General features: G+C 36.4%; 1 pseudogene; it reads right to left on the reverse strand.

The window, feature by feature from the left end:
- Nucleotides 1-56594: 56594 nt before the first annotated feature.
- On the reverse strand, nucleotides 56595-58665 carry LOC100339389 (baculoviral IAP repeat-containing protein 2-like; annotated as a pseudogene).
- Nucleotides 58666-144179: the final 85514 nt, after the last annotated feature.

Genomic DNA, 144179 nt, shown 5'->3' on the forward strand with positions numbered 1-144179 from the left:
TTACCAATTGCATCCTGTTATGATGCTAGATGATAAAATAATTTTAATTAATAATTAGAGTTTCCTGTCTTTATTTTTCTTTCATTTTACTATAGCCCCAAATGATGCCAAGTTATTGGTTTACAATACAATGACAGAGTACGTTTCATTTTATTTGTATTATTGAGGAATTACCGTAGAAACGTATGACTTAATAGCTATTATGATTCTTCCTTTGTTTGCCATAGTAAAATTGATGTATAGTCATGTGACAATTCTAACAGAGGGGGAAACAAAATTAGAGGCAAGTTATATTTGTTTTGTTTGCTTTAAAGATTTATTTATTTATTTGAAGGGCAGAAGTACTAAGAGAGAGAGGGAAAGACAGAGAGAAACATCTTCATCTTCTGGTTCACTTCCTACATGACTACAACAGGAGCCAAAAATTCCATTGAGATCTCCCACCTTAGTGCAGGGACCCAGGCATCTGGGCCTTGTTCTGCTGATTTCCCAGGCATATTAATAGGGAGCTGGATTGCAAGTAGAGCATCCAGGACTCGAACCAGCACCTGTATGGGATGCTGGTGCTGCAAGCCATGACTTTAATCCCCTGTGCTACAGCAGTGGCCCAAGTCTCTTTTTCTTACTCCTATTTTCCAAATCTTCATTGTTACATATGATAGTCTATACTAGGGCAAAATTTACTTGAACTCAAGTGCAAAAATATACAATTTTATGAAGAATAAGGAAATCTAATTAGAGTAATTTTCTGTATTTTACTTTTTCTTCATTAACATGTCAAATATATTTCATATCAATAATTAAAGATCTAACATGGTTTTTAAAATATTAACACATCAGAAATTGAAGTTATTTATTTCTAAGGAAACATCCCTCATTATGTGGGTCCATTTCTTTAATGAATCTTAGTATATTACTTAGACATATTTTCAAACCTACTATATATTCCTTTGGGGTGAAACAAGCTTTAATATCAAAATTTGAAAATTACTTTATTTAAATATTTTTCAGAAAATGGAAAACAAGTTACTTATTTTTGTGCATCACATTGTATAATTCATTTTTTTAACTTTAAATCTATTTCACATAAAACTATTTGGTATATGAGGGTACTCCAAATTTTTCTTAAAATAAAATTAAAAGTTTTATTTTGTTGTAAAATTTTAAATCAGTGCAGTTTTTCCCATTTTGAGTACTTCTCCCATATATGGTTTCAAAATTAATTAAAGAAAGATGAAACTCATCTTTTACTTCCATTATCCACAACATTTTTAAGTACCTTGTGTAGTCTGGAGTCTTTCCTCATAGCATTTTCTTATATTCTGATAATAATAGGTAAGGCATTCGGAAATAAACTTCAGAAAATTTTGCTGTTCATAAGCTGATGTTCCAACTGACAATTTTTTCTGGTTTTAAAAAAATAGAATTATAATTTTCAGGTGCACTATTGTCTGGGTATATTTGGAGTATATAACTCATTTAACTTCACTTTCTGCGTTTCACATCGTAGCTGATCTCTGAGATAAGAAATGCATGAACATTTCAGAATTCCATTTTTCAAATATGATCCTATCTCTCACACTTCCACTAGAGTAATTTTACAATATACATCTATTGGTGTGTTGAGTGATTATTTTTTAGTGGGGGAGGTGGGTATAGGTTAGAAAATATTTTCCAATCTGGAAAGAAACTCTGACACTTACTAATAAAAAATAATTTTATTTTTATTTATTTTTATTTATTCAGGGAGAATCAGGACTAACTAAATCAAGCACCTCTTGACCTGACATGTATCCATTTCCAGATCCAAACCATTTAGGAAATGGGGCTCTCAATGACCCTAATCAGAAAAGACCACCAACTGCCCTGTTAGGGACTTTCCCAACCTGCACAGAAGGCCACAAGAACCCAACGCAATACATAGACAACCTTCCTAACTTGGCAGTAGTGAACAACACTGTAATTTCAAATGTGTTGTGTACAAAGCAAAGCAAAATGTAAAACAAAAAAAACTCTAGCTGAGTACAGACTGACCTGGCCTGTGCTCAGGGGGATGACAGAACTCTAGGCTGTGCAAATAGAAATTATGTGTGCTGAAGAGGAATTGCCACATATTCCCAAACCCATAGAAAACGTTTTGTCAGCCCTATCAGAAGGCCACTGGGTAGAACTTCTTCCTGCTCTGATATCTCGCTTGTATTCAAGCATAGGTTCCCAACAAACTTTGTCAATTTCTAGTTGCAATTAAACCAATGAACCTGGGGGTGACAATAAAAAGGACTGATTTCTACAGTTTTCACTATATCCAAAATTAAAATATATACTATTTAATGTAAATGGCAGTGAAATTATAATAATAATGCTCATGAATGTACAATTCGGTTAATACCTTCATTTCATCATTTCTCTTAACTCAAAAACTCTATTACTAATATATTCCTTCAATTTTAACATTATCTATTCTAAAAGCCACAGATATCAGATATAACATATGCCTCATAAAAATAAAAAGGCTTCTATTTAAACATGATTAAGCAGTAACATTTTAAGATAGGATAGTTAGAAACACAGTGGTTATCACCTATCAGGTCTTATTACTGAAACCTTTGTTGGCAAAACCATTGAATAGACTATTTGATTTGATGCTGATAAAATAGTCCACATGATGAAATAGAGAGAAAATAGTTTTAATTTTTTTATAGTTGAAAAGAAAGACCACAAGTTCCATATGTTTAAAATTTTAATGTGTTATTCATTTATTTTAAAGAGAGGTAGAGAATGATATCATCTATCAGCTGGTTCCTTCCTCTAATACTGGCAACATTTAGGGTTGGGCCAGGGCTTGGATCTCAGTCCAGGTCTCCCATGTGCACGATAGGGACCCAACTACTTGAGCCATCATCTGCTGCATCTTGGGGTGTGCATTAGCTGGAAGCTGGAATGAACAACAAAGCTGGGACAGGAACCCAGGTACTTTGATATGAGATGCAGTTATACCAAATGGTGTCTCAAGAGCTATGACAGACTCCTGCTCCCATAGCTTAAATGGGAGCCACTCTCACTGAATTTATTCACATTCTGCAGAGGCAAAAATTTGTAGGCATAGTACATAGTTTCCAGGGTGTCACTAGTAACTAAGACTACAGATAGTTAAGAAAGCAAAACAATTTTTAGAACAAGAAACTTCAGAGTAGCATGGTTATGCAGCTTTTTATATCTACCTTTTAAGGCCTGGGAGGGAGGTCATTTGCATAATACTCCTCTGCTTAAGCATCATTTTTCTTCATTTGCATTTTATTTCATTTCTGCCCGTCTGTCTTGGTACTTATCACCATAATGACCTAGTAATGATTTTGACACCTACGAGCAGAGGAGAGGAGAGAAGGTGTGTGGGTGCTGATACAGACATCAGTTCCACCACTGGTATCATTTTTACTTGACACCACAAAGGCAGTTTGAGGTTTTTAAATACTAGTTTCTGTCAGAATAACTTAAAAATATATAGGGATTATGGTTGAAAACATAGGGAATAGGTTGAAATAGTACCAAAGCCTCAATTTTTAGAGCTCAATCATTTTGCTCCTGTGTTACATTTACTATATATTAAGAAAATTTAAATAGTTTTCCAAGCCATTATTTTCTTATGATAATAAGCTCAGAAAAGTACCACATTGTTAGAAAAGGTCATATTTCATGTCATTAAATGTTTTGATGCTTCCAATGTTAGTGGTTCATGTCACTTGTGAACTTCTAATTTTTTTTTTAGTTTTCATTACCATGAAGAGAACAGATTTCATGTATTTCATAGGTACAGTTCTAGGAAAATAACCATAATTCCTCCCTCCACTTCCTCCCTCAATATCCCTCCTTCTTCCTTTCTTTATTTTTTCCTTAATTTTTACAAAGACATGATTTCAATCCACTCAGTAATCATATGCTTAACTCACCACTAACCACGCTCTTCAATAAATAAAAATAAGGAAGACCACAGTCCCATAGGAGCATAAACAAGAACTAAAAACAATAATCTTATCACAGAAAGTCCATTTAATTCCTATATATTTTTGTACTCTATATAAACTGCCACACATCAGAGAAAACATGTATGATATTAGCCTTGAGACTGGTTTACTTCAGTAAGTATAATACATTATAGTTGCAGCCATTTTGCTACAAAAGATAGGTTTTCATTTTTTTAATGGCTGACTAGTATTCCATAGTGTCTGTATAGTATGATTATATTTCTTGGAACAAAATTTTATCTTTGTAACTTTTATCCGTTGTTTTACTTTCTGCTGAAATACACAATGAAATGATTTGATGAACTAGACTATTGGAAATATATAAAACAATGATGAATGAAGTCATTTTATGAAGAAATTCTCAAATGTTTGGAGAAAATGATTGTAGCCTAACCACTATTCTAAATTAAATATCCTCATATTACTTATTTATGATTCATTTGACATAAATTCACTTCCCCTCACCACCTCGATCTTTATCCTCTCAACAAAACTCCAAAGTATCCCTGTGTCCCTCCAACTTCCAGGCTTGAGTACAACAGGAAGTGTTATCATTTTTTTTCTTTAACTAGACTAAATAATATGCAGTAGTGATTACATTTGGTATTACATAATCCCTTACCTATGAAACACAAACTCCCCTTAATAAATTCAAGTTTTTACAGTTTCTTTATAGCAATGCATGTCTAGGATGTCATCATTTCTGGCAGAACTTTAAAATGTGTGATTTGAATTGAACCCAGCTCTAAAAAATAATATATTAAGGTTTATGGGGAGATATAAAATGCTATAGGGTTTCTTTCTTTTTTTTTTTTTTTTTTTTAAGGAGCAGAGTGAAGGAGGAATGGAGATAATATGATTCCAAAGAGATAAAATTACAGATTCCTTTATTTGTTATATATAATATATATATATGACTTTCAATATTTTTAGGGTTTATTTATTTATTTGATAGGCAGAGTTACAGAGAGGGGAGGAGTAGTATAGATGTGGGACAGGGAGATAGAGAGAGACAGGCAGAGAGTTCTTTAATGTGCTGGTTCACTCCACAAAATGTTGCAACAGCTGAGACTAGCCCCAGCCAAAGTCAGGAGCCAGGAACTCCATCTAGGTCTCCCATGATAGTGCAGAGGCCCAAGTATTTGGGCCATATTCTGATGCTTTCCCAGGCACATTATCAGGGAGCTGGATTGGAAGTGGATCAGCTGTGATTAGAATGGGAACTCATATGGGATGTTAGCCTTGGCCCCTGCAGTTTAATCAGTTGCATCAAAATGCCAGCTGCATAATAATAATAATTTTTAAAAAGTGAATAAACACCAGAAATATTTGGAGCATAAAGAACATTAGTTTCATAGAATAAGTTTTAGATTCAAATTCTGATATAAAGTTTTTCAAACAACAGCAAATAAATGAAGTTTCAGAAGTCTCACATCCCTCAAACTTGAAGACTCAGCTTTGTGCTGACCCTCTTTCCTGACTCGTCCTTGAAATCAATTTATCTTGCTCAGATGTAGTGCCCAAAAAGCTACAGTGTAAGTCAACAGTGATGAGATAATATGGTCATTGTAATACTTTAAAATATGTAATTCTTACAGCTAACTCTTCAAAATTCAAATATTCCATCCAAGACTGATAATTTAACAGTTTTCTATGTTGAGGAACACATTTCCAATGAAAATGAAGCAGAAATGCTATTAGGCGATGGGAAGATTTGCTTCTCAGATTCCATCAAATGGGAAAAAATTGAAAGTCTATATGTCTTCATTTATTTTTTATGAATTTAAATGGTATGCTTGTATGTTAAATGGTCTGGAAAAGAAATGAGAGCACTGATTGCCAAGTAAACAATGTTTGTGTGCATCAAAATTGCTTGCCTTATGCTAATTTAATTAATCTCCACCTAAAGCACACACAATACTTTGGTACTTAATGTACTGGAAACATAGACATAGCATTTTGACATTATCCTGTACTACTGAGAAGTAACATTGTACTCTGACATTGCATTAATAAGTCACTAAGACAGCATCCAACAGGGATGCAAGATCATACTTACTAGCTTTCATTTTAAAATGAGAATTTATTCCCACAGTAGAGTGAGTCTTTATGATGTGGATTTTCTATCACCATTTCTGCTTTGTAGATAATTTGCATTTGAAGGAATCAGGATAATAGCTAAGAGAATCAGAAATAAATCATTAGAAACAAAATGCTGAGTTGATGCAGAGTAGCAATGCTATTGAGTTCAATTACTCTCTGCAATTAGATAATTTCTTCAGTTATATTTTTATGAACTTGATTAATTCTTATAACTCCCCTTAGCTCAGAAGAGAGAAATAATTGCCTTGCATTCACTATCTTGACTGAAGAGTGAAGAGGCAAAGCACAATTTAGCCACTAATTTGTGAAAGCCAGCATCAAAGCCTAAAACTGTTTTACTGTAGTCTCCTGGGAGGACTCTTGAAAATTTATACTGATATGGTTGATAATATAGTCCTCTGACTCTTCTATTTTCTCTTGCAATTACAAGGTTTCTTATTCCATTGTGAACATTTCTCTGAACTAAGATTAGTTTAACTGAGCTTCCTTTCAAAACCTGCCTACCCATCAAATGTGTCAGGCCTAATGCATTCAGTACCCACAGAAAATCAATGAACAGCACATTTTTTCTGCTTCCTGCATGATCAATAGGATTCACATAATGGGTGGAAAATTTTTAATCGTGATAACTCAGAATCTCCTTAGTGTAAATCTCTGCTGCATTTATAACCTCTTCCTCTCCCACTTCTTGAATTTGCAGGCTTTGAGTAATATGTTTATAGAGACATTATGAAAAGTAACACAATTAAAACTGCACTCCAATAATAATGAGCTTAGATCCATTTTCTAGGGCTATTTTCTAGACATTGTGAAGTCTTCTATACTTTGCATTTGAATTCTACTAATTAAAAACATTCTGTTAAGATGAGAGACCTTACTTAAGTGCAACCTCATATCTTCATAACTTCATATACGGGGGTAAGAGAGAAAGCAGAGTGGTTTTCTTTTTTTCTAATTAATGTTACCAACTTTGAGAATTTTAAAATTCTAATTTCTATTATTATTTTTATGACTATACATCTCAGAGATGAATCAAAGCATACATAGTTACAATGTTCCAAAGTGACGTGTAGGGAGACAAAACTTTGCAAACAAATATATTTATACTAGCTTTTCAGTAAAGGATTTACTATTAAATCTACTCATTAACTGAAAATCAATTCACCCCTCAAACAATAATCAGCTTCATTCTACATAACACATGCTGTGTTAACTGTGTTAAGTGCTAGACATTCAAAGAAAAAAGGCACAAAGAAAAAAAGACTCATTATTTTTGAGAATTTAGTAGTGTACTTGCATGTCAGCAGAGAATCTCAATCTAGAGAAACAAGCATAAGTGTGCATGTATCAAGCATTTATCAAAAAACTAATAAAACATGGTTTAAAAATCATACGTGAAACCATAATTCCAGAAGATTAAAGAATCATAGTAATCGGTAGTTCATTGACATAAAATAGGTACCCACTTGCTTTGTGAGTCAAAGAAGAGTCCTTTATTTCCCTAATCTTCATAACCAAGAACTTGGACTGTATGTGTGATACATTGGATTTGTGTATATTTGCCTCTTGTTGCTCCATTTTAACTTTCCCCTTTATCTTTTCTTTCTCTTTTCCTCTGATTTTATTAAATCACCGTGTAATTGGTACCTTATAACATCTTCCAGTTTCATAAATTTCTCTTCTACTTTGTAACCTAAACTAGTAGCTAAACTAGTGTGTCTGTCCTCAAAACTGAATTCACCAAAAATTATGGATTCATAGCTATTCTTTGAATTTTTTATTGTTTCAGAAATAACTGTTATTAATGCTGTTGTACTTTGATTCTAAACTACCTAGACTATAAAGTTCTTTTTCTGGGCTATTTATGACAATTCTGCCAATACATAATGAAATTATACATCTGATAGCAATCAATAACCCACTTATTGCAGAAGATCCTTTGAAGTGGAAATTTATTCTAAATGTATATATGATAATAAAGCCAATATCTCTTAGTATACATGGGTATTTCAAAAAGGTTGAGGAAAAATAAAATTGAAAGGTAAGTTAATTTCATCACTAAATCTTTTTAAATCCATTCATGGTTATTTTTATAAAATATTTATTTACTTACTTGAACAGCAGAGTTACAGAGAGGCAGAGGCAGAGAGAGAGGTCTTCCATCCGCTGGGTCACTCTCCAAATGCCGTGACTGCTGGGGCTCGGCTGATCTGAAGCCAGGAGCCAGGAGTTTTTCTTGGTCTCCTACATGGCTGAAGGGGCCCAAGTATTTGAACCATCTTCTACTGCTTTCCCATATCATAGCAGAGAGCTGGATCAGAAGTGGAGCAGCCTGGACTCGAACTGACATTCATATGGGATGCTGGCACTACAGGTGGTGGCTATACCGCTAAGCCACAGCACCTCCACAAACTTTTGAAAATTTTCCAAATACATGGATTTCCAAACATTTTTGTACCAAAATAAACATTATTTAGTAAGAGTACCTTTTTAAAAACTATTTATTTTATTTATTTGAAAGGCAGAGTTACAGAGCAAATGACAGAGAATTAGAGAGGGAGATCTCCCATCTGCTGTTTCACTCCTGAAATGGCCAGTGCTAGGCCAGCCCGAAACCAAAAGCGAGGAGCTTTATCTACACCTTCTACCTGTGTACAGGGGCCTCAGGACTTGTACCATTTTCTGCTGTTTTCCCAGGAGCATTAACAAGCACTGGATCAGAATTGTAGCAACCAGGACTCGAACTGGCACCCATATGGGGTGCTGGCATTGCAGGCAGTGACTTAACATGCTACTTCCCAATGCCAGACCCTAAACTTATCTATTAATTCTAATTTTTTTAAAAAATTATTTATTTGAAAGGCAGAGTTACAGAGAAATAAAGGCAGAGAACCAGCCACTGGTTCACTCCACAGATGGCTGCAATGGCCAGAAGTGTGCCGATATGAAGCCAGGAGCCAGGAGCTTCTTCCAGTCTCCCATGTGGGTGCAGGATCCTGAGCACTTGGGCCATCTTCTACTGTTATCCCAGCCCATAGCAGAGAGCTGTGTCAGAATTGGAGCAGCTGGGACTCCAACTAACACATATGGGATTCCGGCACTGCAGATTGTGGCTCTACCCTCTATGCCACAGTGCCGACCCCTAATTCTAATTTCTATAAACTTGTTTTGTTCTGTCACATATTCAATATTTATCTTTAGTGCACCGAATGTAATCTTATTGTGAGCTTATGTAACTACATATATACGTATGTAAAAGTTACATATACACTTATGTAGCCGTAAATTATATATTGTATTTGTTAATGTCTAAAATTTTACAATACCTTTCCACAGATAGTATGGAAATACCTTAATTCATCTAATAGCAGGCACTCAGAAGTAGGCTGTCCTTAAATTGATTCCATGTTTTATACCCTAAACATTCATTTTTATACCCTCATTTCAAAACAAATAATTGTTTTCCTTTACAGAATATTATATATCAGGTTGTAAACATACTATGTAAGTATTTTTCTCTCTTGCCAGAATACATGATCTAAGAGAGAATGTATATTCTCAAATAGCAATTATATATTCCATTAGTGATTTCCTATCTTCTAAAGATTCTAAGAAATTGCAAATTTTACTTGATCAGCCCTCACCCTGACTGTTGATGAGCAACTTGATATGTTATCCCTCTTAGTATTTTTTTGTTTGTTCTACTTAATACTTTTGGTTGAATACTGTAATCAATACACAATTCTTCTTAAGTGCTGAAACTTAACTGAAAAGTGATCGCTGTTAAATATAAGAGTGGGAATAAGAGAGGGAAGAGATGTGCAATTCGGGACATGCTCAAGCTGACTTACCTCAAACGGTAGAGTTAGAAACATACCAGGGGATTCGAATTCAATCCCATCAAGGTGGCATGTACCAATGCCATCTCACTAGTCCCAGTGATCAATTTCTGTTCACAATTGATCGTAATGATAGGACTAAGAACCAAAGGGATCACAGAAACAAGAATAGTGTCTGCAAATACTAGCTGATAGAATAAAAAAGGGAGAGAAGGATCCAACATGGGAAGTGAGATACACAGCAGACCCATAGAATGGCAAATGTCCTAAACAGCACTCTGGCCTCATAATCAGCCCTTAAGGCATGCAGATCCGGCTGAAATGCACATGAGAGTATTTCAGGCATGGAAAGCCAAGACACTCTGGGGAAAAAAAAAAAAAAAAAAAACCAACCTAAATGAAAGATCTCAGTGAGTGAGATCCCAGTGGAAAGAACAGGTCATCAAAGAAGGAGGTACCTTTCTCTGAAGGGAGGAGAGAACTTCCACTTTGACCATGGCCTTGTCTAAAAATGATCAGAGTCAGTGAACTCAGAGGGCTTCCATAGCCTTGGCAACTCATGACAAGAGCCTAGGGTGATTACTGATGCCATAAACAAGAGTGTCAATTTGTTAAGTCAACAACAGGAGTCACTGTGCACTTACTCCTCATGTAGGATCTTTGTCCTTAGTGTGCTGTATGTACATTGAGATCTAATGCTATAACTAGTACTCAAACAGTATTTTTCACTTTGTGTTTCTGTGTGGGAGCAAACTGTTGAAATCTTTACTTAATGTATGCTAAACTGGTCTTCTGTATATAAAGAGAATCGAAAATGAATCTTGATGTGAATGGAAGGGGAGAGGGAGTGGGAAAGGGGAGGGTTTCAGGTGGGAGGGAATTTATGGGGGGGAAGCCATTGTAATCCATAAGCTGTACTTTGGAAATTTATATTCATTAAATAAAAGTTAAAAAAAGTATAAAAAAAAGAAATTGCAAATTTTATTACACATAAACATGTATCAATTTCATTAGCTAAACACTGTATTGGTGTTTTCTTCTATTCTGTGTTGATTTTGTTTAAACTTTGACTCAAATGCCTAAACCATGTGGCTACCTTAACATCAAGTCAACCACTAGCAAGTTGAGTAGGGGCCAGCATTGTGGCACAGAGGGTTAAGCCAAATGCAACATAAGCAGGCCAGTTTGAGTCCTGACTGCTGGACTGCTGATCCTGCTCCCTGCTAACATGCACATGGACTGGCAATGGAAGATGTCTCCATTACTTGGGTTTCTGCTGCCTATGTGGGAGACCAGCATAGAGTACTTGGCTCCTGGTTTTGGCTTGGCCCAGCCCCTGCTGTTTCAGCCATTTGGGAGTTAACCAGAAGTTGAAAGATTCCTCTGTGTGTGTGTGTGTGTGTGTGTGTCCCTCTTTCTCTATAACTCTGCTTTACAAATAAATAAATAAATATTTTTTTTAAAAAAGTTAACTATATACTTTTATATCAGCCCAAACTTAAAAATATTTCTTCCCTCCTGTTACTCTAACAAAGAGTGAATCAGGTATACTGATACGAAGGAAGATGAATAAGGTAGCAGGGTTTCTTTTATCCCTAATATGAGAGAAAATTGGAACAAAAATTACCAGCTTTAATCAGAGTAAACCAGAGTTAAAATATGCCCCAAGAAACTCCCTCTTGAATCATGTCACCTCAAATTGGCTCTGTCACTGGTACTAAGCAATCTTTACAGGGCACCAAACATCAGAGCTATCGACTCAACATCCAAATGGGGTTCAGGTTTTTTTTATTAGCAACCCCCAGTGAAACTTAGCTTGGTGTAGGAGCCTAGATTATTTTAATGCAAAACACTATTTTGAGAGATTAAATTCTGTATCTTCAAGAGTTCACATAAAGTCTGTTATTATTATTAGCATGGATTAAAATGGTCCTGTACGTAGTACTTATCTTATCATCCAGACATTTTGATATCTTATAGTTGCCATGAATTACAGAGCCTCAGACTTCTCTTTGGCGTTTTCTTATAATGCATCAAATTCACAAGCTATTCAATTCCCTTCTCCTTTTATGGCTTTTGTAACCTATGGGGATAGAACGAATTGCCAACAAGTCAGAATATGAAATATTGAAAGGTCAAAGCTGTAAAAACTATACTCAATTTTTAAGAATATTTTGGTGCTAAATCATATTAATATTTTTATTAAAAAATTAGTTCCTGACTAGCAATTCAAATGACTATAGATGTTTTACTCTTTTAAATGTGCATGTCGTCCATCAGTTATAAAAGCGCTGTGTGGACACTTTCTTACACTTATTTGTTCCCATTTTTAATACACTCCTTTTACTAAATAGGAAATAATTATTTACATTTATTTTTATCTACACTTTTAATTTAATACACAGTAGCAAAATTTCTTGGCCTGCTTAGTCTTGGCCAAATTCCTCAATTTGGCCAAATTGCCTCAATTTCTGTAATTGAGGCAGAGAGAGAGAGAGAGAGAGAGAGAGAGAGAGTCTTCTATCCACTGGTTCACTCCCCAGATGCCCACAATGGCCGGACCTGCGCCAATCCAAAGCCAGGAGCCAGGAGCCAGGAGCTTCTTCCGGGTCTCCCACATAGGTGCAGGGGCCCAAGAACTTGGGCCATCTTCTACTGCTTTCCCAGGCCATAGCAGAAGAAGTGGAGCAGCCAGGACCAAACTGGCACCCCTATGGATGCCAGCAATTCAGGCGGCGGCTTTGCCCACTAAGCCATAGCACCGGCCCCTTCCTTACATTTTATATGAAAACATTTATAATGTTATATCTATCTTATACTTATTTTTAAATATATATTTTTTATTTATTTGAAAGGCAGATTTACAATGAGGGAGAGAAGGAGTGAGGAAGCAAGGGAGTGAGGGAGAGGCAGAGAGGGAGAGAGGGAGAGAGGAAGAGAGGGAGAGAGGGAGAAAGGGAAAGAAAGAGGTAGAGAGAATTTTCCATTCACTGATTCTTTTCTTAGATGGTAGCAATGGCCAGGCTGGACCTAGAACCTCTTGAGGATCCCCACATGGGTGCAGAGGTCCAAGGACTTGGGCCACCTTCTCTGCTTTCCCAGACTCATTAGCAGAATGCTGGATTGGAAATCGAGCAACTGGGTCTCAAACAAGCACCCACATGAAATACGCATGTTCCAAGCAGTGGCTTAATCTTCTATACCACAATGCTAACCCTCTATCCTATACCTATTATAGAAAAAATTCTTTCTGTGAATTTCTAAAATGCAGAAGGAAACAAATTCTTTTCAAGCAAATCAACAAATGTTGATTCTTTTTTTTTTTTTTTTTTTTTGACAGGCAGAGTGGACAGTGAGAGAAGAGAGACAGAGAGAAAGGTCTTCCTTTGCCGTTGGTTCACCCTCCAATGGCCGCTGCGGCCGGCGCGCTGCGGCCGGCGCACCGCGCTGATCCGATGGCAGGAGCCAGGAGCCAGGTGCTTCTCCTGGTCTCCCATGGGGTGCAGGGCCCAAGCACCTGGGCCATCCTCCACTGCACTCCCTGGGCCACAGCAGAGAGCTGGCCTGGAAGAGGGGCAACCGGGACAGAATCCGGCGCCCCAACCGGGACTAGAACCCGGTGTGCCGGCGCCGCAAGGCGGAGGACAAATGTTGATTCTTTCTCATTAGTGCCTTGTATCCTGAAACAAAGGAAAAAGACACATGACTTTATTAAGCCTGGATATTCTGGCAAATAATTTTCCTAATTTGTAGCCCAAATTATTGAGATGATCCCTTCTAATCATGCTCTATAAATACTATCTTACTTGGTTGCTGATATTTTCAAAAATTTTGAAATTCATGCATATAAGGAGCCTATAAGAAAAAACTGTTTTGCACCAAAATTGATTTCAAAATTATTTGCATAAAAATAAATTTATTTTTTAAATTCTACTTTCTACAAACTTTTTCAAGTACCCTCGTATTGTCTAAGGTTTAAATGTTGAGGTAAAAAAACAGTGACCTCATAAATAAAAGAATCATCATCCTCTTTACATATGGGTTTTAAAATACATATCTTTCCTGTTGGCTAAGGAATGTGGGATTGCTAAAATTTATCTTCCGACATGCATTTCAACACACATTAATAGTTTCATAGTGATAGAGGATGCATATGTTTCAGAGTGATCAATTTGCTGGCTGTTAATCCAATGAGGAACATTATTTCCTTCCTTGCAAAATTGTTTCCTGTGGACATCTAGAGTCTCTTAATGGCTAATTGTCTCCAACAGCTACATTTTCCCAATCATGTTAAAAACCTCTCCATACAGATTCAAAACTTTATCAAAGCATAATTAAAAAAATACAATGCTGCCATTATGTTAAGCAATCTCTGAGTTCTTTTTACCATGCTTACCTTAAATGATGTTTTAAAATAGGAATTTCAAGTCAGTAGTATATATATTTTCTTCCAGGAAATTGTCAGTTAGTGTTCTTTGACCTTGGTACTCTGGAAGAGGAAACATAAAACAATAATTTGCAAGCTGAATGTGCATAGGTTTGAATTTTTTTCAAATGCTAAGCAATAAAATAATTGAAATGTTAAATGTTCAACTTCTCTTTCAAAAGTCTCAAATACATCTGCTAGTGTATTATTAAAATGGAACCAAAGACTCATAAAGCATATTATATACAAGTTATTCTCTAATAGAACTTGATGAATTTAGTGTCACAAAAAGCCAAAGGAGATGTTATGATTATTTTCTTACTTTTGTTCTTTTTTGTTTGACAGAATGAGTGACCTCTCATCTGCTGGTTCATTCCCCAAATGAAGTGGGCTGAGAGCTGGTCATTCAATTTAGGTCTCCCATGTGGAAAACTAAATAACCTAAATAGTCCAATTGTTAGAGCCATCAGTACTGTCTTCCAGGTTTTGCAATAGCAGGAAACTGGGGTTTGGAAATGGAGCAAGGTTTCTGACCCAGGTGCTCTGGTGTAGTACACAGAAGTATTAAACTCTCTGCTAAATACCTTTATTACTATGAATGGTTTTATGCTGACACAAGTACCTCTTAATATTTCTTCCATTGATATTCATGTTAAGAACATGTATCGCAGTTTTATTTTTTAATAAAGACATGTGTATTAGTACAAGTAAAATAGAGATAGTGATAAGAGGGAAATACCAATTACATACAATCTGCATTTCCATTTCACCCATTATTAAACCTCTGTCTGCTTTGTTTGCTGAGATTTGACTGGATCTAAATGCCTTAATATTTTTTCATTCCCAATATTCTGCTTCTCTGATAACTCAATAGAATTTGCTTCTCTTTTGTCATATTTCTCAAAATGAGATAACCACTCATGCTACCCCTGGACACCATAGTCTCTGATTCAATATAGTTCTCATGCAGTGGCAAAAAAGGAGCTGGCCTCTCACCATAACCTTTCTCTTGTCATCCAAGTTCTTTGGGTTAATAATACTTACTTCAGAAGTCTTTTATTAAACAGTAAATGCTTTCTTCTGTGAACAACATATTATATCATTATCAGCCATGCATTTGGTGTGAATAAATTCTTCAGCAAATCCTAACACAATAAGACTGACTGTATTTTTTCTAATTTGGTCCTGGGTGATCTCTCTGTGAAGAGTAGCCATGAATTCTAGCCTTGCCCTGATGAGGCTCTAGCCGATTTGGTCATAGTTGTTTACAGTGAACCTTTTAGGCAATAATTATTATTTCTGACAGAGTGAATGCCTACATTGAACAGGTCACTCTCAAAAAAAGTATGTACTGCAAGACATCTTTGAGGCTCTTTCCTGATCTCTATTCAGTGCATTCATACCGAGAAATCCATCTCTAAGAGACCTCTGATCAGAAAGGAAGCTCAATTCATGTTTCAATTAACTGGCACACAGAGGAGATGACTCAGTAAACCACATAACTGAATTTTTAAGTTGTTTTTAATTTACAGATCGCAAAGAGAAGAAAGAAGCATGCCTCAAAATACTAACAGGGAATGGGGAACCAACTAGGATACCCAACTCAACAGGCAAGTAGGGGGGAGAGAGTGAGAGAGAGAGAAAAGGAGAGAGAAAGATTGACTTGAGGGTCAAAGGCTTTGGCAATGGTGTTTCCCAATAGATTTCCCCTGAAATCGGTGGTGTTAGAGTATGCAGCCGTGATTTCTGTGGGATCATGCCAGGAATGAGAGGTGACTCCTACAGCATACTTGTGCAGTTCAAACTGAGTGTGGGATTTCTGGAATGAGTCTAGCAGTTTATATCTTGCTGTCTTATTGCGGAGCAGGGGGTGGGGGGGCAGTGGTCACCAGGGGACAACTGCAAAAGGCAGCTATGTGGATTCACCACACTGAAAAGCTGGGAGGAGAGGAGAACTGGAAACTGGTCAATGATTACCAAATCCTGATTCTGGCATGAGAAAGTTAAACCCATACTAAAACTTTATGCTGAGGCAACAAAAACTACAGCAATGCACTGTATATTTTTTGTATCATGCAAGCTTTAAGGAAAAAAAAGAAGTAGAGTAGGAAATATGGGAATAAAATTAGAATTAGACTTGAACCTAAGAAGAGAATAGTTGAGAATACAGGGGTACTCAGGATACCTATTAGGGAGACACGTGACAAGAGAAACGGAGAGTGTTAATGATACATTCATTTACCTTTACACAGTCCACAAGCTATTAAACATTCTGATGTGGGTTCCAGATGATTATTTCTAGCTGTAGTCATTTCAGAAAGATTTTCAACTCTGCTCACCCAGAATAATAATAATAATAATAATAATAATACCACTGCAGAATCTGTAACAGAGAATGGTACAGTTTTAAAGAGATTTCATATTTATTATGTTGTAGAGAAATCAGGCATCATAGTTTTTCTTTTTAGATTTATTTGTTTGCTTTGAAAGTCAGAGTTATAGGGCTGGGTGGAGGACATATCTTCCATCTGCTGATTCACACCCCAGATGTCCACAAGAACCAGCACTGGGCCAGGACAAAATCAGAAGCCAGGAACCACATCCAGGTCTCCCAAGTGGGTGGAAAGGGCCCAAATACTTGGGCCATCCTCCACTGCTCTTCCCAGGTCACTATCTGGGAGCTGGATTGAAAGCAGAGCAGCTGAGACACAAACCAGCATCACAGATGATGACTCCACCCTCCATGCAAACCCCAGTTTTATCAAATATTTCAAATGAACAGTCATATGCTCAGTGAGTGATCAGACTGACATCAAGTGGAGGCTATTAGAATTTATAGTGGAAGGCAGCCTTTAAGATGAGTATCAGCTATGAGGTTCACTCCCAATAAAACAGTCATGATAAAGATGGAGAAGCAGAGCACAGTTGTCAGTGGGTGGGGAACTTGATAGAAGTTGTCCCATGTATTAGAAACAAACATTATACATAATGAGAAAAGATTTGCCATCCCTGATAAGACATAGTATATTGTGGATGCTATACTTGAATATGAAATAAATTCAGGTATATGTAAGATACATAAGAAGTGGCATACATAAAAATTAGTATTTCAGTTTAGCAAAAAAACAGCATTTTTTATTCAGTGAAAAGTAAAATTTCACTAAACTTTAACTGGAGAGGAATAAGCTTTGGATTGATAGAGTAATACCAAAAGGAAATATCTGTCAATGAATTAAATTAATTAAAAGTGCTTCTTAGAGCTTGTAACAGTACAATATTGAGTTATGATTGAATGATTTAAACACAAATGTAGGTTAATATTTTGCATTCATAATCATTTTACACAATGGCTTGAGTGAACAATGTACTGCCATGAAATCTCCACAAGGGCCAACAAGCCTCAAATTAGGAGGACTGCAGCAATCAGAATACTCATAGATTTCCCACATGAATAACGGGCTGAGTTTGTATCAGTTAGCAAACATCTCATTCAAGAGCTTCTGGGAATTACAACAAAAAGAAGGGAGATTTGTAGGTTATCACATATAGCAGAAACTCCTGACATCAATCCATCCTCTTATCTAACAGTATTCTAGAAATCATTAAGGCGTTTATGGTTCACACTACTGAACAGCTTTAAGAAGTCACCGTAAAGCATAGTTGTTTGAACAGATACATTTTGGTCCTGAACACTTTAGCTCCCCATAGTTCCTTTTGGTCTTTCATCGCAGAATAAATGTTTTCCAAGCACCTATATTCACAAAATATAATCTATGTAGAATTAAAGATTCACTAGAGAAAAATTTCTTCTTATTTCCATCCTGTACTTCCTAACAACCTGACCTGTGAATTTTAGACTTGCCTAGAAGGCCCCCAAAAGACAATTCCTTTCAATGTCTTTCTTTCTCCCTGTCTCCCATCTACTTGCATGTACATGCACACACTCTACTGGTTCTGTTTCTCCTGGAGAACCATGGCTAGTGACATAGTTATGTAGGCTTTTCTATCTCTGTGTGACATGATGTAGCTATATATAAACAGACATGTAAATATGTATATGCTACATGTGTGTATAAACATTTATTTCTACATCCTTCAGAATATTTGAAAACAAAAATTTGAAAGTATTAAATAACAAATGAGAAAATATTGAAATGTGTTGGTTAATTCAATAGCTCAAATTGAAAATATAAATATTCACTATCAAAATATTTTAACTGCATCACACATTGTGGAATTAAAAAAACTACCACTTCATATTAAAGTGTGTTAAGTTATTTAAATTATGTTATAACATGTTTTTATAGAAACAAAATGACATTTTAATAAAATTCTGCTAAGAAGTTTAGCTAATTTTAACATAGAAATGAATAATGTTTTAAGAATTTTAAAATGTACTAAATTGTATCTTACTTAGAATCACTTAATGCAGGGGCAGGCATTATAGCACAGCAGGTTACCCCACTGCTTACCAAGTCTTCACCACGTATCAGAGTTCCAGATCAAGCCCCAACTTCTCTGCTTCTGAACCAGCTTCCTGTTAATGTATCCAGGAACAGATAATGGTTCAAGTGCTTGGGTGTATGACACCCATGTAGGAAACCGACTATGAGGAATAGTTTCTACTCCTTTCATCCAGCTTTTGGAAGTAGATTGGATTTTCATCCTGTGCCAATAGAATTTCAAATTCCCACTGACTTGTAGAAGTGGGTGTTTTGCAGGGGTGGAAGACATACTTAAAGTGAGCCTATAAGTTCCATATCATAATAATTATTGGCAGTTAGACTGTGCCTATTATTTGTATGGCTCCTTCTGTTTTAATAAAGTTCCATGTATTGTCTCACTTACTTCTCACCAGAATTCTCGACTTAGTTAATAATTGTAGCCACAGACAGAAATCTAAGGAATGGAGAGTTAAACATACACATAGCCGTGCAGCTATAAAACAGAACTGCTATTTGAACTGAAGTAGCCTATTATCTAAACTGCTGTATTGTATAGACTCTGAAATATCTACATGGCCGAGAAAAACAAAGAAACTGAGCATAGTCGCCAGTGAGCGAGGCAATCAATACGAATTCTGTCATCCTCACAAAGAACAGACTCTGATTCTCTGCTTCATTGCTAAGGCATATAGCTGCTTCCATGATGATTATTGTGGTGACAAATAAACCAAACAAGATACAGACAGCCCAAGAGGACGTAGGTAGTGTTCTGAGCTTTCAGCTGGAGCTTATCTTTGCCTGCGTGCAGGTGTACTATAGATGTCACAGCTGCCTGTTCTGCTGCCTAAAAGCATCACATATCCTTTTATTTGGAATAGTTATAAATCTTTCCATTATGTCTGCCACACGCATACAACAAAGAAACAAAACAACATTCACATGAGTGAGAAAGGATAGGTCAAATATTAAGATCATATTAAAACCATTAGCTGGTGGGAAGGAATGTGATGAGGATACTGTGGGAGGAAACAACTGTATCACAATGGTTAAAAAAGTAAAATCCATAATCTACCAAAGTGACAGGACACGGATTAAGTCTACATGAAGAATTGTACATCTAAGGGAAAGAATGAATGCTGAGTTGTTGGGCCTGTAGGTAGATCAGATAAGCAGGAAGTTTGCTAAGCAAATACTGAGTAACTAGAAGAAGGAAAAAATGTATATTTTGATAGCATCTGACACATGAAGGAACACGAAGAAATAACCAAAAAACCATAATACAGGTTGAATATTGAGAAAGTGAAGAATGCCTTCCATCTGGGATATGTACTTAATTTTGCCATTCTCTGCTGGAAGAATGCAATAACAAAGAAATTATGCCTGACTCAAAATTTTACCTAATGAATTGTTACTAAAGTCCATGGAAACCAAGAATTGCTCTAAGCCCACTCTTTCTATGAAGAAAGAATTGCGAATCACAGAGTAGAGTACAATAGAAATTCTTAGTGTTTTCAAGAACCTAATTCAACTTAATCTTTATATTCCTCTATTTAAATAAAATTTCAAATTCCCACTGACTGACAGATCTTGAAAAAATGCAACAGAGAAAAGCAAATGGAGCATGTGTCATGCATTTTTGAAATCTAAAGAATGAAAACAATCCATGTGTTTGCACCCATATTGATATGAGGTGAAAATAATCAAAAATTTTCAAAAGAGTTGATTGGATTTATCACATTATTTATTAAAATAATGTATTTTAGAATTTGAATTTATCTTTCCCAAAGACATGTGTAATTTCAAAGCCCTATAACCTTTAAATGTGACTTTATTTAGAAATAGTTTCGAGTGATGTAATTAGTGAAAATGAGGTAATACTAGAGTAGGATCAGCCTTATTCCAATATGACTGGTATAATTATAAGAAAATAAAGGCACAGAGAGAATGCCCAAGGGATGGTGAATGCAGAGAATCAAGTTATGCATGTACAAGTCAAGGAATGCTAAAGATTGCAAATACTGTCAACAGCTACCAAATTATAAAAGAAGAAAGAAAAGAGTCTCCAATGAAAGCTTCAGAGGGAGCATGGTCCTACTAAACCTTAATTTCAGTCTTCTATAACTATAGTAAATGATTAAATAACCTTTCCATTTTGGGCTTGGTGAGTTCATTGATTAACATTTGATAATTCAGCTCCCTCCCTTCTAGCTTTATCTGATGTTCTAGTGGGTCTCTCTCTCTCTCTCTCTCTCTCTCTCTCTCTCCTTCTCTCTCCCTGTCCCCACCCTCCATAAACAAACAGAGTCCATATGGGTAGCTTGATATTTTCCACATCATATTTAGCTCAGAATGGTTGAGATTCTTATGTTTTTCAGGTCCTCAATAGAGGGTCTCATTAAGAGGTAGGAAGAAGGGGCAAGTGTTGTGGCTGCTTTTGATGCCAGAATCCCATATGGGCACTGGTTCAAATCCAGGTTGCCTCACTCTGATCTAGCTCTCTGCTAATGGCTTGGGAAAGCAGCAGAAGATGGCACATGTGCTTGGGCACCTGTACTCATGTGGGAGACCTGGAAGAAGCTCTTGGCTCTTGGCTTTCTCCTGTTCAAGTGCTGGTTATTGTGGGCATCTAGAGGGTGAACCAGTGGGTGAAAGATCTCTGTCTCTTCCCTCACTCTCTCTCTGTAACTGTGCATATCAAATAAATAACATAAATCTTTAAAAAAAAGAGCTTGATAGTCTCTTGAGAAGTAGTTTAAGAAAACAAGTACAACATCATTTCTACAACATTATAGTTGTCACAACATTACAGACTTCAACAAGACTTAAGGACAGGACACAGATTCATCTCTTGGTAAAGGACTCTTATAAGGTTTGAGGACATCTTGAATCTGACATCCCCTGAAAGGGAGAATTAGAGAATTTTCTTGCTTTTGCACTTACTTTAAATTATTAGAACTGTCAACTATTGCTATGAAAAATAAAAGACAATAAGATGAAAGTATGACAGATTTTCCATAATATTTTACAGAAAAACCTTGGAATTCTATGTTATGAGTTTGCAGATAAGGATAAAATTGACCAGCAAAAATATCTTATAAAGGGGCCAGCATTTTGGAATAGTAGATAAAATCACTGCCTGCATACCATATAGGTCCTGGTTTTCACTGAATGGGAAAAGCAGCAAAAGATGGTCAAAGTGTTTGATTCTCTGTCACCCACGTGGGAGACAAGGAAGAAACTCCTGGCTACTGGATTCCACCTGGCTGTGTCCTAGCCATGCCCTAGCCATTGTGTCCATCTGGAGGAGTGAACCAGCAGAAGGAAGATTTCTCTATCACTGTTTCTCCCTGTCTGTAACTCTGACCTTCAAATAAATAAATAGTTAAATTTTTTAAGGATTTTATTTATTTGAGAGGTAGAGTTACAGACAGTGAGAGGAAGATTCAGACAGAAAGGTCTTCCTTCTGTTGGTTCACTCCCCAAATGGCTGCAAGGGCTGGAGCTGCGCCAGTCCAAAGCCAGGATCTAGGAGCTTCTTCCTGGTCTCCCACACAGGTGCAGGAGCCCAAGGACTTGGGCCATCTTCTACTGCTTTCCCAGGCCACAGCAGAGAGCTAGATTGGAAGAGGAGCAGCTGGGACTAGAATCGGCACCCACATGGGATGCTGGCACTGCAGGCAGAGGATTAACTTACTGTGCCACAGCGCTGGCCCCATAGATAAATCTTTAAAAAATGTATTATATAAGCAACCTTATATATCCTGGTTCTATTAAACTTTACATATTTAGAATTGAATTAGTATGTTTTTATAAATTCTTCAAATAAGTGTGTTGCATTCTGATGACAAGTTTGCTACTGACAAGATTTTTTGTATATTTTTATTGACATAAAGAGAACAGATTTGATGCCTTCCATAGGTACAGTTTCAAAAAACAACCCCTCGCCCCCATTTTTTCTTTCCCTCAACTCTTTTCCTTTCACCAGTTTTTGCAAAATATAATTTTAATACACTCTATATTCAGTCTTAATTTCCTCTAACCATAATATTAAATAAGTAAAAAGTATGACTAGATTTAAAGGGATGTTTCATTATATTAAGAGGTTTGATTCTATACCTTTAATGCTGTATCTCAGCACTAATAATAGCTCCTGGCCCACAGGGCAAGTAGATGTTCAACAGATGTATTTGAATAAGCAAATTCAGTGTTATTCAGGAGACTATTACAGTTCTTAAATTTCTTTTAAAAATTTATTTGTTCTGCCACTATTAAAAATAATAAAATATTGTATGCCTTGTAACTCACTTAAGAAAAAATACAAAATAGATATATATTCAAGTGCAAATCATATATAAAAACATAAGGAACAAAAAGGCTTTTAAAAAAGCACAGAGCAGAGGAAAATGATTTGAAATATATTTACTTTATATGTATAATTATGTACTGGCAACACAAAGAGGTATGTTGTCTTGAAAACATAATTAGAATCAAATATCATCTCATTCTATTTATATATAATACTGCATGCAATCTAAGTAAAAGAAAATATTCACATATCCACATATCATTGAAGGAGAAAAATTACTACAGGAGGAAATTCTAATGTCTTCAGGACAATGGAATAGGTTCAATCATAAAAGTATTGCCTTTGAGACTAACTGGCCATTTGTATACTTATACTGTTATATTATTCACAATCATATTTGCTTATGATTAGTCTTCACATGTTTATAGCTAAAAGCCTTGGTAATGAGTTGATTTATAGCAATTATTATTTCATTAGTGGGAGTCCACTTATTTGTATTTTGTAACCTCTATATTTTGGCTTCTAAACTCTACTTCCCTGCATTTCCTCCTTTTGACCTGAATGCTCCTGGGTCCCAGACACAAATGTGAGAAACCCAGATTGAATTTCGGCATCTGGCTACTACCTGGTCCAATCTCTGCTGTTGCAGGCATCTGGAGAGTGGATCCATGAGTAGAAGATTTCTTTCTTTCTGTATCCTGCCTTCCAAAAATGAAGAAAATAAATGAATAACAATCTAAAGAAAGAAAAATTGAAGAATATGTTGCTAACAATTTAAGAAAGGTGAACATTATGCTAAAAACTTCTTAAACAAAAATAAAGGCAGCACGAATGAAAACGGTCTTAGAATACGTGTACAAATAGAAAGGCATAAGCAAGCCAATAAATTTAAATTAGTCAACATCTATAAAATCAACAAAGTAGATGTATATATGGGAAATATCTTGAACTGTTAGACATAATAGTTAAAATCAAGGTAGAAACCAGAGAAAACCATAGAAAATTGGAGGACAGACCAATAGAAAAATCCAATATAAAAGGCAAGAGAAATGAAAAATACAGAAAAGTCTAGAAAACACATTGACTTTTGAATTCTAAACTAGGAGAAGGAATAGAACCAACTAAAGAGGATTTATCAGCAGACTTGCACTAGAAGAAATATGAAATGATTTTTTCAGCCAGAAGAAAGACAATATGAGTTGGAAACAGAAAATAGAAAAAGAAGTGGTACGAACACTGAAAAAGTTACAATGAATGCTGTGTGTGGAAAAGAATAAAAGTAAACCTTGGGGCCGGTGCCATGGTGCACCAGGTTAATCCTCCACCTGTGGCGCCAGCATCCCATGTGGGCGCCGGTTCTAGTCCCAGTTGCTCCTCTTCCAGTCCAACTCTCTGTTGTGGCCTGGGAAAGCAGTAGAGGATGGCCCAAGTGCTTGGGCTTCTGCACCTGCATGGGAGACCAGGAGGAAGCTCCTGGCTCCTGGCTCTGGATCAGCGCAGCTCCAGCCGTTGCCACCACTTGGGGAGTGAACCAACAGAAGGAAGACCTTTCTGTCTGAATCTTCCTCTCACTGTCTGTAACTCTACTTGTCAAACAAATAAATAAAAGAAAGAAAAATAACATGAAAGACTAAATAATAGCTTCAAAGAAAAATTAAATATATTACAAGTAAGGAAATAATACAAAAATAATAATAAACATTAATGAAACAAAGTAAACATACAAGAGAGTAAAACATCTCAAATTAATTCTTGGAAAAATAATATTTATTTATTTATTTATTTATAATTTAGCAGTCAGAGTTATAAAGAGAGTGGGAGAAACAGAGAGAGAGAGTGATCTTTTATCTGCTGGTTCACTCCACAAGATTGATAAACTAGCATTACTGATCAATCACCAAAGAAAATACACACAGACACAAAGAGCAGACATGATTTATGGCTATCAGACTTGAAGAATTTAATTATTATATAACGCACATATTGAGGAAAACAGTAGCATGCACTATAAACAACTTTCCTGTCAATGAATTTGAAAACATTAATACACTGACAGAAACTCTGAACAATATTAAAAGAATTTGTATATTTTATTCTATAATCATAAATATTCTCACGAAGAAAAATTCAAACTCATCAGAATGACTTCAGTGAATTCTACAAACATTGAATCAATAAAATTTATATCACGCATAAAATATAGCAAATAAGAACATTACTTAATCAGACACGACAAGAATAGAAGAGTAGTTCAACAGATAAGAATTATAGGTCAATCCCTCATGGAGATAGATACAGTAAAAAAATATTAGGCAAATTTAAAGTTAAAAATTGACAAAACAGGAACCAACGCTATGGTGTAGCAGGCTAAACCACTGCCTACAGTGCCAGCATCCCATATAGGCACCAGTTGGAGTCCCAGCTGCTCCTCTTCTGATCCAGCTCGTTGCTATGGCCTTGGAAAGCAGTAGAAGATGGCCCAAGTCCCTGGGCCCCTACACCCATGTGGGAGGCCTGAAAGAAGGTCCTGGCTCCTGGTTTCAGATCAGCTAAGCCCCAGCCATTGCAGCCATTTGGGGATGAATCAGCAGATAAAAGACCTCTCTCTCTCTCTCTCTCTCTCTCTCTCTGTCTCTCTCTCTCTTTCTCTACCTGTGCCTCTCTGTAACTCTGCCTTTCGAATAAATAAATGAATCTTTTAAAAAATTGGCAAAAGCATATGGAAGCCTTAACAGATGTAAAACAAAGTAAAATAAAGCAACAACTTTTAGGAAAAGTGAAATAAAATGAAATAATCTCAATTTGATATGACAAAATAATATATATATATAAATCTTCCTTCTAATATTAAATTGTATATTATTGATGATCACTTTATCATCTGGAGAATAAGATAAGGATACCAGCTATCACAATTTCTCTATATAATTTTCCTAACATCTTGATCTATGAAATGAAGCAATAAAAATCAATAAAATAGCATGAATTTTGAATGCGAAAAATAAAGGTGTCAATATTCTCAAGTATGGTAAATTTGGAAAATAAATAAGATAAAATTTTAGAATTAGTGACTTTAACAAAATAACTAGATATGATAAAATTATATAAACTGAGTGCATTTTTCCGTAACATGAAATAATTCCAAAATTAAAATTTTAAAATTTATTCATTTATATTACCAAAACATAAAATAATGCCTTAAATGTTATGAAAAATGTACAAGTACCTTTATAAAAATGATTCATAGGAATTAAAGTGTATATAAATCCAATACAATCCCATCAAGACTGCACGTACCAATGCCATCTCACTAGTCCAAGTGATGAATTTCAGTTCACAATTGATCACACTGATAGGTCTAAGAGTCAAAGGGATCACACAAACAAGACTAGTGTCTATGAATACTAACTGATAGAATAAAAAAGGGAGAGAACAATCCAACATGGGAAGTGGGATACACAGCAGACTCATAGAATGACAGATGTCCTAAATAGCACTCTGGCCTCAGAATCAGCCCATAAGGCATTCGGATCTGGCTGAAGAGCCCATGAGAGTATTTTAGGCATGGGAAGCCAAGACACCCTGAAAAAAAAAAAAAAAAAAAAACTAAATGAAAGATTTCTGCAAGTGAGATCCCAGTAGAAAGAATGGGCCATCAAAGAAGGAGGTACCTTTCTCTGAAGGGAGGAGAGAACTTCCCCTTAACTATGACCTTGTCTAAACAAGATCAGAGTCAGCGAATTCAAGAGGCTTCCATAGTCTTGGAAACTCATGACTAGAACCTACGGAGATTTCTGACGTCATAAACAAGAGTGTCAAATTGTTAAGTCAACAACAGGAGTCACTGTGCACTTACTTCTCATGTAGGATATTTGTCCTTAATGTGCTGTACAATGTGAATTAATGCTATAACTAGTACTCAAACAGTATTTTACACTTTATGTTCTGTGTGAGTGCAAACTGATGAAATCTTTACTTAATATATCCTAAATCGATCTTCTGTATATAAAGATAAATGAAAATGAATCTTGATGTGAATGGAATGGGAGAGGGAGTGAGAGAGGGGAGGGGTGCGGGTGGGAGGGAAGTTATGAGTGGGAGAAATCCATTGTAATCCATAAACTGTACTTTGGAAATTATATTTACTAAATAAAAGTTAAAAAAATAAAGTGTATATAAATTAACATAGAAATATATAATGTTGTTGAATTGGACCACTGAAGAAGGTCAGAATTGCCCATTTGCCTTATTTTGATGGTAGACTCATTAAAGTCTACATTAAAACTCAGCAAATTACTTTGATAGGTATTAAAACTGTCTATGTGTATATCAGAATGCAAAGCTGCAAGATATCCAACACCATCTTGAAAAAGAATCAAGATGAACAAAATCATCCATCAGATTGCAAGGCTTCATATGAGGTAAATAAGTGACAGAAAAATAGACCAACGAAAACAGAAGAGAAAGAGGTAAGAGTTATCTATCTCATTTTTTTAAAGTAGAAGGTATGACTATGGATTAGCTAATTATCTTAATTAAATACTCAGTGATTAAAACAAAAATATCTTAAGCATAAAATTGGGAACTAAAGATTCAAGCTTTGATCCTCATCCCCAAAATAGGTAAAGATGGCAAACTAATCACATATTTTACTAAAAATGTCAGACCAGATTCACAGAGGAAATAAACTAATCGCAATGACATTTGTACCTTCTCTGACTTCTGATGATGTTAAGGTCTGGCTGTGCTCTAAAAAATCTTCCTCTTTTGAGATTTTCTGTGCATTCTGTGAGAAAGTTAATGATTTTTCCAGTCCTATGATCTCTACTTGAGATAGAATCCTTTGTGTAATGAAGACGCTAATCTCAAGGAGCTGTACATTTTAAAGGTGGATTAACTTTGGGTTTTCAGTTTGCAGCTCCTTAGACCTCATTTTCAGGAGCAAAGATCAAGTTAATTATAGGATTACATATACTATGTTTGAAACACATTTAATGTATGAAGTTGTTTTGTACTCAAAGTTATCTTTTTATTCTGAGATATTTTTATAGAATTTCCTTTATATAAAAGAGAAAGTCAAGGAATTATAGTTCAAATCAAGATTTTTACTTCATTTCTTTTCAAGTGTAACATTCAGTTCCAGGGGGACAATCTGATCCCATGTGCACTTCAAAGCCAGTGGCAGCCTAGTGCTACCTCCAAAAGAATTAAAGCTAGTCCACAGGTATTGAAACATATCGTAAGTCTTAAAATGATGAAGACATTATTTCACGACCGAATGTATGGCGAAATCCTGAAAATCCTCAAAGTCTCAGGGCAGTTGTTCATGCTATCTTTTAACTTCCCCCACATTTTACAAAGGGAGCCAAAGAAAACTGTAAATAGTTCTCTCTCTCTCTCTCTCTCTCTAGGCACTTGTGATAAAGCACCCAGAACCCCGATTACCTATCAATAAAGAACATGGTTTCTTAGACAGTAGCAGTTCTGTGTGTAGACATACTCAGCTCAGCTCCTTCCGAGACTGACTCAGTTGCCTCTGTCTCAAGAGTGCACCCCTCCACAGGATGCACTGCAACTCTTTGACGAAGGGTCATTACAGCTACAATATGCCCCACAGGACCACCCAATAGAATCGCTGGGCGTACATCACAACCCAAATTCCTCCTGTACTCCATGCTTTCCCGTCCTTAGTTCATTCTATAGTATGTATAAACATTCATTTAGCTGTAATAACAGCTCATTAAAATATTTCAAAACACAAGAATTATCAAATTAAAGTCATTGTCTATTCTTATTGAATTGTTAAATGATAAACTGTATCCTAAAAGAATGAAAGAAAATGATTTGTAGTAGACACTCTTTCAGCCCTTTTGTTTGTGAAATTCTAGAATGCATGATATCTTGTGACCATGGTGTCATTTTAGAGTTTCAGATATTTAAGGGGGAGAGGCATGTAGAATTTGAAGTATAATCACCTCTCCCTTTAAGAAAGCAGTAATACGTTAGCATTCTTTCACTTGTATAATATTCATGTGACCAAATTTGAAAATAACTTCAGTGAGTGTTAATCTGGACCCTATATTTTGTTAGTATATTTTATTAAGAATCTACATGAGTATAATTAAAAGATTAACATTTTGTATTTTTTTTGTTCTAATACCATTGGTTGGACTCTGTAATTAACACACAATTATTCTTAGGTGTTTAAATTTTAACTGAAAAGTGATCCCTGTTAGGAATTTGGAAAACATTATGCTGAGTGAAATAAGCCAATCCCAAAGGGACAAATAAGGGACAAATACCACTTGTTCTCCCTGATAGGTGACAATTAACTGAGCACCAAAAAGGAAACCTGTTAAAGTGAAATGAACACTATGAGAAACGGTGACTTGATCAGCCCTCACCCTGACTGTTGATGAGCAACTTAATATGTTATCCCTCTTAGTATTTTTTTGTTTGTTCTACTTAATACTTTTGGTTGAATACTGTAATCAATACACAATTCTTCTTAAGTGCTGAAACTTAACTGAAAAGTGATTGCTGTTAAATATAAGAGTAGGAATAAGAGAGGGAAGAGATGTGCAATTCGGGACATGCTCAAGCTGACTTACCTCAAACGGTAGAGTTAGAAACATACCAGGGGATTCGAATTCAATCCCATCAAGGTGGCATGTACCAATGCCATCTCACTAGTCCCAGTGATCAATTTCTGTTCACAATTGATCATAATGATAGGAATAAGAAACAAAAGGATCACATAAACAAGAATAGTGTCTGGAAATACTAACCGATAGAATAAAAAAGGGAGAGAAGGATCCAACATGGGAAGTGAGATACACAGCAGACCCATAGAATGGCAAATGTCCTGGACAGCGCTATGGCCTCAGAATCAGCCCTTGAGGCATGCAAATCTGGCTGAAAAGCCCATGAGAGTATTTCAGGCATGGAAAGCCAAGACACTATTGGGGGGGGGGGGGTACTAAATGAAAGATCTCCACAAGTGAGATCCCAGTGGAAAGAACGGGTCATCAAAGAAGGAGGTACCTTTCTCTGAAGGGAGGAGAGAACTTCCACTTTGACCATGGCCTTGTCTAAAAATGATCAGAGTCGGTGAACTCAAAAGGCTTCCATGGCCTTGGCAACTCATGACAAGAGCCTAGGGTGATTGCTGATGCCATAAACAAAAGTATCACTTTGTTAAGTCAACAACAGAAGTCACTGTGCACTTACTCCTCATGTAGGATCTCTGTCCTTAGTGTGCTGTACATTGAGATTTAATGCTATAACTAGTACTCAAACAGTATTTTTCACTTTACATTTCTGGGTGGGAGCAAACTGTTGAAATCTTTACTTAATGTATGCTAAACTGATCTTCTGTATATAAAGAGAATCGAAAATGAATCTTGATGTGAATGGAAGGGGAAAGGGAGTGGGAAGGGGCAGGGTTGCAGGTGGGAGGGTCGTTATGGGGGGGAAGCCATTGTAATCCCTAAGCTGTACTTTGGAAATTTATATTCATTAAATAAAAGTTAAAAATAAAAAAAAAGATTAACATTTAGCATGTGCTTAAAAATCTATTGGATGGGTTTTTGGCAGGGCTGTAAAAATATAATTCAGACATAGGCATTCCTTGTACAGATGCCTGGTTTGAGTTCCTGGAGTGTGGCACCTGATCCACCTTTTACTAGTGTGTGTAATGAGAGGCAATAGATGATGGTCCAAATACTTTGCTCTCTGCCACCCACGTGGGAAACACAAATTGAGTTCATGGCTCCTTCCTGGTCCTGGCTGCTGCAGGTATTTGAAGAGAGAAAGAACAAATGGCAAGTCTCTGTCTTTCTGCCCTCCAAAAAATGAAAGAATGTAAATAAAATAATTAAAATTTATAATCAATATAAAATTATTGCTCAATGGATTACATAAAAATTCTATTAATTTTGCAATTTTTGCATATGATATATGTGATCCAGTTGACACCAACCCTCCAAATATATTTATCTATAACTTTTATACATTTTAAAAGATTTATTTATTATTTATTTGAAAGGTAAAGAGTAAGAAAGAGAGAGAGAGTTGTTCTTCCATTGCTTGTTCACTCCCCAAATGTCTGCAAAAGCCAGAGCTAGCCCAAGATGAAACCAGGAGCCAAAATATTCCATCCTGGTCTCCCACGTGGATATCTGGGACATGTGTACTTGGTCTGCTTTCCACTGTCTTCCCAGGTACACCAGCAGGAAGCTGTGTCAAAATCAGAACAGACAGAACATGAATTGTCACTCTGATATGGGTTACTGTCATTACACATGGCAGCTTAAACTGCTGGGCCACAACTCTGTATTTCATTGGTTATTGGAAACTTAGTGCCAACATAGGAATTCATTAAAATAATTTAAATACTAAATGCTTCTAATTAAACATTAAGAATAAAAATATTAAATTGATATCCATAAGGATTGGCTTAAACAAGAATTACAATGTCACATTTACAAAGGGTAGAGATATTCAGAACTCCATGTTAGATGGATTTTTCATAGAAGGATATTGCACTGCAATTTCAAGTATGATAATCTCAATTTATAGAATAAAAGGTTTTAAATTAAAATATTCCCTTTTTCTTTAACTATCAAGATCATTTACCACAGGTTTTCAGAATATTCCTTCGCGGAGCTCTCTCCTGCTGCTATATAGATTATATTAAACTTTTCCTTCAGTAGGACTGGTACAACATGACCCTAATAGACTTACTATAAAATCACCACCTAAGTCTTCATTGAATAATGAGCTATGGAACATGGTATATCAACCCAGAAATAGTTAAAGTACATGACATAATTTAACATATACATAAGAAATGTAACAGGCCACAAAAACAATTAGGACTAGCACAAACATGATGAGTAAAAAGGTATAGCTCATTTATTATCTTGAGCCCCTGAGTCACTGGGACTCTGTGACCCCCAAGGTTTCTTAGGCTTCTGTCACAGTATGATTTAACATAAATGTTGCATTAAAAACAGCTTAGGAAATAGGAACTTCTATTCCTGGAATCAGGGAATCTGAGTAACACACTACAGCATTTACTACACATATAAAAATTATGTAAAGTATTTCTAAGAGTGCCTTGCACAAGGAAATATAGAAAATCTTTGTCAAATAAAGGGAGTTGTGTCCTCAGAAATGATCCACTTCTTTAGCAAGAGATTTCAATAGGTTTGGTGAAAGCTTGCCATTTTGAAATGATTCATCTGTGAGACACCGTTAAATAGCGAAAGAACTTTGAATTTGAATGGACAACAGGTGCTATAGATAAGACAGAGGATCTTTTCAGTACTCCTTAGCCTTGTGCTGTCAGGCAAATCTCTTGTATTCTCTGAGTTCTCATGATGTGATATTTCTCAATTTTTCATATTTTAGAGGAAGATGCTAAACAACTATCTCTATCAGAGTTTTTAAGGATCCATATTTTGGGGCCAACCTGTGGTAAGGCCAGGCTGGCAACCACCTGCAACGCCAGCATTCCACACAGGCACCTGTTAGAGTCTCCATAGCTACACTTCTGATCCAGTTCCCTGCTAATGTGCCTGGGAAAGCAGTGGAGGATGGCCAGAGTATTTGGGTTCCTGCAACTAGATGTGAGACCTGGAAGAAGATCCTGGCTCTTGGCTTCAGTCTGGCCAAGCCTCAGCCATTGTAGTCATTTGGGGAGTGACCCAGGGGATGGAAGATTTCTCTCTCTCTCTCTCTGTCTCTCCCTCTTCCGCTGAAATTCTGCAGACCCTCTTCCTCTGTAATTCTGCAGATTTTATATATATATATATAATATTATATATCTCATATATTTCATATGGATAAATATATATATCTTATCATAGCTGTATTTTTTAATACTGAGAAATATAGATTTAAGCACTGTAACATTTGAATCCACTGATTTTTTTCCATCTTTATATCAAGTTAACATGGCAAGCTAAAATATAATTAGAAAATTACTCATTACATAGCCATTCAGAACAAATGTGATTTGGATATAGAAATGGATCCTACATTAAGTTTTGAGAGTATATTGAGCTGCATGTACCATCTTCTAGAGCCTCTACATTCAGGCACAGTTATAATGGCACAGGGCAGGGTTGACATAGACAACTTATTTCTCTGAATGCAATACTAATCACCTATATTCTGTTGATTTGTTCTCTTATGAATCTGTAATGATCAGTAATTAGATTACTATGACAACTTATTTCCCTAACAATGGGAACAGTTTTCTCTACTCATAAATCCTTTAAGTATATGTCACAAAATATGGTTAAACTCTTTAGCCAATTATATATATATATATATATATATATACACATATATATTTCATTATCAAAATGTCACACTTGTTTTAAAATCATTTTGACATGTTTTCATCTCAGACTTGTAGAACACTGTGCCACACTAAGATGCTCCATCACTCTAAATATGTGTAATGCTGGATTTCTTTGAATATGGGCATGGTGACTACCTTTTTCTAAGCCATACATTTGATTATTCTCCAATGGTTTGAAACTATTGGAATGACAACCATTCCAAAGTGTACTATTAATACTCTCCCAGCAACTGATATGAGTGGATTTGATGGCTTTCTCTAACTTTTCTAGGTCAGTTTCTCTAGAAATAGAGGCTGAGTCTGAAATTCTCATGCAGATATTTATGTAGTGAATATATTCAGAAAGAAAGCATTGGAAACAGAGAACAGAAGATGAAAAAGTTAAGAAAAGATATGGATTCAGATGGTGTCTAGACCTTCACAATCTTGCAAGAAGCTCTCAATAATGAATAGCAACTAAAGAATTAATACATCTCACAGAGATGGTAGGGGATCTTTATAACTCATATATACATTGGACATTGGCTGGAGGTAGAGTGGAAACTGGAACTTCCTGGTCAGTGTTTTTGACATTTCTTCTTGGACCTATTTGTTATTTAGACATGTTTTTGTTTAGTCCTCAAGTATTTGGAAAATTCACAGATACTGTTCTGTTGTTTGCTTCTAGTTTAATTCCACAGTATCCTCAGAGCAGTTATTGTAGGATTTTATTGTCTAAATTAGTTAAAGTGTATTTTATGTCCCAGAATGTGGTCTACCTTGGTGAATGCTCTTCTGAGCTTGAGAAGAATGTGAGTTTTGCTATTGTCAATGCAGTGGTGCATAATGGACAACGTCCATTAAATCACCATGGATCAAGGGATCAGCAGTGCTATTTGGTTTAATTATGCCCTGATTTTCTGTCTGGTGGATCTATACATTTTTCATAGAGGGTATTGACATCTTCCACTATAACAGTGGATTTGTCCATTTCTCTTTGCAGTTCTATTGGGTTTCTGTTGTTGTTATTGTTCCCTCGTATGTCTGGGTCTCCATTGTTAGGGGCATATGTAGTAAGGATTTTAATGGATTTTCTTTTTTTGAGAATGGGCCTCTTTATCACTATGCAGTGCCCCTCTTTATTCCTGATAACTTTTTTTGTAGTTAAATTTGTTGTGACTAAAATTAATGTAAACCGGCCAGCACCATGGCTCACTTGGCTATTCCTCTGCCTGTGGCACCGGCACCCCGGGGTTCTAGTCCCGGTCAGGGCGTCAGATTCTGTCCTGGTTGCTCCTCTTCCTGTCCAAGCTCTCTGCTGTGGTCCACGAAGGCAGTGGAGGATGGCCCAAGTGTTTGGGCCCTGCACCCGCATGGGAGACCAGGAGAAACACCTGGCTCCTGGCTTCGGATCGGCGCGGTGCGCCAGCCACTTGGGGGTGAATCAATGGAAAAGGAAGACCTTTCTCTCTGTCTCTCTCTCTCTCACTGTCTAACTCTGCCTGTCAAAAAATAAATAAATAAATAAATAAATAAATAAAATTAATATAATTATTCCTGCTTTCTTTTGATTAGTACTGGTATGATATAACTTCCTCTATACATTTACTTTAAATCCATGTACAGCTTACAGACAACAAAAGTTCACAGAAAAACATAAGTAAAAGATTTTTTGCTTTGGTGCAAAATTTTGGATATTCATGCATAAATATGTTTTCCCATGAACATTTTGAAGACTCTCAAATAATTATTTCCTGATATTTTAATCTCTTATGACAATCTCTGTAGTTTAATTGTTACATTTAAACCACTTAAAATCAAAGTAATAACTAATAAATCTAGATCAGTGTCAATATATTTTTACTACGCTCTATATGTTGTATTATACCCTTTGTTTCTATTTTTGTGTTCTGCTATTTCTGTCCGTTTTAATTTTAGTTTGGCATTTTTATATGATTTTATTTTCTCTCCTTTTACTACATCAGTTGTACTACACTTTAGTGTTTTTAGGGTATTGTATCTGTTGTACTTCATTAGTTTATTTTTTAGTAATTACACTAGAGTTTGCAACTTAGGCATACATTTACTTCCACTTTCAGTAACTTCATAGGTATTGTGAATACCTTACAGAAACAAAATAATCCTAAGTCCCGTTTCCCATATTGTACAGTAACTGTCATACATCTCATGTATATGTAAGTGTATTATATGTATTATATATAGGATACTTCAAAAATCTTGTACAAAATGTAATTAATAATGTTTATTTTAATGTAAATACTATTCAATTATATATAATTTTTGATAGTACATATTTTGCAAGAACTTTTCAAAAATCTTCACCTACACACATTCAATTTCCACAACTAAGCAAACTAGTTTACTAGATTTCCATTTTTTTCTTATGTAAACTTTGTTTTTTAAAGGCATCAACGCTTATCTATTTTTTCCTTGGTTTTGCTTTTTTTGAATTATACCTATATATTTCCACAACAGCTCTATAAAATTATTCCTGATTACTTTTAATCCTTTTGTCTCCTATTCAAATTAGTGTGTTCAGTCTTTAAATTTTCAGGCCAGCTGAGAGACGGGATTGTTGAAAAGTGCAATGGGGCACCCCCAAGAAGTTTTTCAGGTTTTCTCTTTAAATGAGTCCTGTAATCATCTGCCTCTTATAATTATTGATTTTGATAATTGTTCTTTAATATTTTCTTTGTTTAACTCTAGTTCTTATTAATCAGATGTTTTGATTTTCTACATTTATCCTTCCTAATAACTCATTTATCATAATCTTTTATTCTACTCTTTAAAATAAACTCTGTTTTTAATTTAAAATCAATTGCAGCTAATTTTAAGTGTAATTCCTTTCTCTCTGGCATTTTCTATTGCTTTGAAAAATATTTACTGAATCTTCTTTATTTTTTATTATTCAGTAAAATAATTGTAATATGTGAAGTCTTCTCTAGTCCTTTTTTTGCTTCTGATCCCTATTTTTGTTTTGTTTACTCTCCTGTTGGAGATATTCCACAAATACTTCTTTCTCCCTGTCTCCCCTATTCATACTAAATAGGAGACTCAATAAAGCTGGTTGGGGTTTTTCTGCTTTAGTAGCTGGTGGGTTTTACCCTAGATAATTGATTTTGTAACAAAGAGTTCCAAAGGCTGGAGCTGTGGATTTCTTTTTCCGGAGGTAGCTGAAGGGAAGGGCCTCTACGTTCTCTGCCAAGTGTGTGTGAATCTAGTTGCTAATGCAGTGAAGCTGGGTAGAAAATTAACATTAACGGACTTCAGGTTCAGGGAAAGAAGGCACATACAATGAGTAAATGTGGGCAAGATACAGAATAGAGTCACAGTAATTAAGCACTTTGCTTTCCATTGACTATACATCAGCCTTCTCACTGTATGACCAGCAGAGGGACTACTCACATCTCCCAAAATGGTCCAGGACTTGCGCTTATCTATTTAGATAATCTCTCATTTTCAGTTCTTTACTTGACTTTTATTTTGTACTTTTAACACTTCTGTTTAACACTTCTTCTATCCAAAAGATGATTGCCACTTTGATTTACAGACTTCTTGGTTTATGTTGTAAGGTGAATGAGGCAGAGGTCACAGAGATATGGCCGTGAGCCAAGGATGGTAGAGGACCCCTAGAATCTGGAAAAGTCAATGGATAGATTGACTTCTATGTCTTCAAGGAGGAACACTGTTCTGCTAACACTTTGACCTCAGCCCTTATGCTATGAGACCTTTTAAAAGAGACTGTGATACAAAACTGCCACCCTAGATTTCTTAATCCCTGTGATGTATACCAGAGTACAAGTTCATGGAAATGCACATCATCTCTTGTTCCCATTTTCCCACAAAGTGTTGAAGCCTCCTCTGTATCCTAAGTTCCCCAACACGTCTTTCTTCTCTCTCTCCACACCTGATTTGTTTCTTGTCATTTTTTCAGTTGTTCTTATATTCCAAATCAAATTCTAAAAAATCAAATTCTATCAAATGCATCGATGTTAAATTCATTTCTTTCCTTTACAGTCATTCAATACCCTCCTGGAAGTCATCCAGTCCTAACCTTAGAGTGCTTTCTGCTGGTAACTATCTGCTAGGTAGTTACAACTAAACACAATGAATTTATGTCTGTCAGTAATGCAGTAGTTGAATTAAATAGCTACTGAAGAAATTCTAAAAGGGACAGATTGATTTAGTTGATTGTTCTTGATTGTGCTAATTCTTCTTTTACAACTTCTTCAATATCACCATCTTGTCAATATTATTGCTTGGAGAAAATCTGATTATCTGATCGTATGAATAATAGAAGAGATATTTTGAAAAATTATCTGTTAAAGCCCCCTTCCTCCCTTCCTTTTTTCCTTCCTTCCTACCTTCCTTCCTTCCTTCCTTCATAATTTTCCAAATTAAAAATTTGTTACTCTTTTTATTTTAATCTTTTCTTCTTTGCCCTACTGACCCGTTGTTATCTATTGGTCCAGAGTTTCAGACATCTGCAATAGTAGATACTATTGCTCCCAACTACCATCTTTATCACCTTAAAATCTAAGTTCAATTAAATGTGATGTGCATGGAAGGATAAAAAAATATGAAAAACAAGATGTAAGGATCTTTGAATTAGTGAGCACAACCCAGTCTGGGCCAGGCCAGAACCAAGAGCCAGGAGCTCCATCTGGGTAATCTAATCCGCATTTGACCAGGAGCTCAAACACTTGGTACATCTTCATTCCTTTTCCCACATCATTAGTTGGAAGCTAGTTTGGAAGTGGAGCAGCTGGGACAAGAACTTGCACCAATAAGGAAGCTAGCAAGGCAGGCAGTGATTCTCCCCACTATGCACAACACCAGCTTATCAGTTTTAAACTTATTTATTTTTACTTAGAAGTAAGTGTGACAGAAAGAGATTGATCTTTCCCCTGGTTCACTACCCAAATGCCCACAACTGTCAGGACTTGGCCTGGCCAAAGTTAGGAGCCCAGAATTCTACCCAGTACTCACACATGGGTAGCTAGGACCCAAGTACTTGGGCCATCACTTACTGCCTCCCAGGATATTCATTAGCAGGAAGCTGAACTGGAAGTACAGAGGGGACTCAAACTTTGGCAGTCTGATATGGGATGTGGGAGCATCTTAACTGCTGAGCCAAATGTATACTCTCTTCCTACTTTTTTTAATGTCTATTTTTTACATTAAGTAGCAAAATCTATGAAACATATTTGAGAAACAATAGTAAATACGGCATAAATTGGAGATTATTAATCAATACAATGAAACTAGGCTAAATGTGAGTTTGTTGACTGTCCACTCATAATTTGCTGTGGAAAACTCAGGCAATTCTCCACACTGGTTGTTCTCTCTAACAGGCTATATTCATGAAAATCCAACTTTCTCTTTACAATTATTCAACATAATTAGCAATATTTAAAAATTTAGCCAAGTGCTAAACATTTTCTATGTAAACCTTGGCTTTTTGTCAAGTAAACAACTTAGAGGTATTGTGATCCTTAACTCTTCAGAAAAGAAGCCTTTCAAAGACAATGATTGTCAATTACCCTTAAGTGCTCTTTAGTTTTTCCATCTCTCTTAAGCATCTATCATTTTTACAGACTATGTTTCATAATGGACACTGACTAAAATAAATGTCTGTATATTTTCTCCCATGTATAGTGATAAATAACACATAAGAAACAGGTTTTTAGCAATGGAACAGCTATGGAATTCTACTTATTTTGTGTAGACATGACTTCTAAGAATTTATTGTTTTATTCTCTAAACCAAATATTTACTTGAAATAAAAAAAAAAGTTGTTACACGTCCAACTAGTATTATGTTAATAATCATTCAACCATTAGCTCCTCCATGGTCAGCTTTCCAAATAGATTTTAATATCTTCTTCTATGTTAGTTTAATTGAGATTGTGTCAGAAAGAACAAAATTTCTTATTTGAAGTAAAATTTTACTTCTCTGAAGTGTCTCTGTAACATATGGCTCATCTATATAAAAATTGCTTTAAGGATGAGGGAATTTTGACTTTCTAACACATATTTTAGAGTACAGCCATTGAACTTAGCATTCACAACTTCTAACGTCAGTATCTATTGATAGCATTTATTACACTAAGAATTCAAGTGTTAAAAAAACAGAAGAAATGCTCATATTCATTGTCCAGTCAGTACAACTCTCTAGATAAGTCTTTCAAACCCTATTCAGAGTGATCTTTTTATAATAGGACACAGAACTCATCATGATAATTAGCAATATTACCCTGGTATTTTAAAATTGTTAGAAGAATGACCATCCTATATTCAAACAATCTAGTCATAATTTTTGAAGATATTTGTAACTTAGGAGATTTCTGAAAGATATGTTGGCTCATTAAGCTTCAATGAGATGTTTAGCAGGCAAATGAAAATACTCAATTTAAAAGCTCTTCAGCAAAATAAGTTCCTTAGTTCATTTGGCTAATTATTTATAAGCACATAGAGATAGAAACATCCTTCCAAACAAAAATCAATTTTAAATCACTTCAACTTAACTTCGTTATGCAGAAAAACAATAATATTGAGTTTCTGTGATTATGAATGTCATTTTCTTTAAATGCATTCACTTAAGTAGAAATATTATTCTCTATTTTCACATTAATATTCATTCAAAAATCCATGTTTCTGCTAAGCATGCTAAACTGGTATAAAGCACTTTTAGAAATTAGGATATTTTGTGGACAACAAAAACATTGAAATTATGGTCAATACATCTTGTACTTTCTATATTCATGAGTCTGAATATATATGTTTTTACATATTAATATATTTTATATCATTTATTATCTTATGAAATTTATGATGTAGGTCCTATTAATACTCTTAATTCATGTGTTTCTCTACTTGGCTAACATTACAGGGGTATTTAGGATGTGACATGGTAAGTCTGGATCTAGAATCCACCTGTTTATCATTAAGCTGCATAGTTTATTTATTTACAAGGTTAATAGAATTATTCAAGTTCATAGTCTCTTTCATAATAGGCAGGATAGAGCTTGCTAATATTTGATATACTCTTACTGGTTTCATTTGTCTGACTTTAAAGAATATTTTAGGGGCTGGCACTGTGAAGATTAAGCCTGTACCTGCAGTATTAGCATACCACACAGGTGCTGGTTCAAGTCCCATCTGTTCTACTTCCAATCCAGCTCCCTGGTAATGATCTTGGAAAAACAGCAGATGATGGTACAAGTACTTGGGCCCCCTCACTCATGAGTGAGAATTGTTAGAAACTCCTGTCTCCCAGCTTCGGCCTGGCCCAGCCCTGGCCATTGCAGTCATTTAGTGGTGAATCAGTGAGTGGACGACTCTCTCTCTCTCTCTCTCTCGCTCTCTTTCACTCTTACTCTCCTTCTTTCTCTGTATCTCTGTTTTTCAAATAAATAAATATATTTTCAAAAGGTGTTAAATTCAATCAATGATAATATACCACTAGGATAATATGTGGCCTAAGAAAGAAATATTTGGTACATTTGTTTCAGAAATTGAAGACACAATCAAAGATGAGGCTAAAATGGTAATTTGGAGTCAAATTTACCAGCTTCCTTATTTGTATATAGCCACTTTGTATTTTATCTTGTGTCCAGGAAGTTGGAAGTAAGAAAGAGAATCTTAGTAATCAAACTTAGACTAATGGAAATTACACTAGAGTAGAAAGAGTCTAGAAGCAGAAACCAAGACAGACTTTTTATAGCTGCCCATTAAGAGAGAAGACAGTGCTATCATTAAAAGACCAGAAGAAATTGTAGAGTTAAGAAATAAATTTAAGTTAAAAATCAATGTTATAAGGGGCTGGTGCTGTGGCATAGTGGGTAAAGTTAATGCCTGCAGTGCTGGCATCCCATGTGGGCTGAGTCCTGGCTGCTCCACTTAAGATCCAGCTCTCTACTGGAAAGCAATAGAAGATGGCCCATGTCCTTCCACGTCTGCACTTGCATGGGAGACCTGGAAGAAGCTCCTGGCTCCTGGCTTGGGATCCACCTAACTCTGGCCATTTTGACCATTTGGGGAGAGAACCAGTGGATGGAAGACCCCTCTCTCTTCTGCCTCTACCTCTCTGAAACTCTACCTTTCAAATAAATAAATCTTTTTAAAAATTTAATGTTATAAATGTCAGCTGAATGGCAGGAAAGTATGAAAATGAAGACAAGGAGCCATGAAGAAACATTTTATCTTCAAAATATTCATGGATGTTTGTGCCATAAACAAAATTAAACAAAATAATGTGGGGAGAAAACAAGGTGATGCACCAAAATTATTTTCAATTTTTATGGCTTTGACTTGCCAAATAAAAATATAATAAATATGTGTATAGTTAGAGATAAGAATGTTATTTAAAAATTAATAAATTATAAAATGTAATTTTATGAACTTTTAAAAGGTTTGGTATGGTATTTTCCAACATGAATAAACATGCTTCTTTTAAAATCTTTTATATATTAAGGAATTTTATTTTAAAAATCTTTTTAGTTCAAATTAGGAAGAAATATTACATGCTAACACATGATAAAATTTTGACAGATTTGCAAATTTTGAATTTGTGACTTTGAAATTTAATTCAAGATTTGTGTTCCATTAAATTCACTTAATTTCTATTATAAATCATTATATTTAGGTAGGGTAAAAAATTAATGAGTTTTCATGAGGCCAAAAGCTGAGATCTGAAGTCCTGGAATGTCTCATTTTTTTAAAAGATTTATTTATTTATTTGTTTGAAAGAGCTACAAAAGGGGGTGGGGAGAGAGAGAGAGAGAAAGAGAGAGAGATCTTCAACTGACTGGTCCACTCCCCAGATGTCTGCAACAGCCATGGCTGGGGCAGACCAAAGCCCAGAGCCAGGAACTTCTTTTCCAGGTCTCCTATGTGAATAGCAGGGACCTAAGCACTTGTTCCATTTTCTGTTGCTTGTCTCAGACCATTAGCTGGGAGCTGTATTGTAAGTGGAAGAGCTGGGACACAAACCAGTGTCTATAAGGGATGCCAGCATTGCAGGCAGTGGTTTTATCAGCCATGGAACAACACCAGCTGCAGATACTCATATATGTTCTACAAGACTTTACTTTATGGTGCTACCAGTTTTAATGTCATTTACTGTTTCATGAGTCAGCTGGCCACAGATATATGGGAATCCACAATTCAAGCTTTAGTTAACTGAATAATGAGGAATATTTTATAAATATATGCAAATAGAACAGAGGAACGCTAAGGCTCCAATCATAAAGTAAGGACAAAGAAGAAATGTTACTTATTCTGATTTGGTCAATGTTCATTAAATACAGGTAATGAAACGTCAAAATGTACTCCCTACATACTCACAATTTTTTATAATGAACTCATTTTCTTTTATTATGCTTCTTGCTATCATTTATATTATGTTGTAATACATAGAAGGTGAAAATTCAAAAGAAATGCTCTATTCAGAACTGCATTTTGTAAATCAAAATAAAAATATAAACATACACAGGCTTTTTTTTTACATAAAGGCAACTCACAATTTCAACCATTCAACTACTTTTTTTAAAATGCAAATCAAAACCACAATGAGGTTTCACCTCACCCCGGTTAGAATGGCTCACATACAGAAATCTACCAACAACAGATGCTGACGAGGATGTGGGGAAAAAGGGACACTAACCCACTGTTGCTGGGAATGCAAACTGCTTAAGCCACAATTGAAGTCAGTCTGGAGATTCCTCAGAAACCTGAATATAACCCTACCATTCGACCCAGCCATCCCACTCCTTGGAATTTACCCAAAGGAATTTAAATTGGCAAACAAAAAAGGCATGCGGATCCGGCTGAAATGCCCATGAGAGTATTTCAGGCATGGAAAGCCAAGACACTCTGGGGGAAAAAAAAAACCTAAATGAAAGATCTCCACGAGTGAGATCCTAGTGGAAAGAATGGGTCATCAAAGAATGAGGTACCTTTCTCTGAAGGGAGGAGAGAACTTCCACTTTGACCATGGCCTTGTCTAAAAATGATCAGAGTCAGTGAACTCAGGGGGCTTCCATAGTCTTGGCAACTCATGACAAGAGCCTAGGGTGATTACTGAAGCCATAAACAAGAGTGTCCATTTGTTAAGTCAACAACAGGAGTCACTGTGCACTTACTCCTCATGTAGGATCTTTGTCCTTAGTGTGCTGTATGTACATTGAGATCTAATGCTATAACTAGTACTCAAACAGTATTTTTCACTTTATGTTTCTGTGTGGGAGCAAACTGTTGAAATCTTTACTTAATGTATGCTAAACTGATCTTCTGTATATAAAGAGAATCAAAAATGAATCTTGATATGAATGGAAGGGGAGAGGGAGTGGGAAAGGGGAGGGTTGCGGGTTGGAGGGACGTTATGCGGGGGAAGCCATTGTAATCAATATTCTGTACTTTGGAAATTTATATTCATTAAATAAAAGTTTAAAAAAAATAAAAAGAAAATAAAATAAACCTTTTATTTAAGGAACACAAACTTCATGAATTTCATAAGCGCAACTTTAGGAATATAGTGATTCTTCCCACCATACCCACACTCCTACTCTCTACCTCCTCCCACTCCCATTCTCCACTGAGATCCATTTTCGATTAACTTTATACACTTCTTTATACACTGTGTATAATGAAGTGGTCATCAAAGAAGGAGGTATTTTTCTCTGAAGGAAGGAGAGAACTTACACTTTGATTATGGCCTTGTCTAAATACTGACAGAATTTTTTAATTCAAAATGCTTCCATAGCGTAGGTAACTCATGTCAATAACCTTAGGTGATCACCTTGTCATATGTAAGAGTGTTAACTTCTAAATTAACAACAGGAGTCACTGTGCACTAACTTCCCTAGCAGGACCTTTGTCCTCAAAGACTTATAATTATGTCTAAGAGCTTACAAAAGATGTATCATTATTGAGTGCTTCCTTAAAGTGGAGGATATTTTTTGCCACAGTGCCTTGGCTTTCCATGCTTGAAATGCTTTTGTGGGCTTTTCAGCCAGACCAGAATGCCTTAAGGGCTGATTCTGAGGTCAGAGTGCTACTTAAAGTGACGGAAATTCTATGAGTCTGCTGTGTGAGCTGCATCCCATATTGGAGCATTCACTCCATTTTAATTCTATCTATTATTATTACCAGATACTTAATCCAATCCATATGATCACTTTAACATTTAAGATGGTATTTTTACCACTTGGCTGACTCACAATTTTTAACAAAAATGTTTTTTAAAGCAAATTAAAAAATGAAAATGCAGTTTTTTCGAATTTTTGAAAGCTGTAATATATACAAATCATCAAAAAATTATAAATAACATTATCAGAATTGAGGACAAGAATTATATCATAGCCTCAATAAATAAAGTAAAATTATCTGACAAAATGAAACATTAGTTTATTATATACATTCTTCACAAAATAGGTGTCTAGGGGTTCTACTTCAGCATAAGGAAGTCCATATATAACAATCACACAGCTAACATTATACTCACTTATGAAAATTTTAATAGTTCCCATAAAATTAGAATAAGATGAGTGCCAATACTCATGACTTACATTCAACATAATACTGGAAGTCCTATCGAGGGTAAAGATGTACAACAAATAGAAGAAAGGCATTCAAAGCAGAATAGAAGCTGCATGGCTACTATTTGCAGATGATATGAGGTTTCATATGAAAAACCATAAGAATCAAAACTGTTAAAACTAATAAACTTGCATTATGTAATATCCTTGTTATAAGTCAGTTGCCTTTCTAGTCACTAACTGAACTCCTGAAAAGGAAATTAAGGAAACAATCTTATTTGCTATAACTCAAAAAAGAATAGCATTCCTGGCAGTAAATGACTAAAAGTTAAATAAGAACACAATGAAAATCATGGGACATTAATGAAAGAAGTTGAAGAAGACAAATATATTGTAAAATACCCCATGTTCATGGACTAAAAATCTTAATATTATTCTAATAGCCATAATCTCAATGAGAAATACAGATCCAATGCAATGGTGGGAAGTAGCACTTAGTTCCTAAATCTGCATAAATGAAATACATCAAATGTGTTCACCTTATATAAATATAAATAATTGAAAAAAATTCAGAAACCATTTTCTAAAAAGTCAAGAGAAAATTCTCATGGAGCCAAAAAAGGACCCATAATATTCAAAGTAATCTTGAGAACAAACAAAGCTGTAAGCATCATTTGTCTTGATTTCAAACTATATTAGACATTAAAAATCAACAAAATGTAATAGCTCTGTAATAAAAACAGACACATAGGCCAATGAAGCAAGGTAGAAAATACTGAAACTAATTCATCATTATACATGGTTACTAACCTTTGACATGGATTTTAAAAATACACAGTGGGAAAAAAATGGTAGCAACACATGTGAGCACCAGTTCCAGTCCCGGGTGCTCTGTTCTGATCCAGCTCCCAGTTAATGTGCCAGGGAAAGCAGCAAAAGGCAGATCAAACTGGGCCCCTGCACACAGGTTGGAGAGCCAAATCAAGCTCCTGGATCGTGGCATTCACCTGGTCCAGCCCTGGCTGTTGGGGTCATTTGGGGAATGAACCAAGATGGAACATCTTCCACTCTCTCTGTCTCTCCTCCTTTTCTGTAACTCTGCCTTTAAAATAAATAAATAAATAAATAAATATTTTTTTTAAGAAATGATGATGGAAATACTGGAAATCCATATGGAAAAAAATAAAATGGAAGGGCTGGCACTGTGGCATAGCGGGTAAGGTCACTGCCTGCAGTGCTGGCATCCCAAATGGGCACTGATTGGAGTCCCGGCTGCTTCACTTAGGATCCAGCTCTCTGCTATGGCCTGGGAGAGCAGTAGAGAATGGCCCAAGTCCTTGGGTGTCTGCACCCATGTGGGAGACCCGGGGGAGGCTCTTGGCTCTTGACTCCTGGCTCCGGGGTTGGATGGGCACAGCTCGGCCATTGCAGCCAGTTGGGGAGTGAGACAGCGGATGAAAGACACCCCTTCCCCGCCTCTCCTTCTCTTTCTGTGTAATTCTTTCAAATAAATAAATCTTTAAAAAATAATTAAATGGAATGATTACCTTACAAAAATTACTTTGAAATGAATTAGGAACTTAAACATATTTCTTGGAGTCATGCAGATTCTGGGAGAAAATAGGGAAAACTTGACATTAGTGCTGGTAATGATTGCTGAAAATAACATCAAAAGCACAGACAATAAAATAAATATTAAACAAGTGAGACGAATCAAATTAAAAAACTTCTGTGTAGCAAAAGTAACAATCAAGAAAATGAAAAGCCACCTGATAGAATGGGAGAAAATATTTGAAGCCGTGTATGCATTGAGAGGCTACTATCCAAAATACTTCAAAATGTTATACAAGTCAAAATAAAGCAAAAAAGTGAACAAGTAAGCTAATTAAAAAGTGGGACAGACTTGCTCAATATCACTAGTCATGGAAACACAAAACCACAGTGAAATATCACCTCAGTCCTCTTATGGTGGCTACTGCCAAAAAGACAGGAAAACAAGTATTGGCAGGTTGAGCAGAAATGATTCCATATAGCAGGTACTTCAAAACACTCATTGAAAAATGCAACTAAAAGGTAAGTCTATGTTATCACAAAATTTCTGAAATCCATGCATAGTTTTTTTTTCATAATACACAATTTCATAAGCTATTTGAAAGACTGTTGCTGATGGATAAATAGACAAATTTCTACACCCATTTAAAGAAACATATGAAAGCTTCTTAAATTATGAAAGTAGAAGTATTGAAGCTGTTGCGGTGGCGTAGGAGGCTAAGCTTCCTCCTGCAGCATTTGCATCCCATATGAGAGCCACTTTGAGTCCCAACTGCTCCTCTTCCTATCCAGCTCTCTGCTACGTCCTGGGAAAGCAGTAGAACATGGTCCAAGTGCTTGGGCCCCCATTCCTGTATGGGAGACCTGGAAGAAGCTACTGTTGTACCCAAAATGTCCAATTCCCACCAATTAAGACCACCAAGAGCTGAGGCTGACGCAAACTCATGAGTTTTATATCAAACTCGAGTTTGGCTTACTATAGATTCATCTCTATATCATTTGTCCCTCTGAACTCATTATTCTAACAAAAGTGTAATAAATAACACCTCCTTATTTTGAAATGTTCTTTCTTTTTGACTGGATGGACTTTATGAGATTATCTGTGTAGAAAAAATTAGTTTTATCTAACTCATCCATTACCTCCAGAGTAGATGGATAATTACTGGGATCCTGCAGTCTCCTTTCATTAGAGGAAGGGATAAATAACCTTCTTTTTCCGGTTGCAATCCATGTGCCATTTTATACTGTAATTCTAGCAATTGAGGATAATTCAAAATTTTCATGGAAAATCAAATTAAGAGATATGCTTGTTTTGGCATAAAGAATGTTTGAAACCCAGGTATAGTTTTTTTCATCATAAACATTTCATGGATTGTTTAAAAGATTTATTTATTTATTTGAAAGGCACAGTTACAGAGAAGCAGAGGCAGGGGGGGCTTCCATCTACTGGTTCACTCCCCAAATGGCTACAATGGCCAGAGCTGGGCCATTCCAAAGTCAGGAGTCAGTTTTTTCTGAGTCTCCCACAGGTGCGGGTGCCCAAGGACTTGGGCCATCTTCAACTGCTTTCCCAGGCCATAAGCAGAGAGCTAGATTGGAAGTGTAGTATCTGGGACTTGAACCAACACCCATATGGGATGCTGGCACTGCAGGTGACAGCTTTACCCACTATTCCACAGTGCCAGGCCCCACTTCTTGAATTTTTGAAGAATCTTAAAGTATTAATACACTTAACTGGCTGTAAGTCTATCTTTCCTATTACAGAAGCATCACTTGATATCAAGAATCACGATCTACCCATGCGTGTTGCCAGAGTTATGGATAATAAGCTATCTGTATTGATCACTTGTTAAATATCTCTGTAATAAATTCTTGAACATGAGCACTGAAATGTACATGTCTGCTAGGAAGTTCACTAAGCATAATGTATTATTTCTGAGATTAATTTTTCCTGTTCATGAATACATTCTGTGTGAGTAAATCAAAGACTATATATTTATCACTGTTTTCTAATTATATGTATATGTGTATGCATATGTATATGTATACACACATATAGATACACATTATATATATATTCTGTTCATATATATTTTTTCTTCACTCCTTTTTTTTTTTATTTTTGACAGGCAGAGTGGACAGTGAGAGAGAGAGAGAGAGACAGAGAGAAAGGTCTTCCTTTTGCTGTTGGTTCACCCTCCAATGGCCGTCGCAGCCGGCGCACTGCGGCTGGCGCATTGCGCTGATCCGAAGCCAGGAGCCAGGTGCTTTTCCTGGTCTCCCATGCGGGAGACCCTGCACTCCAGGGCCACAGCGGAGAGCTGGCCTGGAAGAAGGGCAACCGGGACAGAATCCGGCACCCCGACTGGGACTAGAACCCGGTGTGCCGGTGCCACAAGGCAGAGGATTAGCCTATTGAGCCACGGCACCGGCCCACTCCTTTCTTTTGTAAAGATTTATTTTATTTATTTGAAAGTCAGAGTTAAACAGAGAGAGAAGAGGCAGAGAGATAGAGAGGTTTTCCATCCACTGGTTCACTCCCCAATTGGCCCCAACAGCTGGAGCTGCACTGATCTGAAGCCAAGAGCCAGGAGCTTCTTCCAGGTCTCCCACGTGGGTGCAGGGGCCCAAGGACTTGGGCCATCTTCTACTGCCTTCCCAGGCCATAGCAGAGAGCTGGATCGGAAGTGGAGCAGCTGGGACTAGAACCGGAACTGATGTGGCATGCCGGCACTGCAGGCAGCAGCTTTACCAGCTATGCCACAGCGCCAGCCCCTACTCCTTGTATTTTCCTCACTAATCATGCCTATGGATTATATCTACCTATTATCTCTCCATGTGTATGTGTGTATGCATTCATGAGTGAAATGATAGTTTTATAGAAAAGTTATTATTCTTATTTTATATGCAGAAATACGTTTCTGTAGCATGAAAAATCGTTCCTCAATGAATAACTGTTATTTCCGATATACCAAACTAATGAATATAAAATAATGACATTTTTCAGGCTGAATCACAACCTAAACTTTTATTTTCATTTATCATTCTTACTTTTTTCATGTTTGTACATATTTTGCTTAGTCTAGGTTTTTGATTTTTTCATCTGTACTAAATAACAGTATGATTGTAATTCATTATGGAAAACTCCTCCAATGTCCCTTTAGGTAATGGAAAGTAATGATGTATTTAGCAATTGCTTGGGATGGTTTGAAATAGAATGATACAAGGTTTGCAATCAGATGAATGACAATGAAGTATTGTTCCATTTATTGGACATGTAAGGTGTTTAGTGGTTATGATCATAAAACAGGAAAAGAGAATTGAATCTTTGACATGAAAAGTATTTCACTTCTTTTTTCTATATGTACAATGGCAGGTGTTTATTATTTGGTAAGAGTCACTTTCTAATATTATTTTTAGCAGGCAAAGGACTATCCTGACCTCCAAAATGCCATGCTTAAGGGTAAAATGCCAGCCACAATATACTTTAATAAAATGCATTCACCTTGCAAAGGCATGCATCTGTCAAATGTCTGATCATGCGCACCCTAATGAGGGTTTTCAGTAATGTTTGAAAGTACAGTTGAAGTTGCAGAAGAGCAATGAGATGAAAATGTTAGTTTCCTTGCTATTACCCATATCTTAAATAAAACAAGTAGACATAAAACAAGCTTCGGGTTGATTTGTTGATTGATGTGTTTTATTATTTTATAATTTTTATTGTTATGCTTGCTATAGCTCCATTTCTCAGTGGCACATAAATAAAGATGTTTAGCAATTTTTATTAAACAAACACAGAGTACACTTTTCACCTGTGATAAAATGCTTAAAACAATTCTAATAGTTAATGTTTTTTGATTGTTTACACTGTGGCTTAAAATGTGCTGAGCACTAATGGATGATAGAAAATTTAAAGGACATCCTATTCCAACTTACTTTTATTTTTTGTCACTGAGAAGAAGCAAGAAATCTGCACAGGATTTGGGAGATGGTTTTATTATATAATGGCAGATGTCCTAAATAGCACTCTGGCCTCAGAATCAGCCCTAAAGGCATTCGGAGCTGGCTGAAGAGCTCATGAGAGTATTTCAGGCATGGAAAGCCAAGACACTCTGGCAAAAGATCTCTGCGAGTGAGATCCCAGTGGAAAGAACAGGTCATCAAAGAAGGAGGTACCTTTCTCTGAAGGGAGGAGAGAACCTCCACTTTGACTATGACCTTGTCTTGTCTAAACAAGATAAGAGTCGGAGAACTCAGAGGGCTTCCATAGCCTTGGAAACTCATGACTGGAGCATAGGGAGATTACTGATGCCATAGACAGGAGTGTCAATTGGTAAAGTCAACAACAGGAGTCACTGTGCACTTACTCCTCATGTAGGATCTCTATCCTTAATGTGCTGTGCATTGAGATTTAATGCTATAACGAGTACTCAAACAATATATTTCACTTTGTGTTTCTATGGGGGTGCAAACTGTTGAAATCTTTAATTAATGCATACTAAACTGATCTTCTGTAAAAAAAAAAAAAAGAAAAGAAAAAAAGAAATTATCAATTCCCAACTTGACTCTCACTGGGATTAAACATGACAATAGGTCTGCTCTGATTTCATCATCATTTAAAAAAAATCATCTATTATTTTTCACTTTATGTTTCTGTGTGGGAGCAAACTGTTGAAATCCATACTTAATGTATACTAAGCTGATCTTCTGTATATTAAGATAATCGAAAATGAATCTTGATGTGAATGGAAGGGGAGAGGGAGTGGGAAAGGGGAGGGTTGTGGGTGGGAGGGACGGTATGGGGGGGAAGCCATTGTAATCCATAAGTCGTACTTTGGAAAATTATATACATTAAATAAAAGTTTAAAAAAAAAAAAAAAAAAAAAAAAAAAAAAGAAAATGAAAAAATTAGTATTTATTTTTAAAGTTTTAAGTATTGACTTGGAGTATACATAAAGCTTCAGTTCTTTGTTTGCTATGAAATCTCATTAGCCCCCATGCTCAATAAATTGGTTTCTCCTAGAATTTTTCCCAAGCCTTTTTTTTTGACTTATAAGCCATTGTACTTCATTTATTGATCTCACACTATGTAGCTAATTTATGGCAAAACAGGAAGAAGTTTTGAGTGAAAAATATAATTTGGGGTTTGGAGGGACAAAAGGGTCAGAACCCTGATGTAATTTTCAGCAGCTGAATTCAGTATCAAAAATTTTGCCTTCTAGGAGTGGACTGTTGGCCTAGTTGTTAATGTGCCAGTTAGGATGCCAGTACTTTAAATCAGAACACCTGCCTTCCATTCCTTGGTCTGGCACATTATTCCAGATTCCTGTTAATGCACACACTGAAAGGCAGTGATGATGGTTCAAGTAGTTGAGTTCTTGTCTCCCACCTGAGAGTAGTTAGGAAGTGAGCCAGTGGATGAGGTTTTTCTATCTCAATATTAATTACAAAATTATTCAATTTAATTAAAGTTGTCTTTCTTTAAAGAAGAAAATTAAAAAAGAAACTTTTTCTTTTTTTAACTTTCATTTACTGAATATAAATTTCCAAAGTACAGCTTATGGATTACAATGGCTTTGCCCCCCCCATAACTTCCCTCCCACCTTCAACCCTCCCCTTTCCCACTTCCTCTCCCCTTCCATTCACATCAAGATTCATTTTCGATTCTCTTTATATACAGATGATCGATTTAGTATATATTAAGTAAAGATTTCAACAGTTTGCATCCACACAGAAACACAAAGTAAAAAATGCTGTTTGAGTACTAGTTATAGCATTAAATCACAATGTACAGCACACTAAGGACAAAGATCCTACATGAGGAGTAAGTGCACAGTGACTCCTGTTGTTGACTTAACAAATTGACATTCTTGTTTATGGCATCAGTAATCACCCTAGGCTCTTGTCATGAGTTGCCAAGGCTATGGAAGCCCCCTGAGTTCACCGACTCTGATCATATTTAGACAAGGTCATAGTCAAAGTGGAAGTTCTCTCCTCCCTTCAGAGAAAGGTACCTTCTTCTTTGATGACCTGTTCTTTCCGCTGGGATCTCACTTGCAGAGATCTTTCATTTAGGTCATTTTTGTTTTTTTGACAGAGTGTCTTGGCTTTCCATGCCTGAAATACTCTCATGGGCCTTCAGCAGGATCTGCATGCCTTAAGGGCTGATTATGAGGCCAGAGTGCTGTTAGGACATTTGCCATTCTATGGGTCTGCTGTGTATCTCACTTCCCATGTTGGATCGTTCTCTCCCTTTTTGATTCTATCAGCTAGTATTTGCAGACACTATTCTTGTTTATGTGATCCCTTTGGCTCTTAGTCCTATCATTATGATCAATTGTGAACAGAAATTGATCACTGGGACTAGTGAGATGGCATTGGTACATGCCACCTTGATGGGATTGAATTGGAATCCCCTGGTATGTTTCTAACTCTATCGTTTGGGGCAAGTCAGCTTGAGAATGTCCCAAATTGTGCATCCCTTCCCTCTCTTATTCCCACTCTTATATTTAACAGGGATCACTTTTCAGTTAAGTTTCAACACTTAAGAATAACTGTGTATTAAATACAGAATTCATCCAATACTATTAAGTAGAACAACAAAAAATATGCTAGGAGGGATAATGTATTAAGTTGTTCATCAACAGTCAGGGCATGGGCTGATCAAGTCACCGTTTCTCATAGTGTCCATTTCACTTCAACAGGTTTCCTTTTTGATGCTCAGTTAATTGTCACCGATCAGGGAGAACATATGATATTTGTCCCTTTGGGACTGGCTTAATTCACTCAGCATAATGTTTTCCAGATTATTCCATTTTGTTGCAAATGACCAGATTTCATTGCTTTTACTGCTGTATAGTATTCTGTAGAGTACATGTCCCATAATTTCTTTATCCAGTCTACTGTTGACGAGCATTTAGGTTGATTCCAGGTCAGCTATTGTGAATTGAGCTGCAATAAACATGAAGGTGCAGACTGCTTTTTTGTTTGCCAATTGTTTGCAGTTGTAATCAAAACAGCAAGGTACTGGTATAGAAATAATTGGATAGACCAATGGAACAGAATAGAAACACCAGAAATCAATCCAAACATCTACAGCCAACTTATATTTGATCAAGGATCTAAAACCAATTCCTGGTGAAAGGACAGTCTATTCAACAAATGGTGAAGGGAAAACTGGATTTCCATGAGCAGAAGCATGAAGCAAGACCCCTACCTTACACCTTACATAAAAATCCACTCAGCATGGATTAAAGACCAAAATCTACAACCTGACACCATCAAATTATTAGAGAACATTGGAGAAACCCTGCAAGATAGAGGCACTGACAAAGACTGCCTGGAAAAGACCTAGAGGCACAGGCAGTCAAAGCCAAAATTAACTATTGGGATTGCATCAAATTGAGAAGTTTCTGTACTGCAAAAGAAATAGTTAGGCGAGTGAAGAGGCAACAGACAGAATGGGAAAAAATATTTGCAAACTATGCTATAGATTAAGGATTAATAACCAGCATCTACAAAGAGATCAAGAAACTCTACAACAACAAAACAAACAACCCACCTAAGAGATGGGCCAAGGACCTCAATAGACATTTTTCAAAAGAGGAAATCCCAATGGCCAAAAGGCACATGAAAAAATGTTCAAGGTCACTAGCAATCAGGGAAATGCAAATTAAAACCACAATGAAGTTTCACCTCACCCCGGTTAGAATGGCTCACATTCAGAATTCTACCAACAACAGATGCTGGCGAGGATGTGGGGAAAAAGGGACACTAACCCACTGTTGGTGGGAATGCAAACTGGTCAAGCCACTATGGAAGTCAGTCTGGGGATTCCTCAGAAACCTGAAGATAACCCTACCATTCAACCCAGCCATCCCACTCCTTGGAATTTACTCAAAGGAAAAAAGAAAATTTTTCAAATCTATTTCAAAATTTAAAAAAATGTGAATAGAGGTAACATGGCTGGGCAGAGGCCAGGTTTCAATAAGTTACTAAGATAAATGATGCTCACCATGTTTAGTAAACAAGTTAAGACACAGTTTTGCTTCATGTTATTTTTTAATAATCTTAAAACTTTATTGAGCAAAATCATAAAATCTCTTGTTATAGTAAAGAAAATAGTAAATACAATTTTATTCTTTTATTCATTTGGGCAATATAGAATTAACTGATAAGACAGTGGAATGTCAAGTGCATTTTTTTCAATGTAGAGTATTAAGGATGAGGCATTTAGATAATCTTCAGCACCTGGGAAAGATTAATCATTAGCTCATAAAAAAGATAATCTCTTACCCTGACAAATGAATTCAGAGACAAATAAAAATAATATGGTATTAATAAAATTTAAGAGTAGATATCTAAGGGATATTCGGAAATTTGTTGGAATAAAACACAGCTTAAAAACACAATATTTTAAATAGGAAATACAGTAGAATTATTAAATGCTACCTCATGTACTGATTTTTTCCCAAAAGAGAAAATAATTTTACATCTCAGCAGTTAGACAGAAAATTAATTTTACCTGCAAATCATAGCAGCTCTAGGAAGGAGATTTTGTTTTTTAAATCTCTAATTATGTTGCCTAAAACTTTTGTAAAAATTATTAATAACCATAACAATAACTTATTAAATGTAAATAATGCTTTAAGATCTCTTTCACATCACACAGAACTCTGTGCTCCAAGCATGAGAGCTGTTGACAAGATAAGCAACCACCTACAAGGGAATGATTTATATCAGACATCATATTTTCTATCTGTAGATTACTTTTCAAAGGTTGCTCCTTGAGGCATTGCAAAATGTGTTTGGAATCCACTTGGAAGGACTTGGTTCCATTTAGGATAGCCTTGTTTGACCCAAAGGAGTTCCTATTTATCATTAATCACATTTTTGGCAGAACTCCATGAATATCATTAGTGTCATTTGTTAAAGCTTTTAAAAATTTGGGGGATTTAAGTATTATGTATGTATAGAGCATGAAACAGCTTTCCTTAGCCTTGTGACACTCAGTAAACCCTTCATACCTCAGTTCAGATTTCCAAAACTCTCCAGGAGAAGCTCCAAATTGACTTGAAAATCAGGGGCAGTGGAGCTTGTCCACCAGTCTCCCTTTATCTCTCTCTTTCACTCTCATGATGCAATCATTTTAAAACACTTTACTGGGTGCTGGAGCTGTGACATAGCTGGTAAAGCCACCATATGAATGGAGGCATTGTTTAGGGCTCTGGTTAAAGACCTGGCTGCTCCACTTCTGATCTAGCTCTCTGCTTTGGCCTGAGAAAGCAGTAGCAGATGCCTAACTCCTTGGGATCCTGTGCCTGCATGGGAGACCCGGAGGAATCTCCTGGCTCCAGGCTTTGGATAAGCTCAGCTCTGCCTATTGTGGCCATCTGGGGAGTGAGCCAATGGATGAGAAATTTCTCTCTCTCTGCCTCTGCCTCTCTGTAACTCTGCCTTTCATATAAATAAATTAATAAATCTTCTAAAAAAGCAATTTATTAAGATGTTTCCTACAAACTGGGGGATATCCTATGATCGCTAAGAGAAAAAAAATCCTTAATTTACAACATAAGTAAAAAGCACCAAAGAGAATGTGGCATCATCATTCTGATGAGCTAGAATTCCTGGTTTCCAGTTCTGTTAAACTGCATTCTCATGTAGCCATACTCAAAGCTTTCAGAAGAAATGCCAAATCCAGAAACTCCAAAATGATACCCAAGGAGCACTGACATAAGCCCTTTGATTCCTCCCAGATCCACACATAGATAGTAATTCAACTCATTAAACAGAAATCTTCCTTTACAAAGAAACAGATTCTAAGATAAAATATATAATGCTATGATTTTGGAAACAAAATTATTAGTATCAAAGTAGAAAAAAGCATTAATGTTACCAGTTGAGCAAATAATTCCTTTTTTATTTCAGGTAGCTGTAAATGATCAATATTTTAAAGACTTTCTACATAAGTAGTATATAGCCCAGTTGGCTTTTATGAGAGAAATGTGCAAACTGTACCCTTGATTATACACCGAGCAAATAGGGTATTTTCTTAGAGAATGGGCACATGATTGGCATACTACCAGATTACTAGAAGGAATGAATAAAATAGAAACTTCTTTGTCTATACACATTTTAAAAGTTACTTCTTGCAGCCTCCTCAACTGGTCTCCCAGGGATGGACATGAAATATCTTCTGTTGGAAAATACTTCGTGTTCTTTTTCTTTGAGTACTGAAAATACAGAGCATCACTCTACAAAATAGAAAACTGCTTCACTTGCTACCACTTTTTTTTTTTTTTTTTTACCTACTATCTACTGAACAATGTCTATTCTACCTATAGGTCATCAGAAACTTTTAAATCTAGATATATTATTTAGGCAATGAATTTTTGAACAATAAAATGTACAGATTATAGTTTGCTGACTGTCTTGATTCTGTCAAACATAGACATGAACCTTATGCCTAAGGATTTCTAAAATAATCTTTCCAACAAACTCAACAAAGTTCTTATATAACATAGAGTCAATGTCTTTTAGACAGTTTTTGAAGGTGTTGGCTGCCACAATTCCTTTAAGTAAAACAGTATCAACGAGCTCTATTGCTTGTAAAGGTTTCTGTGTTTTTGTCTAATAATATCATTTTCCTATTTATTAATTACATTGACCTTTAAAAGATGATTCAGGATAGGAAGCACACACACCAGCTGTTGAAAGAGAGTCATGCTATTCTGATGCTCTTTCTTCAGCTTGTCTTTCCTCTCCTCTTTTTTCATCTTCAGCATTAAGAAGTGTTGATGCAATATCATTCACTGTTTTATGGTTCTCTCTGGTCGGTAGAGTTTTACTGTGAACTGTCTCTTTTGCAAAGCTTATATTAAAGCTCATTTCTAAGACAGATTTAACCACAAGTGTATTCATCATGCCTTTATCGTCTGAAGAACTTTATCCAGGTCCAAAATGAAAAATTGGTGGATCAGCATTTTCTTCTCCAAGAGGGTCTGAAGTTCACAACAGCTGTTGATGAAGATGAGGAAATCTGTCTTGAATCTCATCAACAAACTCCTACCCTTTCACGCCCATCAAGAACTCACACCTTGCAAACAATTTGGCATGTTCAACTTAGGCATCATCTCCACATTCTCAAAACCTCAAGGCACCATCACAACAAAAACATTTGATATCATCACTGAGAGCCACATAATAAAAACCAACAGTTGCAAGCTGCTCAGGACAAACTGGATCACTAGATGGCCAGTACATATTTGTGCTCATTTGTTAGGCATGTGCCTGCATGCTCCAATTTGAAATGCTGAACCTCAGTATTTCTAGAAAACAATGGTATTTGGGACATGCCGCCATCATTCTAACATAGCATCATCCTTTTTTCCAGTTGCTTTACTTCCGGTCACATGCAAAGCCGGCTACTGCATCTCCAGGTGCTACATTAGAGAAGCCAGCTCTTGCAAATTCTGATGGCAACAAAAAGCTAAATGGTCACTTATAGTAAGAAATCTTGCTTCTTCAGTACTCATTGAATAACCTTAAAGACTAGTCCTCAATGGGAGAAAAATCTTAGACTGATGTTAAATTGGGAGGGTTTGTTGAAAGGCTGGGGTAAAAACTATGAACCACTGAATGAGACGCATGGTTCCTGAGTGGGAAATAATGGATGTGCAAAACTACTTCTTAATGGTGGATTCCAGACTAACTGAAATCAGATTCTGAGAAAAACTACAGCTGGGATAAAACTGTTTATGCTTTTCAATAAGATTGTATTCTTGTTTCCAGTTATCCAGCATCAGGTCACAGCAGAAGCATTTGACCTTATTCATTCCAATGTAATACAAACCAGCAGGAGCAAGACTCCATTCTGAGAGAGGAACACGGATTGGGAGACCTGAGTATGTAGGCACTCTTTAGAGTTTGTAAGAGAAATCATACTTCATTTTTTGGTTTTGGTCATTTGTTCAATTTGATGAGATGGTGCTATCTTCCATCATACTCTTAATTCTTTAATATGAAGTCCCTGGGACAACTCTTTGGGAGGCAGTTTTGTGCATGAGGAGATGGCAGTATTTCTTGATGACTAAAACCCTCACATGAAACTCCTCAGCTCTTTACACTAAGATTTTAACGAAAAAGGGAAAAAAATAAGTTCTGACTTATCTGGAATTCACCACACCTGATTAATGAGTTTTCCATAAGCGAGGATGAAGAGCTATCTTAAATTACTGAGACACTACTAAAGGATTCTTGGAGATTATATTACCATTTAAGTAAATAAAGAGCTATTTGCTCATAATTTGGTGTAATGCTAAATTAAAGGCCTTAAAAAGTTTATGTGCATGTGAAAAATATGTTAAAACTTTATTTTTCAGCCTGCACCGTGGCTCAATAGGCTAATCCTCCACCTAGCGGCGCCAGCACACTGGGTTCTAGTCCCGGTCAGGGCACCAGATTCTGTCCCGGTTGCCCCCCTTCCAGGCCAGCTCTCTGCTATGGCCTGGGAGTGCAGTGGAGGATGGCCCAAGTGCAGGGGGGGCCTGCACTCCATGGGAGACCAGGAGAAGTACCTGGCTCCTGCCATCGGATCAGCGCGGTGCGCAGGCTGCAGTGCGCTGGCCGTGGCGGCCATTGGAGGGTGAACCAACGGCAAAAGGAAGACCTTTCTCTCTGTCTCTCTCTCTCACTGTCCACTCTGCCTGTCAAAAAAAAAAAAAAAAACAAAAACAAAAACAAAAACAAAAACACTTTATTTTTCGAAGAGGTTTATAGCCCCAAAATTCCAAGCTGCTACAATTTATCTCAATTATGTGTTCAATTCACTTTTGGTTACAAGCTATGATGCCTAGAAATCAGGCCAATCACTAAAGATTTTCCAAGAGTAAAAATTTATACACAGACTTATTTCCCTTTAAGAACCTTACCATGATATCCGAATTTTTTAAAACTTTTTGTTCTAGTAAACCAAAGTAATTAAAGGCTTCATTTATAAGGATCACATGATATAAAGTCTAATTTCGCATAGCTTATCACTATGGTATTTACTTAAGTAGGTTTATTAGCTTCAGTTAACAACTTTGGAGTTAAGTCAACATCCACCGGGTTTGTTCAGTCTATGTCTACTTTAGTGTGATTGATATCAAATATTTTTGCTTAAAGTTTGCAAGCTATTACATACTATATTTTTGTTAAATATTACCTACACTTGTTTTTATTTCCTGTAGCATGATATTGTCTCTCTTTCTAACTTCATATGCCACTTTATGATTGTTGACCAGCTGAAGGTATTTTCTCAATAAACTGAACGAGTTAACATAAAATTTCCACAGTGCACATTGTTCATATTGCATTTTAAAATTTACTAACCTGCTCTTCTTTTAAGGACAATTCAGCTGTAATATTTGTCACTGAGGAAGAGTTCTAACTGAGGAAGAACCAATTCACTAAAATACATATCTTATCCTTTCTAAATGCCTAACAAATGCTTAACAAAATACTATCTTACCAACAGAATTACTGATGATGCATAATAAACCAGTATTGAACTCCTAGCATTTTTTCTTAAAACTCCATAATTTCACAATGTAATTCATACACAAAACTGCACTCCATAGAAATCAAACTATAGCCCTTTATAAAATTTTAGGGTCTATATAACGGGAATTGTTACTGCAAAGGGGAAAAACAGAGGACAAAGAGACTATTCAGGGCCATAAATCACATCACCAGCACAACAAACATGGGAACAGTGTGGCTGCATGGAGGCCGCTACACAACCGGAGAGCAGTGATGCCAGTACCATAGTTGGCTGCAACCCACTCTGCTGGGCACCAGCACTCCTGAAGCTCCTTACCCCAACCAGGGGGATCTGCAGATAAAGCAATCATTTTGAACTTTAAAATATTTATTGCATTTGTGTGTGAGACAGAGAACACCCATGAGCTAGTTCACCCTCTAACTTCTTGCAGTGGCTAGCCATGGACAGACGCAAGCCAAGAGCTTGGTCTCCCATGGGGAGATCCCAGGGGATCAAGTACTTAAGCAATAATTTGGGTATGCATTTGCAGGAAGCTGGATGTGGGAATGCCAAGTGGTGTCTTAATTTCCGCACCAAGTATCCACTGGCAATTCAGCATTTTTGACAGAATGACCTTGCTTTTTGTTCCTTTTATATTAGTATTCTCTTTTCCCTTGACTTGTTTATTTGTACTTCCTCCTCTGAAATAAGGAATCCTTTATTGAATTTAACCTATACCAGTACTTAGTGTTACTCATGTAAGAATAATCTTGGTATTGTCCAACTTAAAGCACTAAATATGTTTTGAAAACCAGGTGTTTGAAACATGGCATTGAATTTTTATGGGAATTTCTTGTCATGATTTTTCTTAAAATCGAAAATGTTTTCAACTGGTGTATCTTCATTTTGATTTGCAGTCATTTTTAATTTATTGTGAACAAATATTTATCAAGGAAATGTCATGCTTGATGCAGTAGTACTAAAGATAATAACACATGAATATTGTAAAGCTATAAAAGTTTAGGGTAATTATTAGAATATTGAAAAGGATATTGCTACAGCTACAGTATTTTTAAAGATTTATTCATTTACTTACTTGAAAGGCTGAGTTACAGAGAGGAGGAGGTGGAGAGAGAGGGAGTTCTTCCATCTGCTTGGGAGCCAGGAGCCAGGAACCTCCTCCAGATTTCCCATGTGGGTGCAAGGGCCCAAGGACTTGGGGCATCTTCCACTGCTTTCCCAGTCCATAGCGGAGAGCTGGATCAGAAGTGAAGCAGCCAGGATTCACACCGACACCCATATAGGATGGTAGCACTTCAAGTGGAAGCTTTCCCCATTATTCCACAGCACCGGCCCCAATAGTTACAGTTTTAATATGAGATATGCACTATATACAAGTTATAAAGTTCTGAACACACAGAGGAAGGAGCAAACTGAAGAATGGGAAAAATAATAAATGAGAAATTATGTGAAAATTCGGCTTTTTAAGGAGTGAAAGTGAGTAAGAAATGCCCCAAAGGAAGTAGCAAAAGCAAAGACTTGAGGGCATAAAACAAGTGTTCCTTCAAGTAACAGAGAATAGATAACCCTGTGGTGTGAGGGCTGTGGAGGGTAGAACACAGAATAAGAGCTCATTCTCTTCTGTTTAGATACAGAAATATGTGTTAAACTAACTTCTGATAATCCCTTTAAACATGTTTTGCCTACCTCAAATTGGGAGCAACACAAATTTTCATCAGTAGATGAATGGAAAAACAAATTTTGTATATCCATATATTGGAATGATACTTGAAAACAAAATCATAAAAAATTTAAGGATATACACATAAAATGTATGAGTCTCAAACTAAATCAAAAGATATACTATATTATTCAATTCCCAGAAAATGTAATTACTAGAAAATTCCCAGAAAATTCCCAAAAAAGGTAATATACTATATTCTGCAATTCCCAGATAATACAGACTAATCTGTAGTGACAAAAATAAGATAAATTCAAGTTCCAAGCTTAAGGGCCATGGTAGACTCTGCTCTCCTACATGCAGCATGAGAGTTTTGTGCAACAACAATACATTCGATACAACTGATATATTCAATCTTTTGGTTGTAGTAATGGTTTCACACACATTTCTAAACATTTTATTGCATGCTTTAGATATATGTAGTTCATCATGTTTGAATTATGTCTCAGTAAAGCCATTTTTAAAAAGAGTTGTCCTCAATATAATATGCAATGTTGATTTAGGTAACAGCGATCTAAATATGTGAGGTACATCTTTTTAGGCTTGGAGAAGACACCTGCCCCAGGTTTGTGAAAATGCTTCTTCCTTGTGAGTTTTGTTTTCCTCATTGCATCAAGAAAATAGGACTCATTATGTTGTTCTTTTTTCCATTAAACCTTGATGTTTGTAAAGTTAGTAGAGTTCTATGCATTGAGTATTGGAATGACTGCCAAAAGGGACAAGATAGTCCAAAGCAATCTACATATTAGAATAATAAACACAGTCTAACTCACTTTAATATTTTAATAGTCTATTTTTGTATTGTCTTTATGTATGCAAAGCAGCTATGAAAACTGCAAGATCCAAAAATGACTAATAGATCTAATTATATCTCAAGGAACCATATGAACTGTTGAAAAGGGCCAAATATAACAACAAAATGGCCATTATAAACATAAGCTTACTATGCTAATTTTAGAATTATGTTCACAAAAGAATAACATTTGGCAAACTATGTCTAGGTTCCTTAAGATATATACTTAAAACAAAAAAACAGAACATTACAAGTCACCACAAAAATTATAAATATACATTTATATTGGAAAATTTTTTAGATTTATAAAAATGCTGCAATGTAGTTTCTACAGAGAGCTCTCTTATACCTCAAATCCAGTTTTTTTTCCTATATTAATGTCTTTAATTTTTAAAGCAAATTTATAACAACTCATGAGAACAATCAAAGAAGGAAGTATCCCTCTCATGACAGCATATGAAGAACATATATCCCAGTATTTTTATTTAATTGATGATGTTGCATTTAATTGTATGGTAAATATAGTATTTATTTTGTTTCTGCAGTGAAAATTAGTTAAAAGCCTCCTGTATTTTTATTCTATATTCTTTGGAAAGAAGTTATGCTTAAAGAGACATTAGTGTCTATGTAAATTTGGGGGAGTTACTGGGTCAGGATATAAATCTATTCTTTTTATTTATTTAGTGAATCATGTAGTTCCTTCTTAATTGTTTTTGTTCACTTTACTTGAAAGGCAGACGTATACAGAGAGAGAGAGAGAGAGAGAGAGAGAGAGAGAGAGAGGAGAATGTTCAATCTTTAAATGACCAGAGTAGCCAGAGCTGGTCCAAGCAAAAGCCATTTTCAGTCTTCTACATGGGTGGTGGAGACCATAAACTTGAATTATCATCTGCTGCTTCCAGGATGAACATTAAGAGGAAACAGTCTGAAGCAGAGTCAAGACTTCAACCAGGTATTCCCACATGCGATGAGGTTCTCCCAACCAGCATTGACAATGTATTCAAATACTCACCTCTCAATCATATAGTCCTATTAATTCAAACTAATGATTAGTTTATGCATGGAACTATAAAGTAATGATATGCTACTTATTTGTTGCTGAAGTTGTTAAAGCCTTGGCTATGGGTAGTTCTTTCACTTTGCTCCAGTAGCTCTTTGATAAATTTAAATCCTGTGTTTTATGAACACAACATTTCTGTTACTAAAGGATTCTCAAAGCTTGTCTTATATATTCACTAGAGTCAGTAATTTCTCCAAGTTTATTTCTTTGAAAAATGGCCTTGGAAGCCAACATCTGGGAGGTAGATTTATAATAATTTTTAAGCTTAACTTTTTCAAAGGGCATTTCCTTTGAGTACACCTAACACAATAGAGATCAAAAAATAATAAATTCTTAGTAAGAATACCCATAGTTTGTAATATATACCCAAATACTATAAGATTAAATGACAATATGAATAAATCATCTTAGAAGCAATTACAAAGCATTTAAAGGGCATAATATAGCAAAATATAAATATATGTAAGTTAGGCATAAGAAAACCCGTCCTTAAGCCTTCATGCTCTCTTGTCTTTCCTACTGCCCTTCTGTAAGTTCATGATGTTATAACCATGTACAATGCATGATGATAGTTACTGTAGAATCAAGATACTACGTTAGTCAGACTTCCATTACTACAATGAAAATATCGGAGAGCAGATAACCTATAAAGGAAAAATTTATTTTTGCTCTTGATTTTTATCCAAAATTAAAATGAAAAGGCAAACCACAAACTGGAAAATGGTTATAGTACATATACCTGACAAAACATTTAGATCCATGATATATAAACAAAGAATACAATAACAACTGAGAACACAATAAATGAGAAAGGGGCCTAAATACAATCTCAAAGGGAGCAATATATGGGTGATCAATCAGATGTAGATCAATAAGCACATAAACAGTCAGCAAAGAAATTAAATTTAAACCTTTATGTACTAGCAAGACTGGCTAAAATTTAAAAGATTAATAACACCAAATGGTAAGAATGTAGAACAACTTGAAAGCTCATCAATTATTTATTAGAGCTTAATATAATGCAAACACTGTGAAAAATAAACAGTTTCTTTGTTCAACAATTTAATACAGTGTTAAATATGGATCTACCCTAAGATCCAGTAATTCCACCCATGGATATTTACTAATATGCATGCACAAAAATGCATGTAGATTAAATTCAAAATGGCCAAATAGCAGCAGCAGTTCAAACATCCTTCAGCTGGTAAATTGTTAAACAAATAACACTTTATTTGTAAATGAATAAGTATACTAACCAACAATGGAAATAAACAAATGACTGATACAGTCAACAGCATGGGTGAATCTCCAGATATAATCCTAAGTGAATATTTACAAACACCAAAGAGCACTTGCTGCATGATTTGATATAAATGGAGTTATAGAACAGGCAAATTCATCTATAGTGATGCACATCTTACTATTTATTGATCTGTGCGAAGAACCTAGAGGGAATTTTCTGAGACAATGGATACATTCTATATATTGATTGATATGCTGGTATTAGGCACATGAGAATACATATTTGTTAGAGCTCATATGTATACTTAAAATTTGTACATTTTATTAAATACATAGTTTAATATCTTCATATATTTTAATTCAATTAAATTCATTTTTAAAAACTTCAACTAGCAATAAAGAAAGAAAATTCATACTAAGAGCAATTACTGAACCACTCCTTGAAGAATAAGACAGACACATCAAGAAGCAGGAAGTTAGGATGAAATTAAAGAGAAGAGTTAGAAAAATAAGGAAAAAATAATCAAATACTTGGTAAAGGCTTAAGAAGTGAAATTGATTTGAGTAGATATGAAAGAATTGTATACAATCATACTAAGACCTATAGGAAAATGGAAATATTGGGAGAAGTTGAATCTTATTAAATGAGAGCTAGGAAGAAAAATGGTAAAGAATCTTAGATCTAGAGTGGATGTCATTCTAATGTCACAATATCACTTAGGCTGGATTATTTATTGGAAAAAATCAAATATGAACAAAAGTATAAGATTTCACATCTTGGTTGAAGGTGTGGCATGACAGGCTAAGCTTCTGTTTGTGCCACTAGCACACTTTTTTTCTTTTTGGAGTTCTGTTTCCATTCCCAGCTCCTGCATTTCACATCCAGCTTCTTGCTAATGGGCATGGAAAGGCAGCAGGTGATGGCTCCAGTAATTGGACCTGTATGGAGTTTCTGTATCTTGGCTTTGGCCTGGCCCTACCTTGCCTGTTGCAGTAATTTGGGGAGTGGACCAGGGAAAGAAAGGTATATTTCTGTCTCACACTTTGCCAATAGAATAAACAAATAATAAATAAATCTTCATGAATAAATATTTAACATCTCTCCTAATAAGAAATTATCTAGACCAAATATTAAGGTATGTTTAAAAAAAACAAATGAAAATTAATCCTTCCTACAAAAAGCAAAAACAAAGGAATGGAAAATAAAATATTTGGCTCTACATAATAGTATTAGAAACAGTCCATTTTAGAAAGCAGAGGAGAGAGAATGTAAGAAGAGGTTCCAACAAGAAGAAAAACAAAGGAAAAAGTAAACAAGAAGTGGAAAAGGAGAGCGCTCAAAACAGCAATGCCTGGGAGAATGCCTAGCTGAATGATGGTCTTCACTAGGCTGTTAGGGAGACATGGCTCAGGAACTTAGCAAAACCTTCAGTTCAGATGTTGGCTATCTGGTCTGAGGAGGCTGAAATCCAATCATTTAACATGGTTCAAGTACTACTGGGTCTCTGGTTTTGGCTTTGACAATGTACTGCTTGGGAAAAACAATTTTTCCTTGAAAGAAGTGTATTATAGCCTGAGGAATAGCATCTTAAAATATATAGATAATAGGAGACGTATCTTCTCATAATTACTCATGTTCTTTAACCCTTTGAATCATTTCAGAGTGAGAATTCTGAAGATTGGCACTGAGTTGTTCAAATTTTTGAAGTCCTAAAGGAATAGCATAAGTCTTAGTAGCCAACCCTGGACACATTAGTTAGTCCAAACCCCGTTTCACCAAGAATTATTCTGCATCAAGTTCATTGTATTAAGGTATTGGGGACAATTTTAATTTCTTGTGAATTTTTCTTAATTGAAAGTCAGTAAGAATTTAGGAATGTTCACTTTTAACATGCCACAATAAATTGACTTTATTTTAAACATAATCTCTTTTATTTTGGGAATTTAATTACAGGATTAATTAAACTTTTAAATTTTATTTTTCCCTGGGGATTTCTTAAAGAAAGAGTCATATTTTGGCTAACTCCATATCTTTGGTATTTTATTAATATGATTTTTAGGCCATAGTCTAGTGTCACCTAGCCTTGCCTATAACATGTTAAGTGTGTTTACACATTTGTTTAAAGTTTTATTTATTTGAAAAGCAGATCGACAGATAGAAGGAGACACACACACACACATACACACACACACAGAGGGAGGGAAGCAGGGAGAGAGAAGAAGCGAGAAATGTCTTCGGTCCACTGATTCACTCCCAAATACCCACAGCAGCCAGGAATGGGTTAGGCCAAAATCAGGAATCAGTGAGTCAGTCTAGGTCTTCCACAGGGTGTCAGGAACCCAAGGACCTGAGCCATCATCCACTACATCCCAGGTGCTTTTATAGGAAGCTGAATCAGAAGAGGGAATGGGACTCGATTCTAGGCACAGCAACATGTGGAGTAGGCATCCAAAGTAGCAGCCTCACCTGTTGCCCCTCAAAGCCCTTCCCATGGCTGATATTTTTGATCCCTCAAACACCCCAGATGACATAAAGTATACTAAATTCTCTTAAGTAACCCACATATCATTTACTCTCACAGTGCAGTTTCAGAATGTATCTTCATTGTTCCATGTTAATGAAAGAGACACATATCCATATATTACACATAATATGAAACCTATGCCGAGGAGGTAGCAGAAAGCATCCCTTAACATGAAGGTAATAAAAGATTGGAATATTCTTTGTCCTGGTTCTATGACTGAATATTTTTATGATACATCTCTCTCCCTCCTTCTGTATTCAATTCTTCACACAGCAACAAAGGAGTTTTTGATGCAGATTTGATCATATGACTTCCTTGCTGGTTTTCTGTTGCAAGTAGGATAAGAACCAAAATCACTATTATAAAGTATATTAAATGAGCTGGTTGCTGAGGCTCTCAGCAGACACCCAGGGCATCTTACCCGTGTTTCTGTGCTCCAGGCATACTCACCTTTCAAATGCTCTCTGTGCCTCTCTTATCACAGAATTTCTGTGATTTTCAATCTTCTACCTAGAATAATACTCCCCCACATTCTTTACTCCAGTGGAACCTACTTAACAATATTACAGAGAGTAAGCCTCTTGGCTTGTTCATGTGTTTATGTATATTTTCTCAAACATTTCTGCTTCAAAGTTTGATAATATATATCATATATAATATCATATATGATATAGGTATACACACATATATTCATGTATGTATATAACTTTATTGTTATGATACATGTGATTAAGGTTTATCTTCCCTCTGGAAACTTTAAGCTCCATTTAAACAGGGAGAAATTCAGCATAGTTATCTTTCCCTATTTTTATTTATTTATTTGAAAGGCAGGACAATAGGAGAGGGAGAAAGGAGAAAGAGAGATTTTCCAACTATTAGTTCACTCCCCAAATGGAACAACAGCCCGTGCTGGGCCAGCCCAAGTCAGGAGCAAGGAATTCCATCCAGGGCTCTGATGTGCGTAACATTTGGGCCATCTTTCCGTTGTCTTCACAGGCACAGGAAGCTGGATCCGAAGCAGAACAGCTGGCTGTGGAACCTGCTCTCAAATGTGGGATGCCAGCACCAGAAGTGGCAGTTCAACCTGCTGTGCCATAATGCTGGCCACTTCCAACAGCTTTATTGCCATAACAGGTAGAATGCCTAAAGCTTCTGAACACCTATTGAATCTTGAGTAAGTAAATAAAGTGCCTCATCTATTTTATATTCTTTATTACTCAAAATGAAATTTTGTGTGCGTCTGCATACACAGGAGGGTTTTGATGATTTAGGCAACCTGCAAATGCTTAAAAGTTGATGAAGGACTAAAATAGATTCCAGATGTTTCTTAAATTTGGTAACTGGACTATGAAAAAAAGATTTTAATATACTGGTTTTGCGCTTCCTTGCTCCATAGGTTTACTCGTAACCTTTTTTTTTTTTTTTCTCCCAAGAAACTGGTCGAAAAACAGCATGATAAATCTAAAGACACTAGATCCCAGGGGAAAGAAAACAATCTAAAGTCAGATTAAAAGTTAATGAAATATTTTACTACTGCATTTTAACACATTTGCAAGTTGTATCTGAGCATCCCAATAATGTTAAAATCACTCTCCTCATCTCAATCAGTAAAGAGCTGTGAAAAAGCTCTTATTTTATGATCCAGATCAGTCTCATGCAAAAGAAGAGAAATTAGGTTATAAAAAGAAGGTACTGTATAACTTGCCTAATGGTCTGTAATCTCTTCAATGTACAGCTGTGGTGGGCAGTTTAACAGGTGCTATGATTATAGAGCATAACAAACATGTTAGGTTTTGTAGTGCATTTAATACCTTATAAACAATTGGGCTAATTTGGACAAGACTAATGGATTGCTTCAAATGGCTCCTGTAAAATGTCTGTGATTATGCTGTGCAAATTTCACTGAAATTCTCAATTTAACAAGGGGTTCAGCTATTCTATGATTAGAATACTATCTTTGGTACTCCAGCACTGAATTCTAGTGATATTCCCACAATTTGTAACTTTGCAAACTTTTGAATAATCCTTCTCATGATACTGTCGTAGTTTCTCCCAATATTAAACCATGACTTTGAATGTTGTAGTAGTTATACACTCATACCTGTGTGCTCTTTGAAAAGAGGCATAAATCCTTGCCCTGACACCATCAGGGCCAATGATTTGTGAATTTTTTCTGACAAGTAATTAATCACATGTGTTATTTAAGCACCTCTGAATAAAATAACTAGATTTTCTGTATAGGTAAATAACCAATTACTGCAAAACTTAAGAAAACTCTCGTGAAAATACCTACAGAATATCAGAATGTATATACCAAAGGTAGGTTTAACTTGCTTAATGGCCAAAAAAATGAAGAGATAAAAGAACAAATAACATAAATAACAAAATCCGGATATACTTTGGAATATATCACTAGACTTTGAGAATAAAATATGCATAGAAAAATCTCATGGGAAAAACAAACAAACAAAAATATGAAGTTGCCCGTCATGGGCAATAGACATGCACACGATGATTTCAAGGGAGGTATTAACTTAATGAGTCCTAACTCAAGACAGAATCTACAAATTTAGGAATTATTGGTGATATCTTTGCACCATTTGAATAAATGCAATTAAAATTAAGTGCAGCAAGAAACAAGAAAAAGCCTCAAGATCAATAGCTAAAGAAAAATTACATTAAAAAAGGTGTAAAGGAGAAAGAATGCTGGGAAAAAGTAAAGGATAGGACAGTTAGGTGCAGTGAAGAACAAAAGACGGTGATGTCATGAAAACCAAGAGAGGTAAGTGTCTTGGGAAAAGGAAACAGAGCATTCTAAGGTTCTGTTGAGTACTTTGAGGAAGCAGCAATGTTGGTTAGACATGTAACATCAGGGTTGAGTAACAAAAGGAGAAGCACAATTGAAGGATGTCAAAATGGAAATTCAGTTATATTTCTAAGGGGATGTTAAGACCCAGATGAAAGGTAATTTATATTTGCTACTATCTAAACATTTTTGATAAAATATAGTTAAATGCCAACTAAAATCCAATGCTGAACATGGGAGAATATAAAGGAAAAACTTAAGGTAGCAGAGATTAAATGAAAACTGTGATCATGACTGGTAAAATACTAGTAATTATTTTTGAAATATTTATTTAATTATTTGAAAGTCAGAGTTACACAGAGAGAGGAGAGGCAGAGAGAGAGAGAGAGGTCTTCCTTCCACTGGTTCACTCCCCAGTTGGCAGCAAAGGCCAGAAGTGCGCCAGGAGCTTCTTCCAGATCTCCCATGCAGGTGTGGGGACCCAAGGACTTGGGCCATCTTCCTCTGCTTTCCCAGGCCATAGCAGAGAGCTGGATTGGAAGTGGAGCAGCCGGGTCTTGAACCAGTGCCCATATAGGATGCCAGCACTGCAGGCAGCAGCTTTACCTGCTACGCCACAGGGCCGGCTCCAATACTAATAATCACTTTATTAAATTTTATCTATTTGAAACACATAGCATAATAACCTCAGGATCAACTAAAAATATTATGGAATCAAACCAAAATAAATTAAATAAGAAAACAATCACAACTAAATGATTCTCACTTTAGTAGAATCAACAATAATCAACTTTTGTGAAAAATAAAAAAAAAAAATTAGTGAAAGACGTGAGAATCCTAAGTATGCAAAACTGGAAATGACTAGAAATATAGAAAACTTCCTTACAATTGAAATTAAAATATTGTGTCAAAGGATACGTGTTGTGATACAGCTCATTAAGCTGCTGCTTGGGACATCCGCATCCCACATTAGAGTGCTGGTTTAGGAACCAGCTACTCCATACTGAAGCAGCACACTGATAATGAACATGAGAAGGCAGATAATGGCTCACATACTTGAATCCTTGCTATCCACATGGGAGACCTAGATTGGGGGGGGGGGGGGTCGTCCAATCAATCAATCTGGCTCTCCCTCTCCCTCTTCCTTTCCTTCCCCCCTCTCCCTCCCCCTCCCCTGCCCCCCTCTCTTCCTCTCCTTTTCCCTCTCCTTCTCCTTCTCCTTCTCCTTCTTCTCCTTCTCCTCCTTCTTCTCCTCCTTCTTCTCCTCCTTCTTCTCCTCCTTCTTCTCCTCTTCTTCTTCTTCTCAGCAATACAGCATACAGTGAAACATGCTGCCCAGGGGGAGGGAGTGAGAGAAAGAGATGCAAGAGATTATATTTATAGGTGAAGCCTAAAGCTGCAGCAAAACATTCATTGAGAGCTTGTATCTTTTAAAGGTTAGTCATTTGAGGGCCACTTTGTGCACAGTAGATTAAGCCTGATGCCTGAACCCCATATGGACACTAGTCCAAGTCTCAGCTGTTCCATTTGATATAGCTACCTGCTATGTGCCTGGGTAAGCTGCATAGGATGGCCCAAGTGCTTGTGCCCCTGTAGCCAGGTGGGAGAATGGAAGAAGCTCGTGGCTCCAAGCTTTGGCCTGGCCAGCCCCAACTCCTGGCCATTTGGAGAGTGAATCAGTGATGAAAAATCTCTTTCAGTCTCCATGTCTCTCTCTATATAACTCTGACTTTAAAATTAAAAAAAGTTACCCATTTATCAGAGAGAGCAAGAGAGAGAGTGCGAGAGCAAATGCTGGAGAATGCTCCTGTCCACTGCTTCACACCCTGAATTCTTGCAACGGCTTAGCTGAGCCAAACAGCAGACAAGAACCTAGAACTCAAATCAGGTTACCTACATGGCAGCAAGAATGCAACTATGCAACTTCTGCTTCCTCCACATTTAGGGTTCACATCAGCTGGAATTTGGAATGGAGTTGGTACTCAAACCCAGTCATTCCAGTATGGGGTCTGAGCATCCAAACAAAGTTCTTAGCCGCTAGACCAAATCACTACCCCTTTTCATTTTTTTTAAATGTAGCCATTTATTGGTATATATTCTCTCTTTGTCTGGCTTTTGCAATGGAATACTTGGAATACTCTTATAAAAGGGAAAAATTTGCTTCATGTGTTAAGAAGTACCAAAATTTATTTTTGCTAACAAGATTTCAGTGGGTACTTGCAGTCACTAAAAGGCTAGCAGTATTTCCACACTCTGCTCACCAAACCTTATCTTTGACTCAACAAGGATGTGAATTTTATGCCTAACTTCTCGTTAAATCAGACCAACGGCTACAAGGTATGAGATATAACTAAAGTAAGCGTAGAAACTTCTCAATTCATTGACAAAACTTGCACTAGTCATTTAAATTCTTTGATTTGCATTTCATTAATTTTCTCAAAATCAGCCAACTCCATAGTCTTAAATTACATATCTCCCTTAAAGTACAATATATTTGTAATCATTCTGTCTTCAAAAGATTTACCATCTTCAACTCACCCTTCTAGGTGATATCTAAAAACATTAACAAATCTTTTTATTCATCATCCCCTCTTCCACTGAACTTCAGAGCCCTCAAATTGTTTCACATTAGAAAACACTAATTCTGTATTTATGTTGCTGTGCGATTCTATTATTTTCTACCTGCTATCATAGTTGCATGAAATAAAATCCATTCAGGTTTGCTTAAGAAAACAATGATTTATTTAAAAATATAAACCAGATAATATGACAAATTATACAGCAAGAAATAGCCTGAAGAAACACCACTGGCAGCTGCCTAGTAACCTCTAAAAGCACAGACTGGAATGCCAGAATCCCTCTCATAGACATTTCAGCAGGACCAAGAGATAAAACTCCTCACCTTGGTCCATTTGACCACATTTCTTTCTTTGACCTGCAAGCCTCGAGTGACTCTATCTCACTGAAGAGGCTTAGTTTGAAAGGAGTGTGTGAAATGTCATTTATTTGTATTTTTGTTGCTTCTTTCTAGCTTTTAGAATACATGAACTCAATGAAGAAAAAGGATGTAATAAATACTAAGAGGAAGTAAATAAATACTTAATACATCTAGCTCTCTCACTCCACGTACAGTGATGACTTACAAGACTGTGTGACTTAAAGCAAATAATCTGTCTTGTGGAAAAAAAAGCATAATGAAGAAGAATATGATTAATGACCTACCATTTTGGTTTACCAGATAAAGTACAGTTTCCTTCAGTTTGCCTCTAGATAGTATTTGGTATTCATTTTCAACACAGTTGGAACTAAATTATACCAAATACAAAAATGCATAAATCTAAAATAGTATGAAATATGTATGATCAATTGTGCAGCCCAAGAAAACACTTGAAAAGATAAACTAATTTTGCAATGAGTGATGCATTCCATACACAATTATATGCATTTTATTCACAAATGAATGCTTAAAACAGTTCTCTGTGTTCTGAGACAAGAAAAAATAATCCCACATTCATCCAGCTGTCAGTGTAAAAGAGTTATATCAGAATTATACACATTGTTCAGGGCAGTGATTTCCCGGCAGGAAATTAATAACGAGCTAATTTAAGAAAGTGCTAAAAAGACTATTTAATGGCTTTGCATTGTCTCTAGAACCCTGCCATTTGCCTATAGTCCTTTGTAGATTGTATTAAGACACCAAATGAGATTATTCATGATTCAATTTCAGATGTTTCAAGACAATAGAGCCTTGATATTTTGATTCCTGTTCGTGAGCTATAATACCTTTTGGTAAGGGATTCGTAGTCGGAAATTAATGCTGCAATCCTTAGTCAAGTTGATGAGGTAAATGGGTAGTAAATGTCTTTGGAGGAGATTGCTAGAAAGATGATGTGTATCTATCCTCTTTCTTGGTAGCTGCTATAGAGGATGATGCTTCCACTTTGTTTTCAACTCAGGAAGAAAAGTTTCTTGGGGCTATTAATAGTATTTTACATGTTTCCCTTGACAACTTGGGTCAACATTCACAATGGCTGGTTTCATACACATACATAGAAAATAGGAAAGTCAAAGTTATACAGAGAGAGAAGGAGAGGCAGAGAGAGAGAGAGAGTCTTCCATCCACTGGTTCACTCCCCAATTGGCTGCAACTGCCGAAGCTGGGCCAATCAGGAGCCAGGATCCAGGAGCTTCCTCCAGGTCTCCCACGTGGGTGCAGGTTGGGCCATCTTCTACTGCTTTCTTAGGCCACAGCAGAGAGCTGGATTAGAACTGAAGCAGCAGGCAATTGAACCGGTGCCCATATGGGATGCTGGTACTGCAGGCAATGGCTCTACCCGTTATGCCACAGCGCCAGCCCAACATACATTCAATGTGTTTTATCAATAAAGCTTAAAGTTACTCTAAATAAAGAGTTCTACAGTGGATAGATCACTGTTCTGCAGAAATTTAGATGAGGGTTATAAAGAGCAATTAAATCACAAGATGTTAATTTCTCTGATATACTTTTGTTTTGTACTCCATATGTCAGCAACAGCAAACCAGAGAAAAAACATGATATTCGTCTTTTGGGGTCTGGCTTATTTCACTAAGCATATTCATCTTTTTCTATTTAATCACACTGCTGCAGCTCTGGTGCATGAATTCATATGTGGTTTACTGAAATTACCTTTGGGGTAAGATGTCAGATGATTCTATGACTTTTTTTAAATTTACATACAAGGAATTTTTTTCAAAAGTTCAAAATTTTTTTTGCATGTATGTTATCTTTAGTGGAAACGAAAAGGACAGGAATTTTATAATGTTATATATTTTGATATTTTAAGTGATATAACTATTTACTGTTCAGCAATGGTTTCATTTACAAATGAATCTATTTATTTATCTAATTGCTGTGTTTAATTGCATCCTTTTGTATTATGAAGCATTCAACCAGCACACCGTTATACACAAAACATCCTATCAATTACATAGAAAAATTTTAATGCAGAAAAATACATCTAGTATAAGAATTAATGTCACAAATGCAAACAAAAACAAGAAATGCTTTTTTTCAAGGAAAAATACTCATTTTTGGTCAGCCCTTGTTTCTATTATAAGCTGTTTGTGTCTGTTGGTCTGGTGTTATGGATTGAACGATTATGCGGCTCCATTTTTGTGTTGATAGCCTCACTGCCAATGAGATGGTATTAGGAGGTAGAAACTTAAGGAAGGCCCCACCCTCTTGAATGGGATAATGGGAGGGAGACTCCAAAGAGCTCTCTAGCACTCTTCCCCCATGTGAGGATGGAAACAGAAGTTGACTGTTAGCTTCCATGCAGAGGGCCTTCACAATACACACTTAGCAGGTTCCATTACTGAGATAAAAATGCCTTTTATTGTAAGCCACCTAGAGTATGACTCCTTATTACATGAGTCCAAATTGAGACATTATTGCAGATATAATTGATATATAAAGTATATATTACTGATATGTAAGATGTATAAGATGATTGAGATTTAAGATAATTGATATATAATAGTATATTATTGCAGATATATGTCTTGCAAGTGAAGAGAAAGATTGGACAATTGTTATACAAAATAGAGACCTAAAGAAAGCAAAGATCATTGCCAAGTAACTTCTTGCTATGCCTGTAAGAGAGATGATAAAGTGCATCTGCCCTGCCTTCACAGTCAAATTCGTACCACTAATGCATGTGGAAGCTGAGCTGCCAGTATGGCAACACTGGGAGATGGGGACTCTGAAGAAGGAATTAGGGTTGGATGAGATCATACAAAAAAGCTCTGATATGGAATTTGTTTCATGACAGCAGACACCGGGATTTACTCATCTTCTCTCCATACACAAAGATGAGATCCAGTGAGCACATAGTTAGATGCACCAATTTGCAATACAAGGGGAGAGACTTATCAGATACTAACTCTCCTTTCACTTTAACATTGAACTTTGGGTCTCCAAAGATGTGAGGAAGTATGTTTCTGCTGTTTAAGCCCCCCAGTCCACAGCATTTTGTTATGGCATCCCTAGCAGACTGTGTGCCTCTTGAGCTTTGACTATGTATTTGCCAACAAATCTAACCCCTGTATTTTCATTTTTTAGTTGTTTATTTTAAGATTATTTATTTATTTATATATTTATTTATTTTTAAAGTCAGAATTACAAAGAGAGAAGGAACGGAAGAAAAAGAGAGGGAGGGAGAGATCTTCCATCCTCCAATTCACTCCCAGATGGCTGAAATGACCAACACTGGGCCAGGACAAAGCCAAGAACCAGGGGCTTCTTCTGGGTCTCCCATGTCGGTGGCAGGTACCCAAAAATTTAACCCATCTTCTGTTACTTTTCACAGGCTACTAGCAGGGAGGTGGGTCAGAAGTGGAGCAACTAGTACACAAACCAGCACCCAATAAGGGATGCTGGCATAAATGCACACCCCAATGCCTGCTAACCCATAATGGCCATCCTACCTCCATGTTTTCATTCCTATTAATATTGTATCTATTTTGCCTCCTTTAATATGAACTTTACTTTTCCAGAATGTATGTAATATTCAAAATGTACAAACATTGCCAGAATTCATCAATTCCCTTCAGAAAACATCATATTTAGTAAGAATCCAATGAGAACTTGAGAACAAAGCCACAAGACCATGCTAATTTTTGAATCAGGGTATTAAAGGAAAAAGTGAGAACAGTTAAATTTAATAGTTTTATTTACTAAGAAAGAATTTCTTTAAGAAGATAGCATTTCCTATTGAGAATAGTTCAGAATGGTACTTCTGACAATGTGGTGAGTGAATTTTATAATCAGGAAGCCAGGTAATTACAAAAAAAAAATATAATTTTATTAGTGCAGTTTGGCATTTGTCTTATTTGGGCATAAGCTGGCAACCTGGCCTGGAACTGCCTGAGGGATCACCTGCTATGTCTAGCTGAAGCCTAACTAATTGGCTACAAGATTATAGATTTAGTTTATGTTACAATCTGCTCATATATGGAGCTAAATCATAATTCACTCTATACAGAGGCCCCTTTTGGCTCAACTCATCATTCCAATATGAAGGCTGGTTCAATAAGGAGTGGGTAGAACAGAGGAAATAGTGATTTGTTACATTGACTTATATTTGATCACTATATTTCTGAAAGTAAAATGCTGGGTTGATGATAATTACAGTTTAATTTGATTGATCTACATGAAGGACTTTGGGGAGAAGGCAATCCAGATAATTGGTTCCTAACACAGGAGCAGTTAGCATTTACTTAAGCTTGCTATCAGCTTGTGTACCTATGCAGATGTTATGTGAAACCTGTTGAGTCTTTGTCTTGAATAAAAGTAAGTGGCCACAGTAATTGTAAGTAACCCTTCATGTGCCAATAGGGCTCATGATAATAGAGATAATAGATATATTTCTGACTGATGATAGTGTGATGTTGATAAACACAGTTTTGATCACTTATGTGTTCAAAAATACCCAAGATCCTGGGGGAAAGGAAGCCGTAAAATAACATTGTTAAGCAAAGTGAGTATAAAAAACACTTATTTTAAATGTAGTGAAAGGAGACATCATATATTACTTCATAAATAGAAATCTGTCCTATTGTTTTTATAGAGAAAAAGTTAAAAATCATAAATCACTAAACTGGAAAGCAAGGAGGTCAATGTTTTCTTTTTATGATTCATTTTATTTATTTGACCAGCACAATGATCTAGAAAACACACACACACACGCACGCACACACACATCTTCCCTCTGCTGAGGCACTCTACAAATGGCTGCGACTGAGATAGGCCAGGCCAAAGCCAGGAGCCTGGAACTCCATCTGAGTCTTTCATATGGGTAGCAGGGGCCCAAGTGCTTGGGCCATCTTTTTCTTCCCAGGCACATTAACAGGGAGCTGGATTGGAAGTGTAGCAGCCAGCACTCAAACTGGCTCTCCTATATGGGGTGCTGGGCAGTGGTTTAATCTGCTGCCCTACAATGCCAGCCCCAATGTTTATTTTGATATCAGTTATTTCTATGTGCTGAGACAGGAGGCGCTCACCTGAGATGCTGATGCTTGTCTTAAACTTTCAGGAACAGCTTTCTTAGAGAAAATTGCAGAGAAGGGGTATAAATAACTGAAAGGTATACTGTATAATTTTGAGACTGGATGAAATTAAAGAAGACTTAAAAAGATTTTCATTTCAAATTAAAATTTGGCAAATACACTTGTAGCTTAAATCTTTTAAAACAATTGCTATAAGCATTAGATCTTCAAATTTTATAAATGTAACTGTTTTTACACATCTGTTGATAGAAATATGAAAAGTCATAATTTAAAATATAAAATTAGAATTTTAGTAGTAAAGTCAACATCTGTAAGTTTGCTTTAAAATGTGACACTGGCATATGTCCAACAACTTTTACCCACATATTAAAAAAGGTGATATTTCATCTTGGAGTAAAATTCTATGTGATAGAGTTTACGCAGAATCAAAACCACAAAAATTGTCCATAAAGCTGAATTTTTTGCCAGCTTAAGAATTAAGTGAAGTGGCAGTATAGTATCAACTAAGAATTCTACTAAATTCTATGGAACAGTCACCGAATCTACTTACTACATTGGATGATCATGTAAAAGGGATAAATATTCATTATCTCTAAAGCTGTTTGGACAGCCATGGACAAAATGAAAAGAAAGCTTTTCTGAGCTGATACATGGAGCTGGCCCTCCTGTATCTTATCTGCACATAATGCTTCTGAATACCCTAGAGAGAGCTTTCTGGATACAGTGCACTCACTTTCTTTCAGCCTAGGAAAAATGTCAGTCCATTTAGCTTCAGACACTTCAAAGCACTATCAGACATGGTGATATGGTTACATAGTCTGTAATAAAAGGAAACTAGATGAGTTATACTAGTCAGTGTCAATCTAAATTGAAATCATCACATTGCAAGCAAGTCAGTTATTTTCACTGCTAGACTTAGTAGAAAATAACAACAATAATAATAGTTTTTGACATGAATTTGTCTTTAAAAATCATTATGGCAGAGCAGGTGCTATGGCATAGCCAGTAAAAGTCACCACCTGTAGTTCTGGCATCCCAATATGGGCATTGGTTCGAGTCCAGGCTGCTCCACTTATGATATAACTCTGTTATGGCCTGGGAAAGCAGCAAAAGATGGCCCCAGTCCTGTGCCCCTGCACCTGCCTGGGAGACCTGAAAGAAACTCCTGGCTCCTAGCTTCCGATCTGTGCAGCCCTGGCTCTTGTGGCCATCTAGGGAATGAACAAGCAGATGGAAGATCTCTATCCCTCTCTGCCTATGCCTCTCAATAACTCTGCCTTTCAAATAAATAAATACTTCTTTTTTAAAACAAAAAGTTGCCTTTAAAAACAAATAAATAAATAAATAAATCTTTAAAAAATCATTATGACAAAAAAAATCATGGTCTATTGACTGGTCTTTCAAGCTACCCTTATAAGAATATTTTCACACTGTATTTTATTTTGCTAATTGATTTGTAAATGTTCATTTTTATGTTTGTATGGAACTCTTTGTATAAGTGGCTGTGTCCAAATTTACCACTCGATAAGCCAAAAATCCGATTGGATTAAGTGTCCATCTTAGTGATGACCGTATTTTCAAATGAGTTTATATTTTGAGGAACTTTTGGTTAAGACTTCAACATCAGAAGGCGGATGGTGGTACAATGGAACCTTCAACACACCACCTATTGCAGTAAAATATGAGGGACACAAGTTACGTAGTATTGAACTAGATCACACATACCAGTGATAGATGAACATCTCCTATACTGAAGGATATTACTTACAACTCTTTGCATTTTCGTTCATGATGATTGAAATGCTTGTTATTTTTTTAAAGATTTATTTATTTTTTATTTGAGATGACAAAGTTACACAGAGACAGGAGAGGCAGAGAAAGAGGTCTTCCATCTGCTTGTTAACTCCCCAATTGGCCAGGAACCAGGAGCTTCCTCTGGGGTTTCCCATGCGGATTCAAGGACTCAAGGACTTGGGCCATCTTCTACTGCTTTCCCAGGCCATAGCAGAGAGCTGGATTGAAGGTGGGGCAGCCGAGTCATGAGTGGCGCCCACAAGGGATGCCAGCACTGCAGGCGGCAGCTTTACCTGCTATGCCACAGTGCCGGCCCCCACAATGCTTTTCAGTATTAAAGGTTTGATGGAGTAGAGGTGAACTAGGGTGTAAGAGGATGTATCATTGAGGGATGAGAAGGAAAATGAGAAACATACACCACAATTTGAGGATAATGTTGTAGCAGGAGGAAAGGATGCTTTACTAAGTCCTATTGTCCTAAGCGAGCAAATCCTGTTTAACGTCATTAGTACTTTCACATTGTTGTTAGCATCACAAGTGATGCACCTTTGCCAACCTTCATCAAATAACAAGAATCAATTTAACAAAGGCTGGCTAAATAAAAGGCATCTTTTCAATTATATTGCAAATGCTCTTAGAAATTATAAACAGATGCATTAGAACAGAAGTTCAAACCTAATCTTTCAAAAATAGATTCCCTTAGCTGAATCACCACTTTAAAAGCCTCCAGCTACTTAGTGTTTCATAATGAGAAAAATTATGGACCCAAGATACCTTTTTCTTTACCAAATCAATAATGTTTTAAAAAATCAACACCCATGACTTATGGAGGTAGCTGATTCAATACAAGTCAGTGCCTTAAAAACCACATTAAGTATTTTTATTTTACAGTTGCATATAAATTGCTGTTATTTGGCAGTGCACTCTTATTAAAAGGTCATTTGTGAAAAGTGTACACTGCCATCTTTCTGCTTTGACAACCCTCAGGGGAAAACTGTGTTTCCTGGAAGAGACCGTATCTCTATAAATCATCCTTTAAAAATAAATCACATAGAAAGTGTATCTTAGAAACTTAATTGTATGTTTATGTTTTTAGTTCTGAAGATATAAAATACAAATATAATGCTGATTTAGTACATCAGATCAGGAATAGTTCTCAGTGCTCCTAAAGACTGTATGAACCATTGAATGAAGCAATGAATTTATGTACCTGTCATAGGTGTTTAAAATTGATGATTATCAGTATACTTTAATTATTCTTTCTAGTTATAATTCCATAAACATAATGGATGGACTCATCAATTTCCAAGGTAGCAAAGAAAATATGCCCTTCTAAAAAGATTATTGTGGGGAAATGGATTTAGAAGTCACAGGGATACAAAATGAGGACATAGAATTGAAAATATCACTAATATGTTAAAATTTATATTCAGAAATAAATTGTTAAGATTTCTTAAGTCACTCTGAACCAAAAGACAGGCATTATAATCTTTGAAGAAGAAGAAGTTTTCCCGACAAATTTGGCCAACGTAGCATTGGTAATAATTAAAAAATCAAATAAACAAGTCTATGATATTTTTGTTTATAGGGTAGATGATCAGCTCATAATTATTAGACATCACCATTATATCACATTCTTATAGTGATTGTGTTAATTAATGGAAAAGTATGTAAGCATAATTATTTATATGGTCTTCAAAGAAGAAATAGAAATTTATTCCTACAGGATGAGGGATAGCCCTTTCTTTCCCTTTTCTTAACTGAATTAAGTCTGTCTCCTCAGACACTGAACTTTGATTCATGGCTTAAACATCCCAAATTCGTATAAGGAAATATAGTGGAATTAACATTATCCTTACTCATCCTACTGTATGTAGAGCCAAAGAATGTCATAATCCTATCTAGTTGCAACATAGTACTGGACAATGTCAGCTAGTAATTGTAAAAGGAATGATGGTAAAACAGTCAGTTCTGCAACTACTGTGAAATGCTTGGTTCAGACAAGGATCATCACTGGATGCTAAAAAATAAAATTTAAAGAGATGATGAAGAGGGCCGGCGCCGTGGCTCACTAGGCTAATCCTCCGCCTAGCGGCGCCGGCACACCGGGTTCTAGTCCCGGTCGGGGCGCCGGATTCTGTCCCGGTTGCCCCTCTTCCAGGCCAGCTCTCTGCTGTGGCCAAGGAGTGCAGTGGAGGATGGCCCAGGTGCTTGGGCCCTGCACCCCATGGGAGACCAGGAAAAGCACCTGGCTCCTGGCTCCTGCCATCGGATCAGCGCGGTGCGCCGGCCGCAGCGCGCCGGCCGCGGCGGCCATTGGAGGGTGAACCAACGGCAAAAGGAAGACCTTTCTCTCTGTCTCTCTCTCTCACTGTCCACTCTGCCTGTCAAAAAAAAAAAAAAAAAAAGAGATGATGAAGAAAGACTGGTTAATTGTAGAGCACCAAAGAATTATCCCATAGTATATTTGCCAACTGTAAAGCAGGAGGGAAATTTTGTCCTTACAGTTAGAAAACACAATGATTAAAACAATAACTGAGTGAGTAAACATCACATCCTAGAAAGGGGAATTATTTGACATTTTTCCCAACAAAATATGTTATGACGTAAAGAACTGCAACACACTCTGCGGAACATTCTTTTAAAAATTTCAGTCTCAATAGCTAAGCATTTAGCATTAATTTTTGATTTATAGAAAATGCAGGAACTAAAGAATCAAGTTAGATGACATCATGAGGCAACAATTGCAAGAATTAACCCTGTGGATTCTTCTATTTTAATCCAACTAATCCGGTCCCATTAAAGGTCCAACAACACTGAAAATCAAAATGTATGGAAAGCATAGTAGTTCTCATTGTGCTGCTCTACCATCATGCCTTTAGCACTTCCACATATACCAATCTGGCTGCCAACTCTATGAGCTGCATATTTAGTGCCCAAGAACTTTTTCTTGCCAACAGGGGCACTGTGCTGCCTCTCAGTAAGGCAAGGTATGTCAGGAAATTTATTTTTTGAGACGTTTTCAAAGATTAATTACATTTAGATACAAATACTCTAGGTCTCCTACAGCTGCTTGGTGAGGAGTAGGATATACATCAGAGGTGTCTGTTCTGCTTGGACTTCAGACTTTCTGGGAGGCATTAGCTTCCAGACACTCAAATAGTAGCTGGTTTGGTGTATTTACTGGCTGCCTTCCCTTCCCTATCTCACTTCCTCACTGTGGATATGTTTATTTCACTCCCTAGTAATTACATAAGCTTGAATCTACCTCTTACAAAGACTAACCTAGGAAATAGATTTGTCTGCAACAGAAATGGAATCCCAAAAGATAACAGTTTGAGTCCATATGATCCCCTTGTGACCTTACATTGTGTGGCACACCATGCCTCTTGGGAAGTGTGAGTAACGTACTATCTTGTCAAGGCAATCAAACTGTCTTGCCAATGACAATCATTTTCTAATCTTTTTTATTCAGTATATTTGAATAGTAAATCTATATTTCCAAACAGGCCTTGGTATGACCATATCAAAAGGATACTAACAAAAACAACAAAAAATAAGTATTTCATTTTTATGTGTTTTCACCCATTATGGACCAACAGAGAAGTAATAGCGTTTCTGCCAGAGTTGCTGACAAGGATTGGGCAGGAGAGAAAGGACAATGTTTGTATTCACACTTCACCTTCATCATTTTGGCCAACAAATCTCAACCTCAAGTGACAAGAGACAGTCCTGTCAGGATATGCACTGGTGAATCTCATAAACTACACATTCCATCAATCTCAGCTTAGGGAGTGAGAAAAATTAAATCTATGTGCTTATGCCACCTTTATTCATATTCTCTTAATGTATAAAATCTGTCACTTATATTCATGAGAAATGTAGGCACTTATCAGAGCTAATTTCCTTGGTATAAATGCAGTGATGTTATTCAAATGCTTAAGCATCTTTCTGATTCTTAAAATCTATATTAGAAGGAAACTTAGAAAGCAAAAAATGCATCATATTCCTTTAGGTCTTGAATTCAAAATCCTAGTCCCTCTCTCTGCAGAGGAAGAATAGTTGGCTTTCAGACACACAGAAAAGTCTTGCTTATCTTAGCTAGACAGAAATACTTAACACAACACATCCTGCCTGCAAATACACTGTATTATGCAGCTCAGCATGCTATTTGACTTTATGATTTATTCCATATGTCCTAGTATATAGGTAAAAATTTATTTATTGGGAAGGTAAATCATTACACAAGTAACATTTCTCATGTAAGTTACTTTTGTAATTAACATATTTACTTAAATGAAATTACATTTATAAACTGTCTTTTCAAAGAAGGCTATGTAAGACATAATCATTGGGGTTTATTTCACAAAGCACCCAAGCAATACTTTAAATTCAAAATAATTATGCTGTGTAATAGATAAATTCGTTGAAGCTTCTTCACAGAAAATCCTGCTAGATTAAGAAAGAAAAATTTTGCTATCCACATCCAAGTATGTTTCCTATGACATTGCTTATTTGTGTGTATTAAATCATATTAACAAATCATTTTGATTTATTTTGCCTTCCAAATTATATGAAATGTTTTTTCCTGTTCCTGGAATTTTTTCTGTTTTATACTTTCTAGCTTCACCATCTACAGAGTACTAATTATTATAATTAGAAATATCTAAAATGGTAATTTATTTTCATGAAGGCCTAAATAATTTCTTTGACTTGGCCAAATCCTTGATCACTTACATAATATAACATATTGTTCTCCAATGTATTTACTGTATGCAGAATTTAAATTTGCTCTGTAATGTTATGAATTTCTTTCTACAGTCACAAATTACAAACTCCAATAAAGTGAGGACAATATTTCATGAGTGTTTCATCCTCAGTACATTACAATACAATTGTATATATTTAAAAAACATGTTAAATAAATTAATGTACAAATCTTACATTTGAAATGTTATGTGTGCATTGAGAAGATTCTAAACCATTCAACACATGCACAGAACTATACAAAACTTTGACCGAAATAAACACTTAGTCTCTTATAGTTGCATACTTGCTTGATTTGATCTTAAATGGGAAAAAATACAAAGTAAAATTCCATAATAATGGCAGTGAAGTTTTATGGATTGTTTAGTGTTTAATATGTGCCTTTAAGTTTTACATACATTTTGCAAATTCTATATTGTCTATTCCTCAGAATAACTTTGTGAGATTAGAAATCCAATACTCATTCAATCAAGGAATTGAGACTCATATAGGTTAATTTCCCATTACTATACAGCCTGTGGAATTGGAAGTCAAGCTCAAAAAAGATTTGACTTCAAAACTAAACTTTTCCTTATCCACTATGATATTGGCCCCTATACTAAAATAAAAAAACAAGTTCTCATGGCTGTTTTTTCAAGGTTCTTTAGGTCTTACATCCAATACTATGCTTATCATTCATATTTAACCTGGTCTTCTAAAGCATATTTTTGATTTTTTGTTTGAAAACTTTGGAAAATGAACATAGCATTTACTACATAGAATTAGTGTTGGGACTTCATTATGCATAGACTAAAATGTCTAGATACAATATTTAATATAATTATATCAAATATATAGTACATACAATAAATTAATATTTTGTAATATGTAGACAAAATTCAGCTATCTTAATGAGCATACAAATGATATACAGAACATCATAATGATTTTTTAATTAAAAATACCCAAGCTTATGATAATTTCATTGGAGTCATATATCAATTACCAAATAATTAGATCTCAGCATCTCATAAAATGATGTATTTCATTTAAATTATTTGCAGTGGCCTTTGCCTATATTGCCAAAGGACATTTTGCTTTTTTCAGTATGAATTACTTTCGTGGTGTAATGATTGAAAAGCTAATCAGCTCCATATCTATCAATTTTTCCATTGGTTGGGTTCTGCTTAAAATTTCTTCCCCCATTGTCTGAATTAAACAAAGCTAATGCATTGTGAATCTTTCCAGAATGTGTATTGCTTCTACTCCTAATTATAGACATTGTAATAACTGTACTTTCTCTAATAAACTCTTTCGCTTCGAGGAAAAACAAAGCAATGACTTTCACTTTATACAGCTACAAATTAGAGACCAAGCACTTATTCCAAGCACTGCCATCTAATTTGCAAATGGAGGTCATGAATCATCTAATCAGACAGCCTTCATCTGAAATGACACACACTACACAGCATGCACAATGCAGATCCTGCTTGCAGGGGTTCATAGGTCAATTGATTTTTTTTTCTGTTGCTATTGTTCATGCCAGTAGAATTTTAGATTAAAAAATAAAATAGGTTATTCTAGTCCAATAGCATGGTTGCTAATCATATACGTTTACAATATCTGTACACCAATGTAAACGCTGGATAGAACTAATAGTTGCATAAGGTTCAAGGGCAAAGAGTAGAAGAAACACAGGGAATAGAATAACATTTCTGGAGCTTTACCAGTTTGCCTGTTTTGAGATTTTGTTTTTCATTTCTTCTTTTTATTAATTAGATCTTCTTAAATTTGTAATATCTACTTTGTCCTAGTGAATTTTAGGGACCCACTGTGCATGTATGTTTGGATGTGTATATGCATGTTTTGTGTTATAAATGCATTTTATTCTGAATAACAAAAGTGAACTCATCCCATCTTAAATTGATAAGTCTCAAAAGCAGAATAAAGTATGATTCACACAAAATAATAAAGCATGTATATGTATGTTGGTTTGCAATGAATTCAGAAGACTCCAAAGTAGACAGAGAGGGAGAGAGGAGACGCAGAGAGGGAGAAGGGGAGAGAGAGAGAGAGAGAGAAAGAGAGAGAGAAAGAGAAACCTTAATCTCATAATCTTGCTGAGTTTTTAAAAGGATTGGTGAGTATGAGGATATTGCAAACATAGACAAGGCATAAAGCAGATGGTAATACTACTCTATATTTCTAAATATTACCTAATATTACTTGTCCTATTTCTTCTTCTCATTCTAAAGAGTCTCACTTCAACATAAGGCAAGTACAAAACAGATCAAGGAATCATTACACAAAACATGATTCTTCCCTCCCACCCCATCAATCCATATTATGTAAGCTTTTAAATATAAGGCCGTCCCAAGGTCAGAAGTAACTATAATTTAATACTGTCTTTAATGTATAAAACTTAGAATTTCTGATTTTTTTTAGTATGAGAGGAACTTTAAAAGTTACACACAACTTAAGAAATTTTATATGGCAAAGAATACTGCTGGGCAAATAAGAACTCAAAAAAATGGCCGGCGCCGCGACTCACTAGGCTAATCCTCCGCCTAGCGGCGCCGGCACACCGGGTTCTAGTCCCGGTCGGGGCGCTGGATTCTGTCCCGGTTGCCCCTCTTCCAGGCCAGCTCTCTGCTGTGGCCAGGGAGTGCAGTGGAGGATGGCCCAGGTGCTTGGGCCCTGCACACCATGGGAGACCAGGAGAAGCACCTGGCTCCTGGCTCCTGCCATCGGATCAGCGCGGTATGCCGGCCGCAGCGCACCAGCCGCGGCGGCCATTGGAGGGTGAACCAACGGCAAAGGAAGACCTTTCTCTCTCTGTCTCTCTCTCTCACTGTCCACTCTGCCTGTCAAAAAAATTTAAAAATAAAAAAAATAAAAAAAGAACTCAAAAAAATGAGAGTGAAAGGAAAATGATGGGGGAAAATACAATTTCTTTCTGCTTACTGCCTGTTGCATACAGATTGTTTAACAGAAACATATTGCTTTTGATGAAGGGTCACTTGCTATGGCTCCCACACTGTTCAATATGTATTTACTTCAGGATAAATTTTGGCAAAGGATGGCAAATACTTCTCTTTACAAAGCTCAGTTGATGTTGCCATGTGGGAAGAACATGAATAAGGATTGTAGTTCAGTTACATTAGCCAATTTAATTAATCATTCTACAGAAAATGAAGGTTTTTAATATTTTCATTACTTCCAATATTGAGTATGGGTTGATATTTTATTAACATTCTATTATTGTCTAAATGACCATGCTCATAAGTTATAAAATGTTATCCTACTATATAGATTAGGAATAAGTGTGTATTTATTTTAATAATATGATAACAGGACAAATTTATATTACATGCAATCATCTGTTAACAAGTGTAATCAACTTTGCTTTTCTAGTACCTTCATTTTTATTTCTGATTTCTTGTATAAGGTAGATAGTTATTTTGCACCACATTTGCATGAGCAAATACTGAGCCAAAAGACAGCAACATCAATAGAAGAAATATCATGGATATAGACAATTAACTACCAAGGCTTTGGCTTAATATAATTCTGAATACGTATGTCCTTACATGCTATCATCTAGGCTTCCCAATCTTTTAACATCTCACACATGGAAAATGTATAAATCGTTCAGTTAGTCTACAAAAAATGTCATTTTTGGTGGAATCCTTCAAATATTCAGCAACATCCACCCAATCCTACAGGTGTCTTCCAGTTCTAAGGGCAAAGCACCTCATGTGTCTCCGGGCTGTGTGTTGAGCTGCTGCCTGCAAAGCCAACCTCCTCTATCAGACTTGTTCATCTTAGCTGCAGGTATTTTGTTTATTTGTTTGTTTGTTTGTTTGGACAGGCACAGTTAAGACAGTGAGAGCAAGAGAGACAGAGAAAAGGTCTTCCTTTTCCATTGGCTCCCCCGCTCCATTAAAAATGGCCGCTGCAACTGGCATGCTGTGCCCATCTGAAGCCCAAAGCCAGGTGCTTCCTCTTGGTCTCCCATGCGGGTGCAGGGCCCAAGAACCTGGGCCATGCTCCACTGCACTCCTGGGCCACAGCAGAGACCTGGACAGGAAGAGGAGCAATTGGAACAGAAACAGCCACCCCAACTGGGCTTCAGGTGGAGCATTAGCCAAGTGAGCCATGGCACCGGCCAGCTGCAGGTATTTGAATGAACCCAGTGATAGAAAATCTCTCTCTCGGCCTCGAATAGCTAAAGCAAACTTGTACAACAAAAACAAAGCCGGAGGCATCACATTACCAGATTTCAGGACATACTACAGGGCACTTGTAATCAAAACAGCATGGTACTGGCACAGAAGCAGATGGATAGACCAATGGAACAGAATAGAAACACCAGAAATCAATCCAAACATCTATAGCCAACTTATATTTAAATGATCAAGGATCTAAAACCAATTCCTGGATCAAAGACCTAAATCACAACCTGACATAATCAAATTATTAGAGAACATGGGAGAAACCCTGCAAGATACTGGCACAGGCAAAGACTACTTGGAAAAGAATCCAGAAATACAGGCAGTCAAAACCAAAATTAACAATTGGGATTGCATCAAATTGAGAAGTTTCTGTACTGCAAAAGAAACAGTCAGGAGAGTGAAGAGGCAACCAACAGAATGGGAAAAAATATTTGCAAACTATGCAACAGATAAAGGGTTAATAACCAGAATCTACAAAGAGATCAAGAAACTCCACAACAAAACAAAAAACCCACTTAAGAGATGGGCCAAGGACCTCAATAGACATTTTTCAAAAGAGGAAATACCAGTGGCCAAAAGGCACATGAAAAAATGTTCAAGATCACTAGCAATCAGGGAAATGCAAATCAAAACCACAATGAGGTTTCACCTCACCCCGGTTAGAATAGCTCACATTCAGAAATCTACCAACAACAGATGCTGGCGAGGATGTGGGGAAAAAAAAGACATTAACTCACTGTTGGTGGGAATGCAAACTGGTTAAGCCACTATGGAAGTCAGTCTGGAGATTCCTCAGAAACCTGAATATAACCCTACCATTCAACCCAGCCATACCAATCCTTGGAATTCACCCAAAGGAAATTAAATTGGCAAAAAAAGAGCTGTCTGCACCTTAATGTTTATTGCAGCTCAATTCACAAGAGCTAAGACCTGAATCAACCTAAATGCCCATCAACGGTAGACTGGATAAAGAAATTATGGGACATGTACTCTATAGAATACTAAACAGCAGTAAAAAAAACAATGAAATCTGATCATTTGCAACAAAATGGAGGAATCTGGAAAACATCATGCTAAGTGAAATAAGCCAGTCCCAAAAGGACAAATATCAAATGTTCTCCCTGATTGGTGACAACTAACTGAGCAGCAAAAAGGAAACCTGTTGAAGTGAAGTGGACACTATGAGAAACAGTGACTTGATCAGCCCTTGTCCTGTTGATGTACAATTTAATACTTTATCCCTTTTAGTATTGTTTGATATTCTACTTAATACTATTGGTTGAACTCTTTAATTAACACACAATTATTCCTAGGTGTATAAATTTAAATGAAAAGTGATCTCTGTTAAATATAAGAGTAGGAATAAGAGAGGGAGGAGATGTAAAACTTGGGACATGCTCAATCTGACTTGCCTCAAATGGTAGAGTTAGAAACGTGCCAGGGGATTCCAATTCCATCCCATCGAGGTGGCCTGTACCAATGCCATCTCACTAGTCCAAGTGATCAATTTCTACTCACAATTGATCATAATGATAGGACTAACAACCAAAGGGATCACACAAACAAGTCTAGTGTCTGATAATACCAGCTGATAGAATCAAAAAGGGAGAGAACGTTCCAACATGGGAAGTGGGATACACAGCAGACTCATAGAATGGCAGATGTTTCAACAGTACTCTGGCCTCAGAATCAACCCTTAAGGCATTCAGAGCTGGCTGAAGAGCCCATGAAAGTATTTTAGGCATGGAAAGCCAAGACACTCTGGCAAAATAAACAAACAAAAAACAAACAAACAAAAAAAAACACAACAAACCTAAATGAAAGGTCTCTGTGAGTGAGATCCCAGTGGAAAGAATGGGCCATCAAAGAAGGAGGTACCTTTCTCTGAAGGGAGGAGAGAACTTCCACTTTGACTATGACCTTGTCTAAACTAGATCAGAGTCAGCAAACTCAAAAGGCTTCCGTAGCCTTGGCAACTCATAACAAGAGCCTAGGGAGATTACTGATGCCATCAAGTGTCAATTTGTTAAGTCAACAACAGGAGTCACTGTGCACTTACTCCTCATGTAGGATCTTTGTCCTTAATGTGTTGTACTATGTGAATTAATGGTATAACTAGTACTCAAACATTATTTTACACTTTCTGTTTCTGTGTGGGTGCAAACTGTTGAAATCTTTACTTAATATATACTAAATTGATCTTCTGTATATAAAGAGAATCAAAAATGAATCTTGATGTGAATGGAATGGGAGAGGGAGCAGGAGATGGGAGGGTTGCAGGTGGGAGGGAAGTTATGGGGGGGGAAGCCATTATAATCCATAAGCTGTACTTTGGAAATTTATATTTATTAAATAAAAGTTAAAGAAAAAGAAAATATCTCTCTCTTGCCGGCACCATGGCATAGGAGATTAATCCTCCCCCTGCAGCGCTGGCATCCTATATGGGTGCTGGTTCTAGTCCCAGCTCCTTCTCTTCCAATCCAGCTCTCAGCTATGGCCTGGAAAAGCAGTGGAAGATGGCCCAATTGCTTGGGCCCCTGCACCACCACCCCCGGGGGACCGGGAAGTAGCTCCTGGCTCCTGGTTTGAGATCGGCGCAGCTCCTGCAGTTGTGACCATTTGAGAAGTGAACTAAAAGAAGGTAGACCTTTCTCTCTGTCTCTTTCTTTAACTCTATGTCTTAAATAAATAAATAGAATATTTTTAAAAATTTAAAAAAAAGAAAATTCTCTCCCTCTCACTCTCTTCTGTGACTCTGGCTTTCAAATAAAAAATGAATGTTTTGTTAAAGAATCTTCATGTGAAATAGAAAACTGCAATTGATGAACATTCAAATCACTATTATGAAGCTTTGGGCAGGCATTGTTGTGTAGTGGGTAAAGTTACAGCCTGCAATGCCGGCATCCCATATGGGCCCTGGTTCATATTCTGTATGTTCCATTTCCCATTAGCTCCCTGCTAATGGCCTAGGAAAAGCAGTGGAGGATGACCCAAGTGTTTGGACCCCTACCACTCATTTGAGAGACCCTGGTGAAGTTCCTGGCTCCTGTCTTCATCCTGGCCCAATCATGGCCATTGCAGCCATTTGAGGATTGAACCAGTGGATGAATGGAAGATGTCTCTCTGTTTCTTCCTCTCTCTTAGTAATTCTTCCAAATAAATAAATCTTAAAAAAGTAGGTAGATACTTGGAATATTAATATTGTATGGTATACAACTATTTATTCTTGATACATATTTATTTTCATTTGACAATAATTGCATGTATTTATGGAGTATAGATTGTAGAATGGCCCAATCATATTAGTTAAGATATCCATTAGTTCATATACTTACTATTTTTAAAACTAGAACACTTAAATTCTACTCTTTTAACCATTTGGAAATACATAATATATTATTATTTATTACAGTCACCTTGCTGAACAATAGATGAACCAAACATATTCCTCCAGTCTTACTGAAACTTCACACCTTTGACCAACATTTCCCCCTTCTCCTTAATTAATTTGATTTATTTCATCATTTTGATGATAATAAACATTCTAAGATATGTGAGATGGTATCTCTTCATAGTTTTACCTTGCAGTTCCCTGAGGAATTGTGACATTGTGTATTTTGTTATGTATCTGTTGACCATTTGTGAGCCCTTTTTGGAAAATAATGATTGTTATCATTTACCCATTTTTTAATAGGATTGTTTATTTTCTTGCTATTGAGTACTTTGAGTTTATTCCTGTTTTAGAAATGATCTCCTTATCTTATACATGGTTTGCAAATATTTTCTTCAGTATACAGGTTATCCTTTACTCTGTTCATTGTTTCTTTTATTATTTAGATTCTTTAGAGATTCATGGAATCTCAGTTGTCAGTTATTGCTTTTCTGCTCATATGTTAGATATCATATACAAGAAATAATTTTATGGATCAATGTTGTATAAGTTTTCCACAATATTTTCTTCTAGAATTTTTAACTTAAGCTTTTAGTCCATTTTGATTCAGCTCCAGTATATGGAATGAATTAAAGACCAATTTCATTCCATTTATATGTTGATAACCATTTTTCCTCAAATAATTTATTGAAAATTGTTCTCCAATCATTATATATATTGACACCTTTGCCAATTGATGATAAATGTGTAGTTGTTTTTCTGGGCTCTTTATTGTATTCCATTGGTTGATGTCAGCCTTTTTATGGCAATATCATATTTTGCTTATTACAAACTTGTAATATTTTTTAAAGACAGATAATGTGATACTTTCATCTTTGTTCGTTTTGTTCAATATTGCTTTAGCTATTCAGGATCTTGACAAATTTTATCACACTTTTTATTTCTTTGAAAAAGGATGTTGAACTTTGATAGGGACTGTCCTGAGTGCACAGATCATGCTGGGTATTATGACCACTTCAGCATTCTTAATCCTTCCAGCCTATAAAATTAAGAATCTTTTTTTTTTTTATTTTTTAGTGTAATTTGCAGTATCTTTTGTCATTGCTTTCTAGTTTTCAGTAGAGTTTTCTTCTATGACCTTGGTTAAATGTTCTCATAAGTATTTAATTTGAGATAATTGCAAATGGAATAGCTTTCTTCATTTATTCTTATAGAAATGCTCACTCTTCCATAGCCTTGGCAACTCATGACTAGAGCCTAGGGAGATTACTGACGCCATAAATAAGAGTGTCAAATTGTTAAGTCAACAACAGGAGGCACTGTGTACTTACTTCTCATGTGGGATCTGTCCTTAGTGTGTTGTCCAATGTGAACTAATGCTATAACTAGTACTGAAACAGTATTTTACACTTTGTGTTTTTGTGTGGGTGCAAACTGATGAAATCTTTACTTAATATATACTGAATTGATCTTCTGTATATAAAGATAATTGAAAATGAATCTTGATGTGAATGAAATGGGAGAGGGAGGGGGAGATAGGAGGAGTGTGAGTGGGAGGGAAATTATGGGGGGGAACCATTGTAATCCATTAACTGTACTTTGAAAATTTATATTTACTAAATAAAAATTTTTAAAAAATAAGAAAATAAATAAATATATAATAGAAGATATGGAGTTACCTCAAAAAGTTCATTGAAAGTGTAATTAAAAAATAAATTTATTTTAATGCAAAAAATAATATTTATAATGGGATAGAATCATTTTTTGTTATCTAATTTTGGAACGTAATCATTCATAGCAGTTTCATGATCTTTTGTACATTTATGTTGTTAAATGTAATATGTAATATTTCATTTATTGGGATTTTCTCAGTCTTGCATTATTTTTCAAAATAAAATTGAATATTGTTTTTATAAATAAAATTAATACTGTCTTTCCTTAGGTATTTATTGTGTTTAAAATCTCATTTTCATGGAAAGACAAAAATATACATTAAATAAGTAGCACAAATATGCATTTCTGAAATTTTTTAGTAATTTAATATTATGTACAAAATATTTTCAAGATATTGTCTGAAAAAAACTTTATAAACATATATTTATTATAATAAACACATTTATTAACTTCATATATTAATTCACTATCCTATATCAGCAAAAAGGATCATTATAAAGTATAATTTTGCCATAGGATCCATCTATTTTATTACCAGATAGAATTATTTAATGCCTCTATTATCAACACCAGTGTCTCCAAGAAAAAAAATAATGACCAATCCACAGATGTGGTAAGGCTTTTTGAAATTTGCATGAAAGAGAATGGTTCCAAAAAAAATCTCTAGCTTTTCAAGAAACTGAAACATTTGAGTGATCTAAAGCTCTTTTTTTACTTAATGTTTTATTTATTATTTTTGAGATAATATACTTTTAATTTGCATCTTAGTCAATGGCTTAATGTTTCACTAAATAAAGAGGTCAACAAATAAAAAGTAGAAAGACCATAGCATTGCAGGAAAATAAGCAAAAGCTGTAAGCAATAATTAAATGAAAAGATGTTCAGCTTCACTCACATAAAGTAAGTTTTAAAATAGTTACACATCATTAAAAATATAGTAGTATATAATTCCTATATTTTTGACAAAGATTTAAAATAAAGATTGACAGAACACTGTGTTTTCAGCAAAATTGTTATATAGAGGTAGTTTTTTCTTTTATATATTTTTTGATTTTTTAAAAATTAGTACTGTTTTTATTTCATAGAACTCCTTAAAATATTGGTTTTCAGAGTATGATTTTAAAACATAATGCATATGGAAAGATAGGTTAATTCTAAAATATGCCAAATAATATATTTTTCTTGATTTTTGGAGTATATACCAGAATGCTCTTTGTGAACAAAAATCTAGTTCATAAACTAGAATTATTTTCTCAACAAAAAATCTAGTATAACATTATTTAAAGAATACATGATATGTTAAAAAGAGCTTCATTAAAATTTAATTCATATACCATAACTTTATCCCTTCAAAGTATATACTACCCTAAAAGATATTCCAGAAACAATAGAAGCACAATTCAGTACCTTCATTCAAAATCATGCTTTCAACTTTCTTTTATTATGCAGCATGCATAATTGCTACACTACTGTGTAACACTAAATAATGCTCCATGTATGGATACCCCAGGTTTTGCTTTACCATTTGATGGACATTTCAGTTCTTTCCATTTCTGGCAGTTATGAACAATGCTGATAAGTGATATACAACAAATTTTCACGTCACAAGGTAATGTTTGAAATCTTGAACTGCTGAAGAGGTCTACTAAAAGCTTAAATTCCTATTGGTAATGTATAAAGGTTCCTAATGTGCACATCCTGGTAGCACTTGTTAATAGCTCTGCTTGTACCACAGTGCAATATACCTTGGGGATGACTCTTTACCTAGTGAGTAGTGATCTTTAACTTATTTAACCATGTATTTATGGGATACTTAGTATGTCTTCTTTGGTTAAAATGTCTATTCAATTATTTGTTCATTTTTAAACTGGGTTCTTGTGACTGAGTCTTTTTAGAATGTTATTTATGAAATATAAACTTCATGCATTTAATATATACCAAGGTGACTCTTCCCTACTACCTCCCTCCCACTCATATTCTCACCTTTCTCTCTCTTCTCTCTCCCTTTCCCATTCTTATTTTTTACAAATGTCAGTTTTCAGTTATTTTTATACTCATAAAATTAACCCTACACTAAGCAGAGTTCACCAAATACTATGAAGAGAAAAGAACAAAAACAAGAAAAACATGGTTCCTTGACAGTCAAGACAAAGGCTGTTCAAAATCATCACATATCAAGTGTCAGTTGTGCTCCTATAGATTACCTTTTAGGTACTCTATCAGTAACCACAGATCAGAGAGACCATATGATATTTGTCTTTTTGCAACTGGCTTATTTCATTAAGTATAATGGTCTCCAGTTGCATTCATTTTGTTTTAAATGACAGGATTTCCTCTTTTTTTAACTGCTTTGTAGTATTAAATAGTGTATATATACCATAAATCTTTTTTCCAGTCTTCAGTTGATGGACATCTGGGTTGACTCCATATCTTAGCTATAGTAAATTGAGCTGAAATGAACATATGGGTACAGTAACTCTTTCATATGCTGATTTCATTTCCTTTAGATAAATTCCCAGGAGTGGGATGGCTGGGTCATATGGTAGGTCTATATTCAGATTTCTGAGGTATCTCCATACTGTTCTCCACAGTGACTGTAACAGTTTACAATCCCACCAATAGTGGATTAGGGTACAATTCTCCAGACATCCTCGCCAGCATTTTCTGTTTATTGAATTCTATATGAGAACCATTCTAATGGGGGTGAGGTGAAACCTCAGTATTGGGGCTGGCACTGTGGCACAGTAGCTCAATCCTCCACCTGCAGTGCCAGCATCCCAAATGGGCATCGGTTCTAGTCCCTGCTGCTCCTCTTCCAATCTAGCTCTCTACTATGGCCTGGGAAAGCAGTAGTAGATGGCCCAAGTGCTTGGGTCCCTACACCCATGAGGGAGACCTGGAAGAAGCTCCTGGTTCCTGGCTCCGGATTGGCGCTGCTAAGGCCTTTGTGGCCATTTGGAGAGTGAACCAATGGAAGAAAGACCTTTCTCTCTATCTCTTCCTCTCACTGTCTGTAACTCTACCTCTCAAATAAATAAATAAAATCTTAAAAAAAAGAGAAACCTCATTGTGGTTTTGATTTGCATTACCCTGATAGCTAGCTATCCCGAATATATTTTTGTGTGTCTGTTGGTAATTTGAATTTCCCCACTTGAAAACTGCCTGTTCAAGTCCTTTGCTGATTTCTTAACTGATTTTTTGTTTCTCATTGAATTTCTTGAGCTCTTTATAGATTCTGAAATTTAATCCTTTATCAGTTGCATAGTTTGCAAATATTTTCTCCCATTCTGTTGGTTGCCTCTTCATTTTGCTGAGTGTTTCTTTTGCAGTACAGAAGCTTTTCAGTTTGATATAATTCCATTTGTCAATTTTGTCTTTAATTGCCTGTACTTCTTGGGTCTTTACAAGAAATCTTTCCCTATACCAATGTCTTGCAGAGTTTTCCCAATGTTCTCTAGTACTTTGATGATATCACTTTGTAGATTTAGGTCTCTGATCCATTTTGAGTGTCTTTTTGCGTAAGGTGTAATGTAGGAGTCTTGTTTCAGAGTTCTGCACATGGAGATCCATTTCTCCTAGCCCCATTTGTTGAAGAGACTGTCTTGGCTCCAGGGATTGATTATTTGGAATAAATTTAACTAAGGACATCAAAGAGCTCTATAATGAAAATTGCAAAACATTGAAGAAAGAAATAGAAGACAGAAAAAACTTGAAAAATCTTCCATGTTCATGGATTGGAAGAATCAAGATCATCAAAATGTCTATACTACTGAAAGCAATTTATAGATTCAATGTGATCCTAATCAAAATAGCAACAACATTCTTCTCAGATCTAGAAAAAATGATGCTAAATTCCTATGGAGACTCAAAGGAGCCAAATAGCCAAATAGCTAAAACAATCCTAAATAATATAAGCAAAACTGGAAGCATCACAATACCAGGTCTTAAGAGATACTACAGGGCAGTTATAATCAAAACAGCCTGGTACTGGCACAAAAATAGATGTGTAGACCAATGGATCAATCCCTGCATCTACAACTAACTTATCTTTAACAAAGGAGCAAATATCGTTGAGTCTTAAGAATTTCCTTGCATCTTGTAGAAACAAGCATCTTACTAGATGCTATTTTCAAGTATTTTCTCTCATTCTGCTTGCTTTTTGCTTTGCTGATAATATCATTTGCAGCAAAATAATATCTAGTTTCAATGTAGTCTGGTTAGTCTATTTTCTCATTTTTATTTGTGCTTTTAATGCCATATCAAAAAATAGCAACTTCACTCAAGCACTTTCAGGTTTATGTCTATATTTTCATTTTTAAAATTTAGTTGAATTAATTTTAATTTCAACTTAATTTTAGGTCTATGATCAATTCACTACTTCCTTTTCGTGTGTGTGTATGTTTTGTGGTAGAAGTCCAAATTCACTTTTCTCATGATGTATTTTAGAAAGGTGCAAACTCCTTAAATACTAAAGAAAACAGTTCATGTGTAGTCAATGTAGAGTATCAACTTTCCAAAATACTTTCATTTTAGAATTTTAGTTTGCCCCCCTAACATGAGAAGCAAAGATGAAATTCAAGTAACCATTCCCTCCCTTACTTGTGAATATGCACAGATATGTAGCAGAGTATTAGATTTCTCATATTTGTGATTATTTTCTTTGTCCTATCTTCCCCAAACTGGCAAAAATATGATTAAGTTTTATGTATTAATATCTCCCTTCTTCCTATTTGGTCATATTTTCATCTAATATGCTGGATAATGCAGAATTTTCTATTTCTGAACTGAGCCCCTATTATTAAAATTACAATGAAAGGGAATAATAAAAATTATAATAAAACATTTAGAAAACATGAGAAACAAGTGTTTGTTTCTTCTTAGGAAAGGGAGACAAGCTGTTATGAGAAAAATAACACAGTGATGTTTTTAAAAATGTGGAAATTTTAATAAGAAGGAAGTGGAGATAAGAAATAGTTAAACAATAAGAAGTGAAGGTTATGAAGTAATTAGTCTATAGTCAAGATGCTTATAGATTAATATGGGGGCCAGCGCTCTGGCGTAGGAGGTAAAGCCGCCACCTACAGTGCCAGCATCCCATACTGGCACCAGTTCAAGACCCAGTTGCTCCTCTTCCAAACCAGCTCTCTGCTACAGCCTGGGAAAGCAATAGTAGATGGCCCAAGGCCTTGGGCCCCTGCATCTGCATGGGAGACCCAGAGGAAGCTCCTGGCTCCTGGCTTCAGATTGGCGCACCTCCGGCTGTTTCGGCCATCTGGGGAGTGAACCAGCGGATGGAAGATCTGGCTTTCTCTCTCTGCCTCTCCTTCTCTCTGAGGAACTCTGACTTTCAAATACATAAATAAATCTTTAAAGATATTTTAAAAAGATTAATATGAAAAATATGATTTAAAGAATATATATATAGTGTCTTGAAAATAAATGGGCTGAAGTAATTTTAAATTTTAAGTTCAAAACAGTTGAATTGTTTTTTAGGAAGAATCAAACTTTTACTCTGGATCAATATCTTAGAGTCATCTGTAGAAAAGTTTAACCTCTGCCTCTTTTCTGTAATACCATAACAGATAACAAAATGGAAATATATTCTTTTATTTAAAAATAAAGTCTAAAACTTTGTTCCACTCCTGGCAGATATGTATTTTACATGAAACTAAAGTGACTAAGCTAATGATTGGAAAAATCTTGTAACAACCAATTAGACTGGCAGTTCTTAAAAATATTCTCAAACTAAGAATTTAGCAAAATTACTGTAGTTCATTAAGATTCATTTCAATGTATTTTATATACTAGGTAGAGAAAAATTCTTAAATAGTGGTCTTCATTATAGTTAATATTTTGGTCCCCAGGTGAAATTCTCTTTACTTAGCTGACTAGAACTGAGGAGTGGAGGGTTTTAAATGTCCACTCCATTTACATGGATATCAAATAAATTAGCATATTTTAAGCCCAATTGCAGGCCACATGTTGAAGTGGAGAAATAGTTTTTTAACTTCTATTAAAAATTTTATATATTGATTAAAATATTTTGATAGACAACAAATCTGTACATACTACCTTGATACATATATATATATATACACACACATACATATACCTTAATTTACATACTATATATATAGTTCCCCATTATTTCTTATTTCTTACTAAACTATTTTTTTTTATCTTTTATTTAATGAATATAAATTTCCAAAGTACGACTCATGTGTTACAATGGCTTCCCCCCCCATACCGTCCCTCCCACCCACAACCCTCCTCTTTCCCACTCCCTCTCCCCTTCCATTCACATCAAGATTCATTTTCGATTATCTTAATATACAGAAGATCAGCTTAGTATACATTAAGTAAGTATTTCAACAGTTTGCTCCCACACAGAAACATAAAGTGAAAAATAATAGATGATTTTTTTTAAATGATGATGAAATCAGATCAGACCTATTGTCATGTTTAAGCACAGTGAGAGTCAAGTTGGGAATTGATAATTTCTTTCTTTCTTTTTTTTTTTTTTTTACAGAAGATCAGTTTAGTGTACATTAAGTAAAGATTTCAGTCGTTTGCACCCCCATAGAAACACAAAGTGAAATATACTGTTTGAGTACTCGTTATAGCATTAAGCCTCAGTGTACAGCACGTTAAGGACAGAGATCCTACATGAGGAGTAAGTGCACAGTGACTCCTGTTGTTGACTTTACCAATTGACACTCCTGTCTATGGCATCAGTAATCTCCCTATGCACCAGTTATGAGTTTCCAAGGCTATGGAAGCCCCTTGAGTTCTCCGACTCTTATCTAATTTAGACACGGTCATAGTCAAAGTGGAGGTTCTCTCCTCCCTTCAGAGAAAGGTACCTCCCTCTTTGAAGACCTGTTCTTTCCACTGGGATCTCACTCACAGAGATCTTTTTGCCAGAGTGTCTTGGCTTTCCATGCCTGAAATACTCTCATGGGCTTTTCAGCCAGATCCGAGTGCCTTTAGGGCTGATTCTGAGGCCAGAGTGCTATTTAGGACATCCGCCATTCTATGAGTCTGCTGAGTATCTCACTTCCCATGTTGGATCACTCTCCCCTTTATTTATTCTATCGGTTGGTGTTAGCAGATACTAGACTTGTTTATGTGCTCCCTTTGACTCTTAGTCCTTTCATTACGATCAATTGTGAACTGAAATTGATCACTTGGAGTAGTGAGATGGCATTGGTACATGCCACCTTGATGGGATTGAATTGGAATCCCCTGGTATGTTTCTAACTCTACCAATTGGGGCAAGTCAGCCCGAGCATGCCCCAAATTATACATCTCTTCCCTCTCTTATTCCCACTCTTATGTTTAACAGGGATCACATTTCAGTTAATTTTCAACACTTAAGAATAACTGTGTGATAATTACAGAATTAAACCAGTCATATTAAGTAGAACAGACAGAAAAAAAAATACTATGAGGGATAATGTATTAAGTTGTCCATTAGCAGTCAGGGCTATGCTGATCAAGTCATCATTTCTCATAGTGTCCATTTCACTTCAGGAGGTTTCCTTTTTGGTGTTCAGTCAGTTGTCACCGATCAGGGAGAACATATGGTATTTGTCCCTTTGGGACTGGCTTACTTCACTCAGCATGATGTGTTCCAGATTCCTCCATTTTGTTGCAAATGACTGGATTTCGTTGTTTCTTACTGCGGTATAGTACTCTAAAGAATACATATCCCATAATTTCTTTATCCAGTCTACCGTTGATGGGCATTTAGGTTGGTTCCAGGTCTTGGCTATTGTGAATTGTGCTGCAATAAACATTAGGGTGCAGACCGCTTTTTTGTTTATCAATTTAAACTCCTTTGGGTAAATTCCAAGGAGTGGGATGGCTGGGTCGAATGGTAGGGTTATATTCAGGTTTCTGAGGAATCTCCAGACTGATTTCCATAGTGTCTTGACCAGTTTGCATTCCCACCAACAGTGGGTTAGTGTCCCTTTTTCCCCACATCCTCTCCAGCATCTGTTGTTGGTAGATTTCTGCATGTGAGCCATTCTAACCGGGGTGAGGTGAAACCTCATTGTGGTTTTGATTTGCATTTCCCTGATTGCTAGTGACCTTGAACATTTTTTCATGTGTCTGTTGGCCATTTGGATTTCCTCTTTTGAAAAATGTCTATTGAAGTCCTTGGCCCATCTCTTAAGTGGGTTGTTGGTTTTGTTTTTGTGGAGTTTCTTGATCTCTTTGTAGATTCTGGTTATTAACCCTTTATCTGTTGCATAGTTTGCAAATATTTTTTCCCATTCTGTTGGTTGTCTCTTCACTCTCCTGACTGTTTCTTTTGCAGTACAGAAACTTCTCAATTTGATGCAATCCCAATAGTTGATTTTGGCTTTGACTGTCTGTGCCTCCCGGGTCTTTTCCAGAAATTCTTTGCCTGTGCCAATATCTTGAAGGGTTTCTCCAATGTTCTCTAATAACTTAATGGTGTCAGGACGTAGATTTAGGTCTTTAATCCACGTTGAGTGGATTTTTGTGTAAGGTGTAAGGTAGGGGTCTTGCTTCATGATTCTGCACGTGGAAATCCAGTTTTCCCAGCACCATTTATTGAATAGACTGTCCTTGCTCCAGGAATTAGTTTTAGATCCTTGATCAAATATAAGTTGGCTGTAGATGTTTGGGTTGATTTCTGGTGTTTCAATTCTGTTCCATTGGTCTATCCATCTGTTTCTGTACCAGTACCATGCTGTTTTGATTACAACTGCCCTGTAGTATGTCCTGAAGTCTGGTATTGTGATGCCTCCGGCTTTGTTTTTGTTGTACAAGATTGCTTTAGCTATTCGAGGTCTCTTGTGCCTCCATATGAATTTCAGCATCATTTTTTCTAGATCTGCGAAGAATGTCTTTGGTATCTTGATTGGGATTGCATTGAATCTATAAATTGCTTTTGGGAGAATGGACATTTTGATGATGTTGATTCTTCCAATCCATGAGCATGGAAGATTTTTCCATTTTTTGGTATCCTCTTCTATTTCTTTCTTTAAGGTTTTGTAATGTTCATCGTAGAGATCTTTAACGTCCTTGGTTAAGTTTATTCCAAGGTATTTGATTGTCTTTGTAGCTATTGTGAATGGGATTGATCTTAGCAGCTCTTTCTCAGTCATGGCATTGCTTGTGTATACAAAGGCTGTTGATTTTTGTGCATTGATTTTATATCCTGCCACTTTGCCAAACTCCTCTATGAGTTCCAATAGTCTCTTAGTAGAGTTCTTTGGATCCTGTAAGTACAGAATCATATCGTCTGCAAAGAGGGATAGTTTGACTTCTTCCTTCTTGATTTGTATTCCTTTGATTTCTTTTTCTTGTCTGATGGCTCTGGCTAAAACTTCCAGAACTATGTTAAATAGCAGTGGTGAGAGTGGGCATCCCTGCCTGGTGCCAGATTTCAGTGGAAATGCTTCCAACTTTTCCCCATTCAATAGGATGCTGGCTGTGGGTTTTTTATAAATTGCTTTGATTATATTGAGGAATGTTCCTTCTGTACCCAATTTGCTTAGAGTTTTCATCATGAAAGGGTGTTGAATTTTATCAAATGCTTTCTCTGCATCAATTGAGATAATCATATGGTTTTTCTTCTGCAGTCTGTTAATGTGGTGAATCACATTGATTGATTTGCGAATGTTGAACCATCCCTGCATACCAGGGATGAATCCCACTTGGTCTGGGTGGATGATTTTCCTGATGTGTTGTTGTATTCTATTGGCCAGAATTTTATTGAGGATTTTTGCATCTATGTTCATCAGGGATATTGGTCTGTAATTTTCTTTCAGTGCTGCATCTTTCTCTGCCTTAGGAATTAAGGTGATGCTGGCTTCATAGAAAGAATTTGGGAGGATTCCCTCTTTTTCGATTGTTCTGAATAGTTTGAGAAGAAATGGGATTAGTTCTTCTTTAAATGTCTGGTAGAATTCAGCAGTGAATCCATCTGGTCCTGGGCTTTTCTTTGTTGGGAGGGCCTTTATTACTGTTTCAATTTCTGTTTCAGTTATGGGTCTATTTAGGTTTTCGATGTCTTCATGGTTCAATTTTGGTAGATTGCATGTGTCCAGGAATCTATCCATTTCTGATAGGTTTTCCTGTTTGCTGGCATACAGGTCCTTGTAGTAATTTCTGATGATTCTTTTTATTTCTGTGGTGTCTGTTGTTACGTTCCCTTTTTCATCTCTGATTTTATTGATTTGGGTCTTTTCTCTTCTTTTTTTAGTTAGTTGGGCCAATGGGGTGTCAATTTTGTTTATTTTTTCAAAAAAACCAGCTTCTCGCTTGGCTGATTTTTTGTAATGTTTTTTTTGGATTCAATCCTGTTAATTTCTTCTCTGGTTTTAATTATTTCTCTTCTCCTACTAGATTTGGGTTTGGTTTGCTGCAGTTTTTCTAGGTCCTTGAGGTGCGCTGAAAGCTCATTTATTTGGTACCTTTCCAATTTCTTGGTATAGGCACCTATTGCTATAAATTTGCCTCTCAATACTGCTTTTGCTGTATCCCATAAGTTTTGATATGTTGTGTTGTTGTCTTCATTTACTTCCAGAAAGTTTTTGATTTCTCTTTTGATTTCTTGAATGACCCAGTGTTCATTCAGGAGCATGTTGTTCAGTCTCCATGTGTTTGCATACTTTCTGGGGTTTCCTGAGTTGCTAATTTCCAGCTTCATCCCGCTGTGGTCTGAGAAGCTGCATGGTATGATTCTAATTCTTTTAAATTTGCTGAGACTTGCTTTATGGCCTAGTATGTGGTCAATCCTAGAGAAGGTTCCATGCGCTGCTGAGAAGAATGTGAAGTCTGTAGATGTAGGGTTGAAAGTTCTGTAGATATCTGTTAGATCCATTTGGGCAATAGTGTCAATTAAATCTGCTGTTTCCTTGTTGATCTTCTGTCCGGATGATCTCTCTTTTTCTGAGAGTGGAGTATTGAAGTCCCCCAGTACTATTGTATTGGAATCTAAATCTCCCTTTAAGTCCCTTAACATATCTTTTAAATAGACCGGTGCCCTGTAATTAGGTGCATATACATTTATAATAGTTACATCTTCCTGTTGAATTGAACCCTTAATCATTATATAGTGTCCCTCTTTGTCTCTCTTAACAGTTTTTGTATTAAAGTTTATTTTGTCTGATATTAATATGGCTACACCTGCTTTTTTTTGGTTTCTGTTGGCATGGAATATCTTTTTCCAACCTTTCACTTTCAGTCTGCATGCCTCTTTGTTAGAGAGATGTGTTTCTTGTAGGCAACAAATAGTTGGGTTGTGTTCTGTGAGCCAGTCAGCTAAACGGTGTCTTTTAACTGAAGAATTCAGACCATTAATGTTCAATGTGACTATTGATACGTAGTGACTTTGCCCTGCCATTTTCCCGGAAATATTTTCTAGTATATGCTTTGAGCTTCCCATGCTCTTTTACTGGTAGGTGTTCTTCCTTTCCCTTCTTTCATATTGATGGCCGTGTTTCTGTGTTTCTGAGTGTAGCACATCTTTAAGTATCTTTTGCAGGGCCGGACGAGTGGCTACAAAGTCTTTCAATTTCTGTTTGCTATGAAAGGTCTTTATTTCACCTTCATTCACAAATGAGAGCTTGGCAGGATATAATATTCTGGGCTGGCAATTTTTCTCTCTTAGCACCTGTGCTATGTCTCGCCATTCCCTCCTAGCTTGTAGGGTTTCTGATGAGAAGTCAGCTGTGAGTCTGATTGGAGATCCTCTGAGAGTAATCTGACGTTTCTCTCTTGCACATTTTAGGATTTTTTCTTTATGTTTCACTGTGGTAAGTTTAATTACCACGTGTCGTGGTGAGGATCTCTTTTGGTCATGTTTATTGGGGGTTCTATGAGCTTCCTGTACTAGGATATCTCTGTCCTCCAAACCTGGAAAGTTCTCTGCTAGTATCTCACTAAAAAGGCCTTCCAATCCTTTCTCTCTCTCCATGCCTTCAGGAACTCCTAGAACTCGAATGTTGGTTTTTTTAATAGTATCCTGTAGATTCCCAACAATATTTTTTAGGTTTCTAATTTCCTCTTCTTTTCTTTGGTTTGACTGTATGTTTTCCTGTGCTCTATCTTCTAAGTCCGATATTCTCTCTTCTGCTTCACCCATTCTGTTTTTAAGGCTTTCTAATGTGTTTGTCATTTGATCTATTGAGCTCTTCATTTCATTTTGATTTCTCTTCACTATAACACTTTCCTGTTCTACTAGTTTCTGAGTTTCATTTTGACTCTTCCTTAAAATTTTGTTTTCACGAGAGAGATTTTCAATCTTGTCCATTAAGGATTTCTGTAGTTCAAGGATTTGCTTTTGAAAACTTCTAAATGTTCTTATCATAAATTTTTTGAAATCCATTTCTTGCATTTCTTCTATCTCATCATCTTCATACTCTTGGCTTGGGGTGTTTTGCTTATTTGGAGGCATCATAGTGTCATCGTTGATCTTGCTCCCTCTATTTCTGTGTTTGTTACTTGGCATAGTTAATTCTTCTTGCGTCACTGTGCGTTTTTTTTTTCTTTTTTTTTTTTTTTTTTTTATACTGTGTCCGTGTTAAGTGGACTGCCTGCTGTTGGAGGAGCCTTGGAGGCTTGAGATGGATGCGGCCTGAGAGCTCTGCCTGGTTCTTCCAGGTTAAGGGTGTGCAAAGGTGACACCCTCAGGTTATGCGTGGTAAATCTCTCTCTTTTTATTTATTTATTTATTTTATTTATTCAGGGGGTAAGTAACACTGCAGGGCATGGCTGTGCAGAATTGATGGTATTTAGCTTCCAGTCTTTGGCTCGTCTGGACTCCCACTGGGTTGCCTAGGCTACTGAATTGTAGTGACTCAGTTCCTTAGCTCTCCCCCATTGATATGTAAATCCAGAGAGCAGGCCTGCTCTTTGTCTCTTGGGAATTTTTCTAGCCTTGCAGCCTTGTAACCTTTGCAAGGTTAGGGGGAAGAGAAACCCCAAAGCTTTTTTTTTTCCTTCTTTCCGGTAGTGAGTTTGCTGCACTTTCCGGCCCCCCTCTAGATTCTGACCCCCGTTTCCCCACCAATGTCTCGGGTTATTGAGCTCACCTCCCCTTCCAGCGCCGATGTGTGGACTCGGAGCCCTGAGTGTCCCAAGTCTCCCCGCTGTTGTCTGTGTGGCATGCACTCCCCTTGGAGCACTGGGGCTTCTGCGGCTGGGTCCCGCGACTTGGCTTCCGCGCGGTGGGCGACCTTGTTCTCCCAGTAGGTCCTCCGATTCACGATTCCCGTGCAATTTTTTTCTGGTTCTTTTTTCTGCGGCTACCGTAACTCCCCTTTTATTAAACTAAATTTTCCCGGACTATCGGTGCGCGCCCTCACTATTCCGCCATCTTGGCTCCGCCCCTTACTAAACTATTTTTACGATGTGTTATTTTGCTATGTGTTATAGATTTCAATTTTTGCATAGGAGCATTTTAATGAATAATTCACTTTTTAAATCATTTTCCTCTAGGAAAAATCTGTTAGTGACACATAGTTTACACACACACATACACAGAGAACACAAAAAAACTTTAGTGCTTTGAGATAAACAGTCTCAAGTAATTAATAAGATCCTCTTCACTTTATAAGAACAAGATAGATAGTTGTAGGGAGATGCTTTTCAGAGAACTGAATAATGTCATTATTTCATCATTAGGAATGTGGTTTTGAGATAGGTTAAAAGACAGCCAAAAGCTATATATATATATATATATATATCTGGTCCAACTGTCTTAAAAAATTCTCTTGCTTGATGGCATAATTGATACATATATATGATAAATGTAATCGATATGGCCTTAAAATTGAAGCAGTTTGATAAGAACAGAATCCAGATGTTGTATTATTTTAATAGCAAATTACCATTCTTAGGAAGCATTTATACATATATATGCATGTACACACATATATAAATAATATATACAGTACAACCCAACACTTTATAGTTCTTCCTTTTTATATGATTAAATAATTTTAATGGTATTATTAAATAGAAAATATGAACAGATAGAAAAAATTGATATTCTGAAACTTATGCTACATTATTTGAATGATAGCTTGGGGAAAAGCTGTGAATTATTAAAATCAACAGACTAGAAAGTATTTGATATATCCTTTTATATCATCAATCCTTTAAAATCTATTTCATTTTCCTTTTGAGTTATTCTAAATTGAAGTAGAAGATGTAATATTTGCCTTTTCTTTGAAAGAGATATATTCTTAGAATATTTTATTGGCACCAAAATTGATATCCGAAGTGAAAGATGATGTCTTGAGATTTTAAATGAATAATTCTAGAGATGAAGATGTGTGTAATGATAGTATTTAATAGCAAATTGAAGAAGATGCTTTTTGTCAGTTTCATATTCAAGACTAGTATTACTGAAGTTTTATTTTAGAAAGTGAGTATATTCCTTTAATGTTATTTTTCCTATCATTATCATTTAAAATTAAATAATGTGATTGAAAAGCTAATGGTTCTGAAAATACTTATATGAAAAAAGTAATGCTAAATCTTCTGATAGGACTGTTTTTAATGAACTTTTTTCCTGAGAGTATACAGAGTATAGTAAATGACCCCCAAAACTGAGAAAATAAAAATATGAACTTTTAAAAAATCAAGCTAATATTATGTTTTTTGAAATAAAAATGTCATTTTTAAATGATTCAAAAGGGAAAATATAAGGTTATCTAAAGATACACAGTATTTATTAGACGAGCTAAATTTTACTGGCCACCTGACTGAATGTTCAAATCTACCAAGAGAAATAAATTGTTCCTGAAAAGGATATCTGTCAAAGACATCCTTTTCCAAGAACTGGAGACAGTTATGTTTCCTTTGTGATACAGAGTCATCAGATTCATTAGAATTCACTAGGATAGTATACAATGGTTTCATTCAATGTTTAAATTGTGATTAGAGTACTTTTGGCAATATACTATCAGAGCTAAGATTTGTATGCTATTTTACATCTCTCTCCTGAGTTTGGATGCCACAAGCCAGCCCCTGAGAATTAGAACTGTGATAGAAATTGTTACTGTTTACTAACATACTCCTACTCTTGCCGAACATGCTGGTAAACTACACATCACAGACTCAGCTCCTGGCATCTAAGGATATGATAGACTGCAGTAAGAGATGGCATTCTTAGGAGCAGGCAGATCAAAGATGTGTCTGTCTCACATCATCTTTTTTCTTGGAATAAATGACATGCAATAAATTTATGATAGATATGAGAGCTTCTATATTCATGCATGATGGATTCACTAATAATTTTAATATGGTAGAATTCCAGTAGTGATTTCTTTTCTTTTCTTTCTTTTTTTTTTTTTTTTTTTTTTTTGATAGGCAGAATTAGACAGTGAGAGAGATAGAGACAGAGAGAGAGAAAGGTCTTCCTTCCGTTGGTTCACCCCCAAAATGGCCGCTATGGCTGGCACACTGCATTGATCCGAAGCCAGGAGCCAGGTGCTTACTCCTGGTCTCCCATGCGGGTGCAGGGCCCAAGCACTTGGGCCATCCTCCACTGCACTCCAGGGCCACAGCAGAGAGTTGAACTGGAAGAGGAGCATCCGGAACAGAACCCAGTACCCCAACTGGGACTAGAACCTGGGGTACCGGCGCTGCGGGTGGAGGATTAGCCTAGTGAGCCGCAGCGCCGGCCAATAGTGATTTCTTAAAACCTAATTGGTTTTTTCTACCTGCCAAAAAAATCACTTTATTTTTTTTGCCAAGTATTATCTTATTGCATTTTAGAAAGCTTTTAAAATAATTTGTATTTATATAAGGTCAACAAATTTCAAGTATTTCGTATATACAAATTTAGGAGCATACTTATACTTCCCACTCAACCCTTCTTCCCATACACACACCAACCTCTCTTTTCCTTTTTTTCTTATTCTGTATTGATCATTTCCCTTGAAAATGATATCTGAAATAGTTTATGAATGTTCTTGTACTTATAAATTCATACTTTATATTATACAACAGTTACTTTTATGTTATAGAAAAATGTACAAAAATTAAAGTTGAACCAAAGTAAAATTTTGATATTTTATGTAAAACAATGTATGCGACCTTTTGAATATTATTGTTCTTTAAATTTATTCTAATTTTGATCACTTTATCTGGAGTTGTATATGCTCCATGTATACATCATCTTTGTGTTAGGTTTTCGAAGTTTTGTTTTAAGATTTTGGCTTTAAGCTCAGTTTCAAGTTTCTGAATTCAATATCCTTTTGAACTACTTTTTCATTACAAGAGCATATATCCACTTGTCCCAGAAATGTCTTTTCTAAGTCCAAATTTATAGGCTAATATTATTCTTTTTGGAAGGCTTTTATTTAATGAATACAAATTTCATAGGTACAGCTCTTAGTAATATAATAGTTCTTCCCCCTATTCCTGCCCTCTCATTCCCACTCCCACTTCCATCCCATCTCCTACTCTTTCTCCCATCCCATTCTTCATTAAGGTTCATTTTTAATCAACTTTATATACAGAAGGCCAACTCTATACTAAGATTTCAACAGCTTGTGCACACACACATACACACACACACACACCAGATATAAAATACAGATTGAGAGCAATTTTTGGATAATATTATTTTTAATTTCAAACATTCTATAAGCTAGAAGAGTTATCTTTCCAGGTACTATAATGGAAGGAGAAATGTAATGTATTTTGCATTACCTAAGCATTAATTTCTACTACAGTTGTCCACTAAGATATTTTTCACTTAGGTCTCTCTCTTTAAAAATACTTAGGTAGTAAAAGTGAATGACCTTTTAGATTTGTCCCCAAAACAAATGAATAATTAGAAATTTAATAGCATATGCTGAATTAGAAGCATATAAAAAGGATTAAATACACATGTAATCACCTAACCCTCATACACAAATATATGAATGATTTATGTCTGTTTCTACTTGTCTGTCATCTGTCTACCCACTTTTTCATATAGAAATATCAACACTTATAAATTGAAACATACCTTCAAATTGGTGTCTCAAATAGGATAACTTTAATTACTTCAAGTGATTTAACTTTTAAAAAAATAGATTAATTTATTTGTTGAAAAAGTGGAGTGACAGTGAAAGAGAGAAAGAGAGAGAGAAAGGAGAGAGAGATCTTCCAAACAGTGGTTCACTTCCCAAATGACTACAGTGGCCTGGGTTGAGCCAGGCCAAATCTAGGAGACTGGAAGTCCATTTGGGTGTCTCATGTTGGAACTTGGGCCATCTTCTACTGCCTTCTCCTGCAAGTTAGCAGACAGTTGGATTGAAAGCAGAACAATCAGCACTCAAACTGACACTCACTGTGACATAACTCCTCTCCAAGAAGATTAACTTTGAATTTATCTCCCATAAGAAAACTCTCTCTGTTCTGGCCCTATCTATAGCCCTTCCCTTGCCTCTTTCCATTTATAGTCAACTTTTGTTTATCCCCAAGTCTTTCACATGAATTTACACTTCAGTGGAATTTCTGTTAGAGCTGAAGGATTTTAGGTGACATTTCTAGATATCTGAAATCTTCCCAAAATGAATAAATTGCCCTTAGTTATATTACATAAAATAGCACATAGAACTCACAAATGTTTCTGAGTATTTAATATCTATGGGTTATCTATTATAAAATAATAGTAATAATAACGACACAAAATGAGCATTCAAAATAAAAAATGTCTCTAATGAAGAAAGAGACTTGCACATTCCTCTTTAACCAGTTGAAATAAGAATAGGTCTGCCTGTGGGGCAGGGTGAATTTCCATCCATCTTCAAATGCAAAAATAAGTCAGAGCAATGGTGCTTTTGAGATTTCAGCTCTACTGGAAAGTCTGATACAACCTCTAATTAAGAAGAGCTTCTGCTGATTAACAATATATGCATAAAAGCCATTTACTGATTGCTATTAAAATAAAATATCCCAATTACTGATTCTAATTATTTTATAAATATATTTAAATTTTATGTAGAGGACACATCTTCTACATATGCATTGTAACTCTCAAAGAGTTAAATTGTCATACAATAACCGTAATGGGCAATACACCCTTTTCCTTCTTGATAAAGTATTTATTTTCCAGTTACTATGTCACTGCATGAAATAGTCAAATTGTAACATATTAAAGATTCGACCTGCTAGGCTTCAATTAGTTCCATTTTACCAGCTTCCTACTATCAATGAATGATGGAATCAGAGAATCCATGATCAGAGCAATTATTGTCTCATTATAAAATTTTAGAAGTTGTTAATAATGGTGTTCATCACCTTCTGAATTTTGTAGCCTGTTAAAATTGTCTTTTTCATAGACCAAAGGAAGAATATTATTCTTGGCTGTTCTAAAAATACAGAACCAAGTGTTGAATAAAATAAGCTAAATGACTTTTCCTGATAAATGAATGCTCATTCACACAGCGATTGTTAATGTTAGTTTCTTGCTTAAAATAGAAATAAGAATTCATTTCTGGTCTCTGATATCTGACTTTAGCCTAACATTTTAATTTTCACTATAGTTCTGCTACTTGTAATCAAAATCTCTCAAAACTAGAAAAAATGAACTTACTAACTCTTTATGGTCTAAACTATTTCATGTTTTCTTACTTATAATTTTAATTTATATTACTAAAATGTAGAATCAATTATAAGATCATGTCTTCAGGGAAAATTGCATTTTATTATTTGAAACAAACTAGTATTCAAATTTAGTATCACCTTCTTGTTTGATACCTAAGCTGTGAAGAATAGAAAGGGACTTGCTCTCGGTGTCCTTAATTAGTTCTTAGATTCATAAAAGGGAATGGTATATAGGTTGTAAATATATTTTTTGCACTTTCCAGTCAAAATAGATAGGACTATTTATTATATAAGTGCTAGATAAAAAAATCAAATAACTTATTTTATAGTCCTAATCAATCTTCTAAGTTAGAGGTTAGTAAATTATTTTTAATTTATATTCATGTATTTATTACAAGTGAAAGAGTGAAAGAAAGAAACAGAGATATTTCACATTCATTGTTTCTCTTCTCAAATATTTGCCAAGACAAGAACTAGAAACTCAATCCTGGTCTCCCACATGAGTGATAGGAACTCAAGTATTGAGCCATCACCTGCTGCTTCCCAGGATGTACATTAGAAGGAAGCTAAATCTGAAGCAGAGACTAGGACTTAAGTCCAAACACTCCAATATGAATTTCAGGTGTCCCAAGCAGCAGCTTAACCACTGTACCAGAAAAAAAAATCCCAGGGAATTCTTTCTGTGAAGGGCAAAATAGTAAATATCTTCAGCCTTGTGATCCATAAGATCTGTGCCTCAGTTACTTAACTCTATTACTTAACATAAAAGAAAATGTAGGTAAAAAGCAAGTGAATAGCTATTCTTGTATTCCAATAAGATTTCACTTACTAAAGTGGATGAAGAATAAGATTTGGCACACAGGACTATCGTTGAGTGATTTCTTTTCCAAAGTAATTAAAAAATGTGAATCTCTTGAGCCAGCACTGTGGCACAGTGGGCTAAGCCTCTGCCTGTGACGCCAGAATCCAGTATGGCCTCCAGTGTGTCCCAGCTGCTCTGCTTCTCACCCAGCTCTCTGCTAAGGCCTGGGAAAGCAGTAGAAGATGGCCAAGTGCTTGGGCCACTGCACCTGCAAGGGAGAGCCAAGGAAGCTCCTGACTTCAAATCGGCTCAGCTCCAGCTGTTGTGGTCATTTGGGAAATGGACCAGTGGATGGAAGACCCATTTCTCTGTCTCTTCCTCTCTACCTCTCAAATAAATAAATAAATAAAATCTTAAAAAAATGATTCTCAGTAATCAAAAGATCTATTGTTTATCTGAGTTTCCTGATTAACATACATATTATAAAAGTTTGAGGGTATAAATTAGAATAGATTCAAATGTTAAAGTATACATTAAAGTTCTGAGAAATTGCTTTTTGGTTATGTTCTTTCCAGTGTTGAAGAGCTGAGAAGAGACAGGTGAAAAAAAAAAAAAGTATTTAGAAAGCTACCAGAAAGAAAATCCATCAGTATGAAAGTGATTCAAAAGGAAATTAGAATCCAAAATACCAAAGTTGTGTTTTTAAAGTAATATGTTATAATGGACTTGATATGAACTTTTCACTCTTACTCCCATAAAATTATGCAGTCAAGTCTACATCTTTCATTCAAATGGTTTTTGTGAGTAGATACATTTTAGAGTTCTAAAAGTACTAAATTTTAGGCATCCAGGTGGCTGTGGAGCTAGAACCAGAAAAACAGCTGGAAAATAAAAGTTTTTATTTGACTTTTATTACCTCTTGCTGTGAAAGGACTGGTCAGGAGTCTTCCATGAGTAGGCAAAGGGTACAATTCCTTAGTGAGACCGATTCTGCTTTTAAAAGCAAGCAAACAAACAACAAAAAAATGATGCAGGCTTTATATTCGCTAGTGATATTCCTCTCAAGAATGGCAAATAAAATGAAGTCAAATAAAACCAAGTCATATTTCCTAAATTTCTGCAAGAATTCTCAAGGCTCCATTTTCCTTTAGTAATTTTCTAGTTTATTCTTTCTTCCTGGCCTCCCATAAAGTGAGATGCAGGCTAGTAAAACTAAGTAGACTTTTACCCTTTTACCCTTCATTTTACTCAAAAATTACACTCACAAAAACATTTATCAGACAATTCTGATTGGCTATTAGTAACACAGATTATAAGATTTTTACATTTTCTGAACACCTAATGAATGGCTCAGTATGTGTACACTCATACACACGTGTGTGTATATACGTATTATATGTATATATATGTAAAGAGTGACGATTTTACATGTGTGTATATAGGTATATATGCAAAGAGTGAGGATTATATATATATATATGCACATTTATATATTTTCTCTATACCATAAACAAATAACAATAATAAAAGCTGACATGAGTAAAAGCATTGAATATAAGTAAGATTTTTGCCATTCTTTTTTATGTATTGTAAGTTTTATTTATGTATTTACTTATTTATTTTTATTTATTTTCTTGTTATAGTCCAAAATTAGCAAAAGCAATGCAAATTTATATTTTGCCACTATAGGAAGAGATGAAGCATGGAGCTACAGAGAATTAAGGTACAGTCACTTGAAAAATATCTTGTCTTTTTTGTATCCTACATCCCATCTTTTAAGCTTTAGTAAACATCAATGTAGGTAATATTTTAGAATCAAAGATACAACTCATCTTTACATATCACACTATAATTAAAATGAAACTTGAAGACCTTTATCATCCAATCTTTATTCATATAATTCCATGTCAAGGATATTCTAAAATCATAGTCTACCCTGACCTTCACAGTCATCAATCTGCTGTCTCAACATATTGCAACTATATTTCTCTCCCATTTCTATGTAACATAGAAGCCACTTTTACAAACTTTTCCTGCAATTCCAATGATTTTTGAATAGCTGTCTGAGATTCTGTATATATTTTATTTTTTAAAGATTTATTTATTTATTTATTAGAAAGCAGAGTTACAGAGAGAAAGAGACACAGAAAAAGAGAGGTCTTCCATCCACTGTTTCACTCTCCAGATGGCCGCAATGGCTGGAGCTGTGCCGATCTGAAGCCAAGAGCCAGGAGCTTCTTCTGGGTCTACTATGAAGGTGCAGGGGCCCAAAGACTTGGGCCACCTTCTGCTGCTTTCCCAGACCATGGCAGAGAGCTGGATTGGAAATGGAGGAGCTGGGACTTGAACAAACACCCATATGGGATGCTGGCACTGCAGGCAGTGGCTTCACCCACTATGCTAAAGCACCAGCCCCTCCATATATATTTTAAATAGCTATCTCCAGAAAAAGTTTGTTATAGTATATCAATTGATAATATAGTAAGAATTCCTGTCATAGTTAGACTTTTGCAATGTGATTTATCCAAAAGTGAGAGCATGTTTCTCTACTCTTTGTGGCAAGGTTTGCTTTGTCCAGTGGATGAGCAAACTTGATTCTAAAAGTATTTTGGAAAACTGCCTAAATCTATTTCTTTTCCTGGAGTATTTGCAACCATCAGAAAAGCATGCCAGGCAGTCCTGATTGAAAGAGGAGAGAATCTGGAGGAAATACAATCTTCTGTGGCGTGACCTGCCCTGAGCTAAACCACTAGCATTCCCAAGTAAGAGCGGTAAAGTGGAGCCAAATCTAGCTGGGCTCAGCAGAATTATGCAAATGACCCACAAAATCAGGAAAGAAATGAGTTATATATTACATCAAGGTAGCTGAATATAACACTTATAAGTCAATGACCACAGGAGATATGCTTTACATTTTATAAAGATTTATTATTTTGTGTTAAAAAGGAAAGAGCAAATATACATATCTCTTCTTCTGTCTTTGTCACTGGTTAAGTTCAATTCATAACATCTGTCCTTCCTGTCTAAATGTAATCATTTGGGGTTATTGATAGTGATAAACACAGGGTATTATTTAACATTAAATATATTTTGTTTTAGATTCATATGTAAAGTTTCTCAGGTAAACTATAGTCTTCCACTCCAGGTTTTAGTCCCGGTTGGGGTGCCAGATTCTGTCCCGGTTGCTCCTCTTCCAGTCCAGCTCTCTGCTGTAGCCTGGGAGTGCAATAGAGGATGGCACAGGTCCTTGGGCCCTGACCCTGCATGGGAGACCAGGAGGAAGAAACAATGCAGGGCCTTGCGCCGTGGCTCGCTTGGCTAATCCTCCGCCTGCGACGCCGGCATCACATACGAGCACCAGGTTCTAGTCCCGATTACTCCTCTTCCTGTCCAGCTATCTGCTGTGGCTTGGGAAGACAGAGGAGGATGGCCCAAGTGCTTGGCCCCTGCACCTGCATTGGAGACCAGGAGGAGGCACCTGGCTCCTGGCTTCCACTTGGGGGGTGAACCAGCGGAAGGAAGACCTCTCTCTCTCTCTCTATGTCTATAACTCTACCTTTCAAATAAATAAATTTAAAAAATGGGAAGTGAGATACACAGCAGACCCATAGAATGGCAGATGTCCAAAACAGCACTCTGGCCTCAGAATCAGCCCTTAAGGCATGTGGATCTGGCTGAAAAGCCCATGAGAGTATTTCAGGCATGGAAAGCCAAGACACTCTGGCAAAAAAAAAAAAAAAAAAAAAAAAAAAAAAACCACCACCACCACCTAAATGAAAGATCTCCACGAGTGAGATCCCGGTGGAAAGAATGGGTCATCAAAGAAGGAGGTACCTTTCTCTGAAGGGAGGAGAGAACTCTCTGAAGGGAGGAGAGAACTTCCACTTTGACCATGGCCTTGTCTAAAAATGATCAGAGTCAGTGAACTCAGGGGGCTTCCATAGCCTTGGCAGCTCATGACAAGAGCCTAGGGTGATTACTGATGCCATAAACAAGAGTGTCAATTTGTTAAGTCAACAACAGGAGTCACTGTGCACTTACTCCTCATGTAGGATCTTTGTCCTTAGTGTGCTGTACATTGAGATTTAAAGCTATAACTAGTACTCAAACAGTATTTTTCACGTTATGTTTCTGTGTGGGAGCAAACTGTTGAAGTCTTTACTTAATGTATGCTAAACTGATCTTCTGTATATAAAGAGAATCGAAAATGAATCTTGATGTGAATGGAAGGGGAGAGGGAGTGGGAAAGGGGAGGGTTGCAGGTGGGAGGGAAGTTTTGGGGGGAAAACCATTGTAATCCATAAGCTGTACTTTGGAAATTTATATTCATTAAATAAAAGTTTAAAAAAATCTTAAAAAAAAAAGAAACAATTCCCAACTAGGTCTTCCAACTCCCTTTTTTCTTTTGCTAAATAAACTTCATTAGCAATCTCTTCATCTTTATCCTGGCACTTCTGATTCTAGCACTATAGAATAGTTCAAATAAAATTCCTGCCATTAAAATAACTCTTTGTCCTCTTGATCTGAGTTTTGCATGTGAAACTCAAAAAAAAAAAAAAAAAAGGATTGTATGTTCTCAGTACTTCTTTACAGTTTAGTGTATTCTGATAATGACCAAAATTTGAGTTATTATCTTTTGATAAACAAGACTATATAATTCTCCCCAGAAGCATAAATGAATCATGCTTCCAAAACCTGATATTTCTTAATCTGTCTATAAGCATGTTTTAATGATACTGTTCATGTCACTCTGCTCAGGTGAAATGGGAATAAAATGCAAAATACTTTATAAAGCACTTTTAAGATCTAAAAAGGTAGAATAATGAAATAAGGCCCCATTATGATGTAAAATTTACCTATAATTCTCTCTAATACTATGAATTCTGAATTAATTTATGAGTGTAATTCTAACATTTTAAATAGGTTAAACAGGAAGTTAGGTAGTTTTAATAATCTTGGGTAAAATTTATGACAAAAAAATGAAGACTCAGTCTAGTAAACTCAGTTAATTTGATTTAACAGTTTCAATTTCCTTATTATTATCATTAGATCTGAAGGGTCATCCAAAAAATAGAAAAAAGACTAGAAGGCATTTGACAAATGTCAAGTAAATGTAAAAAAAAAAAAAAAAGACTACCACAGATATAGAAAATTATTAGGAATGCAGGCTAGCATAGAACCAGATGTCAAATTTTTAAAAATTGATATTGAGTTCTGTCCTTAGTTTACCTTGCAACCTAAAGAAAAATGATTTTTCATTCTTCTTCATGCTTCATTATATTCTTCTGGAAAGATAATGCATCACCCACCACACAGAAACCCTAATATTACTGAACTTCCCTAAAAGAATGATGACATGCAGCACAATAGAATATGACCACCTAAAACAATTCATTTCAACCTTAAAATAAAAGGAAAGGGCTAAAAGGAGACCAAAACTTTTGAATTCTTATCAAGTTCTGAGACAACACATTTCCTAATCACATTATGGAGTATTTGATGAGAGGAATTTGCCCATATTCACGCACATGCATGCTCATTGATTCCCCACATTTTAAAAAGAAATATGCATGAAATACTCATTCTATACAATGAATTCCCATTACCATTTTCAAACAAAAATAAGCGTTTTGAAGATATATGTATATATATGAGTATGGAATTTCATTTATTATATATATACACACACACACACTCATGAAGGGAAATAGAGTTTTAATTCTCTTTTCCAACAATCTAAGAATATTGCAAAAAGAAATGAGAAAGAAAAGTTGCAGATATGAGACAAAAAATAATTTGAGGCCGTTCATTGGTGAGAAAACACACTTGTTTTTTCCAAAGCCTTTTTCTTTTCTTAATTTCAAAACTTTTATTTTAGGAATTCTTGTAAGACATTCATAGAAGTTAACAGAAATAGTTACACAAATGAAAAAAGAACAAAGTATCTGTTCCATTAAAATTTTAATATTTAATATTTAATACCCAAATTTGAGCTTTATAAGGCCTAATTTTTTAAATTTACATTGTGGGAGATTCTCATTAGTCTCTGTGTTAGAAAGGTTTCTGTATTTTCAGCTAATTATTTATATAGTTCAATTTCAAATGGAATGGTGATATGCCTATCACTGTTAACAATTAATATTGTAATATTTCCACATACAACTTCGTTGACTCTGGTTTATTTTACCAGAAGAAGCTAACTGACACAATCTAATTCTTTTATGTTTTACTATTCATTCATTTTAGACAGTTTCTTGGATTGTCATTCTTATTTCTAGTCACTACCAGATGTGAAAGCACTTGCTTCTTATGATAATCATAAAATGAACTGCTATAGAAATGTGAAATGATATTTTTCTTCTCATTCTGATATCCCATCAACAACTTACAATTTCAAAGCTACATTAGCACAATGTAGTAAGAAACAGCTGCTTAATCTACCTTAATTGTTAGGCAATATCTCATTTTATCTAAGCAGCAAATTCAGCATATTTTTGCTAACATATGTTTATTGTTTTTCTAGGGTTCACAGAAAACCATGCTCCATGCTTTTCTTTCATAAGACAAGATTCCAAAGTATCATGATTTGAATACAAAAAACACAATCACAGCTTTTCCTAATGTTATATTTAGTAACTCCTTAGATCACATTGTAACTTGCCCAGAACACAAGAAATTGGAAATAGGAAACAATTGTACTTGACCCTGCAACACTATAGCCTCCAATGTAGGATCATGATTTAAACAGCAATAGAGAAATGTATCCTGATACCATTTGTTTGCCTGAATGCACCCTTGTGTCTCTGTCTTTTGAGAAGTGGAGAATTTATTGAACTTTAAATTCCTGTGAAGTGACTAAGACACTATATTGAGAAAAGCAACAAAGTAAAACTCCTAAATGTATTTCAATTGCACATTTCTCCTTCTCTAGTGAAGAGTACCATGTAATATATAAGATGCAGAAGGTGGTTATACTAGGTTTGAAGGAATGGCTACTATGTACTATCATTTTTAATTAATATCAACTTATTTATTTCATTAACTAATCTTTGATTGACAATATCCATGTTTGGGCCCATAAGTAACTTTGTTATGTAACATTGTTTTTGCCTATTGTCCTTTTCAGGTTTTGTGCCAAATAATAAAATGGATTACATAGTAATTGTCTCTGTTTTTCTTTTATCTGTGTAAAATTGGAATTGCTGTTTTATGAAATTTTGGTAGATGCCCTTAAAACAATGTTTTAATCTGCAAATTTATTTTATTTTTTATTTATTTATTTATTTATTTATTGACAGTCAGAGTTAGACAGTGTGAGAGAGAAAGACAGAGAGAAAGGTCTTCCTTCCATTGGTTCACCCCCCAAGTGGCCACTATGGCCGGCGCGTTGCAGCCGGCATGCTATGCCTATCCGAAGCCAGGAGCCAGGTGCTTCCTCCTGGTCTCCCATGCAGGTGCGGGGCCCAAGGACCTGTGCCATCCTCCATTGCACTCCCAGGCCACAGCAGAGAGTTGCACTGGAAGAGGAGCAACCAGGACAGAATCCAGCGCCCCAACCGGGACTAGAACCCAGGGTGCTGGTACTGCAGGCGGAGGATTAGCCAAGTGAGCCACAGCGCAGGTCTTTTCTGCAAATTTTAAAATACTTGGGCCTGGCACTGTGGCATAGTGGGTAACACCACCATCTGCAGTGCCAGCATCCTATATGGGTACGAGTTCGAGACCTAACTGCTCCACTTCCAATCCAGCTCTCTGCTATGGCCTGGGAAACAGTGGAAGACGACTCAAGTGCTTGAGCCTCTCACCCACCTAGGACACCCAGAAAAAGCTCCTGGCTCCTGGCTTCAGATCCACACAGCTCCTGCTGTTATGGCCTTCTGGAGAGTGAACCAGTGGATGGAAGATATTCTCTCTCTCTCTCTCTCTCTCTCTCTCAATCTCTTTGTTTTTCTCTCTCTCTCCCTGCCTCTGTCTCTCTCTAGCTCTGTCTTTCAAATAAATAAATAAATAAACATTTTAAAAATACTTATTAAGCAGTTAATAATTTCAGAACTGACATAATATTTTCAATAATGTAAATTTTCTACAAATATATTAATTATATAGACATATATTGGCTTAACCTTGTGGATATCCTCGATGACTTCTATGCATCTGCCATCTTTTTCCTTTCCTGATAAACTGTGCGTTATTTTTTAAACTTGATTATACTTTAATATTCTTTAAGATATTTAAGAATGCTGCACTTCCATTAAAATCATAGAACAAACTAGTCAATTCTTTTCCAAAGGTTTATTTACTAATTTTGAAAGTCAGAGTACAGGAAGAGGAAGAAACAGAAACATCTTTCATCTGTTGGTTCACACACCAGATGACAGCAAGGGCCAGAGGTGGGCCAAGCCAAAGCCAGGAGCCAGAAGTTTTATCCAGGTGCCCCACATAGGAAAATTTGGGAAGAAGTAAAATCCTAATAACTTTATTATGTACAAGTTTTTATTAATTGATCTAAGTCTTTAAATGTGCTGTACATAAGTTCTGTAGTTGCCAATGTATACATCTCTAAATAAATGGGTTATGAAAACCCTACAAAACCTAAATAAGGTAATTACAGATTGAATGCATACAAAAATATCCACACAAAATATTAGGTCAGCTATACAGTTTATAGAGAATGGTCTATACAAGAGCACAAATGATTTAAAGATTTGGGGGATTACAAAAATCAGTCTTGGATTTAATTATTTGCTAGAATCACAAAACTCACTTAAAGCTATTACATTCAGAGTTACAGTTATTAAAAAGAGAAATGCATATTAAAATTAACGAGGGAGAGACTGGGAGTATAGCATAGCAGGTTAGGCCAAGGTCTGTGAGGCCTGAATCCCATATGCACATGGGTTACAGTCTTGGCTACTCTGCTTCAGATCCAGCTCCCTGCTGATGGGCCTGAGAAAGCACTGGAAGATACACTGTGTCCTTGTACCCCTTCACTTACGTGGGAGGCCAAGAAGAAGGTCCTGGCTTCTGGCTTAGGTCTGGTCCAGTTGCAGCTGCTGTGGCCATTTGGAGCATGAACCAAAGGATGGAAGATTCTCTGCCTCTCCCCTCTCTCTCTCTCTCTCTCTCTCTCTAATTCTGCCTTTCAAATAAATAAATAAAAATCTTTTTAAAAAATTAACTAGGGAAAAAAAGCACATAGGGCAGAATCTAGGAGTGCTTCAAAATTGGAGCTTCCAGTTGTCCTTGCCTTACGGAGTCAGGATCATATTATTCTGGCTTCAAGGTATAACAATATGCATGGAATATTACAATCAAAGACTCACCCAAACCTGTGTTCAGAGCTTTTATTAAATCTCCATTTTATAGACATAATTGGTTGCCCAGATGGCAGGACATGGTCTCTAGCTCCTCCTACAGACCAACAGATAGTATGTAACTGGCTACCCCTGCTTTAAAGATACTGCTTTTTTTTTTTTTTCTTTAAAGATTTCTTTATTTATTTGAAAGTCAGAGTTACACAGAGAGAGGAGAGGTAGAGACAGAGAGAGGTCTCCCATCCGATGGCTCACTCCCCAATTGGCCACAATGGACAGAGTTGCGCTGATCCAAAGCCAGGAGCCAGGAGCTTCTTCCGGGTCTCCCACGTGGGTATGGGGGCCCAAGGACTTGGGCCATCTTCCACTGCTTTCCCAGGCCATGGCAGAGAGCTGGATCAGAAGTGGAGCAGCCGGGTCTAGAACCAGTACCCATATGGGATGCCGGCAGCGCTTCAGGCCAGGGCGTTAACCTGCTGCTCCACAGTGCGGGCCCCTAAAGATACTGTTCTTTACAGAGAGGCTGGGCTCCTACTAAGGTTACATTGTGGTCAATATCAAAGCTAACTCTAATTGTGAGACTATTTAGTGACCTAAATCACCTGAATAACAAGTACATTATTTTTAGCTTCATTGTAACCAAATTTCTTAAAAAGTGATTCCAAAAAATTTTTGAATCAGGGAGGGAAAATAAATAACCGTAAATAAAGCATTTATTGGAATTGACCACAACCATGTCTTCATCTATTGTCTATTATAATTTTTGTGTTGGCTGAGAAAGAGACATTAGGGCCCACAGAGTCCAACCTAAATTATAATGAAATATAAAATGTTAAGAGTGTGGGGTGAAAATGCAGTGGTTCTCAGGACAGGCGCTGTGGCATAGCGGATAAGGCCGCCGCCTACAGTGCCAGCATCCCATATGGTTGCCGGTTCGAGTTCCAGTGGATGGAAGACTCTCTCTCTTTCTGCCTTTCTGTAACTCTGCCTTTCAAATAAATAAATTAAACTTTTCTAAAAAAAGAAAATACAGTGGTTTGTAAATTCATATCATAAATTCATAGTTTGCAAGTGAAGACAAGTATAAAAATACGTGAATAAAGCTTCACCCTAACAGGCTGAATAAAAATTAAAAAGAGAACACATTCTATGAAAACTGACTTCAAAAAGAACTTTGCATATAAATGTAGTAGTTTGATAACTCTGAAAATAAAGCTAAGAGATCTTATAGGACAAAGAAAACAATAATTTATAAAAAAATAATGGAGAAAATATTTGTAAGTATTTGATAAAAAAATATATCCAGTGTACCGTGATAAGCTGCCACTTGCAACACTGACATCCCACATGAGCGTGCCTGTCCAAGTTCCAGCCGCACTAGCAGGAAGCTAGATGGAAGTGGAGCAGCTGGGCCATCAGCTGCTGATACATGGGCCCTTGCTACTCACCTGGGAGAACAGGATGGAGTTCTGGCTTCTGGTTTCCTTTTGGTCCAGACCTGGCTGTTGTGATCATTTGGGGAGTGAACCAGAAGACTCGAAGATAAAAGATGTGTGTGTGTGTGTGTGTGTGTGTGTCTTTGTCTGCCTTTCAGATCAATGCACTCACATGTATTGCTCATAGTAAATTGTAGAATCACTTACACAAAACTTCTCACTTTTACTATAATATTGAATATTGAACGAGTACAGTTTTATTCCTAGATATTCACTAAGGAAATATGCCACAAAGTGACCTGTACACAAATAATTGCAGCAACTTTTTCATAGCTTCCTCAAACTGAAAATAATACAAATGTTCTTTACAAAGAGAACGTATAAACAAATTTAGGATACTGAATATTAATATATTGTTACTCAATAACAGCAAAAGTTATGTATTACTAATTTATTTAAAGACAGATCTCACAGGCATGATAAAATTCTGCTTAAGAAAAGAAATAGGTCATGCTGTATAATACTGTGTAATTCCATTTATATGAAGTTCAAGAATAGATAAAACTATTTGGAGAAAATTCTCAAAAAAAGGTGCTGCCTGTACCAGATGATTAACTGAGAAGGATCATGAGAAAATAATCTGAAATGTTATTTTGCAGGTATATGAATTTGTTTAAATTCAACAAATATGGTGTCATTATCTGAGCATATCACTGAATACATTTTTACATATGTAAGTAGACTATAAATAAATATTTAACTATAGATAGTAAAGATGCTTCTCATAGTGAAAGAGGATAGCTCTTCTATTATTTGAGATTTATTTATTATATTTGAAAAGCACATAGAGATAAGCAGAAAGAAAGGGAAGAGAGATCTATTCCACAACGACTCCCCAAATGGCTCCAACAGTGGGGCCTGTCCAGACCAAACCCCGGAGCCTAGAACTCCAGTTGTGTCTCCCACGTGAGCGGCAAGGACCCAATTACTTGGACCATTCTTCACTGCTTTCCCAGTCATATTATCACAGAGCTGGATAAGAGCCGGAGAAGGGAGAACTTGAACTGGCACTCTGATATTGGATGCCAACATGGCATTTGACAGCTTAGCTTTCAGGACCCTGGTTAGCCTTTCCATTTATTCTAGCATTAAACACTTAAGAAAATTCATTGAGGACAATAGTACTTCAGCCTTTCTATCTGACTTCACACTAATATTTTTATTTTTATTTTTTTTATTAGAGAGACAGAGAGAAAGGCCTTCCTTCCGCTGGTTCACCCCCCAAATGGCTGCTGCAGCCAGAGCTGAGCCAATCTGAAGCCAGGAGCCAGGTGCTTCCTCCTGGTTTCCCATTCGGGTGCAGGGGCCCAAGCACTTGGGCCATCCTCCATTGCCCTTCTGGGCCACAGCAGAGAGCTGAACTGGAAGAGGAGCCACAGGGACTAGAAACCAACACCCATATGGGACGCCGGCAGCGCAAGTGGAGGATTAACCAAGTGAGCCATGGTGCCGGCCTCACACTAATATTTTTATACGTGATTTCTCTGAGTCTTGACTGTCCTCCCCTTTCCCTACACTTGCTCCTCCTTCTGTTTCTTCCCTGTTATTTCAATGCCACCTGACTAAACTTTCTTGCATTATGGGATATCAAAGGTACTTTCTCTCTTTTTTAAATTTAGATTTATTTATTTATTTGAAAGTCAGAGTTACACCCACTGCGCCACAGCACTGGCTCTCAAAGGTACTCTCTTTAATATCACATAGCAGTACCCTGTTAAAACTAGAATATATTCCCACTTGTTTATAACTTATTGTAAATACTTATAATTTGTCCTCCTTGTATTCCATGTGCTTCTGAAAGTTTGGATCTATAGCTTTTCTTACTTTATCTTTTTCATTTCTTAATTATATATTTAAAATTCCTTACATTCTACATTCTACTGTGTCGCAGCAGGAAGCTCCTGGCTCCTGGCTTCGGATCAGTGCAGCTCCGGCCATTGCGGACAACTGGGGAGTGAACCAGCAGATGGAAGACCTCTCTCTCTCTCTGCCTCTCCACCCTCTGTGTAACTCTTTCATATAAACAAATAAATTTTTTAAAAATAACATTATTCTTTTAATATATGAAGGAAATAATATTACAAAAATTACGTTAGGCAATTATATGAGTATTTTTTCCAATATATTTATTTTATAAATTAAACTTGGTTTTGCTGGTGCTGCGGCTCACTTGGCTACTCCTCCACCTGCAGCGCCAACACTCCAGGTTCTAGTCCCAGTTGGTGCGCTGGATTCTGTCCTGGTTGCTCTTCTTCCAGTCCAGCTCTCTGCTGTGGCCCAGCAAGGCAGGGGAGGATGGCCCAAGTCCTTGGGCCCTGTACCTGCATGGGAGACCAGGAGGAAGTATCTGGCTCCTGGCTTCAGATTGGCGCAGCCAGCCTCAGAGGCCACTTGGGGGGTGAACCAATGGAAAAAGAAGACCTTTCTCTCTGTCTCTCTCTCTCTCTCACTGTCTAACTCTGCCTGTCCAAAAAAAAAAAAAAAAAAAAATCAAGCTTGGTTTTAACACACATATGTATGCACATTCATTTTTTTTAAGATTTACTTCATTAATTTGAAAGACAGAGCTACAGAGGGATAGGGATAAACAAAGAAAGATTTTCCATCCACCAGTTCACTCCCCAAATGGCAGCAACAGCTAGGGCTGGGCCAGGCTGAATCCAGGAGCCAGAATCTTCATCAGAGTCTCTTGCATGCATGCAGAGGCCCAAGTACTTCAGTCATCATCCACTGCCTTCCCAAGTGCATTGGCAGTGAGCTGGATCATAAGCTAAGCAGCTGGGACCCAAACCAGACCTTAGATATGGGAAGCTGCTGCTGCTGTAGGTGGCAGTTCAACTCTCAGTGCCACACCAGTTTCTGGAATTTGATGTCTGACATCCAGTTGTTAATAGAGAATTGGTCTCACTGTTCTAAACAACACAGATGTACATCTAGCTGTTCCTCTGTCACTCTCGATACTCAGAGCAATATCAGTTGTGTCAGAGTGGTGTTGTCCTTTAAACTACATAGTAATCACAGTAAATAAGCTTTGGACAAAAATATTGAAAATTGATATCACTTATTGATAAAAAACAATGGTATTTATAAATAAAGCAACTAACAGTGAATGGGAACATCAGCCAAAGCAAACTGATAGAAATAAACATCCTTTTTATAAAGATATGCTGAGCTACTTAAACTAGATTGGAGTTTTCCTATGAAATCCCAAATAAGATAATTACTTCAGCTAGTTTAGGCATCTGAATAGGGACATGCTGTCAAGTAAATTGATCACTTTTTAACTATTTGAGCATATTTTGAACTACCAGTCACATAGTTTTAAAATAAATTATTAAATAATAAAAGGGAAGAAAACTTTTCTAAAGACGCTAAGTTTCAAAGTGAATGACCAAATGCTAGCAACATTTTTTTCATTACCTATATTTCATATGCTGAAAATGTAATAGTGGAAGGCAATTTAGGAGATAATGATCATGAATTGGAAGGGAATGAAGGAACCAAGAAAATACACTTCAAAAAGTATGCATCAGCAAGCTCAGACAAGTGAAGGGAAGAATGCATTGACAGAAAGTCTACAGCAAAATTGGAGGCTGGCAGTTCTAGAATGTAATAATAAGGGCAAAGAAATAAACTATACTCATGAAAATAAAATGTGAAAGAGTCACCCTGTAGATGACTTGAATAAGGTGTGAACTTTCTAAGAGGATTAGGCATGGGGAAATCACAAAGATAAGTATGTCAGTATAATTCAAGAATTTGTGGACTGCATTAGGTGAACCAAGGTAAAAATAAATTACAGCCAGCACATAATCTTAGAAAGTAAAAAAAGTTAAATTAGACATGGAAAGATATGGAATGATGATGGAAAAAGAAGACTTAACTATAAAATAAATAGCTATGGTAAATTTTTCAATTTTTTAGTATGTTTACCCTTCTTTCACACTAAAATGACATAAAAGATCAGTTATATGAAAATTACCTCTTACAAAGGAGATATCTAATAACTTTTTCATCATTACTGATCTACAAAAAAATAAGTGCTGAAATCACATGTTGTGCATTTAAAGGCTAATATTTGGAACATTAAATGCTTGTTGAGGAACCAAGATGGGAGCTAGGAAAGGAAAATAATAAAATTAAAATCTAATTAAAGATTACCTCTTAGAATGATCTGTGGTGTGTGATAAAAATTTTATTTCCCATTTAAATGAAGACAACTAATAAATGCAAGTTAGCAGTATACCTGCTTATTATTGTATAAGATAAAACTATCAGAATAACAACTAATTCAAGCTTGTTAATGCACAATGCATATCTTTTTCTGCAGCTGTCCAGCCAACTGCATAAATTATAAGGACCACTGACATACAAGAAGCCAAAATCTACTAATCAGCCAGATAAATTGACCTATGTGCAATTAATAATTGACCTTAACACAACAATATAAGATTGCAGGTATAGTTTACAATAAAAGTAAAATCAGTAAAAAACAATAAATGACACTCAAAAAATTGCAGTACTAAACTTACATTGCTTTTTTAGGAGAACTGACCAATTTATATTAAAAACAAAATCCAAAATTTAAATAGATTTTTGAAAAGGTAATATCTAATTGTAAAATGTTGTCCATCTCAATTGCTACCAATTGAACCCAATTCTCCTTTTGCTTACACAGTTGCTACAAAAGCTATGGATGCATTGAATCCCTAAGCATAGCATTGAGCCCCTTAATACATTTTTACCTTTAAAAAATCTGCCCAAAGTTATTTTATATGTGATTTTTAACTAACACAAAAATTATCCATATTTATATACGTAATGTGTAACACTCAATTTGGGTAAACATAACTATTTCTTCAAACATTTGTCATTTCTTTGTGGTAAAAATATCCAAAATATTTCTTTTTATTTTGTAAAGAAAAGTATACAGGGAATTATCTCAATGTATAGTTATTCTACTGTGCAATAGAGACAACACAAGCATGTCTTACTCCTGTCTAACTCTTTTTTTTTTTTTTTTTTTTTTGACAGGCAGAGTGGACAGTGAGAGACAGAGACAGAGAGAAAGGTCTTCCTTTGCCGTTGGTTCACCCTCCAATGGCCGCCGCGGCCAGCGCGCTGCGGCCGGAGCACCGCGCTGATCCGATGGCAGGAGCCAGGAGCCAGGTGTTTCTACTGGTCTCCCATGGGGTGCAGGGCCCAAGCACCTGGGCCATCCTCCACTGCACTCCCTGGCCACAGCAGAGAGCTGGCCTGGAAGAGGGGCAACCAGGACAGAATCCAGCGCCCCAACCGGGACTAGAACCTGGTGTGCCGGCGCCGCTAGGCGGAGGATTAGCCTAGTGAGCCGCGGCGCCGGCCATGTCTAACTCTTTTAGTACATGTTAATAAGTTTACCCTATCTCTTCCTCCTCCTTACACTCCTGAGTACTTGATTCTTTTTTTTCCTCTTGTTCTATACATTTGCTGTTATGCTACCTATACCAAAACAATACATAAGTACATAATTAATTAAAATGATAATTCTTGGTTTCTAGTTAAGACCTAAGGAATCAATTTCTTTCCAAAGCAGTCCAGTATTTCAGATTTTTTTACAAAGCCTTCTAAAGGTTTCTTAAGCCTGTGAATATTGGAGAATTTCTATCTTTGAGACATTTAAATATTTTAATGTAACTTACCAGATTCTGTATTTTTCCCATTTCCCACCCTAAACTTACCTTTATTGCATTGAAAAAAAAATTTTTTTTTTTTTTTGGACAGGTAGAGTGGACAGTGAGAGAGAGAGACAGAGAGAAAGGTCTTCCTTTGCCCTTGGTTCACCCTCCAATGGCCGCCACAGCTGGCGCACCGCGCTGATCCGATGGCAGGAGCCAGGTACTTCTCCTGGTCTCCCATGGGGTGCAGGGCCCAAGGACTTGGGCCATCCTCCACTGCACTCCCTGGCCACAGCAGAGAGCTGGCCTGGAAGAGGGGCAACCGGGACAGAATCCGGTGCCCCGACTGGGATTAGAACCCGGTGTGCTGGCGCCGCTAGGCGGAGGATTAGCCTAGTGAGCCTTGGTGCTGGCCTTGCATTGAAATTTACCATTGTCTTTCAAATTTCAAATCCATAATCCATGCAAAAATTTCCTTTCTTCCTAAGAAACACAGTGACCCTAAAATCCCAGTAGATTGTACCTTTTTAAATTATTTGGCTATCATCATCCATTAATAATCAGAAAAAAGAAAATCCTGTATTCCAAATTGTTATCCTCAGTCAGCAGATTTTGTTTTTGGCTGCACATTGTAATCACCTGGGAACTCTGACACTCATGTGTGGGTCCTAAATGCTGATAGTGTGATTTCACTGCTGTGAGTTCCAATTACTGAAATGATTTTGTGTGCAAGGAAGATTGGCAACTGCAACTCTCTTCTAGGTTTGATATTGCTGCACCTTTGGGTCAGTACTTTATCTCATTTTGTAGAAATTACCATGTCATTGTAAACGGCTGGTGTAGGAGCCTTATAACTGTCACAGTGAAGTGGGCAGGCATATAGGTTAAAATCGATTAGGTTTGTGAGCTGAAGACCCACGCCTTTGCCATGCCCCTGTGTGGCCTCATTCCCCTACCTGGCCACACGGGGGTGCCCACCAGCCAATCAGGTTAATTAAACACTCCCCTTTGGAGTGGGTTAAAAGCCTAGGGCACAGTGTGCCTGGCCCGGCTCTTCTTCCCTGGCCTCTTGCCAGGACAGGGCTTGCTGTAGCCCTGTGCCTCCCGAAGGCCTTGTGCTCTAGGCTTCCTGGCCTAGATATTCTTCCACGTGGCTGGTTCCTGGTGCTTGGTATGAATCCCTATTCACCTCTCTCCCCTAAATAAAGCTCTCACTCTCCTATGCATCTTTCTCACTAAATAAAAGCTTAAAATGTACCATGCTGCCTCGTTTATCTGTGCCGGTATTTAGAATTCTTCTCTAAATATTAGGCAAGAACCCTCTTGGCCTTATTAATATCGGGGATTTAGTAATAAGCCAGTGGTAAAATCGTAAGGCACCCCAAATTCCGGTAGCACATGTAGCACCCCGGATAGCATTTCTAGGGAACTTCAAGGGGCCACATTTTAGTGTAAATTTTAGGGGGTCTTTTCCGATTTCAATAGGGTTTACCATGTGTATGGTGCTAAATTGAAGGCACACTTTAGGAGTAAGTCAAGAAATATCCATTGAAAAATTCATGGAATTAATGAGTTTGACTTTTTAAGAGCATTGAAAATGATATTTTGTTTTTGCGTTCTACATACTTGATCTAGAATACAAAATTTCAGAGGCAATTATCTCTCTGTGATTTCTATATATTTTTTTCAAGATGTATTTATTTATTTTGAAAATTAGAGTTACAGAGAGACATAGAGACAGAGAAATATCTTCCATACAGTGGTTCAAATTCCCTAGATGGCCCCAATAACCAGCACTGGGCCAGGTGAACGCCAGGAGCCAGGAGGGCCAACTTGGTCTCCGGTGTCAGCAGCAGGGACTCAAACACTGCAACCATCTTCTGCTGCTTTCCTAGGCCATTAACGACAAGCTGGATAAGAAATGGAACAGCTGGGACTTGAATCAGAGCCCATACGGGATCCTGGAGTTGCAGGCGGCTACTTTACCTGCGATGCCACAATGCCTGCTCCTCACTTTGCATCATAAGAAACTGGAACTCTATTAATTGTGTATTTAAAGAACAAAAAGTGAAACATGAAGTGAGCAATGTTTGAAATAGTGAATATAAAATCTCTTCTAGTAGCCTAAATTGTACAGAAGTACATCTTTGGAAATTCACTTACAGGCTCATTAACAGTTAGTGAGTATATATATTTTCTATTTACTAATTTTGTTTCCTCAAGATAGAAGAGCATTAGAATCACTTGGGAATGTCTTCACAAATATAAGTTCTTGGGGCACTAAATTCAAATTTAGGCTCAAGAAACAATTTTGAAAAAAAAAAAAAAAACATATAAACCTGAAAATGAAAAACAATCATTTCCATTTGGATTGATTTTCAACCATCAACCTGCTTCTTGAGAAGAAAAATTGCCAAGATCTTACCATGTTTCATTTAAACTGTTTCATAAGTTTGATTTTTAAATAACCTGCCCTTCATCTACCTTTATTTTATTTTCTATGGTGAATTTTAGAATCTTGAGAGGTTTATGCTATCAAATCTCCAAATTAATGTGTTTTTTTTTTTAAGATTTATTTTATTTATTTGAAAGGCAGAGCTACAGAGAGGAGAGGCAGAGAGTGGGAGACAGAGAGAGGCTTCCATCTGTTGGTTCACTCCTCAGATGGCTGCAATAGCTGGAGCTGGGCCAGGGCAAAGCCAGGAGCCAAGAACTTCTTCCTGGCCTCCCACTTGGGTGCAAGGGCCCGAGGTTTCCTAGGAACATTAGCAGGTAGCTGGATCATAAGTGAAGCAGTAAGGACTACAACTGACACACATTTGGGGTGCTGGCACAGCAAGCAGTGGCATTACCAGTTGTGCCACAGAACCACCCCCAAATGTGTGTGTTTTTGTATCAAGCATTTACAGCTAAAGAATGTATAGCTGGATTTTAAGCTATTATAACTGGATTTCAAGGAAAGAGATTTAAAGAGGAAAAAAGAGAGGGAGAAATAATTTTCCACCAGAAACTTAGAATCAGAGGCATGATGAGCAAAAGAACGGTATATTTTCAGGGAATGCTGATGTCCTTAGAACACCTAACATGGGTGTAAATAGCAGCAAATGAGTCCTCATTGAATTATAGACAATATTCTGAATAGTCATTTTCAGACAACATGACCAGGATTTTGTTTAGGGAAGTACTGTTAATGTGTGCATATAAGAGTATATATGGAACTCAGACACGTATATGAGAGTGTATATATAAAACTAGGTCAGTCAAGTAAAAATTTCAGAATACTTTGTTCAAAGTACTAATTAATTTTATTAGGACATAAATAAATTCAGCTGTGAATGTTTAGAATTTAATGACTTCCTGATTCTGAATATATTCAACAATAAAAGTTAATTAGAAGGGAAATGAATAACTAAAATATCCCTTGTGTGCATAAAATAAAAGTGTAAAGATCATTAATTGAAATTAAAATTTAACAGTACATGAATGCAGCATGACATCCATCTATTATACAGCATAACACAAACAAAAATAGGTATGAATCATTTATCTTTGTTAGGATTTGTCTGGTTAGTTGCTGGCTAATAAGGTTGTACTTATTTAAAAACTGTGTCGATACTAACAATTCTAATATACTGTAAAGAATTTCTTCTTTATTCTGTTCCAATCTCTTTTTGTAAGTGAAACCCATGATATTTGTGAAACAAATATTAATTTTATAGATGAAAAAATTTTAATAGCAAAACAAGGCTTTTTCCCCATTTAATATAATATACAGGATATATAAATATATTCAATATTAATAAATATGAATTTTATATAATGCTTATAAAGGCAGTAATACTGAAGATACATAAATAATTAAAATATGACCAAAAAGCAATGTAGGACATTATTATTTCTGTGTACAAAATCTACATACATTATTTGAATAATCTTTCTACATTTTTAATTGATAGTTCTAGTTTCTAGATACATGACATTATCTGAAAAAATCTCATATATTTAGTGTTCAAAACATGACCCCAGAATGTAACACTTTGTTTTATCTGAATAGATATAATACTAAACTGTAGAGTAAGCTTTCTGTGTGCATACAAATCATTAATAAAAAAAGAACTAACTGTAATAGGATCAATAAGAAATTGCTACAAGTTTTTGCACAACCTCAAAGCATTCATAGTACAATTAAGTAAGGAGGAAAAAAATTTTTTTCCAATATCATACTTTTACACATAAGCAAAATGTATATTTTAAAATAGTCATATAAAATGGAACTTAAAAAAGCATGGCATGATGTTTAAAAACAAAACATCTAAAGTATAGTTTCCTGGATAAATATGTTAATTTCAAGGTTTTGAATAGCAGTGAAGTAAGTACAGAAAAAGATTCACCACCAGAATAATAGAAGCCAATCTACATTTTTTGGCAAAAGAAAATAATCACACATTTTATTGTGTCCATTTAAAATGAAAAATGTAAAAACCTAACAATAAGGGAAAATATGTAATGATGAACTTTTCAAAATGATATAAAGAAAATTTTTTACTTTGGAACTGGTATAATTAAACATGGTATTGTGATGCAGCAAAATAAAGCTTGTTTTCCATCATCACTTCTGGGGTCCCGTTTTCTTTCCAGATTTTCCCGACTGCCATTTAAACTGTCCACGAGCTTTCACTCCCAACCAGCTTTCATTCTGGCCTTCACTGATGTTGAAAATGTAGTTACTTTTAAATACAGAATCCTGTTCTCTCTCTCTTTACCTTAACACCAGCTGCTTTGTGGCTTTCTTTGGCACAAATCAAGCAGGCCTTGAGTGTCTTCTGGAAGGAAGGAACACAGATTTGGCTCTGCTTATAGACAAGTGCCTTAGCTGCACTGAATGCAAGGGGCAGGCTTCTCTCTACTCAGATCCTCAGACTGGAGCATGCAGCTTCCTTCAAAAAACTCCTGGAATTTTCCCACCTTTCCATTGTGGCTCATTTTATGCATATATTGATGTCCTTGACCTGAGAGGCCAGAAAATTTCATCTGGGTGCCTGTGCATAGCAGGTGAAGCTGCCACCTGCAGTGCTGGCATCCCATATGGTCACTGGTTTGAGTCCCAGCTGCTCTACTTCCCATCCAGCTCTCTGCTATGGCCTGTGAAAGCAGTACAAGATAATCTAAGTCCTTGGGCCCCTGCACCCATGTTGGAGGCCCTAAAGAGGCTCCTGGCTCCTGGCTTCAGATCGGCACAGCTCTGGCTGTTGCAGCCATCTGAGGAGTGAACCAGCAGATGGAAGACTTCTCTCTCTCTCTGCCTCTGCCTCTCTGTAACTCTGCCTCTCAAATAAAATAAATAAATCTTAAAAAAATTAATCTGTTGGGTTGGTGCTGTGGCATAGCCTTTAAAGCCACCGCCTGCTTACCAGGATCCCATATGCGCACTGGTTCAAGTAACAGCTGCTCCATTTCCGACCCAGCTCTCTGCTATGGTCTGGGAAAGCAGCAGAAGATGGTCCAAGCCCTTGGTTCCCTTCACCCGCATGGGAAACCTGGAAGCACCTCCTGTCTCCTGGCTTTAGATTGACCCACCTCCGGCTGCTGCAGCCATTTGGGGAGTGAACCAATAAATCAAAGACCTTTCTTTCCCTTTCTCCGCCTCTGCCTCTGCCTCTCTGTAACTCTGCCTTTCGAATAAATAAATACATCTTTTTTTAAGTATTTATTATTTGAAAGAGGAGAGGCACAGAGGGAGAGAGAGAGGTCTTCCATCCGATGGTTCACTCCCCAGTTGGCCGCAGCAGCCTGAGCTGCGCCGATCTGAAGCCAGGAGCCAGGAGCTTCTTCTGGGTTTTCCACGTGGTTGCTGGGGCCCAAGGACTTGGCTATCTTCTACTGCTTTCCCAGGCCATAGCAGAGAGCTGGATTGGAAGTGGAGCAGCTGGGTTTTGAACCGGTGCCCATATGGGATGCCAGCAGCGCTTCAGGCCAGGGCGTTAACCCAATGCGCTACAGTGCGGGCTCCAAAAATACATCCTTAAGAAACAAAGAAACAAAAAACCTTTCAGTTGTGATATCTACACCAGAATCTAGCACCTCACTTGATATGAAAAAAAAAAAAAAAAGTAATACTGTTCAGAGACACTTCATACTACTCATGAACCCATAATAGTGAGAGAGAGCGCCACCTTAATGAACTGTGTTGTTTCCAGAAGAATTGATCCTTTGTAGTACCTTTGGTAAGTTACAGCATTTCCTAAATTCCATAGTTTTGAGGAAGTTTTGCCTTCTACAATTTTTCAACCTAGACTGAAACTGTAAGTATCCTTTATAATTCAGAGTATGCCGGAGAAAACATAGGTTATCTTTTATTTTTTTTTTTTTTTGACAGGCAGAGTGGACAGTAAGAGAGAGAGACAGAGAGAAAGGTCTTCCTTTGCCGTTGGTTCACCCTCCAATGGCCGCCGCGGCTGGCGCGCTGCGGGCGGCGCACCACGCTGATCCGATGGCAGGAGCCAGGAGCCAGGTGCTTTTCCTGGTCTCCCATGGGGTGCAGGGCCCAAGCACCTGGGCCATCCTCCACTGCACTCCCTGGCCACAGCAGAGAGCTGGCCTGGAAGAGGGGTAACCGGGACAGAATCCGGCGCCCCAACCGGGACTAGAACCTGGTGTGCCGGCGCCGCTAGGCGGAGGATTAGCCTAGTGAGCCACGGCGCCGGCCTAGGTTATCCATTTTTAATGACAATAATTATTATGAATTCTGAACATGGCATGGTATGCAACCATATATGATGAGGAATCCCATTTGTTTCAGAAGATAACTTCAGAAAGACTATGAAAAGAACAGAACATTAAGCTGCCTATCAGAAGTCATTTTTTGTCTTTATTCTAACAAAGAAGAATAATGATACAGTAGATAATGTTTCTAAATAAATGTATCTCTAAATGGGTCTAAATTTTTGTTTCTGCTGTTTCAGAGTTCTTAATATCATAAAAGAAACGTGTGAAAGTGATTTGTAGATTGTAAATGATTATATAATGGGTATTACCATACATACAATTGATATTGGCTGACAAATTCTGTGGGAAAAAGAAAAATAATTGTTCATATTTTCAAGTTTAACATGTGGTTTATGCTAGAAATTCATATTAAGGAATCACATTCTTTATATATGCATAATTCGTAAATTGTATTGGTGCTCATACTTTTTTCCTAAGAGAATGATCAGTGTTTAGGTTTGAGTGTCATACTCACTTATTCTTAATTTATTCCAATTTCTGACAGGTGACTAATGGTAACCACAACTATTTATTATGTATTTTTAAATCTGTATATTTAAAATCTGTAAATTTTAAATCTGCATTTTTTAGAATCTTGACTTATATTGTCAGTATTACTATATTGTAGGAGTTGGCGTTGTGGCATAGCATGTAAAGCCGCTCCCTGCGAAGCCGGCATCCTATATGGGCACTCATTCAAGTATCATCTGCTCCACTTGCCATCCAGTTCCATGCTAATGTGCCCGGGAAAACAGGGGAAGATGGCCCAAGTCCTTGGGCCCTTGTGACCTGGAAGAAGCTCCTGGTTCCTAGATTTGGACTGGCCCAGCTCCAGCTGTTGTGGCTATTTGGGGAGTAAAACAACAAATAGAAGAGCTCTCTGTCTCTCTCCCTCTGTCTTTCCTTCTCTCTGTGTAACTCTGCCTCTGAAATAAATAAACAAATCTTTTTTTTAAAGAAAGAATGTTTGTGTTATAAGTTCTATGAGGACAATATATAGGTCCGACATTGAAAATCAGCACAGGCAGAAACCACCTTAATTATCTTAGTTGCCATTTTCCCCAACACCTAGCACAATGTGATCATAAATGTTTAATAAATGTCCAATAAGTGACTTTTAAAACTTAATAATAGCAATTAACATGACAAAAATTTCCTTTCTCTTTAGTCGTGTGAGTTTTTTACATAGAACTGGCCAATTTTAATTAAACTTTCTTAAATTGTTTTAAAGTTCATAAAATTTTTCACTAAGTCAAAATTAATCTGACTGAAATATCCCCTTAGGATGTGTTATGTCTTTAGAGGATGGATAGCAGTGAATCTGCACCACGTGCCATGTGACTTCCATGGCATCTCCCTGAAGAGAGGGAAGCTGAGCTCCTTCCCTAGGGTCTCCCCTACGTACGACTTACACTGCCTACTAGCCTGGGTTGGAAACGTCCAGTGTGGGGTTCAGAATTTGCATTTCAGAGGGTTTTTTCTTTTTTAATATTGTTTAGCAAACTCACTCATGACCTTCTGCTTCAACAGGAGACTATGGTCAGACTTATAACTTAGAGGCAGTCACCCCTAACAAGCTGGCCATTGTCAGGACACAGGAATCCAACACACATTGAAACACTTGATGTTTAAGGTATATAAGGGCACCCACCTGGGCTCAGAAACCTGATTTTAGCCTATATGACTGACCCACAGATCAATGTGCTCTACAAATACTGAATTAAGTCACTTATTTAGGGTAATCTATTATACAGTCAGTGTATTATATAGTCAGAATTATTGCCTTATATAGTATTAATTATAAGAGGACACAAATCAAAATTTAATATTTTGGGTTTTTTTTTTCTTTGTTTACTTAGATAAGAAGTCTAAGCACCAGCCCAAATGAGACAGGTGACATGCTAAAGTTAGGATTTATTTGGGAAGTGAAAGAAATATATAGGAATGGGAGTGCTTTATCAAGGGAAAATGGATCAGAAAAAGTAAACAGGGAGTTCCATACCAATTGTTTCCAGGGAGCAGGCCAGAGCGAGAGAGACAGTGGGTGGAAGAGCAGCGAGCAGCGAGGGGGAAAGCAAGCGAAAAGTGGGAGAGCAGGCACAAGAAGCCACAAAATGAGGGCCAGCTCAGACACTCCAGCCTCTTACCCACTTCCAAAAGGGGAGTGATTATGTAGTCTGATTGACAAGTGTGGCCTCCAGCTAATGATTCTAATTCTATCTCCTTGATTAGTCCCGTATCAGTACTATGGTACTAACAGATATGCATATTTACCTGCTTAATTTTACTACTTTTAATAAACCATTAATATTAATTTTCTAGTCCAAAATATATATATACATAAGGGTGAATTTTATTAAAGTACATAGTAAAACTATTATCAAATAACTCTGTATTTAGGTGATTTGGGAAAAATATCCTGGTATAAAAATCATCCATTCTGAAAATGAGATAATGAACTTCAGGATATTAGTGTGAAATGAATATTCACATAATAAGGAAATATGTACTCTAGAATTACTTTTAATTTTCTCATTCAAATTGTAGAAATTAATTCTACCTTTATTTGTCCCTACTGGTTTTTTTTTTTTTTATTTCATTGGACACAGTTAAGTTCAAACAAATGTTCTTTGTCTACCAAGCATTCAACCAATATACTGTTTTCAAATTTGAGTCAACAAGGCATGCAGCTTCGTTCTTAGTTAGCACTATTCAAACAATTTTGCCCTTTCCTAGGCTGCAATAGAATCCTTATTTCTACAGAATATTCTTATTTTTTCTTATTTAATATACTAATTAGATAATACACTTTATCCATTTCAGTAACTTCAGTTCTTCCTGCATGCCACCTACAGGATACTTTTCATAAGATTAAATCCGATTGAAATGAAATGAAATCCCGGCCGGCGCCGCGCCTCACCAGGCTAATCCTCCGCCTTGCGGTGCCGGCACACTGGGTTCTAGTCCCGGTTGGGGCGCCGGATTCTGTCCCGGTTGCCCCTCTTCCAGGCCAGCTCTCTGCTGTGGCCCCGGAGGGCAGTGGAGGATGGCCCAAGTGCTTGGGCCCTACACCTGGCTCCTGCCATCAGATCAGCGCGGTGCGCTGGCCGCAGCGCGCCGGCCGCGGCGGCCACTGGAGGGTGAACCAACGGCAAAAGAAGACCTTTCTCTCTGTCTCTCTCTCTCTCACTGTCCACTCTGCCTGTCAAAAAATAAAAAAAGAAAAAAAAAAAAAAAGAAATTAAATTCCAAAACCTCATTCTTTACCCCTCACAGTGTGTTCCTCTTAACCTTTGTGGACTCACTCAGTCCATTTGTCTGTGTGTTTTCTGTTATACAAACATCTCTTCCGGCTTCAGGTTAAGCAGGTTTTCTATCTGTCATAAAGGAGAGTGAAGCTGAAGCTCTGTGAATAAAAGAGTCTGAATGATGGTTGGCGCCACAGCTCACTAGGCTAATCCTCTGCCTGCGGCACGGGCACCCTGGGTTCTAGTACTGGTCGGTGCACTGGATTCTGTCCTGGTTGTCCCTCTTCCAGGACAGCTTTCTGCTGTGGCCCAGGAAGGCAGTGGAGGATGGCCCAAGTGCTTGGGCCCTGCACCCGGATGGGAGACCAGGAGGAAGCACCTGGCTCCTGGCTTCAGATCAGTGCAGCGCACTCGCCATAGTGGCCATTTTGGGAGTGAACCAATGGAAGGAAGACCTTTCTCTCTGTCTCTCTCTCTCTCTCTCACTGTCTAACTCTGCCTGTCAAATAAAAAAAAAAAAGAGTCTGAGTGAGGAACACTAGCTAGGGAGCAAAAATCTTAACTTCAGGCTCTCCATGTTTATTCATATTTGTTTTCAGAAATAAGCAATGGAAGAAAAAGCCAGCACATAGCAACAAAAGTGGCAAGTGCAGTAATTATTGCAATTCACAGATGACTTGATGTTCAAGCATTGCCTCAAGCCTCCTGGTGGCAAAGCACTTGACCTTGTGACCCTCAATTGCTTCTTCATTATAATGAGTTGTTTGGTCTTAATAATCACTACAATTCCTTTAATTATGATGCAGACAAAAAAGAGTTGAGGTTGTACATTCAGAAAGTAAATTTGTTTGAATCCTGGGGCTTCCTTTAACCAAGGATGTGACTTTAAGAATGCCTGGTTTTCACCTTGAGCCTCAATTTTGTCACCAGTGAAATAGATCTGAAAGTAGATAATACAATCCTATGAATAATAGAAAAAAAAAAAAAAAAGCTCTGTTAAAGCAATGTGGCCAGTAAATGCTCTATTTAAAAATTAATTGTTGATTGAGCATAGCCTTGGCAACTCATGACAAGAGCCTAGGGTGATTACTGATGCCATAAACAAGAGTGTCAATTGTTAAATCAACAACAGGAGTCACTGCACTTACTTCCCATGTAGGATCTCTGTCCTTAAGGTGCTGTACAATGTGAATTAATGCTATAACTAGCACTCAAACAGTACTTTACACTTTATGTTCTGTGTGGGTGCAAACTGTTAAAATCTTTACTTAACATATACTAAATTGATCTTCTGTGTATAAAGAGAATTGAAAATGAATCTTGATGGGAATGGAATGGAAGAGGGAGTGGGAGCTGGGAGCTTTCTCTCTTTGTCTCTGCCTCTCTGTACCTCTGCCTTTCAAATAAATAAATCTTTTTAAAAATTTATTATTTTCATTGTTTCTATGTTTACCAAAAAGAAATAGCAGTAAATTGAAAACTGCCCAGAATATATTTCAGATTCTATGAGGAAAAAAAAAATCAAGGTAAAGTAACTAAATAATATATCAAATAACATTTTTGAAAAAATCACAGTGGCAGTAATCGTTTTATTAAGCTAGTACTTTTAAAACACTTTTCATTTTGAAATAATTATGTATTTAGAAGAAGTTACAAAATAAAAAAGTCTATTCAATATTATTTTCTTTCTTTTTTTAATATTTTTTCCTTTTCCAATTATGTCTTTTTGGAGGATATGCCAATATTTTATCCAAACTAAAGTGACACAAAATTTGTTGAAAGCTTAAAGCAGGGAAAGAAGTTAGACCCTTCCCCTCAGTTGCAGGATCAGAAGTTGTGTGTCCGTCTCCCAGCTATTTGCCAGCTGAATTAAAATTTTGCTGGTCCGGGGTCATGCCTTACTTGTCTTGAATCTTTGCCTTCATGTTGTCAAAGATGTTGCTGGGCTTGACCAAGAGGGTAGTGATCTTGCCAGTCATGGACTTCAGGAAGATCTGCATACCACCTCTGAGATGGAGCAGCAGGGTCAGGGCTGACTGTAAGTTTACATCCATCTTTCAGCTGTGTTCCAGCAAAGATCAACCTCTGAGGGGTCGCCTTCCTTGCCTTGGATCCTTGCCTTGACATCCTCAGCGATATCCCTGGCTCAGCCTCAAGGGTGATGGTTTTGCTGGTTAAGGTTTTCACAAAGACCTGCGTTGTCAAGTGGCAGTGCCAGCAGAAGGGAAATGAGAAGTGCACTGAAATCAGCCTCATTCTTAGCAACAGGCATCTAAATCACAGGGGCAAGGCTTTGGTGAAAAAGTCCAGTCTTACAAGTTTATTCTTTAGCCATAAAAGTCAGAATTGGTCATGATGAGTGAATGGATGGCCTCACATAATACTAAATTAAGTTTCCTTTTGGAAACTGCCTGCCGCTAAAAATAAGCCACTAAAATAATGAAACTGACACTAAAATACTAAAATAAAGAAACTGACAGGTATACATATTCACTTAGCATTTGGAGTGCTTAGAACGCCTGTGTTTGGAGAGGCAGGCAGTCATCGGCAAGAATGTTGGTGAGTAATCCACCATGCAGTTTACGTGTCATTTGCTCCTGGGTAGACTCCCTCGGGGGAAAGTCCACACCAAATCATAACAAAAATACCCTGAAATTAACATTGTTGCTTTATATTTATATGGTCCACAGATGATGGGCCATGTCAAGAGGACCAAGTTCCTTACCTTCAACTCTTTAGCAAATACACTCTATTTGAAATTATTTTTTTTTGTTTTAGCTGTGTTAGGTAGAGAGCACAGAGGCTCACAAACACACACTCATGTGCACATGTACACACACATGCGCACAAAGACACACACTCACTCAACCCTTTTCATTGAAATTAAAAGGAGGCTTTTAGTCACCCGTATTGCTATCATGGCAATCAGTGAAATTACTTGATTTCAGAATGAAGTGTTTTTGTGCTGGTGATAGCGGAGGTACAATGGTTATGGTAAAAGTGCTTGGAAAAGACACTGATGACAAAGTTATTTAATAAAAAAAATATGGAGAGTAGAATGGAGATCAGTAGAGGTTACAAAGGGGAAAAGGGGCAGCAGTATTAGAGGTGGGCTGGGAGCCCAAACAATCAGAGCAGGGCAAGTGTTTCTACCTTTATACAACACAATCAGGCAACAACAGTCCACAACAATTAATTATGCATTTCAAAATAGCCACAGGCAATGAGTCTGAAGGTTCCCAACACATACAGATGATGATATTTGAGGAGCTGGAAATGCCAGTTGCCTTGGATTGATCATTGCATGTTGCACACATGTATCATACTACAACATGTTACCTGATAGTACAAATACCATGTTAATTAAAAATCTAAAAAAAAAAATGAAAAAAAAAACATGTTGTACAATAAGGACATCTAGTTCAAAGAGGTGCTATTGCTTTATGAGCACAATTGGGACTTACCATGAGAATTATGCCACCCACCGAGATAAAAGGAGAAAGAAGTGGCACAGGAGCCTAAACAAGAGTGTATCCACAATATAAGAATTAGAAGGTCTCAAGCATACTTTTTTTTAAGATTTTATTATTTATTTATTTATTTGAGAGGTAGAGCTACAGAGAGAGGGAGAGACAGAGAGAAGGGTCTTTCATCTGCTGGTTTAATCCCCAAATGGCCGCAATGGCTGGAGCTGGTCCTACCTGAAGCCAGGAGCCAGGAGCTTCATTCAGGTCTCCCACGTGGGTGCAGGGGCCCAAAACATGGGCCGTCTTCTACTGCTTTCCGAGGCCATAGCAGGGAGCTGGATCAGAAGTGGAAAAGCCGGGACATGAATGGGTACCGATGGGGATGCTGGTGTGTCAGGCAGAGGCTTAGCCTACTACACCACAGCACCAGCCTGCTAAAACATACTTTTAAGTGTCCCATTTGCTTTTGCCCCATTTAAGTCTCATGAAAAACTACTAAAAAACTCCAAATCATGGAAAATAGTGGTGAAATGTCGATAAACCCAGTCCTTTCTCCTACATTTAAATATATATCAGCAATACAGAGTCTTAATCAAAATTTTTTTTTCTGTTTTTTTTTAATCTTCATATGACTTATTAAACCATTTATCAGATGACAGGGAGC

Source organism: Oryctolagus cuniculus, chromosome 3, assembly GCF_964237555.1.
Source record: "Oryctolagus cuniculus chromosome 3, mOryCun1.1, whole genome shotgun sequence".
Classification (NCBI taxonomy): Eukaryota; Metazoa; Chordata; class Mammalia; order Lagomorpha; family Leporidae; genus Oryctolagus; species Oryctolagus cuniculus.